The following is a 144179-nucleotide window of genomic DNA, read 5'->3' as shown; positions in this document are numbered from 1 at the left end:
TTATTTGAGCGAGCGAGAGAGAGAGCGAGCACAGGCACGCACACATGCACACATATGCGGGGAGGAGCAGAGGGAACAGCAGAGAATCTTAAGCAGACTGCTCTGAGCTTGGAGCCTGACTCAGGGCTGGATCTCATGACCTTGAGATCAGGACCTCGGCCAAAATCAAGAGTCTGACGCTTAACCCACTGCATCACCCAGGTGCCCCAAGAATATGAAACTTTCTTAGCATGTGACTTCAAAAATCCCCTTTTGCTAGTATAGCTGTACTAATGTTGACTTCCCTCCTTGAGTCACACATACAGAAATTACACCAGGTGGGTTGTAGCACAAAGGAAAGTTCACTTGCAGCAAATAAGGAGATCACAGGGAATAATTTCCAAAGCTATGACTTCCTAAGCAAGGGTGGATAGGTTCTTTTTATTTAGGTTAGGATGACATTTTTTTGTTTCTTTGAGACAAAGAGAGAGAGAGAAAATGAGCAGGGGGAAGAGGCAGAGACAGAGGGAGAATGTGACTACTTACGGAACAGGGAACCCGACGTGGGGCTCAATCCCAGGATCCTGAGATCATGACCTGAGCCGAAGGCCGAGGCTTAACCCACTGAGCCACCCAGATGCCCGAGCATGCAACTCTTGATCTTGGGGTCCTAAGTTCAAGCCCCACACTGGGTGTAGAGATTATCTGACAAAAAGGGACCCTCATCATCACAGGCAGAGGTGGGTATAAGGTCATGCATGTACCTTAAGGAAACATGGCTAAGCATACATTGTATGTTATGTAAATGAAGTTTGTGCTCCTCCTTGGGTGGAGATTTTAGTATTATAATGATGTAAAGGTAATTTTCAGTCATTCTGGAGGTCACTCCATGGTCCACCTGTACAGGTACAAGTCATGGTGGTTGGGGGATTTATGTTCCTACTGGACAGGACAGGGTGGAGTTCTTGTCAGGGCAGTTGCTATATTTGAGGCGGGGTTTCAATTTTCATTTGTCTGAGTTAAGAGATAAGCTGCCAGAAAGAACTTAAGGGAAAAATGTGGGACAAATGTCAGTGAATCTAAGCAGGTAGGCAGTAAAGGTTAGGTCTTGGGATCTAGCTGGTGACACTGGGAACATGGAAAACAATTGTGCCTCAAATGTTCCTTCTGATAACCATCACATTTGCCATTTAAGTTGGGGTTTTTTCTTTTTTGTTTTTAAAGATTTCATTTATTTATTTGACAGACAGATGATCACAAGTAGGCAGAGAGGCAGGCAGAGAGGGAGGGGGAAGCAGGCTCCCCGCTGAGCAGAGAGCCCGATGCGGGGCTCGATGCGGGGCTCGATGCGGGGCTCAATCAATCCCAGGACCCTGGGATCATGACCGGAGCCGAAGGCAGAGGCTTAACCCACTGAGCCACCCAGGCGCCCCCATACTTTACCATTTTTATCCTTTTTCTCACTTTCCAAACTCAGCTTTGTGCATTTTCTGCATGCAGCTCTGACAGAAGCTATGAAGCTCTAGTTGTTGGTGCAGGTCAGGCTACATGCTGAGCCCTAAACAATTCCCCAGCTGTGTATCAGAGTGTGTGAGCACAAGGGGGTCTGCCACAAACTATTCCTATTCGACGCATGGGAAAGATGAGGGAAAAAAAAAAAAAAACACCAAAAGGAACGCATATTCACATACTTCGATGGACTCTACTCTAGGAAGGACCTCAATTACATACATCTCTTCTCTCTGTCTGAGCTTAAATATGGAATTCAGGAACCTGCAATCCTAATGAGAAATCAAGTCTGGGGGTGGGGGAGGAGAGGCACCGTGTCCAAAGTAGTGGAAAGAGAAAAGAAGCAAAGACAATAAGGGCTTTAAACAGATGAGAACATGGGAAGCATGTTGCTTGTGGAAAGCCTTATCAGGAATTTGTGAATTGATCTAACAAATATAATTATGAGAAGTCTATTTTCAATGCCACAGAATAAAATACAAAGGATAAGAAAAACAACAAGCTCAGCTGATTGCTTGCCCAGTTTCATTTTTTAGATATATTTCTTTTCACCTCCCATTTATTTGAGGGTAGGTACTTCAAAATGGTAGCAGAATTATCTCCAATTTAAACTTCTTAACTCTGTTTCAAAATTTAAGATGGTCTAGGTGTGTCTTGACAACTAAAAAATAAAAATATAATACCCCACCACCTTCTTCTGCCGTGGTTTCCCTGATAGACGATATAACATGACTCAGAAAACTAATTGTCTTGTTTTCCTCTGCCAACTCCTAGCTATGTGTTGTGAGACAAAAAGCTAACCTCACTGGAGCTAGGTGTCTTTATCTCTAAATAACAGGGTTGGACTGAACCATATTAAGGGTTCTTGTTCCATTGTAAAATTCTGTTCCTTTTAAGAATTACTCTTTCTATTTTTGAGCTGGGCCTGCTTAGTATAGAACAAAAGAGAGATGTAGAAGCTAAGAAGTTAAAATGAACAGTTCAGGTCAGAAAAAAAAAATATTTAGACTTGTATTATCAAATACACACAATAGACATAATTTCTTGAACTTCCCTTCATTTTGTAGTGTATGACTACATTATTTTGTAATGCAATTAATAAAATTCAGAATGCCTCCGTTTTGAGGAAGATTAATTTTTTTCTACCAAAAGGGCACTTCTTTTATAAGCACAAAACATTGTTAAAAAAACACTTATTGGGGCGCCTGGGTGGCTCAGTGGTTTAAAGCCTCTGCCATCAGCTCAGGTCATGATCTCAGGGTCCTGCCATCCAGCCCCGCATCTGGCTCTCTGCTCAGCAGAGAGCCTGCTTCTTCCTCTCTCTGCCTGCCTCTCTGCCTAGTTGTGATCTCTGTCTATCAAATAAATAAAGAAATTTTTTTTTTTAAATGTTAAAGTATGAAATATTCGAACTCTTTTCGGTCAATCCACTTTATATGTGGAAAATCTGACATTCTCTTTATCTACTTAAGGACAGCTTCCAGTGGAATAATCAGGGTATTTTGTTGTCTTCCACTTGGAATAGGAAAAAACGTATATATATATACTGATATATATAAGTAAGCAGAGAAGCAGGCAGAGAGAGAGGGGCAAGCAGGAGAGAGAGAAGGAAGAAGGCTCCCTGCTGAGCAGAGAGCCCTATGCAGGACTTGATCCCAGGATCCTGGGATCATGACCAGAGCCCAACGCAGAGGCTTTAACCCACTGAGTCACCCAGGCGCCCCAGGAGCAATGTTCTTTAGAATATTTTTATTCAGCGGAAACTTGAACAAAAATAAATTTAGCTGCATTTTTATCAGAAAATTGACTTGGTCTAGACATGCTATTTCCTGAGCATTTTGGTTCAGGCTTCATAATTTAGTATCCCTGAAGCTACCTTTGAGACATGGTATTGAAAAAATTTCTTTCCCCCCAAATTCGAAGAAACAAATTTTTTTAAATAGGGAAAACATTTTTCAATTCTGCCATGTTTTGGGCTGTGATGGCAAATACCTTATGGTTTTCGGGTAAAATAATGCATTCTGTAAGAGATCTACACCCCTCATTAATGACCGCTTCATTTTATGGCCTAAATCCTGTTCATTGCTCCCCTGCATTCAGATATTCAGATAAATTACCTGCTTTCACTGAAGCATTACCAGCTATATACTTAGGCATAATTAAAACTCTGAAGTTTTCTTAGGAATACATGCGCTCTTTGTTTGTTAAGAACCTTCTGCAAATGAATAGAAGGGAACATTTTGTATTCTCTCTACTATTATATAAAATACCACAGAATAATAATCCACAATTATCTTCTTTCTTTCATTAAACATTCCACTGAAAAATCTATTCATGTTCAAGTACTTTTGTTAAGTAACATTTTCCATTTGTTCTCATTTTTAATACAAAAAGGGTTTGCCATAATTGCAGCCTTGCGGCCCAAACTCGTGTTTTTATTTATTTATTTATTTTTCAAACTCATGTTTTTAAAAAGATGCCAGCATCTTCTGCTTCTCATATGTCAGAACACCGAAACAAGTAAAACACAAATGGACCACAATGCCTTTAAAAAATATCAAATCAACACCTTCACCTCCAGCTTTTGAACTTAGCTTTAAGGTCCCTTGGACTTATTCTTTGGTTTTGATAATAGCCAATGCTTGCTTTTCAGATGTAGCTATTGCTTAACTTTCATGACTCATTGTTCCGCAGGAGCATGTGTAGTGGTGTTTGTGCGCGTACTCTGATAACGTACTTCCCAGCTGGTAAATGAGGATATTGTCATTAGAACATAGCAAAATATTAGCAACTCCTCTCACCTGCTAAGACTTCCAACAGGCTTCCCTTTTTCCCTAAAAACTGGTGGATTATTTACAACTACTGTAGGGAGAGGAAGAATAATTTTCCCTTCACCCTTCTAGGTTCTTGGTGGAAATCTCCTATAATAAAATAAATAATAAATAATGAAATAAAAACAGAACTTTATCAACATGGATGCTTCGTGTACACATGGAGATACTCAGAAAAACTGAATAACTCCTTAAAATGGCTCAAGTCACCACCTTAAATACCGTTGTCAGCTAAAGACAAAAGAAAGATGTCGGGGTGGGAGGGAGACCAGTTATGAGAGGTTACTCCAGAAAAAATCCCAGTAAACAAAGGATTATGCAGATTTAAGTGAGAGCCATCTCCAAGACTAGATTCTCTTGTGATTTAGTAATTCTTTACTTCCTGGTATGGAGAAGAAGACACCATTGCAAATCTCCATTTGCAAATGAAGATTTCCTGTATAAATGTAAATTTCTCTTACAAAAGGGTAATCTCTACTCTGTTTTTAGAGCTTCTCCAGTGTCTGCTCTTTCTCCAAATAATCAGGTCAAAATAATTGTTATGTCAGAAAGAGGCATATTTTGGGCTGACACATATATTCTGCTAGGTGTCACTACCCTAGTTCATTCCCTTTGTGTGGAAGAATGTGGAATGGTAAGTGGGGGATTGTGTATGGCTGTGAAGGAGGCATCATAAAATTTTTGTTTTGTTTATGTGACTAAGATGGGAAACCAGTTGTAGAATTTTGAGCAGAAGAGTAAGGTGGGGATTTGACTCTGGCTGCTGTGTTGAGAAAAGATTGTAGGGGGAAGAATGGAGGCAGAAAATAGGGAGATCAGTGGCATGCTTTGCTATAATCCAGGTGAGAGATGGTGATAATTTGGAACAAGGTAGTGCAAAGTGGTTGGATTTGGAATAATTGAAGCAGACCCTGAACTGAGCATGGAGCCTGACATGGTGCTCACTTCCAGGACCTTAAGTTCATGACCTGAGCCAAAAACCAAGAGCTGGACGCTCAGCCGACTGAGCCACCCAGGTGTCCCTCATTTCCTTTGGATATTAACCCAGATGAAGGATTGCTGGATCATATGGTCATTCTGTTTTTTTAGTTTTTGAGGAACTTCCTTACTGCCTTCATAATGGCTCTACCTGTATAGGGTATTTGTACTTTCTTCAATGCTTTTTGAAAATAAGGAATATTTTTCTTTTCTTTTCTTTTTTTAAGATTCTATTTATTTATTTGACAGAGATCACCAGTAGGCAGAGAGGCAGGCAGAGAGAGAGAGGGGAAGCAGACTCCCCATGGAGCAGAGAGCCAGATGTGGGGCTTGATCCCAGGACCCTGGGATCATGACCTGAGCCTTAGACAGAGGCTTTAACCCACTGAGCCACCCAAGCACCCCAGGAATATTTTTCTTGAATGGGGTTAACAGAAGTCTATTCTCAACAGCAGAGCATCAATTCAAGCATATCCATGTTTTACATAAGATGACACAGGAAGAGTCTAGCTGGCTGCTTAGGCTGTGTCTTACCAATGTGGGAATCGAGCCCCACATCGGGCTTTATGTTCAGCAGGGAACCTGCTTCCCCCTCTCTCTCTGCCCGCCTCTGCCTACTTGTGATCTCTCTCTGTCAAATAAATACATAAAATCTAATAAAAATGTAAAAACAAAACAAAACACAACAACAACAAAAAAGATTTTATTTATTCTTTTGACAGAGACACAGTGAGAGAGGGAACACAAACGGGGAGTGGAAAAAAGAGAAGCAAGCTTCCCGCCGAGCGAGTGGGGAGCCCAATGTAGGGCTCAATCCCAGGACCCTGGGATCATGACCTGAGCCTAATGCGCCCCTAGTTTTGATTCTTTTAATTTTTCCATTCAAACCATAACACTCCTGACCTCATCTAAAAATTCTGGAGGTATATTGTATCTGGAGCTCATAGTTTTGTTGACTGAGTATAATTCACATGGAGAGCTTTATTTAGAAAAAATATATATATATAATGTATTTCAAACCACTAAAAGGTTAACATTTTTACATTCTTAATTTCAGCTGAACACATCCCACGTTTCTGCCAAGTCTTTCACCCACACTAAGGTATAGTCAAAAGCTGTTCCTCTGGGATTAGTCACATCTCACTGACTTCACTCACTGATTAACAGACCGAGTAAAGTTCAGTTGCTTTCAAGCAGGCCAATGAAATATTTACACGCATTTAACCAATTTCTCAAATTGTAATATGAAACCTGTTAAGGAAGGATTATAAGAGGGAACCGAGACAGATTTCTTTAGTTACCATGCACTACATTATTATTATTATTATTATTTTTTAAAGATTTATCCAGGGGCGCGTGGGTGGCTCAGTGGGTTAAAGCCTTTGCCTTCTGCTCAGGTCATGATCTCAGGGTCCTGGGATGGAGCCCCGCATTGGGCTCTCTGCTCAGCGGGGAGCCTGCTTCCCTTCCTCTCTCTCTGCCTGCCTCTCTGATCTCTGTCTGTCAAATGAATAAATAAAATCTTAAAAATAAATAAATAAATTTCAAGGAATGCAGCCACTTTATATTCTTCTAAGATAAAGAACACAAAACAGAAAAGCCAATTGAGGACATCAATAGAAGGTCTCGCACGCATTTATTAACATTTCTATGATTACAACTTATATATACTACTTATATTTTGTAAGACTACTTCAGATTTTCAAATACTCTCATGTTTTTACCCTTTCTATACTATAACCACAAGCTATATACTTTGTAATACTTGAAAAATCACACGCCTGTGGATCACTAAAATCGGCTAGTTTTTATATGTGATTTCTCTGGTAATATGTTCCTAAAGCAATAGAAGGGTTTAAACATGTTTTGAAGTTCAGACACTGAACATTGCCTAGGTACTGTTGCTGACCCATTATCTTTTAATGGACAAGCCTTTTAATGATGAATTTCCAAACCACTCTGTGGGAGTTACCATGGACACTAAGAGGCACTCCACTGCCAAATCAGATGGATAGGAAAACGGTTTTTTAAAATACATTTCAGGTATCTGTAGACTTCAGAACTGGTTCTGTCACAAACAAATGGGCCTTTGCCTTAATTTATCAGAGGTTTTCTGACAGCATCTCAGCTACACATTTTTGTTTCCTTCTCTTCTGCCCTCTGCCTCAGTCTGTATTTTATCTTTATGAAAGGCCTTACAGTGAAGACACAAGATAATTTCCTAAATGTTATTTAGCTTTGACAATAAGGCCCGTGTTCAGGGTTGGACCGGCAGATAAGAAAAGGAGAGATTTGCTTAGTGTGTCTCCTCTGCAAGGACACCTACCAAATCCTGGGGAGAATTATTCCTGCCTGTAACCTTTCATCTGGTAAGTGTAATTCTGCATGCATTTCTTGTTGTTGTAATTTTGTGATTGTTGCTATACATGCCCTAAAACAATGAATTTAAAATCCATTTACCTTCTTTAGAGGATATTCTTTAATAAGGATTTATTATGTATTATGTAATCTAGCTGATAGACTTATGAAGCCTGTTCTACTAGGAAAAGGTTTGCTATATTGAGTGAATATCATTATGCTATCATTTTTACCGTAACATGTGTTTTGCTTTCTAAAATCTCTTTTAATTAAATGTTGCAGAATGAGTTTGAGACAAAATAGGGTTGGCTCTCTCCTTCTTACACAATCATTAGACATTTTTATATATCATCAAATATTTCTCCAATATTTAAATAAATTTATATTCATGTATTATGACTTTGCTTCTCAATGAGTGTTCTAAAGCTCATCTGTGATGTTGAGCTAAGCAAGGTGCTGTGAAACTTTATGTATTTTCCTCATTCTGGTCATTTAATTATTTTTACCTTCAGACTAAATTTTTTTTCCAAATTTTTATTACTATTAGGCCTACACAAATTTAAATCCATTTCTGTAAACTGCTCTATGTCTCTTTTTAGAGATTAAGTAATTAAATATACATAATTCAGCAGAGTGTTATACAACATTGTCTTTGTCTTACATTGCCAATTACCTTTATTTAGGCCACTTGTTCAGAATCTCACCTATATTGGCAAGGCTTTTGTTTGTTTTCACCTCTGCAGCAAATGCCCAACAGATACATTAGGAAAATAGGCAGACAGCTGGTAAACAGACCCATTCCCTGCCTCAGGGTTGAAGAAGCAATTTGCCAAATCCATCTTTCCCTAGTTTGTTTCGCATCATCACTATTTCCGAATTTTCTGCTTTTTGTTCTATAAGGATTTGAGCACTGTCTAGTATATACAAAGTAGCTGAAATCAAACTTGTACGTCACTAGTTTTGATAATAGGTGACAGGGTTTTTTTGTTTTGTTTTGTTTTACTAAATTCTGTAGCGTGCACTCTTGTTTTTGGTTGGTTTATCTTCCTTTAATTTTCTTTAATTATTTTAAATTTTATTTATTTCTTTGAGACAGAGTTAGAGAGCCCAAGTGGGGAGGAGGCTCAGAGGGAGAGGGAGAAGCAGACAATCCGCTGGGCAGGGAAGCTGGAGTCGGGGCTGGATCCCAGGACCCCAGGACCATGACCAGAGTGGAAGGCAGATGTTCAACTGACTGAGAGACCCAGGCGCCCCAATAAATAAATCTTTTAAAATTATGAAGATTATAAACAATGTATTTCCTAATGTGCTCCATCTTAAATTTTCAGCATTAATCTTAACACAATATTAGAATTTTAAAACTAAAAACTTTTCTAATGTTTTTGGTCCAGAGGAAATCGATCACGGTTATGGGAATACAGAGAATGTTGAATTCCTTACCAAATGTTGAGGTTACTGGCAATCTCATGCAAAGGAGGAGAAAACCTAGGGTCAGTGGTGTCCAGCCATGACCGTAGATTATATTAGACTAGGATGATAAGGTGATGATGCAGAGTCAAGAACAACAAGGCATCGTGATAATAATGACCGCCACTATTCCTAGACTCTCAGTATGTTTCAGGCTTTATGCTTGTAACACAGTTATTCTTTTTAATACTAACAACAACAGTGGGGTGGGTATATGCCAAAATCCACATTTTATGGATTTGTTATTCAATCAACAAATACTGAGTATTTATAATGTCCTGGGCCCTAGGGATATCAAAGTAAACAAGACTCTGGTCCTCATGGAGCTTATGACCTAGTGGCCATAAGCCACTTAACTGAGTCTTAGGTTGTATTAGTAGCTCAAGATCTGTCTGTGGGGCTCCACAACCACCTGCTTACCTTCTACTTCATGTTAATGATGGCTGTGAAATAGTAATCAGAAAGCAGGTTAATAGTCACAGGAAACACTGTGCCGGAGAGCAAAGCCAGTTGGACACTAAGGAAGCAAGTAGGGTTCCAGAACATTGTTGATGAAAGTAGGAGCAAGAGACTGTTCTGTGTACTAAGGAAAGGATTAGAAAACCAAGTAGTCAAATGGGACAATGAATGCATTTTAATGCATACTATACCATAATTAGAGTTTGGTGGTTCAAGACAGGATATATAAAACAGTAGAAAAACATGAATAAGAAACTCTGGACAGGGGCGCCTGGGTGGCTCAGTGGATTAAGCCGCTGCCTTCGGCTCAGGTCATGATCTCAGGGTCCTGGGATCGAGCCCCGCATCGGGCTCTCTGCTCTGCAGGGAGACTGCTTCCTCCTCTCTCTCTGCCTGCCTCTCTGCTACTTGTGATCTCTCTCTCTGTCAAATAAATAAATAAAATCTTTAAAAAGAAAAAAAAAAAAGATCCTCAACATTTAAAAAAAAAAAAAGAAACTCTGGACATTTCAGTGTTCTTTGTAGGCTCCTCTTTCTCATCCGGTAGCATAATTGTTTTCCCAAGGATTTCTCTTAGATCTTCTTTTCACTTGATGTACTCTCCCTGAGTGACTCTGCTACTTATGTAGTTACAAAAGCTGATTACTTTCAAACCCCATCTCTAGCTCAGCTCCTTCTCTTGCTACAACATATCCAACTGCCTATTGTCGATATGTGGATAGCTCACAGGCTGCTAAAATTCACCATATTCCAAGTTGACCTCACCATGTCCATCTTCTCTGCATAAAGCCTATGGTTCCTGTTTCCTTGTCTCCAGCCATAAACCTGAGAATTGTCCTTGATTCCTGCCCCTACTTGAGTCTCATCCCATTTATCACCAACTCCTATCAATGATAAATTGTAATTATTTCTCAAGAAATTTATTTCTCTTCATCTTCAATACCCTTTCACTGGTCTAAGCAATGTTGTCTTTCTTCTGGACAACTGAAGCAAGCCTTTTGTAATTGGTCTCCAGGTCGTCAGTCCTGTCTCCTTTCTAATATTTTTCGTGCACCAAAAAATGTTTCTTTGTATACTGAAAATTTGACCATCCTATTTTCCTTCTTAAAACCCTTCGGGGCACCTGGGTGGCTCAGTGGGTTAAAGCCTCTGCCTTCGGCTCAAGTCATGATCCCAGGGTCCTGGGATCTAACCCCGCATCGGGCAGGGAGCCTGCTTCTCTCCCCCCACCCCCCACCCCCGCCTGCCTCTCTGCCTACTTGTGATCTCTGTAAAAAAAATAAATAAAATCTTTTAAAAAAAAAAAGTAATCCACCATCTCACAAATGTTATATCCTAATCTTTAAAAGAAAAAAAACCAAAAAACAAAATACAAAACAAACAAAAACTTTCAATGGTTCCGCATTGCCTTTCAGATAAAATCCAAAGTCTTTATTATGATCTATGGCCCAGAGGGATTTGGACCCCATACACAATGTCAGTATCACTTTGTGTCTCTTGGCAATTTTGTTCTAGCCATTTCCTTGAATGGTTATGCTATCTCTTGCCACCTGTCCTTTGCAAAAGTGCTTCTCTGTCTCTTTGCTTTGTTAACTCCAGCCAATCTTTGAATTCTCAATTTAGATATAATCTCCAAAAAGCATTCCCTGACTCCCAAATCCAGTTAGGTGCCTCTTCTTTATGTTTCCTTTACACCTTATCTTTTCTTCACTACAGTGCTTAACATTCTATAATCACAGCTCTATCCCTTCCTCTCACCACACTATACGTTCCATGAAGACAGGAACATTGTTGCCTATTGGCCATTGTATCTCTACAAACTAACACAGTGTTCAGTACATATTAGTTGCTCACAAACAAATGCTAAATGAAGGAAAGAGCAAAGAAATCAGAATGACCAACTTTGGAGGCCATGGCATCATCTTACTAGTTTGAAGCCTTTTTTTTTTTTTTTTAAGATTTTATTTATTTGACAGACAGAGATCACAAGTAGGCAGAGTGACAGGCAGAGAGAGAGGAGGAAGCAGGCTCACCGCGGAGCAGAGAGCCCGACGCGGGGCTCGATCCAGGACCCTGGGATCATGACCCGAGCCGAAGGCAGAGGGTTAACCCACTGAGCCACCCAGGCACCCCTGCTTTGAAGCTTTTTGCATAAACTTATCAAATGTATGAGCTAGAAGGGATTCAAGAAATCACTTTGTTCAACTTCCCACTCAGTGTAATAGCTCTACTCCATCATGCTTTAAAGACAGCCCTGTATCCTCTCTATATGAACACTTCCAGAGGTGGAGAACATGCTGATGTGCAAGAAAGTCACTCAGTGATGGGTATGTCTAATTGTTGTTGTTGTTGTAAGATTTTGTTTATTTATGTATTTTAGAGAGAGATAGAGAGCATGAGCGGGGCGGGGGGCCAGCAGGAGAGGGACAGGACAGACAGAATCCCAAACTGATGGCCCACCAAGCACGGAGCCCAACTTGGGATTGGATACCACAACCACCAGATCATGACTTGAGCTGAAACCATGAGTCAGATGCTTAAATGACTGAGACACCCAGGCGTCCCCATGTCTAATTGTTTTCTTAAAATTTTCCTCAGTCCTCATTTTGAACACTTTCCTATTACAGCTTTCACTCATAGTTTAATGCCTGCCTTCTTGAGCAGCACAAAACTAATCTTTACCTTTCTTGAGCACCTCAAAATTAATCTTTCCCTTTTTCCAAATGAGAACCCTTCCAAATAGCTGAAGGTCATTATTATGTGCTTTCTAAATCATTCGTTCTCAAGGTTTAATGTACAACAGAATGGCCTAGGGAGCATGTTAAAAGTGTAGATTTCCTTGTCCTATCCCCAGAGACTCTGACTCAATAGGTTTGGGACTGATCTCAGGAATCTAAAATTTTAACAAGCATCCCAGATAATTCTGATGTGGGTAGTACATAGACTACATGTCAAGAAACACTACCTAGGGAAATACAGTTTTAAAATTTCCCAAAAAATGGTGTTTATAAGACTTGATCTTCAAAGTCACTAGATATTTGTGTCTATTCTCTTCAAGTATAACCCCAATGTTGGAACCAAATATGTGGGTATATTTGACTGATAAAAAGTAGAGTGAAGGGGACACCTGGGTGGCTCAGTGGGTTAAAGCCTCTGCTTTCGGCTTAGGTCATGAACCCAGGATCCTGGGATCAAGCCACCTATCATGCTCCCTGCTCAGCAGGGAGCCTGCTTCTCTCTCTCTGCTGCTTCCCCGGCTTGTGCTCTCTCTCTCTCTCTTTCCTGCTCTCTCTCTCTGTCAAGTAAATAAATAAAATCTTTTTTTAAAAAGTAGAGGACACCTGGTTGACTCGGTTGGTTAAGCGGCTGCCTTCAGCTCAGGTCATGATCCTAGGGTCCTGGGTGGAGCCCCACATAGGGCTCCTTGCTTCCCTCTCTGCCTGCTGCTTTCCCTGCTTGTGCTTTCTCTCTCTCTGACAAATAAATAAATAAAATCTTTTAAAAAAGATAAAATAACATAAAAATAAAAATAAATTTTAAAATGTAGAAGGAAGATACTTTTTCCTTTTAAAAAAATATCATTTATTTATTCATGAGAGACAGAGAGAGAGAGAGCGCAAGAGCTAGAGGGAGAAGCAGGCTCCCTTGAAGCAGGGAGCCCGATGCCAGGCTCAATCCCAGGACCCTGGGATCACGACTCGAGCTGAAGGCAGATGCCCACCGATTGAACCACCCAGGCACCCCGATATTATTTCCTTTAACCCGATTTATGTCCTTCTATTGAAACTGTACACAACGGTGTCACCAATTTTAGGAGATGTGTCACATTATTGACTGTGATTTTATTTTTAACTAAAACCTGTTAGGGCAGGAATGACTTACAGGGAATGGATGACCCAAAGGTCACAGATAAGAAGGAAAGAAGGAATAGGATGAGATGACAATAGATAAAGGCATATCCCGAAGAAGGGTAGCAATATATATTGCTAGTATTCCCACTAAAGGTGGCACACGGACTTCTGAGTAACTCCAGTTCCCCTCTCTCATAGCCCCCAAGATTTTCCACTGCCAGCCATTTGCAAGAACTGTGGCTCTCTGTCACCTCCTGATCCTCTCCTGAGAGTCAGCAGATTAAAATCTGCTTTGCCTTTTATTAGAAAGGTGGTGGACCTGCTGTCCATCCTCTTAACCCACAATAAGAATAAGCGTCTGTAATCAGCCCTGCCACATCAGAAGGAGTTGGAACCTTGGCACACTTCTTTGGAAACATTTTTGATCTCTAACAGACTACTGAGGGTACCTTGGCATATTTGTAAAAGGTGATCTAAAACTCTAAAAATAGCTGTGAGCACCATTCTCCCACATGCGTACAATTTGAATAGGTCTGGCAAGATGCTTTTAAGCTCATAAAAGTGTCACAGAATGTTATGAATTGGCTTTACATGCTTCAATACACCCGGTGTACAGATTAGCACTTTCTGTTATGACACCCAGGCTCTGTGCCCTCTACTCCAAACAGCAGGAAAAATTTATGAGCCAGAAAACCTTTCTTGGATTTGGCCTTAGGGGCAGTAAGCAATGGAATTTAGTTGCTCACAAGGTCGCAGTCTGAGGCTCCCAGAAATCAGGGGGGAACAGTCACATTGAGTGAAATTAGTTGTTAGTGTCTTCAGATGGGATGGTAAATCTGAAAGGGACTTAGGGATGCAAGTAACAAAACTTTGAAACATAGCTGCTTTGTGTTGAATGCAAGGATAGAGAGATAATCCCAGCTGTGATGTGGAGAGAGGCAAGTTTAGAATGTGAGTCTGAAAAAAAAAAAAAAAAAAGATCATTCTATTGTCGACTTAGGACTAAATGATTTCAGTCCTCACAGGCCTATATGTATACCTCAAAAAGGGTTGGGATCAGACTCTTTCAAGTGGTATCCAAGAGCCCAGTGTAAGGTGTTGGTCATGAGGTTTCTGTGATGGTCAACTTTGCATTCCTCTATTCATACAACAAATATTTTTGAACATCAACTACGTGCCAGAACAGAAACAGGGATTTGACATGGTCCCTGCCTTTTAGGAGTTCCCATCTGAGGAGAAGGTAACAAGACCAAAAAATGATGATATATTGTAACAACTAATGTAATAGAAATAAGCTCAGGGGCGCCTGGGTGGCTCAGTGGATTAAGCCGCTGCCTTCGGCTCAGGTCATGATCTCAGGGTCCTGGGATCGAGCCCCGCATCGGGCTCTCTGCTCCACAGGGAGCCTGCTTCCTCCTCTCTCTCTGCCTGCCTCTCTGCCTGCTTGTGATCTCTCTCTCCGTCAAATAAATAAATAAAATCTTTAAAAAAAAAAAAAAAAGAAATAAGCTCAGAATGTTCTGAGAACAAAGTGAACTGGAGGTAAGCCAGGTGATGAGAAGTTAAAGAAAAGCGATGCCTAAACTGAATCCTGAAAGATGAGTAGGAGCTACCCAGAAGAAAGAGTTTGGGGCGTTCATTTCTGTCAAGAGGAATAGCACGGTATATGGCGGGAAATGTAAGTAATTTAGTATGACTAGACCAGAGCATAAAGTAAAAACAAGTGAGGGATGAGAGATGAAACTGGAGAAATAGGCAGGAGCCAAATCATGAAAGGCCCTGTATGCTATGCTAAGGCCGCTGAACTTTCTTCCGTCAGCAAGAGGGCTTCCCCTATTAAGTGTAAGAGTAAGGGACCATTTTGTTAAGTCATTCTGGCAACAATGGGGAGAATAGAAAGGACCAGAGAGAGGCAAGACCAGAAGGAGGGAGACTAGTTAGGAGGCTGCTGTAACAGTCCAGGAGATGTGTGTGGGGGCAGGCGGGGAGGGGGGTACCTGGGCGGCTCATTCAGTTAGGCATCTGCCTTTGGCTCAGGTCCCTCATCTCAGGGTCCTGTGATCCAGCCCCACGTGGGGGCATCCCTGCTCAGCCGGGAGCCTGTTTCTCCCTCTCCTTTGCCTGTCACTACCCTGCTTGTGCGCTCCCTCGCGCGCGCTCTCTCTCTGTCTCTCTCTGTCAAAGAAATAAATAAAATCTTAAAGAAAAACCCCAGGGGTGCCTGGGTGGCTCAGTGGGTTGAGCCTCTGCCTTCAGCTCAGGTCATGGTCTCAGGGTCCTGGGATCAAGCCCCGCATTGGGCTCTCTGTTCAGCCGGGAGTCTGCTTCCCCTTCCTCTCTGTCTGCCTCTCTGCCTACTTGTGATTTCTCTCTCTGTCAAATAAATACATAAAATTAAAAAAAAAACTTTTTTTGTCTATCCCTACCCAAAAAGTTAAAAAAAAAAAAAAAAGGAAAAAAGAAAAGAAAAACGCCACTAGATATCAATCAAATATCAAGGAAACAAGGAATAGAACTAATAGTGATGGAAATAAGTAAAGTGATGGAAATAAGTGTCTAATCTGTCTCCAAGTCTTGAGGAATCCTCTTACAAAATCTCTTGAATTTGTTTCCTAAACATTTCTAATACCACTGCCTTAGTCTTCCATAACAGTGAATCTCCTCCACTCCTAGTTTTTCCCTGCTCAAACTCATCAAGTATAACGATATATCGTCTTTGAGAGATCTGTCTCATGAATCCAATCAGACCTTTTATAATCCAGTTCCATCCTACCTGTGCAAGCTTATCTTTCATTCCTTTCAACATGCCCCCTGTGCTCTGGTCGGGCCATGCTCCATACTGTCCCTAAAACACTACAGGTTCATTTTTGTCTCTGTCCCTTCCTGAGATGTCATATTCTATCTGCTCTGTCGGCCCCATTGTCCTTTGAGGCTCAAATCAAATTCCAGCCCTGCCATGAAGATTTCTCTAACTTTCTTAGTTCTTTGATTTCCCATTACAATTATAAATAGAAACATAACCTATAGATGATTTAACTGTGTATTACATGCAAGTCTTACTTCTTGAGCTACCTTTTTAACTCTTCAAGGGGCTAGAATTCAATATTACTTCAATGATCCCAATTGGGTCTAGGTCATTTTTATTCTAACATTGTGACCCATTTTGATACAACATATATTTGAACGCTAAGAGCATGTTGATTTCTTTCTTTCTTTCTTTTTTTTTTTTTTAAAGTAGGCTCCTTGCCCAACATGGGGCTTCAGCTCACGACCCTGAGATCAAGAGTTGCATGCTCCACCAAATGAGCCAGCCAGGTGCCCTGAAAATGTTGATTTCTTGCTTATGTGTGCAAACATATGATTCAGAATTACATTTCACTGACTGTTTTTGTCGAGAAAGCATATTAAGAGTGAGTTCAACTAACCCAATTTAGTTCTTGGATCAATTTTCTATTCAATGGTATCAAAACATTTTAATATTTTTTGTATTTTTATTTTACTCAACTTTTAATTTTAAACAATCTTTTCCATGTTCATTTTACAATGAATATTTACCAATTTTAACCTTTCGAGAGAGGTATTATTGACATACAATGAACTACACATGTCGAAAGCATACAGTTTGGTAAGTTTGGACATACGGTATATACCCATGCAACCATCACCATGGTTAGCATAGTGAATATAACAATCTCTCCTTCTGTGGTTTGCCTTTTCATTCCCTTAACAAGAATTTTTGTCTTTCGGGGCAACTGGGTGGCTCAGTCGTTAGGTGTCTGCCTTTGGCTCTGGTCATGATGCCAGGGTCCTGGGATCGAGCCCTGCATGGAGTCGCGCTTGGAGCCCTACATCAGGCTCCTTGCTTGGCGGGAAGCCTGCTTCTCCCTATCTCACTCTCCCTGCTTGTGTTCCCTCTCTCACTGCGTCTCTCTCTCTCTCTGTCTGTCAAATAAATAATTTTTTTAAAAGAATCTTTGTCTTTCAAAGAGCAGAGATTTGTAATTTTGATAAATTCAAATCTGCCAGTTTTTTACAGATTGTGTTATTGGTGTCGTATTTAAGAAATCTTTGCCTAAAACCAAGGCCACATGTATTTCCTTCTGTGTTTTATTTTAGGTCTTAGGTTTTACATTTAAGTCTATGACACATTGTTGGTTTGTGTTTGCATGTTATGTGAGGTATGGATCTATGTTTGCATTTTTGCATAGGAATATTTGTGCTAGCAGCATTTGTTGAAACTATCTTTTTTCCACTTATTTGCCTTATTTTTACTTTTTAAAAAAGATTTATTTATTTATTTTACACAGAGACCTAGAGAGTGCGTGTGTTAAGTGTGAGCAGGTAGGGCGGAGGAAGAGGGAGAGAGAAAGAATCTAGAGCAGACTCCCTGTTGAGCATGGAGCCGGATGTGGGGCTCAGTCTCATGACCCTGATATCATGACCTGAACTGAAATCGAGTCAAATGCTTAAACGACTGAGCAACGCAGGTGCCCCTATTGCTGTCTTTTTAAACCAGTACCTCACTGCTTTGAATAGTGTATCTTTGTCTTGAATTTTGGTATTCTTAGTCCTCCAACTTTGTCCTTCTTTTTCCAAATTGTGTTCACTATTCTAGATCCTTTGCATTTTTATGTGAATTTGAGAATTAGTTTGCCATTTTCTAAAAAAATGCCTTCTGAGGCTTTGGGGAGAACTGACATCATACAAATATTGTCTTCTTACCCTTGAAGATGATATCTATCATCTATCTATCTATCTATCTCCATTTATGACTTATTTAATCTTTTTTAGCAGTGGTTTGTGGTTTTTACTCTTTCTATTCTGCAACTGTGTCAAACTCATTTATCTGTTCTTGTAGCTCTTTTGTAGAGTCCATTGGACTTTCTGCATAGATGATCATATCATCTGTGAACGAAGACTCCTTTCCAATCCGGATGCTTGCCAAACTCTCCCTCTTACCCTTTGCCTCCCTCTCTCCCTCCTTTCTTCCCTCTCCCCATGTCCCTTACCCTCTTACCTTCATGTCCCCTTTTATCCCTCCCCCTCTCTCTTTCTTTCTCTTTCTTTCTTTCTTTCTTTCTTTCTTTCTGTCTTTCTGTCTTTCCGTCTTTCTGTCTTTCTGTCTTTCTTTCTGTCTTTTCTTCTTTCCTTCTTTTTTTCCCTTCTAACTCTGCCTGGAAATTTCAGTACAATGTTTAATGAGTTCGTGAGAGTGAACCTTCTTGTCTTCTTCCTGATCTTAGAGAGAAAGCAGTCTTTCACCATCAAGTTTATTAGTTGTAGGTGTTTCATAGATCTTCTTTATTCCAGTTGAGGAAGTTTCTGGAAATTCTCTCAGAGCAGTAAAATTGAACATTTGCAGGTCTTACTTCATTTGTGTCTCATACTTCATGAATTACTGTTTTTGTTGACTGATATTAAATTTCTTGAAAACCATAGTTTCATATACTTTTTCCAAGTTTTTGGTTATTTCAGGTAGGACAGTAAGTCTGGTCCCTTTAGGCTTTGTTGGCCTAAAACAGAACTACACACTCTCTCTCTCTCTTTTTTTTTTTTTTGCCATATATATTAAAGATATTTAAAAACTGAACATTCCCAGTACTGGGGAAATACTCTTACTTATGTTTCTATTGACAATTTAAATAGGTTTAAACCTTTTGGGAAACAATTTGGCAATATTTACTAAGAGACTGAAAATATTTCTACCCTACGATTAAGCAGCTGAGTTTCTTGAAATTTAGTGTGAGGAAACAATAAATAAGAGAAGTGCTTTATTAATAATAATCTTAAATGCAAGGTTATGTATAATAAAGGATTATTGGTAAGAACCTAAATATGCAATAACAGTTGTAAAGATCAAGTGGTATATGGTTATATAATATAGAAGAATATATAATATGCAGTATATAGTTATAATATCTGTAAAGAGGATCAGTCTCTGGCTGGATTAGTCAGAAGAGCAAGCAGCTCTTGATCTCAGGGTCGTGAGTTTGAGCCCCACGTTGGGTGTAGAGATTGCTTAAATAAATAAATAAAGAAACTTTAAAAATAATAAATGTAATAATAAAGAAAAAATGCTTATATGAATATATAAAATAAATTATTATAAATATTGGTATATATAATAACTAATAAAAAAATTTATGCCACAGGAAAACCTGGAAATAAATATATAAAAATCTTATCACCAAATATACACCTTTGATTATCTTTGTGAACTATACTATGGGTAAATTTTCACAATAAAAAAATAATAAAACTTTTAAAAAGATCATCGTGATAATTTGGGGTTTATGATATTTCTAAAAAGAAAAAGTCAATATAAGTCCACATAAGAATTTATGCCACAGGAAAACCTGGAAATAAATATATAAAAATCTTATCACCAAATATACACCTTTGATTATCTTTGTGAACTATACTATGGGTAAATTTTCACAATAAAAAAAATAATAAAACTTTTAAAAAGATCATCGTGATAATTTGGGGTTTATGATATTTCTAAAAAGAAAAAGTCAATATAAGTCCACATAAGAAAGTAGATTGATTTAAAACACTATAGAAGTTATTAATTTAAAAAAAAAAAGAAGTTATTAATTTATAAACTTAATGATTTAATATAAGTTAACCAGGTGGTACTTAGCAACTAGTAATCACAGTTATATGGTGATAACTTGGAAGGCGTTAAGCAGCCAAGATTTTTTTAGATTGAGAAAGGACACTAATGCAGATATATTACCTGCCAGAAGTTACAGTGACTAAAAGCTTGGGGTTAGGAGTCAACCATGCTTCTATTCAAATTTTTACTTTGCCACTTTTCAGCTGAGACCTTGGACAAGTTCCTGAATTTCTCTGAACCAGTTTCCTCTGGCACTCTATGTATGTGTCCTGGAGAAAAAGACTTTAATCTAGGCAGAGGTATTGAAGGTGAAGATTTTATTAAGGAGTGTATAAGAAGTACAAAATGGAAGAAGTCAGTTAAGTCATCAAGGATAACCTAGTTGTTTAGTAATTAGTACTTAGAATTATCTACTCCATTAATGAATAACTATGTTTAGCTATTTCAATAAAGAGACTTCTAAAACCACAAAAGAGTGGGAAAGCATGTTAATTTCCTACATCAACTGCACGTATTAAAGCCAGGAAGTGTAAAACATGAGGTCATCGCAAGTAATATATTTTCTCTTACTTTGTGGAATCATATCATAATTGTAGACAAAGTACTTAAGCAGAAATAATTAGGTCTTAAGGGTTAGCATGGCCCAATCTACACCTACAAGATAAGTGAAAAGTGAAATTTCTGATCCCCTCACCAAAACAAAACACATCTAAAATATCCTGGAATATTTGATCACACAGTCCTTGTTTATGGAACACAGCTTTGACCCTTCTTTCTGACAACCGACACATAGGCTAACTGGGGTCATGATTCTGTAGTCAAGAAGAAATAGTTTTATTGCCACATGGAGAGGAAAAACTGGATTTTAGGGTCATGTGTAACCCAGTTATCACTTTAGAGCTTTAGGTTTATAAGACTTTTATTTTTCTTCAAGTAATCTCTGTACTCAATGTGGGGTCGAACTCACAGTCCTGTCAAGTGTTACATGTTCTGCCAACCAAACCAGCCAGGGGCGCCTGGAGCTTTAGGTTTATAAATACCGACTTTAAAAGGACTTTCATCATCAAACCAAAAACAAACAAACAAAAAAAACCCCAAAGCAAAACAAAACAAAATGCTCATAATTTGGGTACACTGCCACCAGGTGAAACCTCAGTCACACTCCCAAGAGATTTTTGTCATACATTTATTTTATTGGGAGAAGCAAAAAACATAAACCTGTAAACCAGGGATACTTCACATGAAATAAATGCTACATATAATAATGATGATTTGAACCAAATTTTAAGGAGAATACATACAATTAAACCTTGGTGGATGTCCAACTTGATTCTTCATCATTTCGTTGCAACCTTCCATTTTTTTAAAGTAATCTCCATGCCCTGTGCTCGCTTCGGCAGCACATATACTAAAGTAATCTCCATGCCCAATGTGAGGCTTGAACTCATGACCCTAAGATCAAGAGTCACGTGCTACACTGATAGAACTAGCCAGGCGCCCCATAACCTTCATTTTATACACAGATTTTGGGCCACATGTTTCTATATCATTCTATTTAATTAAATAAAGAATCTAAACCCCTTTGGGATTTATATTTTCTCCTGAGGTTTTAATCTAGCTTGATATCATAATTCTTTTAATATGTTTTACTGAAATGCCACTAATGTTTGTTTTTCTCTATCACAGGCATAGCCTGCTTCTGGGAAGTATGATTTTACCTAGGCTTTCCTATTAGGAATTTGGATTTGGCTTAAAAAGGCCCAACTTCATCATTCTCTCTCACATACTGCAAGAAGAGGAAAATAATTTTACAAGACAAGATTGCCTAAAAGGCATTTGGCATGTTTCCATGTTTATATATAAAAAGGAGACTATCTAATGTAATGCTAAAGAAGAATAAAAAAAAAAAACCTTCAATTTTATGTTTTCTAACTGGATAATACAGTTTTAATAACCTTTTTAAAAAAAGGTCTTATTTATTTATTTGAGAGAGAGACAGAGATAGTGAAAGAGGGCAGGAGTAAGGAGGAGAGGGAGAAGCAGGCTCCCCACTGAAGAGAGAGCTCAATACAGGGCTCAATCTCAGGACCCTGGGATCATGACCTGAGCCAAAGGTAGACACTTAACTGACTGAGCCACCCAGGCGCCCCTACAGTTTTTAATAATCTAATGTGATGTTTTATTTACTTTCTTTTGGCCAAGCTAAACTAGCAAAATTCTACATTCTGTATCTTTTACGTGCTCCTCTAATAAGAAAGATCTTCAGGATGTTTAGCAGACTTTTCTCACTTACATGAAACAAAACATTTCACACACACACACACACACACACACACACACACACACATGCTTATTTTCTGTTTTGTTTTTAAGTAAACTCTATCCGCAATGTGGGGCTTAAACTCAGGACCCCAAGATCAAAATCAAGATCAAGAGTCACATGCTCTACTCACTGAGCCAGCCAGGTGTCCCATTTTAAGATATATTTTTACAGAGGATTTGGATCAGATTTTTTTTTATATTTAATCTTTTTAAAAGGTTTTTAATTTATTTCACACACAGAGAGCAATCACAAGTAGGCAGAGAGGCAGGCAGGCAGAGAGAGAGGAGGAAGCAGGCTCCCCGCCGAGCAGAGAGCCCAATGTGGGGCTCCATTCCAGGATCCTGGGATCCTGACCTGAGCCAAAGGCAGAGGCTCAACCCATTGAGCCACCCAGGTGCCCCCTGGATCAGATATTTAAATGGATTTCATGATATCAGGTTAACATACTAGAAACAGAGGTCAAAATCTGGAATTGCATTAGAGACATTAAACAGGAATTGAAATCAGGTTATGGGATCATAGCTATAACACAAAAGTTAGGAGAGACAGAAATTTGGGGTGAATGAACACGGTTGTAACCTCCACAGCAGCACAAAGGAAAATGTTAGCGCTGGTGGCACAATAGTACAAAAGAATATAAGAAGTACCATGCTGGGATGGCTGGGTGGCTCAGTGGGTTAAAGCCTCTGCCTTCAGCTCAGGTCATGATCCCAGGGTCTTGGGATCGAGCCCCACATTGGGCTCTCTGCTCAGCAGGGAGCCTGCTTCCCCTTCTCTCTCTGCCTGCCTTTCTGCCTACTTGTGATCTCTGTCTGTCACATAAATAAATAAAATGTTAAAAAAAGAAGTGCCATGCTGATAATTCATGGTTCACTAGCTCAGTGTTCTAGTGACAAAGTGAACCTAGAAAAAAGATAATAATAACCTCTATAATATGGTAGGTGTTTATGTAATTATGTCATGTAATCCTCATATAATCCTATGAAATAGCTAATAGTGTAATGATTTCTGGTCTATAGATGAGGAATCGAAACTTTGAGAGGTAAGACTTGTCTATCCCGTATCTTGTAAGTGTCATAGCAGGGATTCTAAACAAGATAGAAAATAATAGTGCTTGCTGATGTCAGCACTGAACACTAGGTACCTAATAGCTCCTTTTAAGTAATAGTGATCGTTGATACATTTGCCCAAATCTCTTTCAAGTTAATAAATATTATCTTCGGGATTAGAAAGTTTGTTAAGACTGGTTAAAGCAGTGCAAAGGGTTTATCTGCATGGGTAGAAACAAAGACAGGCAAAGGAGGATCAGGGATGTTGTAAATAGTGTGGTATAAATTATGTTAAAATAAGTTAATCTATAGTCCCCTGAAGGTCCCATACCAGAACAGGGATTTTGGAAGGGACTGAAGATCAAGTTACTAGAGAGAGGAGGGCCAAGTGAGTTTCCCCGTTCACCATTTCTTTCATCATTTTAGGTGTACTTCTCAGGGCTTTCTCTAATTCAGGAGTTGTACTGAGATTGGAGTGAGCAGAACTGCGTATCTCATTCTAGCTGCAGCTGTGAAATAGTTCAGCATGGGGTATATTAATAGCTTTTGCAGGGGCGCCTGGCTGGCTTAGTCAGTAAAGCACATGACTCTTGATCTTGGGGCTGTAAGTTCAAGCCCCACCTTGGGTGTAGATATTACTTAAAAATAAAATCTTTAAAAAATATATATATCCTTGTTGATTTAAAAAAAATAGTTTTTTGGGGCACCTGGGTGGCTCAGTGGGTTAAGACTCTGCCTTCAGCTCAGGTCATGATCCCAGGGTCCTGGGATGTAGCCCCGAATCGAATCGGGCTCTTTGCTCAGCGGGGAGCCTGCTTCCTCCCTCACTCTGCCTCCCTCTCTGCCTACTTGTGATCTCTGTCTGTCAAATAAATAAATAAAATGTTTAAAAAATATTTTTTTAGGGTTTCTGATATATATCTTGATGATACTCACGATTTCTTATTTTTCCCCCTGAATTTTTTAAAAAAAGATTTTATTTATCCATTTGAGAGAGAGAGAGAGTAAGTGAGAGAGAGCACAAGCCAGGGGGAGATGCAGAGGGAGAAGCAGACTCCCCACTGAGCAGGAAGCTTGATGCGGGGCTGGATCGCAGGACCCTGGGATCATGATCTGAGCTGAAAGCAGACACCCAACCGACTGAGCCATCCAGGCACTCCCTGCCCCCACCTGAATTTATTTATTTATTTTAAGCAAGCTCTATGTCCAACATGGCCTTGAACTCATGACCCTGAGATCAAGAGTAGCATGCTCTACCGACTAAAACCAGCCATCCACCCCCCTCCCTGGATTTAGCATTTAATTGAGCTGATAGTTTCAGGGAAAAAACAGCAGAGACTCCCATAGCTCTTTCCTGGATCCTAACCAGGATGGAAAACAAAAATTCATACTATAGTTTGATCTATTTGATTCCAGGATCATTAACTTGCTCTAGAGCCTGAGGTGAAACATACCTCACTTTTGATTTATTTACAGACTGGTAGGAACATCCTATAGTCTATCCCAATAATCTTGCTCTCTAACAGAAGAATTTGGAAATTCGGACTGTGCTTTACCTCCTCTATATTATTTAGAGATGTTGGGTACCTAACCGTTTGCTTGGAATAGCAGTGGCTATAAACTGGCCTGGAATTTCAGAAGTCTCCTTTAGAGTTCTTTTGAATAAAAGTCACCTGTGTCATTTGCCAGCATGTTTTGTTTAAAACCCCTTGTTTTCCTTCTGTAATCTTTGATATATATCATCTAGTCCTGTTGATTTATCAACATTCGTTTTCTAAGTTTGGCTTGGATAATGCTGAGTACTGACTGTAATTTAACCAATTACCAACATCCAGATCAAAAATAACATTGAAGTGGTAACTAACCACTGTAAAATATTCTGCACTATAGACTTGAAGCAAAAAAATTTATGCACTATGTCAAATATCTTTTTGTGCACAATTATCAAGAAATTAACTGATTTTCCCTTTGACTTCCTCTATTTGTATGTTTCTTATTATTTAGTTTTCTTTTAAGAGAGCATCAAGGGTATAATAAAGAGATTAATATTTATTGAGTACCTAATGCTATACTATTCCTTGCAGAGAATAGTTTCTTGGCATAGAGTAGTAACTCATAGGTGATCTTATTTATTCTTAGAACAGTCTTATGTGAACTATATGCTATTTTCCTCATCTGTAAAACGGAAGAATAATAGTACTTATTTTACAGGGTTGTTATGAAGATTGAATGACAGTATATGCAAAGCAATTTTGGTAAACAGTAAGCACTATTTTATTTTATTTTTTAGTAAGTACTATTTTAAATGTTCTTCTTCCTGTTATTTTCTAGTGTTACTTACGAGGAAACTGACATATAGAGATTTTAAAGATACTTTTCTGAGTATTATATGGTCAGTTAGGTAGTTGGAACAAATTTCCAAATTTCATACTCTTCTAAACCTGTTAACGAAACAAGGGGGACATTAGGCTGCGGCGGTTCTATTGCTAAGGTGACTTACTTAAGCATACCAAAATCTAAACCTATAAATGCCTCAAGGTTATGAAATAAAAATGCTAAGGACAACCAATCACAAACACCCAACTAGCTTTAAGTTATAGCCAATCAGACAATTTCCTTTCTTTGCTTTCCCATTTTTGTACATGTTTTTGCCTTGGTTCCTGTTGGCAGAGTATTCCTAGCCACTTCTGGTTTGGCATTGCCTAAACTTAAATTGATAAATGCTCAAACCAACTTTTAAATTTTTAAAATATGTCTCAGTTTATATTTTAATACTCCTTATGGCCTTGGTGTTCTTGTGAAAGAGCTCTAGAATGTGTTATTTTGTCTGATTTTCATGTATTCCTAACCTACTTTACAGGCTTCCTGCTTTTTACTTAAACTATCTTTTAATTCTATGAAAGATTACTTTACTTCTTAAACTTGGTTGTACATGGCCTTTTACACTTGACAGGTATGAGGGGATATTTTTCCTGGAGTCCAATACATCCTTTTAAATAATGTCAAAATTCTAATTGGCTAATTATTATTAAAATCATTCCATTTCTAGTCTTTTCTCTAACTAATAAATTTAGTTTCTCCCCTCCGCTTCTTGATTCTGGAAGTTCCCAATCAATACTTGATTTGATTTGTGATATAAAGATGAGATATAAGGTACAACATTTCTTTCTGACACCAGTGGGTTTAAATAGCTAGCTAATTCATTGTAGAGTCTGATTCTCAGTTCTGTTCCTTCTGTGGGTCATGCATATGGTAAATGTAATTTCTTGCAACATACTCATTTTAATTAACTTGTATGGATGGCCACAAATTTTTTTCTTGCATTTCTCCCCAAAGTAGGGCCAATGGCAGATAAACTTTTGTGATTTCTCTAAGAAGATTGTTGGCAGATTGCTCAAATTGAAATGGATGTAAAAGAGATGCATTGGATATTCAAATTGATGATGATTGAATATGCCCCAATATTCTGATAGTTTTCTTGGAAGGGGGAGTCTCTTTACTATCATTGAAAAAGTTTTGAGTATTCCAGTGGGTATAGAAGGGTTAACAGTGGCCTGAATTGTTGGGTTCAGGTTCTAAAAATGACCTCCTAAAATTGAAGATTGATTAGCTTATTATTCCCAGTGTTAAACCTAAAGAATTCCATTTAAAACCAAAACCTTAATTTCGAAAATAAACTTTAAGGTTGCTTAATGATCGAAGAGTTTTCCATGAGCCATACTGACATGATGAGAAGAAACCTGAGATATTTTGGAGATCTTGGCACAAGTTCAAAGAGTGATAGAACAGAATGCAGAGAACTTTTCCAAGTTTTGGAAGGCAGCAGTTTGGCTGAGACCCACATATACTGAAACGAGAGGCTTCCTTGAAAACATTTAAAAAGTCTTTTCCTATTTTGGAATTCTAAATTATGGGAAAATTCTTATATGCTTAAAACTCCGTTCTCCACCAGTTTCCCTCCCCAAATGACCCTCCACCGTTTCTCTCCGTGTCAACACTGGTAAACAATTCCTGAGGCATTTGCGATAAGCGTTTCAATAAGATGGCTTATAGTCCTTCTAAATGCCTTTTCAATATATTCTGAAACGGATCCCTTTCACCCCTATCTAATATTTTGCCTTTGTTTTGCAGAGCGAGAAAGGTGAAGCAATTTAGAGGTCTGGGGAAAGACTGCTAAATGACCTGTGGTTAAGCTGGTGTCGCTTCTCAAGATCTTGGTACCCAAAGCAGCGGAACCGAGATTTAGCATCCTTCCTCTGATCACACATTTCTTAAAGCGAGCGTTCTGCACGTTGGAACACCGGCTCTTCTCTACCCAACACCTCCTCCCAGTCAGCCCCCTGGTTCCTGCCCACCATCTACCTCTCCCCCCGGCGGCCCCCCCCCCAGTCTGCGCATGCGTCCTAAGAAGCCCCTACACTCGCGGCACAAGCTGAGAGTATTGTCGGGGGCTATTCTCTCTCCCAGGAACATGGCGGCGAGTCAGGGAGGTGGTGTTAACAGTGGGGGCGGCGGTTGTGGTGGAGGTGGAAGTAGCGGTGGCGGTAGCGCAGCCGGAGGGGGAGGTGGCGGAGCCGGAGGGGGAGGCGGCGGCGGCGGGACCCTGGTGGTGCCCATCCCGGTACCGACTCTTTTCGGTCAGCCGTTCCACAACGGGCCGCAGTGGAACCCGGGGAGCCTGCAGCCTCAACACACGGTGAGGAGCCTGGACCGGGCCCTGGAGGAGGCGGGCAACTCCGGCATCCTGAGCCTCAGTGGTAGGAAACTCCGAGACTTCCCGGGCAGCGGCTACGACCTGACGGACACCACCCAAGCAGGTGACAGGACGGGGTGCGGGGGAGGGGAAGCTGGGCTCCGAAGGAGGAGGTGGGGGGTGTGGGTGGCTGCGTGGCTGCGTTGTTGGACTCTGCTGGTCTGGGCGGGTTCGCGGGGGCGGCGAGACTGACAAAGTCGGAGCAGCCTGTTCTCGTGAATGCGAGGGAGAGAGAAGGGAATGGTGGTGGTCGGGGTGGGGGGGTGGTTGGTGACTGAAGGATGTATGGAAATCGGGCGCGATGTGAGGGGTGAAAGAGCATTATTGTTAAAGCGAGTTCCCCAGTAAGGAGTAGGGAGGGAGGTATTGACACCTTCCTTAATGCACTTCTTTCAACTCTCCTGGATGTTCTCATCTTTCTCAGAGGAGTGGAGGGGAAGACAATAAATAAAATCACAATCTTACACATATTCTTTAAAGGCATATGTGTCTGGAAGAATGGCATATTCCTTTTCTTCGTACAGCAGAAGCATTGCCACGGGTTTTACGTGGTATTTTGTGTGTGTATTTTAATCATTTTAGAATATTCTTGCCTTCTGGTCACGTATGCCTTTCATTTTCCTCGTGTTGAGAAGGTAGTGGTGGTTAAATTAGTATTTGTTGCAATGGCAAATGAAATCATCAATCACTCACATGTCTGGTTACTAGGGGAAAGGATCCTTGTTTTGAGTTATGTTAGGGTCTTAATTTTTATAGCAGAAATAGCCAAAAAATTTGAGGGCATTTCTGAGAAACAAAATTAATTCTATTCTTTAGGGGGTTGTGGGTTAATGGCCTATCATTTTGGTTGAGAAATTGGCTATTGTAGCGTTCTTCATATACTCTCTGGTACTCTTTGTTGTGGATGGCAATTTTTGTTATGAACATACTCTTTCCTCTCTGCCTTATAAACCAATGCTGATTATTTTAAATACGTTTTGGTTTGATGAAAGGGTTTCTTGCTTTTTATAGTCTTTGTATTTGTTATTTTTTATATTTGCTTTGCTCAAAGAAATCATGGACAAAGTTATTTTGATAGGTGTAGTAATTTTGAAACAGTACAGTAAGTAAATTCATCTATAATGAGTAGTAATAAAAGGCCTCTTATTTTCAGAATAACACTATTTCAGTGTATTCAGTTTCTGGATATTAAATTTAGGCATGGATTTGGAGGAGGGTGGGGAAAGGAGCAAAGCCTAAAATTGAAGCTTTCTACCCAATTACTCTTTTAGGAATTACTAAGAACTATGAATGCATAATTGATCACTGATTTTGTATTTTGGAAAACATGTTTAGTATTTACTCCTTCACTCTGAACAGATTTCCTAAACAATATGTTCACATATTTATGAATATATTGGCAAAATATTATATGACTTGGTATATTCTTAAAAGGCTTCAGGAAAAATGGTTTCAGACTGCATCATTAAAGATATATATTGTTTTGCTTATCGTGCTTTATAACCTGTAAAGGATGTATCTGTAGGACTAAGTTTGAGTGTCCTGGCTTGGCATTCAGAGCTTTCACTGTCCAGCTCCAATTTATTATTGCAACCTTGTTGCCCCAAACACTCCTACACAGAACCGTCTGTTCCAACTAGGTCAACTCCCTGTCCCTTAAATATATTTAATGAAGTTCTGTCTCATCTTTGTAGAAGGTCACCCACATGCTTGGGATCTTTGTCTTTACTCCCTCTATTTAATTTTGTTCAAGCCCCCAGCTTTTCCAGGAAGCTGTCTCCAACTGCCTTAGTCCACAGCAGTCTCCTGTTTTTGAGTTCTTACTGTACTTACAATCTTTACCACTTACTTGCTAGTGCTGGCTTTATTTTCTTTTTTATGTTTGTGTCATGCCGTCCCTGAGAAGCTGGAGAGCTCCTTAAGGGCAGGGAGTAAGTCATATACTTGTTCAGTCTTCTCATTACATATTGCTTAGATTATACTGATAATATTTTTCATAAACTTGAATATCATCTTATTTGGTTATAACCTTTGGCTTTTAAGCCTTCAGTTGGTTTTCTGAGGCAAGCTTTAACACAAAGCAGAGCCATATTTGTTCTTGGTAAGGATTCATCCGTCATAAACTTTATCAGTGTCTACGGTAACATTGGATTTTTGAGACGATTCCACCTCATTTTATTTATTTTTTTTCAGTTGAATGTGTGTTCCTTGTGGGAACCCTTCAGAATTTAAATGAGAAATTTGTGAGTGATTCATTTGCCATTCATTTTTGACAAAATTCAGTCATGAACTATTTAGGGGCAATATTTTTGTATGTGACAAGACTAGTATTCATTATGTATAAATGAAGGTGGGTACACTGGAACTGAAGAAAAATAGAGCATGTTTGAGATCATACATACATGTACACAGGCATACATACACATCTGTATACATACAGTATCCTCTGATGAAAACAGTTCTCTTTGTTGGTATCGTTATACTTAAAAAAATGACTCTCAGTGGGATAATGTTTCAGAACCAAACTGATTAGTTAGGCAAGCATATAATGGTTTATTGGGTTGGGAGGAGATCGGTGGAAGGGAAAATAGGTAGGAAGGTGTTCTGTTAATCTAGGTGTGAGGTGGTAAGAATCTGGGGTAAAACTAAATTGGATAAGAAGGGAAAATTGATAAATTTGAATGGAAGCAGGGAGGGTTTTTTGCATTATTTTGCTGTTCCTCACATATACATAAGACAAAATAGACCTGTGGTTCTTCACCTGGGCTGCAGGTTAAAATCCCAAGGGAGTGTTTTTTAAAAACCTATGCCTGGGCCCTACCCCAGACCAATTAAATCAGAATCTCAGGGGCCAAGAGAATCTTTTTTTTAAAAAAAAGTCTTCCCAGGTGATTCTAGTGTGCAGGCAGTGCTGAGAAACTCTAAAATAACTCGTTTTTTAGGTACTCAAGTAGTACTGTTTAGGTGGATGCAAATATTGATAAAAATTTAGTGACTAAAGTCACGTGTCAAGAGGGTCAAAGCCAAAACTAGGAACTATGTATTCAAGATCTAATTCAATATTCTTTTTAATAGGCTAGATGAAGCAGAGACTCATTTTTTTTTTCCATTATATCATGTCTGTAATGAACAGAAAATTGCCAGGAAGCAATAGTTTCTTCAGTTACCATTTATAACCCTGGTTTACGTTGAATACTGTTGGATAACTTGGCATTAAGAAAATAGTGCCTCCAAAACATGTAGCAGCAAAATCTTGTTTATTAATAGGCTTGCCCTGAGGGAAGATGGATAATTGGTAACTGTTGGTGAAGTTTAGTTTGTCTTTGGTGTCTTTTTACCTTTTTTTGCATTTCTGGTGTGTGATCTTCACCTGCCTGTGACCTCCTGCTCTCCTCGTTTCTTTTCCCCTCTTCAGCTCACTCCCCTTCTCTTATTGGGATGTAGCTTGAAGCTTATTATGGCAGCCTTTTAAGGAATTAATATTTAAAAGGGAGAGTTTGCTAATTTATTTGAATCTTCAATTGGTGGTTTGTGCTCATGACCTTTTTGTATCTAGCTGTTTTCTAGGTTCTTGATTAAGGCCTCGTCTATATTAAGACATAAACACAGATGAGAAAGTTTGTAATCCATTTCAGGAAAGTAACTGACTCTTGTAATGTCTTGTCTTAGATGGTCTATAGGTAAACTTGTAGGGCAAAGGGAAATTCCCTAGAACATTTTAATCTGTCTGGATACCGTGATAATTTGTTGACCTTAAGAAGAGAGCTTGAATATGATTTTGATAGCTACTCAAACAAATCCTGAGACTTTCATATTTGACTTTGTCACCAATGCTACAAATAAGTCTCAGCCTACTTGCAGCTTCTCCTCCTGCTTCTTCATACCTCTTTATAAACAATAGATCTGTGAAACAGATTTAGGAATTCTTACATGCATCAGATGGTGCTGTGTCCTGGGTTAATCACATGTTTTCCTGTAAACCTGGAGTCAACTCTAGTATTTCCTACATGTGCTTGTTCACCCCTTCAACTGTGGGGCATGGTGCATTGTATCAGGTTGTAAAATGGAGCCAGATAAACTTAGCAGCATCTGATTATGTTGTGAGGTGAAGGCCCTCTTAGAGCATTCAGTGGAATGAACTTGTGATTTTGTGGACTGATTCAAATATCTACTTTGCTCTGTGTAATAAATGTCTCCCTAAAAAATTGAATGTGAAGCACATTTTTGACAGTTGACTCATATTTTAATTGCTCTAGATTGAATTTGAGTTGCTGGCTCTTGCAGTGATTTATTTTATTTAGTGATGAATTCTTCTACAGCATAAATAGTTGTCCCTTAATTTCTTTCTTTTATAAGTTCATATTTTAAAATAAAATGTTATCTTAAATTGGAGGGCATGTTCATCATTAAAAGATTACCATTTATATAGCTCCTTATAAATTTCTAAGCACTTTCATGTATATTATGCTACTGTATCCTAATAAAACCCTGTGAGTTTGGCACAGTACATAGTAATTACTCATTGTTGTGAGAGGTTAAATGATTTGTCCAAAGTTAAATGGCTAGTGTATGGCAGAGTGTGGGTCAGTGCCTAGGTTTTCTGAGTCAAGCCGTCACTATTCCAGTGTTATTTCCATTGTAACACATTCTTTCTATATAATAAAGCTATTATTAAACTGCACACTATGCTAATTTAATTTCATATGTTAATATAGTTAATATACTTTTTGCTTTGTGTGCACTGTTTTTTATGGTGTGTATGGCAGTTGCATAGCTTGTCTTTGTGCCTCTTTCTGATGGTTTTAGAATAGATTTATTAAGCAAGCGTTTATTGAAATCCAACTTTGGAAACATGATTATAGCCAATAGAAAAGAAAGAGATTATTGTCCTTGAACAGTTTATAAAATAATTGAATGTGTACAGGAATATGTGTAACAATTAGAAAAGAATTATAGGGGTAACTGGCAGGCTCATCTGGAAAGAACATGTGTTGTTTTTTTTTTTGGAAGATTTTATTTATTTGACAGACAGAGATCACAAGTAGGCAGAGAGGCAGGTAGAGAGAGAGAGAGGAGGAAGCACATTCCCCTCTGAGCAGAGAGCCCGATGCAGGGCTTGTTCCCAGGACCCTGAGATCATGACCTGAGCCAAAGGCAGAGGTTTTAACCCACTGAGCCACCCAGGTGCCTCGGAACATGTGATTTTTTAAAAAAAAATGTTTTATTTATTTATCTATTTTTTAAAGATTTTATTAATTTATTTGACAGAGAGAGAGAGAAAGAGAGAGAGAGACAGTGGGAGAGGGAACACCAGCATGGGGAGTGGGAGAGGGAGAAGCAGGCTTCCCGCTGAGTAGGGAGCCTGATGTGGGGCTCAATCCTAGGACTCCGGGATCATGACCTGAACCGAAGGCAGATGCTTAACGACTGAGCCACCCAGGAGCCCCTATTTATTTATTTTAGAGAGAGAGAGTGAGAGGGAGAAAGCGAGAGCATGCTTGAGTGAGTGGTGGGAAGTGGCAGAGGGAAATGGAGAGAGAGAATCTCAAGCAGACTCCTCCCTGAGCATGGAGCCTGATGCAAGGCTAGATCCCACCATCCTGAGATCATGACCTGAGCCAAATCAAGAGTCGGATGCTTAATGGACTGAGCCACCCAGGTAACCCAAGAGCATGCAACTCTTGATCTCAAGGTCATGAGTTTGAGCCCCACATTGGGTGTAAATAAATACACTTTAAAAAATTAATAAAACAATTCATAAAAAAGAAAAGAATTATGTAACGCTATTCAAAATTGCATACATTTATAAAATGTACAAGTAAGTGATGTGAAACTATGGCATAAGGCTTAATTTTATCGGGGGTTAAGTTAATTTGAGAAAGTCCTTTAAAGTTAGGTATTTGCTGAATCTTGAGGTAAACGATTAGTATGATTAGGCAGGAGGGACAGTTGCAGAATTTCAGGGGGAGAAATTGTGTGAATAAGAGTTAAGAATGATATTGTGTGTTAAGGACAGTTGTTAACTGGTTTACTCTGTATTTTCACAAAAATACTGAGAGGCTGAGAGGAGGGAACAGGTGGAGAGCTCAGAGTTCAAATGTAAGAGGAATAGAGAGGACCTTCATTTGAAGGCAAGGGAAGGAAGAACAGGGTGGGGAGCTGTTAGCCATGGAAGGGAGAAATAACCTGACTTGTATTAAGGTAAAAGTGAAGATAGATGTTTGGGGACATTAATGTCTTAAATTTTAATCTTAAAGAAATGAGGCAGTGTCATTAGGGAAAAAGTTGATGAGAGTAGAAAAGGTACTCAATAGAGCATAATGCTTTAAGGAATCAATTTGGGGAATAAGCCACAGTTCAGAATTAGGACTGTGTGGTAAGCAGTTAAATTAGTATCTTTTGGAAAATATGAGCATATCATCTTTTATGAAAATAATTTATATATACACGACATGACAGGTAAAAGAACAGCAGTGGCTGATTAGGATATTTTAGAATTGGTCTTATAGGGACACTTTGCTTAAAGTTTAAAATTTGATATCTTGATTTAGATTATTTGTAATACAAACTCTGAAGCACTTATTTGTCATCAAAAGCATGTAGTTTGACAAGATCCAGAACCTTGTTGACAAAATAAGAGATGATGCTAGGAACCCTTTCCACAAATAAAAATATTTTTCACGAATATAAATAATCGAAGACTTAAACAGCTTATTGATTCCTTGGAAGGGGGTATTTGTTTAAAATTTCCAAGGCAGTCTGTGGAACTTTGCAAAAGGGCATGTCATTCTCTTGACGCACCCCAGCAGCCCACTCTAAGGCATGCTTAAACTCTGTGATGCCCACCTTCATTCTACAGAGCTTTGCATAATGACCTAGAGGGGAAATCTTGGTTTTCTCCTTTTTTTTTATTGCACTTTGGGTGTATCGAGGGTACTTCTTGAAGCACTGTAATACTCTGAAAAGTTTTGATAAGTTTTGTTTGGGATGCCTGGGTGGCTCAGTTGGTTAAGTGTCTGCCTTCGGTTCAGGTCATGATCCCTGGGGTCCTGGGATCAAGTCCTCCATCGGGCTCCTTGTTTAGTGCGGAACTTGCTTCTCTCTCTGTCTGCCGTTCCCCTTGTTGGTGTGCACTCTCTCTTCTTTCTCCCTTTGACAAACACATAAATAAATCTTTAAAAAAAAAGTTTTCTCTACTTCCCTTTTATAGAAGGGAACACCTTCCACTCCAGGGAACCCATTTCAGTGTAATAAGAGGAAACTGGACAGGTCAGGTTTTGTTTTGTTTTGTTTTTTCTTTTTTTGAAGATTTTATTTATTTATTTGACAGACAGAGATCACAAGTAGGCAGAGAGGCAGGCAGAAAGAGAAGGGGAAGCAGGCTCCCCGCGATCAGAGAGCCCGATGCAGGGCTCGATTCCAGGACCCCAAGCCACATCCCAGGACCATGACCTGAGCAGAAGGCAGAGGCTTAACCAACTGAGCCACCCAGGTACCCCTCGACAGATCAGTTTTATAACAATAATTTAAGTTTATGTTTAGTCTCACTTAAAACTGTTGCACTCAAGTCTGCTAAAGGTCAAGTTTTAAATTTTAATCTTTATATGTCTCCTGTTTCAAATAAATTATAAATTGATAGCATTTTACTTACAGAGTATCAGTCAATGTACTGTAATGGATGATAAAACGATGGCTGTTTTCTAATGTATTCTAATGTATTTTTTGATATGAAAAATTTTAAAGAAAAGTGTTTTTTTTCCAAATAGGAAAGTAAGTCTTTTCCTATTTGTGGATGTTGCTAATTCGCTGTACTCTTTTATGATTTTTTTTTAAGATTTTTTTCATTTATTTGACAGAGAGCGAGACACAGTGAGAAAGGGAACACAAACAAGGGGAGTGGGGGAGGGAGAAACAGGCTTCCCACACGCAAGGAGCCCGATTTGGGGCTTGATCCCAGAACCCTGGGATCATGACCCTAGCCAAAGGCAGAGGCTTAACAACTGAGCCACCCAGGTGCCCCTCTTTTATGATTTGTGACAGAGATTTTTGTCACTTTACTTTTAAATTAACTACTTCAATCCTTTTCAGTAGAAATTTTATATATAATATTAGGGATTCAAGGTGACCAAAGACAGAAAATAACTGCAGCATAAACTTTTATTTGAACTCTACAGAGACTAACCCATTCTAGAACATTTGTGAATTTGGATTTCATCCAAAATCACTTCGTTAAATGATTATGCCCCAAAGAGACTCTAGAACGGGCAGCCTACAATTCTTCCTCTCTTAAAAAAGTAATTTCAGGGGCACCTGGGTGGCTCAGTTAGTTAAAGCCTCTGCCTTCGGCTCGGGTCATGACCCCAGTGTCCCAGGATCGAGCCCCACATCTGGGCTCTCTGCTCAGCAGAGAGCCTACTTCCCCCTCTCTCTCTGCCTGCCTCTCTGCCCACTTGTGATCTCTCTCTGTCAAATAAATAATATAAAAAAAGGCAATTACAATATGTAAATCCTTAAAACTCTGAGGTAATTGGTTGGGGATGTCTGTCAGTGGGAAATCAAGTACTTTTTAAAAAGATATATATAAGTTAAAAATACTAAATCAACATAGGTAACTTTTTCTTTAACCTGCTTTAATATGTAAGAGTAGACTTATCTTATGTAAATGGACAAGATTGTAAAGTTGTTGCCTTTAAGGAATTTATGATTTCATAGTGGTATAAAATAAGTTCTCACTTATCTGTACTCATTTATCTGTTATATAGGCTAGGTCAGTTGTTCTCGATGAGGGAAGATTTGCCACAGGGGTATTTGGTAATGTCTGGAGATGTTTTGATTGTGACATCTAGTGGGTAAGAGGGGCCTGGGATGCTGCAAAGCATCCCACAGTGCAGAGCAAGGACTGCCACACACAACAAAGACTTATCTGTTCCAAAATGTCGGAGTGTTAAGACTGAGAATCACTGGGCTAGAGTAAGATAAATGTCATAAGTGAAAACAAAGTACATTGCAGGTTCAAAGAGGGAGAGATGACTTCTGATTGCCTTGGTAGTGTTGGGTCCATGGTCAAAGGAACGAGACTGATACAAAGCGAAGGTCAAGCAAAGCTTTATTTCGCGCCAAGCATTGAGAATCAAACTTGACTGGTTGGGGTCGCCTCTTACAGAGAGGGCGACCCCTCCCTGCCTTGAGGACTAACATTTATAGAGCAAAGGCCATGTGGTTGAGCCTGGGGCCAACTGAATTACAATTCACCCCATAGTAGCTATTTGAACTAGCCTATACCTTGGTCAGGATTGGCGCCCAAAAGGCGGGGCCCACACTCCTTGATAGCTAGGGAGATAGTATGCGCGCTTCACTGATTGGATGTCTCCTTCTGGCCTGACTCATCCCTGCATTCCGGCTCTGTTACCTGACCCGCCCTTGTATTTGGGCTCTGTTATCCGGGACTGGTCCACCATATTCTACTGGTTTCCCAGTCTTGCTTTTAAGTAAGTTCCCCTGGGGGGTAGGTGGGTGGGTCAGTTTAAGTTTTACTGCATAAACAACAAAATCACTGTTTAACCGGATGAAATCGCTCTGGCTAAATAGGCCCCTACATTAGGACAGCAGAGAGGGCTTTGTAAAGGAGAGTGGAGGTAAGGGAAAGGATCGGATTTTATAGTTACTCATGAAGGGAGGAAACCATATGCATATTGACATCGGAGAGTCTCTTCAAATTCAGAATATATTAAAAAATTTATTTTGATCCTAGGCCCCCTGGTCACTCAGATCAGAAACTTAGGAATGATTCTCCACTCTTCCCTTCCCTTTCCTTTTAGAACTAGTTAGAAACTAAGGCCTCTTGGTCATAACTCTTTGAATAGCGTTCAGATCTCTTTCCTTCCTGTCTGTTCTCACTGCTATCGTTGTTGTTCAGGTCCTCCTCTCCTTACCTTTAACTGGACTTATCAGCAGTTTTGCTGAATAATCACGCTGCCTCATATTTGGTTCAAGTTGGGTTAGCTCTTTACAGGGTAGCCAGAGCATTCTTTGTAATATGCAGATCTGATTGTCACTTTGTAGCTACTAAAACACCTTGGAGCCAGTAAGCCAGCTCCATAACAATACATTGCTTATTCCTTGTTTTGAATATTTAAAAATATGTTTAAAAAGCTGATGCCGGGGTGCCTGGGTGGCTCAGTGGGTTAAGTCTCTGCTTTCAGCTCAGGTCATGATCTCAGGGTCCTGGGATCGATCCCAAGCCCCACATCACCCTGCATTGGGCTCTCTGCTCAGCATGGAGCCTGCTTCCCCCTCTCTCTGCCTGCCTCTGCCTGCTTGTGATCTCTCTCTCTGTCAAATAAATAAATAAAATCTTAAAAAAAAAAAAAGCTGTTGGATACACTGTACTTTATATGACTGGTAATTTTTGTATTACTTAATATTAAATTGCTAAGATTCATCCAAAATGTGTGAAGCTGTATTTCATTCTCTTTGATGGCTGCATTATCTTTCATTGTGTGACTATACTATACTTTATCCACTTTCTCACTGATGGCCGTTTTGGTTGTTTCCACAGTTGTGCTCTTGCAAACAGCCCTGCTGTAAGCATTATTATGTCTCCTGGTGTACATGTGCAAGAATTTCTCCTGTGCATATACTTGGTAGTGGAATTTCCAGGCTATTTTGCATGTCAGTGTTCAACTTGAGATAAGGCCAAACTGGTTTAAAATGTACATTTCCTTCAACATGTATAAGAGATCTTAAGAATCCATATGTCCAATACATAGTGTTGTCAGATCTATGCATTTTGGACAAATGAGTTTAAAATGGTATTTCAATGAAGTGTTTCTTAATTTACACTTTTCTCATCACTAGTGATGTTGACATATCTTTGAATGTCTGTTGGCCATAGGTGTTTCCTGTACTGTGAGATAACTTTTCATATATTTTGCCCAATTTCTACTGGGGGCTTGTCCTTTCCTTACAGATGTCTATGAGTTAAAAACATATTCCTTACAGTACTCATCTGTCAGGTTTGTATACTGTGAATATTTTCTCCCGGATTTTAATTTGCCTTTTTGTTTTTTAAGAAGTCTTTGAATGAACAAATGTTCAAAATTTTAATACAGTCAGATTTGCTAGTGCTTTATAGTCACTGTTCTTTGTGTCTTGTTTAAGAATGTGCAAAATTTTTTTTTAAATTTAAAAAAAAATTTTTTTTTAAGATTTTATTTATTTATTTGAGGGAAAGTGAGTTAGAGAAAGAGCATGAACTGGGGGGGCAGGGGCAGGGGGAGAGGGAGACACAGACTCCCCATTGAGCCAGGATCGTGACTTGGGGCTCCATCCCGGGACTCCAGGATCATGACCTCAGCTGAAGAGAAACACTTAACTGATTGAGCCACCTAGGTGCTCCCATTCACCTACATTTTTTGCTAAGAGTTTTAAAGGTCTGTTTTGAGTGTTTAAGTTCCTAATCAATATGGAATTGATTTTTATAATAGTGTGAGATTCAGTTTTATATTTTAGACACAGATCATCTTTTTCCATCTTTTTTAATATTTTGTCGAGATTATAATTCACTACCAAAAATTCACCCATTTAGAGTGTATAGTTTATTGGTTGTTAGTTCTGTATCCATCACTACAATGTAATATTGGAATTACACCAAAAAGCCCCATACTTATTGGCAGTCCTTCCTCATTCCTCCCACACTCCCCGCTTCCTCACCCCCACCTAGTCTGAACTTAGGTAATCACTCATTTGTTTTCTCTCTCTATAGAATTTGCCTATTCTGGACATTTCATCTGGCCTTTTGTGACAGGTTTCTTTTATTTACCATAAGGTTTTCAAAGTTCATTTATATTGTAGCATGTATCAGTACTTCATTCCTTTTTATATCTGAACAAGATTCCATTGTACATTTTGTTTATCCATTCATCAGTTGATGGACAGTTGGGTTGTTTCCTGTCTGGCTATTTATTATAAATAATACTGCTGTGATCAGTGATGTACAAGTTTTTGTGTAGGTGTATGTTTTCGTTTGTCTTGTGTGTAACATGTAGGAATGGAATTGCTGAATCATATGGTAATTCTATGTTTAACAATTTGAGGAAATATTAACTTATTTCCAAAGTGGTTGTACCATTTTATGTTCTCATTAGCGATGTATGAGGATTCGAATTTCTTCATTTCCAGGAGAACACTTGTTAGTATCCATATATTTTTTTATAGTCATCTTAATATGTGAAGTATAATCTCATTATGGTTTTGATTTCATTTCCCTTATAACTAATGATAAGCATCTTTTCATTTGTATATCTTCCTAATTGAACTATCTATTCAACTCTTTGTCCATTTTCTAATTGGGTTGTCTTTTCATGACTGAGTTATAAGAGTTTTTATTTTTTAATTCTGTACATAAAACCTTATCAGATAGATGGTTTCCAAATATTTATTTTGTATTCTGTGGGTTCCTTACTTTAAAAAACAGTTTTGAAATTTTGAAGAAGCCTGTCTTATCTATTTTTTCTTATGTTATCTGTGGTTTTGGTGCCATATCTAAGAAACCGTTGCCTAACCCAAGGTTATGAAGATTCACCCTTATGTTTTTTTTTTATAACTAATTTTTTTTAAAGATTTTATTTAGTTTTGTTTTTTTTTTAAAGATTATTTATTTACTTATTTGACAGACAGAGATCACAAGCAGGCAGAGAGGCAGGCAGGAAGAAGAGAGAGGAGGAAGCAGGCTCCCCATGGAGCAGAGAGCTCTATGCGGGGCTTGATCCCAGGACCCTGGAATCATGACCTGAGCTGAAGGCTGAGGCTTTAACCCACTGTGCCACCCAGGCGCCCCTCACCCTTATGTTTTGTTTTGAATTTTATAGTTTTAGCTTTTATATTTAGGTGTACTGTCCATTTTTAGTTTTTGGTGTATGATGTCCAACTTTATCCTTTTGCATGTGGATATTCAGCTGTCTCAGCGCCATTTATTTCTTCTTTTTTAAGATATTTATTTATTTATTTGACAGAAAGACAGATCACAAGTAGGCAGAGAGGCAGGCAGAGAGAGAGGGGGAAGCAGTCTCCCCACTGAGCAGAGAGCCCGTTGTGGAGCTTGATCCTAGGACCCTGAGGTCATGACCTGAGCCACCCAGGCGCCTCTCAGCACCATTTATTGAAAATATTTCTTTCCTCATCCACTTATCTTACCACGCTTGTCAAAAATCAGTTGACCATAATGTAAATATAAATGTTTATTTCTGGACTCTCAATTCTATTCCATTGATCTATATTTCTCTTCATATGTGTGTGTGTGTGTATGTGTGTTTATTTCTATTCTTTTTTTTTTTTAAAAGATTTTATTTTTATTTATTTATTTGACAGAGAGAGATCACAAGTAGACAGAGAGGCAGGCAGAGAGAGTGAGAGGGAAGCAGGCTCCCCACGGAGCAGAGAGCCCGATGCGGGGCTCGATCCCAGGACCCTGAGATCATGACCTGAGCCGAAGGCAGCGGCTTAAACCACTGAGCCAGGGGCGCCTGGGTGGCTCAGCGGGTTAAAGCCTCTGCCTTCAGCTCAGGTCATGATCCCAGGGTCCTGGGATCGAGCCCCGCATCAGGCTCTCTGCTTAGCGCAGAACCTGCTTCCTCCTCTCTCTCTCTCTGCCTGCCTCTCTGCCTACTTGTAATCTCTATCTGTCAAATAAATAAATCTTTAAAAAAAAAAAAAAAAAAAAAACCACTGAGCCACCCAGGCGCCCCTATTCTTATCCTAGTACCATACTCTTGACTTCCGTAGCTGGTCAGTAAGCTGTGTATAAAGTTTTATAGCCAGGAGGAGTGAATCTTCCAATATTGTTCTTCTTTTTTTTTTTTTTTTAAGATTTTTATTTTTTTGACAGAGAGAGCTCACAAGTAGGCAGAGGCAGGCAGAGGGGGAGGAGGAAGCAGGCCTCCTCCTGAGCAGAGAGCTGGATGCGGGGTGGGGGGGTGCTGTGCGGGGGCTTGATCCTAGCACCCTGGGATCATGACCTGAGCTGAAAGCAGAGGCTTAACCCACTGAGCCACCCAGGCACCCCCCAATATCATTCTTTTTTAAGGTTGCTTTGGCTATTCTGAGACCCTTGCATTCTTGTATGAATTTTAGGGTCAGCCTGTCAGTTTCTTCAGCAAATTCAAGTTGGGATTTTGTTGAATTTGTAGATCAATTTGGGGGAGTTTTACCGTCTTAACAATATTAAGTTGTCCAACCTATGAATAATGAATGTCTTTTGATTTATTTATAGCTTTAATTTCTTTCAATGTTTTGTAGTTTTACTAAATTACTTTTTTGATACTATTGTAAGTAAAAGATTTTAAAAAATATACTTGACATTGCCTGCCTCACTGCCTGCCTCTTTGCCTACTCTGTGTCAAATAAATACATACAATCTTTAAAAAATATATATACTTGACATAAAAAGTTGTTTTTTATTTAAATTCAATTAGCCAACATTAGTTTCTGATGTAGTACTCAGTGATTCATCAGTCGTGTTTAACAGCCAGTGCTCATCACGTCACGTGTTCTCCTTAATGCCCATCACCCAGTTACTCCGTCCCCCCACCAACTTCCCCTTCTGCAGCCCTCAGGTTGTTTTCCGGAGTCCAGAGTCTCTCATGGTTTGTCTCCCTCTCTGATTTCTTCCCATTCAGTTTTTCACCCTTTCCCTATGATCCTCTGCACTATTTCTTGTATTCCACATATGAGTGAAACAATAGGATAATTGTTTTTCTCTGATTAACTTATTTCGCTTAGCATAATACCCTCCAGTTCCATCCACGTTGATGTAAGACATACAATTTTAGTTTCAGTTGTACAGTGTATGATTTGAAATTCATATACATTACAAAGTGATTACCATGATGTCTAGTTATCTGTCACCATACAAAGTTATTACAGTAATATTAACTGTATTCCCTATGCTATACTTTACATCCCTGTGACTTACTTATTTTATAACTGCAGGTTCGTACCTCTTAATTCCCTCTACCTATTTTGCCCATCCCTCCCCCAACCACCGATTTGTTCTCTGTATTTGTGAGTCTGTTTTTGTTTGTTTTCTTTGTTCATTTGTATTTTAGGCTCCAAATATAAGTGAAATCACAAGGTATTTGTCTTCTTCTGTCTGATTTACTTAGCCTAATACCCTCTAGGTATTAGGTCCATCCATGTTGTTTCAAATGGCAAGATTTTTTTCTAACGGCTGAGTATTATGGAAATTTTTTCTTAATTTCATTTTGGGGATGTTCATTGCCAGTGTATCGAAATATAATTGGTTTTTATATATTGATCTTTTATCTTGCAACGTTGCCGAACTAGTTTCTTCATTCTAATAGTTTTTTAATGGTTCATTAGGATTTTCTCTATACAAGATCATGTCACCTGCAAATAGAGATGCTTTACTTCTTCCTTTTGCATTTAATTGTCCTGGCTAAAACTTCTAGTGCAATGTTGAGTAGATGTGGTGAGAGTGGACATTCTTGCTTGTTCCCGAATTTAGGAGACTACATTGACTCATTCACTGTTAAATATGATGTTAGCCCTGGTTCTTTTCTTTCTTTTTTTTTTTTTAATATATTTTTTTTTCATTTTATTTATTTTTTCAGTGTAACATTATTCATTCTTTTGCACAACACCCAGTGCTCCATGCAAAACGTGCCCTCCCCATTACCCACCACCTGTTCCCCCAACCTCCCACCCCTGACCCTTCAAAACCCTCAGGTTGCCCCAACCTCCCACCCCTGACCCTTCAAAACCCTCAGGTTGTTTTTCAGAGTCCATAGTCTCTTATGGCTCGCCTCCCCTCCCCAATGTCCATAGCCTGCTCCCCCTCTCCCAATCCCACCTCCCCCCAGCAACCCCCAGTTTATTTGTGAGATTAAGAGTCATTTATGGTTTGTCTCCTTCCCAATCCTATCTTGTTTCATTTATTCTTCTCCTATCCCCCTAACCCCCCATGTTGCTTCTCCATGTCCTCATATCAGGGAGATCATATGATAGTTGTCTTTCTCCGATTGACTTATTTCACTAAGCATGATACGCTCTAGTTCCATCCACGTCATCGCAAATGGCATGATTTCATTTCTTTTGATGGCTGCATAGTATTCCATTGTGTATATATACCACATCTTCTTTATCCATTCATCTGTTGATGGACATCTAGGTTCTTTCCATAGTCTGGCTATTGTAGACATTGCTGCTATAAACATTTGGGTACACGTGCCCCTTCGGATCACTACGTTTGTATCTTTAGGGTAAATACCCAGTAGTGCAATTGCTGGGTCATAGGGTAGTTCTATTTTCAACATTTTGAGGAACCTCCATGCTGTTTTCCAGAGTGGTTGCACCAGCTTGCATTCCCACCAACAGTGGAGGAGGGTTCCCCTTTCTCCACATCCTCTCCAGCACCTGTCATTTCCTGACTTGTTAATTTTAGCCATTCTGACTGGTGTGAGGTGATATCTCATTGTGGTTTTGATTTGTATTTCCCTGATGCCGAGTGACGTGGAGCACTTTTTCATGTGTCTGTTGGCCATCTGGATGTCTTCTTTGCAGAAATGTCTGTTCATGTCCTCTGCCCATTTCTTGATTGGATTGTTTGTTCTTTGGGTGTTGAGTTTGCTAAGTTCCTTATAGATTTTGGATACTAGCCCTTTATCTGATATGTCGTTTGCAAATATCTTCTCCCATTCTGTCAGTTGTCTTTTGGTTTTGTTAACTGTTTCCTTTGCTGTGCAAAAGCTTTTGATCTTGATGAAATCCCAATAGTTCATTTTTGCCCTTGCTTCCCTTGCCTTTGCCGTTGTTCCTAGGAAGATGTTGCTACGGCTGAGGTCGAAGAGGTTGCTGCCTGCATTCTCCTCAAGGATTTTGATGGATTCCTTTCTCACATTGAGGTCCTTCATCCATTTGGAGTCTATTTTCGTGTGTGGTGTAAAGAAGTGGTCCAATTTCATTTTTCTGCATGTGGCTGTCCAAGTTTCCCAGCACCATTTATTGAAGAGGCTGTCTTTTTTCCATTGGACATTCTTTCCTGCTTTGTCGAAGATTAGTTGACCATAGAGTTGAGGGTCGATTTCTGGGCTCTCTATTCTGTTCCACTGATCTATGTGTCTGTTTTTGTGCCAGTACCATGCTGTCTTGATGATGACAGCTTTGTAATAGAGCTTGAAGTCCGGAATTGTGATGCCACCAACTTTGACTTTGTTCTTCAATATTCCTTTGGCTATTCGAGGTCTTTTCTGGTTCCATATAAATTTTAGGATTATTTGTTCCATTTCTTTGAAAAAAATGGGTGGTATTTTGATAGGGATTGCATTAAATGTGTAGATTGCTTTAGGTAGCATAGACATTTTCACAATATTTATTCTTCCAATCCAGGAGCATGGAACATTTTTCCATTTCTTTGTGTCTTCCTCAATTTCTTTCATGAGTACTTTATAATTTTCTGTGTATAGATTCTTAGTCTCTTTGGTTAGGTTTATTCCTAGGTATCTTATAGTTTTGGGTACAATTGTAAATGGGATTGACTCCTTAATTTCTCTTTCTTCCGTCTTGTTGTTGGTGTACAGAAATGCAACTGATTTCTGTGCATTGATTTTATATCCTGACACTTTACTGAATTCCTGTACAAGTTCTAGCAGTTTTGGAGTGGAGTCTTTTGGGTTTTCCACATATAGTATCATATCATCTGCGAAGAGTGATAGTTTGACTTCTTCTTTACCGATTTGGATGCCTTTAATTTCTTTTTGTTGTCTGATTGCTGAGGCTAGGACTTCTAGTACTATGTTGAATAGCAGTGGTGATAATGGACATCCCTGCCGTGTTCCTGACCTTAATGGAAAAGCTTTCAGTTTTTCTCCATTGAGAATGATATTTGCGGTGGGTTTTTCATAGATGGCTTTGATAATATTGAGGTATGTGCCCTCTATCCCCACACTTTGAAGAGTTTTGATCAGGAAGGGATGCTGTACTTTGTCAAATGCTTTTTCAGCATCTATTGAGAGTATCATATGGTTCTTGTTCTTTCTTTTATTAATGTGTTCTATCACATTGATTGATTTGCGGATGTTGAACCAACCCTGCAGCCCTGGAATAAATCCCACTTGATCATGGTGAATAATCCTTTTAATGTACTGTTGAATCCTATTGGCTAGTATTTTGGCGAGGATTTTTGCGTCTGTGTTCATCAAGGATATTGGTCTGTAGTTCTCTTTTTTGGTGGGATCCTTGTCTGGTTTTGGGATCAAGGTGAGGCTGGCCTCATAAAATGAGTTTGGAAGTTTTCCTTCCATTTCTATTTTTTGGAACAGTTTCAAGAGAATAGGAATGAGTTCTTCTTTAAATGTTTGGTAGAATTCCCCTGGGAAGCCGTCTGGCCCTGGGCTTTTGTTTGTTTGGAGATTTTTGATGACTGTTTCAATCTCCTTACTGGTTATGGGCCTGTTCAGGTTTTCTATTTCTTCCTGGTTCTGTTGTGGTAGTTTATATGTCTCTAGGAATGCATCCATTTCTTCCAGATTGTCCAATTTGTTGGTGTAGAGTTGCTCATAGTATGTTCTTATAATTGTCTGTATTTCTTTGGTGTTAGTTGTGATCTCTCCTCTTTCATTCATGATTTTATTGATTTGGGTCCTTTCTCTTTTCTTTTTGATGAGTCTGGCCAGGGGTTTATCAATCTTATTGATTCTTTCAAAGAACCAGCTCCTAGTTTCATTGATTTTTTCTATTGTTTTTTTGGTTTCTATTTCATTGATTTCTGCTCTGATCTTTTTGATTTCTCTTCTTCTGCTGGGTTTAGGGTTTCTTTTTTGTTCTTTCTCCAGCTCCTTTACGTGTAGGGTTAGGTTGTGTACTTGAGACCTTTCTTGTTTCTTGAGAAAGGCTTGTACCACTATATATTTTCCTCTCAGGACTGTCTTTGCTGTGTCCCACAGATTTTGAACTGTTGTGTTTTCATTATCATTTGTTTCCATGAATTTTTTCAATTCTTCTTTAATTTCCTGGTTAACCCATTCATTCTTTAGAAGGATGCTGTTTAGTCTCCATGTATTTGGGTTCTTTCCAGCTTTCCTCTTGTGATTGAGTTCTAGCTTCAGAGCATTGTGGTCTGAAAATATGCAGGGAATGATCCCAATCTTTTGATACCGGTTGAGACCTGATTTGTGACCCAGGATGTGATCTATTCTGGAGAAGGTTCCATGTGCACTAGAGAAGAATGTGTATTCTGTTGCTTTGGGATGAAATGTTCTGAATATATCTGTGATGTCCATCTGGTCCAGTGTGTCATTTAAGGCCTTTATTTCCTTGTTGATCTTTTGCTTGGATGATCTGTCCATTTCAGTGAGGGGAGTGTTAAAGTCCCCTACTATTATTGTATTATTATTGATGTGTTTCTTTGATTTTGTTATTAATTGGTTGATATAGTTGGCTGCTCCCACGTTAGGGGCATAGATATTTAAAATTGTTAGATCTTCTTGTTGGACAGACCCTTTGAGTAGGATATAGTGTCCTTCCTCATCTCTTATTATAGTCTTTGGCTTAAAATCTAATTGATCTGATATAAGGATTGCCACCCCAGCTTTCTTCTGATGCCCATTAGCATGGTAAATTGTTTTCCACCCCCTCACTTTAAATCTGGAGGTGTCTTCGCGTCTAAAATGAGTTTCTTGTAGGCAACCTACTGATGGGTTTTGTTTTTTTATCCATTCTGATACCCTGTGTCTTTTGATTGGGGCATTTAGCCCATTAACATTCAGGGTAACTACTGAGAGATATGAATTTAGTGCCATTATTAGCCTGTAAGGTGACTGTTACTGTATATTGTCTCTGTACCTTTCTGATCTACTACTTTTAGGCTCTCTCTTTGCTTAGAGGACCCCTTTCAATATTTCCTGTAGAGCTGGTTTGGTGTTTGCAAAGTCTTTCAGTTTTTGTTTGTCCTGGAAGCTTTTGATCTCTCCTTCTATTTTCAATGATAGCCTAGCTGGATAGAGTATTCTTGGCTGCATGTTTTTCTCGTTGAGTGCTCTGAATATATCATGCCAGCTCTTTCTGGCCTGCCAGGTCTCTGTGGATAAGTCTGCCGCCAATCTAATATTTTTACCATTGTATGTTACAGACTTCTTTTCTCGGGCTGCTTTCAGGATTTTCTCTTTGTCACTAAGACTTGTAAATTTTACTATTAGGTGACGGGGTGTGGACCTATTCTTGTTGACTTTGAGGGGGGTTCTCTGCATCTCCTGGATTTTGATGCTTGTTCCCTTTGCCATATTAGGGAAATTCTCTCCAATGATTCTCTCCAATAGACCTTCTGCTCCCCTCTCTGTTTCTTCTTCTTCTGGAATCCCAATTATTCTAATGTTGTTTCGTCTTATGGTGTCACTTATCTCTCGAATTCTCCCCTCATGGTCCAGTAGCTGTTTGTCCCTCTTTTGCTCGACTTCCTTATTCTCTGTCATTTGGTCTTCTATATCACTAATTCTTTCTTCTGCCTCATTTATCCTAGCAGTGAGAGCCTCCATTTTTGATTGCACCTCATTAATAGCTTTTTTGATTTCAACTTGGTTAGATTTTAGTTCTTTAATTTCTCCAGAAAGGGCTTTAATATCTCCAGAGAGGGTTTCTCTAATATCTTCCATGCCTTTTTCGAGCCCGGCTAGAATGTTCAGAATCGTCATTCTGAACTCTTGATCTGACATATTACTCATGTCTGTGTTGATTAGGTCCCTAGCCTTCGGTACTGTCTCTTGTTCTTTTGTTTGTGGTGATTTTTTCCGCCTTGTCATTTTGTCCAGATAAGAGGATATGAAGGAGCAAATAAACTACTAAAAGGGTGGCAAAGACCCCGGAAAAATGCGCTGTAACCAAATGAGAAGAGACCCCAAATTGTGGGGGGGAGAAAGGGGATAAAAACAGCTTCTGAAAAAAAAAGAAAGAAAAAAAATTAAAAAATAAAACAAATAAAAAAATATAAAAAAGAAAGAAAAAATATATATATTTAGATGAACTAGTCAAAAAATGTTAAAAAAGAAAAGGGTAAAAGTTTTAAAAAATTTAGCAGAAGAAGAAAAAAGAAAAAAGAAAAAAAAATTGAAAAAAGAAAAAAAAATTGAAGTAGCCGCAAGACTAAAGAATCATGGGGAGAAAGCCATGAGTTCCGTGCTTTGCTTTCTCCTCCTCTGGAATTGCTCTGCTGTCTTAGGAATTGAATCTGCTTTCTCCTTGATAGATGAACTTCGTCCTGGCTCGATATTTTGTTGATCTTCTGGGGGAGGGGCCTGTTGTAGTGACTCTCAAGCGTCTTTGCCCGAGGCGGGATTGCACCGCCCTTACCGGCGGCCGGACTAAGTAATCGGCTCGGGTTCGCTTTTGGGAGCTTCTGTTCCCTGAACGCTTTCCGTAGAGTTCCGGAGGACGGGAATGAAAATGGCAGCCTCCCAGTCTCCGGCCCGGAGGAGCCGAGAGCCTGGGGCCCCACTCCTCAGTGCGCCCCCAGAGGACAGCACCCAATCACTCCCGTATCCCCAGCCTCTAGCCGCGCTCCGAGCTCACCCAGCCCGCGACCAGTTCAAGGTAACCCCGAGCTGAGAGTTCAGTCCTCGGCTCTGTCTCTGCAGCCGGCTTCTCCGTTCTAATACCTGCGAGCTCTCCGACACTCCGACACCCCCGATCCTTCTGTGACCCTGCGGGGCCTGGGGCCACGCTGGCCCCGCGTGGGCTTCACCCCGGTTTAGCCCCTGGAGCAATGTCCCTCAGTGGAACAGACTTTTAAAAGTCCTGATTTTGTGCTCCGTTCCTCCGCCGCTTGCCGGGAGCCGGCCCCTCCCCCCGCGGTCTATCTTCCCTTCGTTTTAGATTCACTTCTCCGCCAGTCCTACCTTTCAGAAAGTGGTTGATTTTCTGTTTCTAGAGTTGCTGTTCTTCTTCTCTTCGCTCTCCCGTTGGATTTGTAGGTGTTTGCAATGTTTAGATAAGCTATCGAGCTGATCTCCTGCTACCTGATGTAGTCTCAGGCTGCTACTTCTCCGCCATCTTGACTCCTCCCCCTAGCCCTGGTTCTTTTCATAGATGCCCTTTATTAAGTTGAAGAAATCCCTTTTTAAGCCAGTTTTTTGAAAATTTTTGTCAAAAGAGGGTGTTGGATTTTGTCAGTTGCTTTTTCTGGGTATTTTGAGATGATCACATGGATTTTGTCCTTTATTGCATTAATATGGTATACTTACATTGATTGTTTTTTGGGTATTATAACCCCCTTGCATTCCTGGCCTATCTGCCTTTCAAGTTAGTCTTATACTGCCCCCAAACTCTACATTGCAGCCTACCAAACTACATGCTGTTTCGTGACAGTATCATACACTTCCTTGTCTCCATGTTTTTACCCCTGTTAATGTCCTTCTCTTTCTTTCCTACTTTGTGAATTCCTATTCATCTTTTGTATCCCAGATCAGGTCTTTATTTGTTTCCCTGTCCTCTCATCTTCCACATATAGTGATTACTCTATACCTCTGTTATAGCAGGTGTGATTTTTTTATTGCATTAAATGTATTTCCTCTGTTGTAGCATTTACCATAAATTTAATAACTTCTGGAAAAAATACACAATAAGCACATACATGGATTTCAGGACTGTTAACATTAAAGTAAAATGTGCATTGTAAAATCAAAGAAATATGGTATTTGTTTACTCTTCTCTTTTTACTGATTTTGGGAGTTACTTGAATGTAGTTACTTTGTTGCCATTCCAGCAGTTAGTAGAGAGTGGTAGGTGTTGAACACATTTGTTCAGTTAAGGCTGCTCCTTACCCTGGGTGCCTTTTCAGGTCTCTGCACAATTTGCCTCTTTCCTTTTCCTCTATATTTACCACTGCTCATGTATGTACCCTGTTTTACAGCCAGATTGGACTTCTCATTGTCTCCCTGATTTTGTCTTCTTTGCTTTATTTTTATTTAAAGAAAAGGAAAAAACTATTAGAACAAAGAAGTCTATTATTGCTTCATAAGCAGAGAGATGATTATTAAATTTGAACTGTTGCAGATTAGCTATAGTTTTTTTTAAAATTTATTTTTTTAGGTAATCTTTTTTTTTTTAAGATTTTTATTTATTTATTTGACAGACAGAGATCACAAGTAGGCAGAGAGGCAGGCAGAGAGAGAGGAGGAAGCAGGCTCCCTGCCAAGCAGAGAGCCCGATGCGGGGTTCGATCCCATGACCCCGGGATCATGACCTGAGCTGAAGGGAGAGGCTTTAACCCGCTGAGCCACCCAGGCGCCCCTTAAGTAATCTTTATACCCAGTATGGGGCATGAATTCACAGCCCTGTGATCAAGAGTCATGTACTTTTGACTGAATCAGCCAGGCAACCCGCCCTTTTTTAGTTTATTTATTTTAGCTATAGTTTTTGTATATTGTTATATTGTACCATTGATATGTTTTTATTTTAGAATAGTTGACTGCTTTTATTTACTTATTAATTATTATTTTTTTAGTAGGCTCTGTGCCCACCACAGGGCTTGAATTCATAATCCTGAGAACCAGGAGTTGTATATTCCACCAACTCAGTCAGCCAGTGCTCTGCAGAATAGTTGACAGCTTTTAAATATTTAGGTTAACTAATAGAATTGATTTTTGAGTAATGTTTATAACATTAAATAATATGTTTGACATTGAAAATATTAAGTTATAAAATGTTTTTAGGATTATTATGTTGGTTTAACAAATTCTGTTTTGAAAATTATATTTGTAGATGAAGTCCAGAAAAATTGGGAGATGAATGAACATTTTTGATTAGGTTTAGCAGTTTTCTTGGTAACATAGCTCTAAATTGTTTAAAATTGTATTCTAGTTTTCTCTTATTACATTAGTCTGTTGTCTTCCATTTGCCTTAGGCAGAGCTAAGATCTACTACTTCCAAGTTGCAAAGTTTATCATCTTCAGTAGGATCAGAGCTTAAAGGTCCTCATAAACGGGACGCCTGGGTGGCTCAGTTGGTTAAGCAGCTGCCTTCGGCTCAGGTCATGATCCCAGCATCCTGGGATTGAGTCCCACATCGAGTCCCACATCGGGCCCCTTGCTCAGCAGGGAGCCTGCTTCTCCCTCTGACTCTGCCTGCCACTCTGTCTGCCTGTGATCCCTCTCTCCCTCTCTCTCTCTCTCTGAGAAAAAAAAAAAAAAAAAGTCCTCATAAACAACCCTTTATATGTTTACTGCCTCTCTTGTAAAAAGCCTCATCACGTCATGGCTGAATTTTCTCAACGTTTATCTATTTAATGTTGACATAAAAGTCTTCACATTATAGTCTGTTGTATAGTCTTCTTCCAAATTTTTCTACCTGAGTCTTTCTTATGCCACTGTTACACTGAAGAAAAGTATTTTATGACGTTATTTTTTTTAGGATTGCCTAAATGTACCATATTTCATTTAACCATTTTTCTATTGTTAAATGTTTAAGTTACTATTTAATACAGCCAGGTGCAGTTGTATTCTTGGCTTTAAATTGCTTCCCCCAGGGTGCCTGGGTGGATCAGTCAATTAAGCCTCTAGCTCTTGGTTTCAACTTGGGTCATGATCTCGAGGTTGGGAGATCGAGCCCTGCATTGGGCTTTGCACTAGGCTTGGAGCCTGCTTCAGTTTCTGAATACCCCCTTCCTCCCCATGAGCGATCTCTTTCCTTTTCTCTCTCTCAATACATACATACATAAATAAATTGCCTCCCTCAAGAGGAATTTAAACTCTTTGAGGGCAGATACAGAAATTCCCTATAGTGTTTGGTTCAGTGTTGTGCCTCTCTGCAATGGTTGATAGTGAATGCTTATCAAATTTCTGAACTTAAAATTATGGGAAGGAACATGACATGGTATATTCTTTTATACACTGGCTTGTTCTATTTGACTAATGGAATGGCTCTGCCATGTTACCTTGGTGATATTGCACATTTCCACATAGTCTGCATAGGCCAGGCTCAACCACAATCTGGCCCAGATCTTGCGGGAAGACTCTATGATCTTCCCTGGTACACAGCAAAATAGATAGATTACATGAGGTCATTTCTTATCTACCTTCCTCTCTTCTGGGAGGCTGCTGCAAGATAGTTTATTATTTTTATCTCTCAGACTGGGAAGACATGGGACATTTGGCTATAGCTGTGAGTATAAAATTGCAAAGCTGCAATCTAGAGTTGACTCCTCAAAAACGAGCAACCCACCATGCATGTTGTCTGTCATTTGGTCCCTCCCTCCAGTTTGGTTTTCTCCTGTAGGCCTGAAGACACAGGAAACTGATCCCATACTGATCATACTTTCTCTGTTGGTAATAAACTGTCTGAATGCATTTGGTCGTACTGATAGCTGCCAGCATGCTGCTCTGTAGGGGCTGCTTAACCACTTAGCACAAATTAAGGGAGTCTTCTTTGGCCTGGTTTGTGGAATTTGCCATTACTTTGTAATTAGTTTACTATAACTTGCTTTTAATTTCAGCATACAGTATTTAGTGCTTTGTTGTTAAACAGGTCAAGTAAGGATGATTCTTGCTCTCTAAATACAGTATTTTTTTATTTAAAGATTTTATTTATTTATTTGACAGAGATCACAAGTAGGCAGAGAGTCAGGCAGAGAGAGAGAGAGTGGAGGAAGCAGGCTCCCTGCCGAGCAGAGAGCCTGATGTGGGGCTCCATCCCAAGACTCTGGGATCATGACCTGAGCCGAAGGCAGAGGCTTTAACCCACTGAGCCACCCAGGTGCCCCTAAATAGAGTATTTTTTTTAAGGAGCAGAGTATACTACCTGTAAAATTCATCATAATCTAGATTCATCAGATAAAGCACTTAGTTTTATTTAGCGTGGTAGCTTTCTCTCAGGGTTTTTTTTGTTTTGTTTTGTTTTTTTAAACTCTCCTTAAGGACTACTTTTTTTCTTTTTTTAAAGGTTTTATTTATTCATTTGACAGAGAGAGACACAGTGAGAGAGGGAAGACAAGCAGGGGAAGTGGGAGAGGGAGAAGCAGGCTTCCCGCCAAACAGGGAACCCAATGTGGGGCTCCATCCCTGGATTCTAGGATCATGACCTGAGCCAAAGGCAGATAGATGCCTAACGACTAAGCCACCCAGGCGCCCCCTGGGCTACTTTTTTTTTTTAAGTAAGCTCTACCTGTTATGTGGTATCCCCTATATGGAGCTGAAAAATAAGACCCCCAAGATCAGGAGTTGTATGCGCTAGCAACTGAGCCAGACACGCGACTCCCACCGCTGCTTTTTTAAGGACTACTTTTGTTTTGGAGCCCACAGCCTACTAGAGTTATCCTGGGGGAGTCAGTTTCATGCAGACTGTTCTCATACTACATTAGATTTTCTTTTCTCATGCAGTAGGAAGCTACTAAGGTGTCTTAATTAAGGCAAATAAACAGTATGTTGTATAAAAAGAAAGTATACTGTATAAACAGTTCCACTTGATTTTCAGTGGCTGGTTGATCTTGACCTAGGCAGGAGGAGCATGAATGTCATATTAATTATGCAGCAATTCATATGTCTCGGAAATGGTGAAGAGGATAATGTTTTGCCATTACTTACTTCACTAACCAGACTTCTTTTAACAATTCAGATTTTACAGTTTTTGGGTTTTGCTTTAAGAAAATAATTTACATGGAAGCATGATTTTGACATTTAAAGTTTCATACTTTCCTGGTAATTTGCATCTTAAAAATTATGACATATGATGGAGTGTCAATATAACATGACTCAGCATGGTGATAGATGTTTGGTAGCAGGTTTTGGTAGAAGGACCAAGTTGTGCCCCATGAAAAAGAAAATGATTATATCTAATACCACCTTATGAAGCCTGTAACTGTCTGCACATACCATTTTTATGAGTGGAATGTGTATGGTTAGAATGCAGTTTACCTTGTGAAGTATAATACCTTTAAAATAGCCTAATATTGTGTTTTTCTTATAACAGAAGCAATGCTTGCTTATTGTAAAAAACTTGGAAAATAAAAGCATACAGAAGAAAATACAAAATACTCCTCATCCCACCAACCTTGAATAGATATTAACATTTTGGTGTATTTCCTTTATAATCCCACATTCATCACCTTTCTGTGTGTATGAATGAATGTATAAAGTGTGCTTTCTAAAAATGTACACTTCAATTTTTTAAAGTTTTATTTATTTATTTGTTCTTGAGATTTTATTCCTTTGAGAGAGAGCATGCGCACACGCAGGGGCAGAGGGAGAAGCAGGCTCCCTGCTGAGCTGGGCGCCAGCCATGGTCTCCATCCCATGGAGGTCATGACCTGAGCTGAAGGCAGATGCTTAGCCATCTGAGCCATCCAGGCGCCCCTCTAAAAATGTACATTATTATTTTTTAAAGATTTTATGTATTCATTTGACAGAGAGAAATAGGTAGCCAGAGGCAGAAGGAGAAGCAGACTCCCCACTAAGCAGGGAGCCCAATGCCAGACTCCATCCTAGGACCCTGGATTCATGACTTGAGCTGAAGGCAGATGCTTAATCGACTGAGCCACACAGGTGCCCCAAAAATGGTTCATGCTGTGTATATAGTTTGGTATTTAAAATATCCTAGTTATGAGACCAGACACCTGGATGGCTCAGGCAGCAAAGTGTCTGACTCTTAATTTCAGCTCAAGTCTTGACTTCAGGGTGCCTGGGTGGTTCAGTGGGTTAAAGCCTCTGCCTTTGGCTCAGGTCATGATCCCAGGGTCCTGGGATTGAGCCCCACATCCTACTCTCTGCTCAGCAGGGAGCCTGCTTCCTCCTCTCTCTCTGCCTGCCTCTCTGCCTACTTGTGATTTCTGTCTGTCAAATAAATAAATAAAATCTTTAAAAAAAAAAAAAAAAAGTCTTGACTTTAGGGTTGTGAGGTCAAGCCCTGTGGTAGACTCTGTGCTGGGTGTGGAAGCTACTTAAATAAAAAAAGTTCTAGTTATTATCCTGTGAGCATTCTTATATTCATTTTAAGGAATCAGATCTAAAATAGTGTTTTTAGGGGCGCCTGGGTGGCTCAGTGGATTAAGCCGCTGCCCTCGGCTCAGGTCATGATCTCAGAGTCCTGGGATCAAGCCCCGCATCCTGCTCTCTGCTCCGCAGGGAGCCTGCTTCCTCCTCTCTCTCTGCCTGCCTCTCTGCTTACTTGTGATCTCTCTCTGTCAAATAAATAAATAAAATCTTTAAAAAAAAAATAAAATAGTGTTTTTAAAGGCGGCAAGATACTCCATTTTAAGGATATACTATATTTTATCTAGCCTTTACCTATTGTTGGGCATTTAAGTTGTTTCTAATTTTCTACTGTTTTACATAATCCTTAAAAGTACATAATTTCTTATGTTTATTTGGTTTCAAAAGTTGCTAGAGATTGATTTCTTGGATCAGTGGGTATGAACATTTTTCAAGAGCTTGATTCATATAGTCAAATTGCTTTCTAGACAGGTTACCTCATTTTGAAATCCCATCAGTGGTGTGTGGAAGTGTCTTGCCAACAGAGAACAATACCTTTAAAAATCTTTAAATTTGATGAGCGAGTTATGATATCTTATTCTTTGCATTTCTTTTGATTGACAGTGAGGTTGAACATATTTTCATGTTCATCTTGGTCTGGTAATTTTCATTTTTGAATCTGTTTATGTCCTTGCTGCAAGGTTTTACCTACGAGCTGTTGGTATCATTTTGCTTTTTGACAGACTGTAGTTTTCTTTTATGTTGCTAAATCTAGAAATCTTTTCATTTGCGAATTATTCCCTTATTGAAGGCCTTGAAAGTCCTTCCCCATTTTAATATTAAGTGGATATTCATAAAATGTTTTTCTAGTTTTTTATGGTTCATTTTTGTTTATCATTTTCTTCCATCTGGAATTTATTTTAGTAAAAGTTATGTGATGAGGCTATACCATTTGTCTTTTGAAAATGAAAGTTTTTCAAGAACCATTTAATAATACTGCATGAATTCATAATGCCAAATTTACAGTGTAATAAGTCTTACAAGGGTTGTAGTGTCGTTTTAAGCATTACTTTGATGTTTGAATGTCACTGCACAGTTAATTGTCATTATTTCTTGGCGAAACTAAAACACTTAGCAGAATTTCCTACCCATAACTGCATAGAGCAGCCCTCTCCTTTTTTTTTTTTTTTTTTTTTTAAATAAAGTCCTATCCTTCCACGTGGTTTAATAGTTGTATGACTCACAGTTCTTTTCTCACTGAGCATGCATGTAAATCTGCCCTCTGGTTAGCAGCTGTGGTTTCTTTCTCTTTGCAGCATCTGTTTTTGTTTGCACCCTTGCTTCTCAAAGTGCCTGCGCTCAAAAAGAGCTTTTCAGTATTGGTTGCTGTAGGCCTGTGAGGTCCGCTTGTTATTGTTTCTCATAATAGTTGGCTTTAAAGCGTTTTCCTTCATTTTCTTCCCCCAATATCTACTGACCCTTTTTCTCTCTCCACTGTACTTGTGGTTAATGTTTTAACTCACTACAGAGTAGCTCAGAAATTCTGTTACCCAGAGGTCTTACTCATGCAACAGGGCTTCAGAGTTATAGATGGGCTTTCCATTATTTTGTCCTGAATGACAGCACAACACCCTTCCAGGGAATACTGAATCAAGAAATCACCTGTCTTTGCGAGGGCATCTGTTCAAAGCAGATGCCAGATCCATAGGGTTGTCATTTCCCATCAGGCTCCAACATCAGAGTCTCTAATACTTCAAAGACACTCTCTATTCTTGCATCGACAAACAGCTGTGGTGCCTCCTGTTTTCTTGTTGCTTTTGTTTCTTGTCCTGACATTTCTTTTAGATGGTAAAATAGATAAGGAAGCATTAATATTTGAGAAAATACTAATGAATTTTACATACTGTAAATGTTTACATTTGAGTAATATCAATTACTAAAGAGAACAGAAAATTTAATTCTTAAAAATTTTTATATGAGGAAATAGGCTTTTGAGTTGGTTGATTTTATCCACTCTCTAAAGACATAATTCTGGTGTATATTTTCCTTGTCATAAGAATGGAATATAATAATCAGCTTCTCTCATTTTATTTTATACATTTGTGAAAAAAATATATATATAATTATGTGCAAGTTGATAATTTCCCCCTCATTTCTATTGCTTACTTCTAGGGATTTTAGATTGTTATAGAATATTTACTCATTTCTAATAGCTCTGAGATAGTGAGGAATAGTAATTGATTCTGGCAGTGTTTCATAGGTAGTAATCAGCAGAATCAGAACACAGTTCAGATCCAGTTTACTGCTCATCTGTTAGTTACCCTTCCGTTTTCATTCCATCAGTCTTTGTGTGAACCTCATGATATACCCCAAGGATGATGCAGTATTGGTCCCACCATAACAGCTTTGTGAAAATTTAAATTTTACTAGAACGAAGTGGGGGTGATTCTTTTTGCATAGTTTCTTTCACTGAATGTTATTATCTAAGCAGATTGTATTTGGTGCTAGAGTGAAACAGTAATTGGGATTGCTTAGGTTTGGTGTCTGAGTGCATTTTTTACCTACCTTAACACCTGCTAGGGCTTAATAGAATTTTGTTTGAATAAATGAGTCCAGTCAGAATGCTGCCCAGGACATAAGGAGAATGGGGCCTGGAAGGCAAAGATCAGGATTTGCCTGCCTCTATGACAGACAGTAAGTACAGGACTACAGAGAATGTGACCATTAAGGTAACTATTTTACCTTGTATATTCTCTGTAGTGAGGCTGCACCTTCCAATCCCGCTTGATAAGGAATGTACATAGTACTATTGGGAGATAATTTTCCATGGGCTTCATGTTTCTGCATATCTTACAAATGCAGCACTAACTGCTCTTTGCTTAGGACTGACTTTTCAAAGAATGAGATAGTTTCTCTCTGCAAAGCAAAGGACAGTCATGCTTACTGTCTAGTAAACTAAAGATGTCTCCCTTTGAACAAAGTGTGTGCTAGCTTATTGTCTATTATAAAGATTTGGGTTCCCCTAGTTTAGAGTTTGTCTCCTATAATGTGTTCTAGTATGTGGGTCAGCATTCATCTATACCCATCTATGTTACCCCTGTGGGATTTGGAAGGCAAGGAGAACTGATAAAAATTTGCTGCTTATGCCACTTGCTATGCTGTGAGTAATAAAGTCTTTTGTCTCACATAGGAATCTCATGCCTTCTGCCAGCACCTGTACAACCGTCTTAGGCTAACTTGTTGGCTTACAAGTAGGGTAAAGTCTCAGATATTTCAGAGTTTTTGGTAGGTACTCAGGACAGTGGTTTTACCTGTAAGATGTTACTTCTCTTTTGGAGAAACTTGTTTAATGTTCTTTAATCCTTGTTTATTGAATTGGTTAAAAATTCTGAAAAATTAATAAGGGTCTACTCTTTAAGGAGCCAAGAACAGTTCTGAATTGGTAAATTACGAACAGCTGAGAGCTTTCAGTGGTGTTCATTATTTTTTAATTAAAAATTGGACTTGAAGTCAAGTTTATGTTCTTTCTATTGCAAGAAGCAACCTAAGATACGAATACGGCAAGAAGACTAAGAATTTCTCTGACCCTGCGTTGTGATTCTAGTGGAACAGAATATTTGAAATTTGGGACACGAAGTCACAAAAGTATGTTGGAGGAGTCGAAAAGCACACATAGAACATGGGTTTTGAAGTAACACCTCAGTTTGGAACCCCGGTATTGTCAGTTAGTACTAGTTTTTAGCACTGGGCATACTATTCAATCTGTCTTTTTTTTTAGATTTTTATTTATTTGCCAGAGGGAGACACAGAGGGATGTATAGCTCAGTGGTAGAGCATTTGACTGCAGAGAGAGACACAGCGAGAGAGGGAACACAAGCTAGGGGAGTGGGAGAGGGAGAAGGCCTCCCACTGAGCAGGGAGCAAGATGTGGGGCTAGATCCCAGAACCCTGGGATCATGACCTGAGCTGAAGGCAGCCACCTAACATCTGAGCCACTCAGGCGCCCCTCAGTCTGTCTTTGATTCATATATATAATGTGGAATAATAGCTACCTCATAAGGGTGTTATGAGGATTAGACATAGTTATGCAAAGCCTGTAGCATTGTGATCTTGGCTTTTTGGTGTGTGTTGGGGGGACAGAGAGACAGAGAGAAATAGAAATAGTCACCCCAGTTCCACTTAAGTTATTGTTGTGAATTTAGAGTTCTCATTTCAAATTATTTCTCCACTTAACTGGCATGTTTCTTTAAAAAAAATTTTTTTTATTAAGTAAACTACTCCCAGTGTGGAGATTGAACTCACAACTCTGAGACGAAGAGTCGTATGCTCTACTGACTGAATCAGCCAGGTTCCTGCCCCTCATGTTTCCTTAAGCAGAAAAAAAATTTTTTTAAAAAGATTTTATTTATTCATTTGAGAGAGAGAAGGAGAGACAGAGCATAAGCAGCGGGAGAGGCAGAGGAAGGAGAAGCAGAGTCCCTGCTGAGCTGGGAGCCCAATGTTGGACTTGATCCCAGGACTCCAGGATCATGACCTGAGTTGAAGGCAGACACCTAACCACCTGAGTGACCCAGATGCCCCAAGCAGAAAATTCTATGACGATATCTCTGTTACTGATGATGTGTTCCAGCAACACACTTCCATTATTAGAAATTTTTCCAGAAGTAGAAATGTGTTATGTTTTCAAACATATTCTACAGTTTTTTTTAATAAGAGAGACTATAGCAATCTATATCATTAAATATCACCTAAAGAAGATTCATCATGCATTTTAGTTTAAGTTACAACAATTTGTGACAAAAACTGTACATTCTTTTGTACATGGAATAAAATAAAACTATAATTAGTATAATTAATATAGTGTAATAGTATAATTTCTGAAAGTCATTTTCTATACCTACCTTGGCTGAAATGCTATAGCGCCTGTGGGCCAGGAATTGCACTGGGTGGCATATGGACCCGTCTGTGGCTGCTGTGGCTGCAGGTTGGGAGGCAGCAAACAGATTTCCATTCCATCTGATTCCTCTCCTTCCTTTCCCTAGCGTCATTTGACATCCGATGCTCAAGAGTGATACAGAATGTAATTTAGATGAGATTATTTAAAAGGATCTCTTAACATCTTTAAAAGCCTTCTAGCAGTTTCACAAGGAGAGTTTTGAAGGAAGGCAGGAAACGGGACAGCATTCTGTCTGCTGTCGAGCTGTTGCCAATACTGCTTGAAATGATTTATAATTGAACCAAGACAAAAGAAAAATGATTCAGTGGTTATAAAGGTGCTTACTGACAAGGATACTAATTAATTGAGATATAAACTTACTACTTAAGAGAAAAAAATACACAGCTATTTAATTTAAAAAACTTTGCAGACATTCATTGATTCTGATAAATTGATTTTATGAGAAGTGTGTTAGTTTACTATGTCTGCTGTAGCAAATTACCACAAACTTGGTGGTTTAAAATAACAGAAGTTTAGGGATGCCTGTGTGGCTCAGTTGAAAGTGTCTACCTTTGGCTCAGATCATGATCCCAGGGTCCTGGAATCAAGTCCTGCATTGGGCTCCTTGCTCAGCAGGGAGCCTGCTTCTCCCTCTGCCTGCTGTTCCCCCTTCTTATGCTCTCTCTCCCTCTCTCTCTGACAAATAAATAAAAATCTCACAGGGCTAAAATCAAGTTTTGGCAGTGCTGTTTGCCCTCCAGAGGCTCTATGGGAGAATTTTTTCCTTGCCTTTTGCAGCATTTGGCAACTGTTGGCATTCTTGGCTGCATCACATTCCAGTGTCTCCTCCAACTTCACCATGGCTTTCTCCTCAGTGTGTCTGTCTAATCTCCCTCTGCCCTCCTCTTGTAAGAATTTGTGTGATAGCAGTTAGGACCCACCTAGATCATTCAGGATAATCTCAACACAAGATTCTTAATTATATTTGCACAGTTTTACCATATAAGCCAGTATTCACGGAAATTAGGACCTGATATCTTTGAGGGCCACCATTCAACTCACTTCAGGAAAATAAGCAACAAATTTTCGTTTTCTCTTTTTGTGTGTGTGGGAAAGGTGAAATGTCTTTATAATGGTCTTTTCCCAAGTCCTGCTTGTCTCCAAAGAAGGCAGGCATTAAGGCTATTGTGAAAAGAGTGTTTCCATAAAGAATAAATTAAGTTTGTTTTTTCATCTTTAGATGGAACTATATTATATACAATACCAATTTTGCATGTTTTCTTGAGTATAATATGTTACTAGTCCTATAATTCAGTTACCCTAGTGTACTTGTTAATTAAATGTTTTTAATGTAAAAATTTCTTTTTGGTTTAATTGTACATCACAAGATAAAAAAATTTAAGTTTAAATTTTATCTGTTATATCTATATAGAAGTTAATTTTCACTTTTTTGAAGGAAATATGAGATGCTGTTAGTGTGAGATATTTAAAGAAATTAAGATACAGAATGTTTTGTATTATTCCCTATCTTTCCGTGTTTGTATTCTTCTTTTGGCACTGTTATTCTGTTTACCTAGTTCTTAGAAAGGATGTTTATACAGATTTAAAATCTCAAAAATCCTAGAACAAGATTTCCTTAATTAAGGGCTTTATAATAGCTTTAATTTTGAGTTTATTATGCTTTATTTGATTTCACCCAGTTAAGTTAGAATAATAATTAATTGTAATTTTAAGTGGTGTTTACTAAGTAAATATATTAGCTCATCCAGAAAATAGTTTATTATTGCAAATTTAATTAAATTCCCTAAGGGAATTCATAATATTACTTGGTAATTTAACTAAATAATCTTTTTTTTAGAGGGGAAAGAACATAAAGCCTCACACAATATGTAAATTATTAAAATAATGTGTTCATAGTATTTAAATTATTTTATTAAAATCACTTTTTAAAAAATATTTATTTGACAGAGAGAAATCACAACTGCCTGCAATCTCTCTGCCTGCAGAGAGGCAGGCAGAGAGAGAGGAGGAAGCAGGCTTCCCGCGGCGCAGAGAGCCCGATGTGGAGCTCAATCCCAGGACCCTGAGATCATGACCTGAGCCGAAGGCAGAGGCTTTAACCCACTGAGCCACCCAGGCGCCCCAAAATCACTGTTATTAATACTGATATTTTGTCTTTTTTATATTGTTATATAAATTGTACACTCATTTTATTTCTTTTTGGGGGTACAGTTATGCATCACATCAACAATTAGTTTGTCTGCTGATAAAACAAACTAAGAGTAGGATTATGATTGGGTGCCTGAGTGGCTCAGTCGGTTGAGTGTCTGCCTTCTGCTCAGGTCATGATCCAGGAGTCCTGGGATTGAGTTCCACATCGGACTCCCTGCTTGGCAGGGAATCTGCTTCTCCCTCTGCCTACCGCTCTCCGTGCTTGTGCTCTCTCTCTCTCTCATTCTATCTCAAATAAATAAATAAAATCTTTAAAAAAAAAAAAAAGAATAGGATTATGGCTGCTTTTATCTTACAGCTGAACAAATAGTACTTTTGATTTTTTTTTTCCGTCAGTGCTTTAAACACTCTTTATATGGTTATTGTGCTTTCTTTTCACCATTATATTCAGTCTTCTCTGCTTGCTTTTTCCCCCTCGACTCAGCTTGTAGATACTGGCTGTCCCAATGGCCCATTCTTGAACTCTTTCCAACTCAGTACTATGTTAGGTGATATCTTCCATTTCCGTGATTTTATAGTACTAACCATATTCCCACAACTTTAAATTTTATATATCCATCCCAGACCTCATGTCAGAGATCTATAATCATCTGACTAATCCTTCCATTGACTCTCTTTCAGATATCTCACATTATACAAATAGATGATTGAATCTTTGATTCTAACTTCTGCTTCAAAAAACAAAATAAAACTCTCACCAGCAACAGCAACAAAAACAAAAATCTTGTTCAACCCCCACCTCTTTTATTAAATAACCTCTTACTTATCCAACATAGACAGTCACTTGCCCAATGTCTAAGTACTAATACAAAAATATATTTCAAATTCTATCTAATATTCTTAGACTCATTCTTGTGATCTTAATTTAAACTACCATCATCTATCTCTAGGACCACTTTATTATTTATGGGTCTATAATGCTAGCTATTATACAGAATAATGAACTGGGCTTAATTTTGATTTTAGGATTTCAGATTAATTGTAAACAGTAATTTTTCAACTCCTAGGATTCTGAAGTTACAAGCTTAAGAGGTAAAACCCTAAATGTAAAAGAAGCATCCTAAACTTAAAAAAAGAATGATTTAATTTTTCCTCCTCAGTAGAACTGCCTGATGTTTGGGTGTCCAGAGGAGGTAAGCCAGGATATTGAGAAACTTCTGTTTCAAGTTCAGATTTTGGTTTCTAGTAGTTCTGTCTGTCCTTTTATTTAGTCATTTAGAATCTTATGGTGGTGGGAAGACAAATCCAAATTAATTCTCAAATAATCATAACTAATGTTTTTTTGCCTATTATAAAATTCTATATTAGGTGAGTGTGTGTTTGCACTTACATAAACATATATTAATACATGTATATTAGTATTCTGAATAGGGAATTTACTATATTGCTAAGTAAATAGGTCTCATCCCTTAGGGTAAGGAAGTTAGAAATTGGTAGGAGGCTGTTCTTATGAGGGCAGAACACATGTTGAATGATGTATGGTGGGTTAATGTACACCATAGATGTTCTTCCTGACAGAGGTAAATAATCTTATTTTTTAACCAAATAGTATAATGAATTAATGTAAGCAAAATATATATCTATGATGAGGTAGCAGTGGTTCTCAACAGGTTGTAGGGGCATTTGAACCCCAGGGGACATTTTTTGGCTGTCATGATTAGAGGGTTTTAATGGCATCTGGTGGGTAATTGTTGGGGATGCTGCTAAATATCCTACAATACCCAGGATAGCCCTACACAACAAATCGTCATAGAGCATAAAATGACAATAGTGCTTCAGTTAAGAAACTCTTTTAGGATATTTTTTTCAACCTGCCACATACTTGTTGTCTTAAGTATTTTTCAAAATTTCATTTAACTAACCTTTAAAAGAGGTGTAAATGGTTATAATAATCACATGATTTTATTTTTGTGAAAACTGAAATGATTGGAAGTATATTTGTGTGTACTTGGAATAGTTTAAGAGAGGAAGGAATCGAGAATGAATACCAGGTTTCTGGCTTGCACAATTGAACAGGAAGATGTTGGTGACATTATCTGAGATAAGAGAAACAGATGTGTGGAAGAAGATTTTCAGTTCAGATCTTGCAGAATTTGCACAGACTTTGTACAATTTGAGGTGTCTGAGAGGTATCAAGAGAAATTGTGAAGATCAAAACATAGATGTTCAGACATAGCTTTAATTTGAAATCTGTTGATATGTAAATATAATTTAACCCTGGGATTGGATGAAATCACCCAGTAAAGTGTACATCTTAAGAAGGAAAGGGTACCTTGTCACAGCTCTTAGGAACAAACATCGACATTCACAGTACAGGGGAAAATCCAGCAAGAGACTAAGTAGCCAGAGAGATAATAAGTGATGCAGAAGTGTAGTCTCCCAAGCCAATTTCCAAGAAAGGAAATTCTTCCAGTTAGATGAGTCGTTATTTATACAGAGGCTGTTGTGACCTAGGTGGGCAGGAAGTGATTTGAAACCCAGTTACAGTGGGTTGAGAAATCCATGGTAAGTAAGAAATTTAGTTGTGTTGTAGGTTTATGTAAGTTTGGCTGTGAAGGAGGAAGAGGTAGAGGCGGATGTGGGATCTGGGAAGGACTTTTTGTGTTTTTGAAAAGATCAGAGAGAATTCCTCATTGGCATTTTAAAAGAAAAATTCTAGGGGTGCCTGGGTGGCTCAGTGGGTTAAGCCTCTGCCTTCGGCTCAGGTCATGATCTCAGGGTCCTGGGATCGAGCCCCGCATCGGGCTCTCTGCTCAGCAGAGAGCCTGCTTCCTCCTCTCTCTCTGCCTGCCTCTCTGCTTACTTGTGCTCTCTCTCTGTCAAATAAATAAATAAAATCTTAAAAAAAAAAAAAAAGATAAATTCTAGGGGCGCCTGGGTGGCTCAGTGGGTTAAAGCCTCTGCTTTCCGCTTGGGTCATGATCCCAAATTCCTGGGATCGAGCCCCACATCGGGTTCTCTGCTCAGCAGGGAGCCTGCTTCCTCCTCTCTCTCTCTGCCTGCCTCTCTGACTACTTGTAATCTCTGTCTATCAAATAAATAAATAGAATCTTAAAAAAAAAAGATAAATTCTAAAGATATCAAAGCATATGAAGTACAATTTGTTAATAAACAAGCATTTAATGAGGATATATATTTAAGGTTTTGTTTATTTACTTGAGAGTGTGAGCGAGAGGGAGCACAAGCTGGGGAAGGGGCAGGGCGCCAGATATGGGACTCTATCCCAGGATCCTAGGATTATGACCTGAGTGGAAGGCAGATGCTTAACTGACTAAACCATGCAGGTGCCCTAAATGAGTATATTTCTATATGACTTTTTTGCCTTCATGGTCATGGTGGATGATATTTTATAGTATGTATTTGCAAAAGATTTTATTTATTAGAGAAATAGAGAAAGAGAGAGAGCAGGGGAGGAGCAGAAAGAGAAGGATAAGCAGACTCTGACTTGATCTCAGGACCCTAAGATCACGACCCGAAATCAAGAGTTGGACACTTAACTGACTGGGCCACCCAGGTGCCCCAATATTTTATAATACTTTATGTACATATGTATGTACGTATGTAAACTCTATGCCAGATGTGGGGCTTGAACTCAGCAATACTGAGATCAAGAATCACACGCTCTACCAACTGAGCCTGCCAGGTGCCTCATATTTTATTATATTTTAGTTTCTTAGATGCTAAGTGATTCAGCAAGTATGAAAATAGTTCTCTTAATTATAATAGATAATGTATATGTTTGGCAGTCAAATATTACTTTTCTTTTTCAGATCTTTCAAGAAATCGCTTTACAGAAATTCCTTCCGATGTCTGGTTATTTGCACCTCTTGAGACGTTAAATTTATATCATAATTGCATCAAAACCATTCCTGAAGCCATTAAAAACCTGCAGATGTTAACATACCTTAACATTAGGTAAGGAAACATTTTTGGGGTAGATTTTGTTCTTTATTACAGTTCTAATCCTTTTTAGTAACAAAGGAGTGTGTTTGATTTGGCTATGTAACCTATATTTATCTCAACAGTATCTTATTTGTATTTGTTACAGCTTCACATTACTTTATAGGTGTTTGGTCTTGTTCTTGAGAGCAGTGCTTCTCATCCCAGCCTTTAATCTGCCCAGGAGTCACGTGGGGATTAAAACATCTGATTGCATAGCTCTGCAGTGGGGCCTGCATTTCTAACAAGCCCCCCTGGTAATGCCAGGCTGTATTTAGATCAGAAATATTTTACTGAAATCATAGCACCACGATGCAGATTTATTTATATGCATTTTCAGTTAAAGTGAAACATTATAAAGAAACAGTTCTTGAGCTATAGTGTTCACTCTGGTGAGTTCTCCTTACTACTTTAAGGATGGATAGGTTGGGTTGGGAGTGTTGGAATTTTAGGAAGTAGATGAAGGTGTTAATACTTAATAGATGCTTACTATGTGCCAGACAATGTTACAAATACCTTACCCATATTACCTCATCTCCTCTTCACAACAGCATTTTGAAAGAGGTACTATTTATTTATTTATTTTGAACGATTTTACTTATTTGAGGGGCGCCTGGGTGGCTCAGTTGTTAAGCTTCTGCCTTTGGCTCAGGTCATGATCCCAGGGTCTTGTGATCGAGGCCCGCCGCCCCCTCCCCCCCCCCCCCCCCCCCCGCCCATTGGGGAACCTGCTGCTTCTCCCTTTCCCTCTGCCTGCCGCTACTCCTGCTTATGCACTCTGCACTCTCTCTCTCTCTTTATCTTTGTCAAATAAATAAAGTCTTTTTTTTTTAAAGGACCACTTTCTTGTTTTTTTGTTTTGTTTTTCTTTAATTGTACGTGTTAATTTCTTCCCTCTCCTTAACAAAGTTACAATGTCTGAATTCCCATACAGGGAGGTGGTAAATATAATGTATATAAATAATAATGGTCCTTTCTCACTGTGATACATTAATCCTTCTATTTGTCTCCCTCAGTGGTGTCACCTGCCAGTACATACTCTTTTAACTGAATCTTTATACCTTAAAATGTGTGAATTCCTTTCATAGATATTAGTCATTTGGGTTGCTCTTTTCTCTAATTCTCTAATCTGCTTGGCCTGGCTTGGGAGAGGTTTTGAGGCAAGTGAGGTACTTTTAAGTTTTGTCTTTTTGTTTCACTTTGTTCTTTTATGGAAAAAAGTGATTTGTCAAAATTGTATTTCTATACTAATAGAAATGTATGGTTATCTTAAAATAGTTTTACTAAAACTTTCTCTGATTCCTGTTTTGATCTTTATTTATATATATATTTTTAAAAAGATTTACTTACTTATTTTTATGAGAGAGAGAGAGCGCGTACGTGAGTGCAAGGGGGTGGGGTAGAGGGAGAAGCAGACTTCCCCCTGAGCAGGGAGCCCAATGCTAGACTTGAACGCAGGACCCTGGGATCATGACTTGAGTAGTAGGCAGATGCTTAACCGACTGAGCCACCAGGCGCCCCATTTTGATCTTTAAAAGTTGTCTCCTGATATTTGTTTATAGTCACAAACGTTTTTGAACAAACTTTATTGAAATAACATAAGTCTTCATTTCGACTTCCTTTGTCTCTAAAATATGGCAAAAAAGTGAAAATTGATGACTTATTAGCTGTGTATAAAGAAATTCAATTTTGGAGAAAGCTGACTGCTAACTCAGTGAACCTGCTTCTTAAATAAGAAAATAGGCCAGTTTTTTAAAAAGTAAGCTCTAGGCCCAACCTGGTGCTTGAACTCATGACCCTGCAGATCAAAGGTCACACGTTCTACCGACTAAGCTAGCCATGTGCCCCCCAAAATAGGCCAATTTTTAATCTTTTTTTGGTATGAAGGAGATTAGAATGAATTTGTATGTGTCATTACTTTTCCCACTTTTTTTTTATTTTGGTGAAACTATCTTGAGAAACTTTTTTTTTTTTTTTTTTGACAGAGAGATCACAAGTAGGCAGAGAGGTAGGCAGAGAGAGAGCGGGAAGCAGGCTCCCTGCTGAGCAGAGAGCCCGATGTGGGACTCGATCACAAGACCCTGAGATCATGACCTGGGCGGAAGGCAGCAGCTTAACCCACTGAGCACCCAGGCGCCCCTCTTGAGAAACTTCTAAGATGGTTTTCAGCTCTCCCTTTCTGTATAATACTCCCTTGTGTGCTCTACATTGGCTACTTTCCCAAGGATCCTGTTTGATCCTGAAAGTGTCAAGAGTTGTAACAAGCACCTGACATTCTAGCAGCCTGGCCAGGATTGTGGCCTAGGGCCATTGTTTTGTTTTTGTTTTAAAGCCTGTGCCTTGTGATTAAAGCCAGTCTAGTGTTTCTGAATGTCCTCAGGTCTTGATGTTGTTCTTCCTTGGGGTAATACTAGGTTTTTTTTTTGCTGTGTGTGTTACACAAAATGCTGGGTACAGGTCTATAAATGCCACTTTGAGGGGCACCTGGGCAGCTCAGTTGGTTAACCGTCTGCCTTCTGCTCAGGTCATGATCCCAGGGTCCTGGGATCGAGCCCCACATCAGGCTCCGTGCTCAGCAAGAAGCCTGATTCTCTCTCTCCCTTTGCCTGCTGCTCCCCTTGCTTGTCCTCTCTCTGTCAAATAAATAAATAAATAAAATCTTTCTTTCTTTTTTTTTTTAAGATTTTATTTATTTATTTGACAGAGATCACAAGTAGGCAGAGAGGCAGGCAGAGAGATAGGGGGAAGCAGGCTCCCCACTGAGCAGAGAGCCCAATGCAGGACTTGATACCAGAACCCCGAGATCATGACCTGAGCCAAAGGCAGAGGCTTAACCCACTCAGCCACCCAGGCACCTCAAATAAAATCTTAAAAAAAAAAAAAAATGCCACTTTGAAAAGCAGGAAAAATAACTTATTTTTATGAATACTTAATAGTATGTAAATGTAATGGTATACTTTATATTTTTTGGTGGGACGATTATCTTAGTCTATTTGGGCTGCTATGACAGAATACCATGTATTGGGTGCCTTGCTCCCGAAGCAATCTACACATTAAATGCAATCCCTATCAAAATACTCCCAGCATTTTTCACAGAGCTAGACCAAACAGTCCTAAAATTTGTTCAGGACTACAAAAAATTCCATATAGCCAAAGCAATCCTGAAAAAGAAAAACAAAGCTAGAGACAGCATGATTCTGGACTTTAAGCTCTATTACAAAGCTTCAGTCATCAAGACAGCATGGTATTGGCAGAAAGACACATAGATCAATGGAACAATAGAAAACTCAGAAATGGACCCACAGTTGTATGTTGAACTGATCTTCAACAAATTGGGAAAGAATATCCAATGGAAAACAGTGTCTTCAACAAATAGTGTTGGGAAAACTGGACAGCAACATGCAGAAACTGGGCCACTTATACCATACACAAGAGACAGGAAACCACCAAAATCCTAGAGGAGAACACAGGCAGAAACCTCTTTGACCTTAGCCATTGCAACTTCTTACCATGTATTGGGTGCCTTATAAGCAACAGAAGCTTATTTTTCACGTTTTTGGAAGCTGAGACACAAGATCAAGTCACCAGCAGATTCCGTGTCTCATTGAGGACCTGCTTCCTGGTTCATAGGCAGCCATCTCCTAGCTGTCCTCACATGGTAGAGCAAGGGAGCTCTCTGAGGTATTTTTACACTTGATCTTAGCCAAAAGGCCAAGAAGTGATCTCTGAGGTATTTTTAACAAGGGCACTAAACCTGTTCATGGAGGCTCCACCATTATGACCTAATCATCCCCCAAAGCCCCCACTTGCAAATATCATCACATTGGGATTAGGTTTCCACATTATAAATTTGTGGGGGACACAAACATTGAGTCTACAGCAGGGGTCATTTGGTCACTCAGTATTGGTATATAAATTTGACCCACAGTAGGTTGAGGGTAAGGACCTCAGAGCCATATTGCCCAGATTAGAATCCTGGCTCTCTTATTTACAAGCTGTGTGACTTTGAGCCGTTTCCTTAATCTCTCGCTCTTTTTTTTTTCCATTTTATTTTTTAAATTTATTTTATTTATTTATTAACATATAATGTATTATTAGGCCCAGGGGTACAGGTCTGTGAATCGCCAGGTTTACACATGTCACAGCACTCATCATAACACATACCCTCCCCAATGTCCATAACCCAACCACCCTCTCCTTACCCCCCTGCCCCCAGCAACCCTCAGTGCTTAATCTCTTTTTGACTGATTCTTCCTTTGTAAAATGGGCATCATGATATGCTCTATTTTCCTAAAGTTGGTTGTTGTGACATTAGTGGAGTTAATTCATATGAGGTGCTCTGAACATGGCTTGACACATAGTAAACAATACATGTTAGTTGTTTTTATATTTAAGTGTATCCATAGAGAGAGGAATGTTTTATCGACTTGGAACTTGAGGTAAAGGTGTTAGTGGGCTGTTCTACTGTAAATCCATAAGAGAAGGGAGTGGAGGCCCTTGGGTGTTTCAGTCGTTGGCATCTGCCTTTGGCTCAGGTCATGATCCCAGGGTCCTGGGATCTAGGCCCACATCAGGCTCCCTGCTCGACGGGAAATCTGTTTCTCGTCTCCCCCTGCTTGTGTTCCCTCTCTGTGTCTCTCTCTGTCAAATAAAAAAATAAATAATCTTAAAAAAAAAAAAGAAAAGAAAAGAAAAATAAAAGGGAGTGGATTAGGGTTTCACATGTCTTTGAAGATGTAGTTCTTTTTTTTTTTTTTTTTTTTTTTTTTTTAGATTTTATTTATTTATTTGACAGAGAGAGAGAGATCACAAGTAGGCAGAGAGGCAGGCAGAGAGAGAGGAGGAAGCAGGCTCCCTGCAGAGCAGAGAGCCCGATGCAGGGCTCGATCCCAGGACCCTGAGATCATGACCTGAGCCGAAGGCAGCGGCTTAATCCACTGAGCCACCCAGGCGCCCCTGAAGATGTAGTTCTATTAAATTCTTTCATAGATTTGAACTCAGTGCATGCAAACTTATCCTTAGAATTTTCCTTTGTTAGAGGCATGGAGGTATTGAATGCAGTGAAATGATACCAGAGAACAAGGTTCTGACATTTTCTAACTCAGAAGACTGATTTTGCGTTTTGAGAACTGATGGTATGTAAGATAATATAGGTAACAATACAAGCTTTGCAAACTTTTGTGACTAGGCAAGTCCCTTAGCTAGTTTTACCCTTTGTTTTCTTATGTGTATAATAGAGATGATAATAATACTGCGTGTCTTACGGGGTTACTGTGAGTATTAAATGAGACAGTGCGTTTGAGGATTTTAGTGTGATATAGAGTAAGTGCTCATTAAATGATAGTCATTATCTGGTGAAAGCTTTTTCTCTTTTGAGGTGATTTATTCACCTCAACGTAATGTGAGAGATTTCAGACATATCCCATAATGAGACTTTCTTATTCTTTTCAGTCGAAATCTTTTATCAACATTGCCAAAATACCTATTTGACCTTCCCCTTAAAGTTTTGGTCATCAGTAATAATAAACTGGTATCCATTCCAGAAGAAATCGGGAAGTTAAAAGACTTAATGGAATTGGTGAGTAAAATAATTGTATTGATTGTGTATCTATAACACATGCCTTTATATTTTGGAAGATTGCTCTTTATGGAATTTCAGTCTAATTTTTTTCTTTAAGGAATAACTTTGTATACATTTATGTTCACCTTAGTAAAATTTTGAGATGCCATTGCTTATGTCTGATTTTAGCTCACAGCCACAATAAAAGCCTGGTTATTTTTAGTCCCAGTGAGTTGAAAGTTTTGCTTCTAAGTGTTAAGAAATGCTTTTCTTAAAGGTTTTACAGGGCTACTATGAAATCCTTAGAAAAGGGATAAAGGAAGAGAGTACAATGCCTGCAAACAATAGAATGAACAAAATAACTCTTCCTCTTCTATATTCTCCTGTGATTTTATAATACTTTGGGAACCAATGTAAGTGAAGAGAGGCCATTATATAGAATTCATTGTAGAAATATAGGAATAATTTAATTACCTTGAACAGAACATTTAAGGTATTAAAAGACATTGAACTTTGAGAGAAACATATCCTCAAAGCATTGACTTTTTCTCATCTTTCTGTTACTTCTGTAGGAGAACAAGGGCAGGTCACCCCAAGATGGGCTACTTTGGCATGATTATTTTGAGTTGAAAGCAGTCAAACCAACAGATTTATGAAAAGCTCTTTACCCATCCCCCCCTCCACGGCGGGGAGGCCCCCCCCAACTGCCTAAATTTACATTGGAAAGGAGTGCCTGTACTAGGAAAGGCTCTGTTAACGGAGATTCCTCTTTACCTATTTAACTTTACCTAAATTATTTGAATAATTGGGCACTGGTTTATTTTCCAAACATCACCTCTTTCCTTCCTGCTAATAATGGTCTTCCTCCCCTTTGTTTTCCCAGACTCCTACCCATCTCCTTAGCTCAGGATATCACATAAGCCTCTTGTTGCCTGTCTTTGGAATTTCATGGTTGTATGGATTCTCCGTACTCCGTACTTTGTATGGATTCTCTGTTTAAAAATTTCTAGTTCCTGCTCACATATCTCTTGAGTAAAAGCCTGAGTTATACCCTGCCCACCCACTTAGCTTAGCCCCCCCCCGCCCCACTTCCTTATGGTTACACTGAATTTCTTGCTGTTCTTTAGTACATATCAGTACATATTTTGCCTAAGAGTCCTTTAACATTTATTGTTCCTTATATTCCTTTCTTATATATTGGCATGGCTCATACTCTTAGCTCTGACAATACTGCTCAAATAACAACTTCTTCATGAGACAATCTGAATTGCTAATATCCCTCCCCATTACTGTTTGCTCTGCCATTCTCCTTTTCTCTTTCTTTTTCACAGCCTTTATCAACTGTCATATTATATAATCTACTGTCCTTGCTAAAATGTAATAAGCTCCATAAAGAGCTATGAGGGCAGGAATTTTTGTTGGCTTTATTTCAAGTTGTGTCCCTAGCACCTACATCTGGGCCTAGCAAATAGTTGGTATTCGATAAATGTTTGTCATTGAATGAAGATGCCTTAGATATAGATTGAAAGAAGTATGTAGGATATATTTTTTCTAATCATCTTAGCTCTATTGGGTTTTTCCTTACACAGCTTTAATATTCTTCTGAATTTACCCTCCTGCCTTTTTTATTTTTGATAGAACTGAATATATGTGCCATTCTTCTCCCTTCAAGCTAATATCATTTCCAGTGAAAGCTGGAAATTGGGGGGCAGTTGCAGTAGCATGTGAATTTCATTTGCAGTGTGTCTGGAGTGACTGCTGTGTGAGATCTTTTTGCAGATTTTTCTTAAAGAGGAGGAAGAGGAGAGCACAGTTAAGCTGTCTTTTAATATGGAAAAGTGGTATCCTTTATCTTTAAATCATGATTTGCATTTTAATTTAACCTTGAGACACTTCCCATTCAGATCTCCTAGAAAGTCTTTGGGTTATAATGTGGGCCAAAGAATTTTGAGCTTGTAACCCCTCATATTTTGAATCCTTTTGAGAAAGAGGTTTAAATTGATTCTGACCATAGTTTTTGGTTCTCCAGCTCATGTCTGTAAGTCCTTGACTCTCTCTGCTTTTGCGTAACAGAGTACTCAAAACTATTATAATTGACAGATTATCACAGTGATGGATAGTCGTTTTTGATTTTACCTCTGAATGAAGAGCACCTGGACGATCCTTATAGTTCTAGTTTTGCTTGGCAAGAGTGGTCTTTAATTGAGATTTTCAAAAGGCTGAATTATGTAGTACTAAGTTATAACTTCACAGTGTTGCACAGAAAAATTTGATAACTGTGCTAAATTGACTTCATGATGTAATATAAATAGAAATCTGCCAGATAATCCATTTTTAGAGAAACAATATTTCAGGTAACTTTTGCTAGCTCCATTAGCTATGTGCTTTACTTTTAAAATGGAAATAGGTATTTCTCAGTTAGTTTGTTATAATTTTATTTCTTTATTTTCCTTAGGATATCAGCTGCAATGAGATTCAGGTCCTTCCCCAACAAATGGGGAAATTACATTCACTTAGAGAGCTAAATATAAGAAGAAATAATCTTCATGTGTTGCCAGATGGTAAGATGCTCATTATTTTTACTGAAATGAATAAGAGAGTAACTGTGTCAAATTTAATTTAATTATCTTTCATTTCTGAACAGAATTAGGAGATCTTCCCTTAGTCAAGCTGGATTTCTCTTGTAATAAAGTGACCGAAATCCCAGTTTGTTACAGGAAGCTGCATCATTTACAAGTAATGATTTTGGATAACAATCCATTGCAAGTACCACCAGCACAGGTTTGTAAGAAAAAAAATACTTGTTTCTTCTCTTTTTATTCATAATTATGCATCAAATTGATAAATCAAAAAGCATCAAAATTAGAAGTCAGTTTATTGTTGAGGCTTTATTATCTAAGGGAGCTTTTCTGAGAAGTGACTCTTGCACTTTGGTAGGAGTTTTAGCTTACCTTCTAGAGAAGAGGGTTTTGAAAACCCAGATCCGGGGTGCCTGGGTGGTTCAGTGGTTTAAAGCCTCTGCCTTCAGCTCCAGTCCTGATTCCAGGATCCTGGGATCAAGCCCCGCATTGGGCTCTCTGCTCAGCAGGGAGCCTGCTTCCTCCTCTCTCTCTGCCTGCCTCTCTGTCTACTTGTAATCTCTGTCAAATAAATAAATAAAATCTTAAAAAAAAAAAAAGTTAAAAAAAAAAAGAAAACCCAGATCCATAATTCTGTCAGTGTTCTTTTAAGAACAGACTGTGTAGTCTCTCTACCTCTGCCCAACTCAGGTATGTGTCTACTTGACATTTGTTGTACAATTGATTGTAACAAATACTTAGCACTCATAGATGGAATCCTAACAGAAAGAAGATATGAGTGGAAAAGTATTAATTCAGCCTTTGAGTTGGAGGATTAAATCCACCTGAAGTCCACTGAAATGACAGTAGAAGAATATACTAAGCTACAAACCCATAAGGCCAATGAATGAGAGAGAAGAGGGCTGCAGAGGAGAGATGGCAACAGAATTTTGGAAAATGGAAGACAGATGATATAGCAGAAATTAGGGTCTTACACTCCCACAAGAGAATCTAACCAAGGAGGCACACGACAGTGAAATGCCAACCCCTTCTCTGCTTCCAAGCTATGTTTCCTCAGTCAGGGTTTGCATCCAGAAGAAGGGTTACCTTTTTCTTTCTACAAAGGTGCATTCCACTCATTCCAAAGGAGTTGCTTTTTCTAATTCAAATAAAGGCTGGCTGGGGTGCTGGTAGTAGCTGGCTGAGCAGACCAGGAAAACTGAAGCTTGGATCTGCTATGGGAGAAGGCAAGAAGAAGGAGGTTGATTCACTTGTAAAACCTGGGAATGGTTTGCATGTTGGAGGAAAACATATAACTGAATAGAAAGAAGAAAGACTGAAAATATGAAGGTCTGTAGAATGTCTAAGGCAGTGCTATCCAGCAAAACTTCCTGAATTATAGGAATGTTCTATAATTTGTGCTGTCTGATACCATTGGTTCTTGCCGCATGTGGCTTTTGAGTACTTGAAATATGGCTTATGCGACTAAGGAACCAAAATTTAAATGTAATCTTATTTTGATTAATTTAAAATTAAGTAGCTTTGGGACGCCTGGGTGGCTCAGTGGGTTAAGCCTCTGCCTTCGGTTCAGGTCTCAGGGTCCTAGGATTGAGCCCAGCATCGGGCTCTCTGCTCAGCAGCGATCCTGTTTCCCCCCCTCACTCTGCCTGCCTCTCTGCCTACTTGTGATCTCTCTCTGTCAAATAAATAAATAAAATCTTTAAAAAATAAAATAAAATAAAGTAGCTTCACGTGACTAGTGGCTACCATATTGGACATGACAAGTCTAAGATTTACATCCTCAGATTGTTGCCTTTAGCTCTGCAGTGACGTAACTAGCCCTCACTTGCCTTAGCAGAAGCCTGTTTTTTATTTGGTAGTAGAATAGTCAGTTAGAGTCTCTCACATTCTCTCCCTTGGCTCAGCAGCCAAAGGACTATTGCTTCTTGCCTCAGCAGATTATATTATTGGTCATAATACTGTAAATACTAAATTTTGATTTAATGAGAAACTGTGACATAGTTAAAATAATAGCAAAGATACATCTAGTGCTTATTGTGTTTCAGGTGCCATTGAAATGCTTTACATGCATTAATTTAATTCTTATAGTAACCCTATAAAAGTTACTATCATTATTCCTCATTTTATGTATGAGGAAACAGGCATCAAAGTTAAGGGACTTATTTAGTGCCACATAGCTAGCATGTGGTACAGATGGTTTCAAACCAAGGCAGTCTGATTCAAGTCCACGCTCTAACAACTATGCTATGCTTCTGAAGGAGGAAGCAAATTGATAGGGATTGAAGATGGGATGATGGTATGGTGTTGATGATACGTGATTAGTGGTGGCAGTGGTAATGTAAGAAATCTAAGTCTTCATTTTTCTTAGACCTCAATAAATAAGATCTATAATTAAAAAAATTGAACAGTAGAACCATGTTACTGGTACATATAAAGGTAAGTATCAGGAAACGAACTAAAAGTTGATGTGTGGGGACTAGGTCTTGGAGATAGAAAGGGGTGGATTAATTTTTTGTTTCCAGTTTTAGAATTCTCTTTGATTTTAAAACTTTGTACATGAATTACTACAATAAGAAATTTATGAAAGGGGGCACCTGAGTGGCTCAGTCAGTTAAGAATGTGACTTCAGCCCAGGTCATATCTCAGGGTCCTGGGATTGAGCCGTGCATAGGGCTCCCTGCTCAGTTAGGGGCCTGCTTGTCCCTCTCCCTCTCCCCCTGCTTTTGCGCGTGTGCTCTCTCTCTCTCAAATAAATTTTAAAAAATTTACAGAAGAAAAGAATTCACCAGTATTTAATTTGATAATGAAGATTATTTTTTGGTTTATACAGATAGTGGGATATATCTTAATTCACAATATATTTATATTCTAATAGCTCAGAAGTTTTTCCTTTTAAATGAAATTTTTCAGTGGTCAGGTCAGATTTGGTATCTATTACAATTATCTAAGAAACATTCTTCCTTTATACCAGGAATGATAATTACCTTTAAATTTACTTTTCTTTTCTTTTTTTTAAAGATTTTATTTATTTATTTGACAGACAGAAATCACAAGTAGGCAGAGCGGCAGCAGAGAGAGAGGAGGAAGCAGGCTCGCTGCTGAGCAGAGAGCACGACGCGGGGCTTGATTCAAGGACCCTGAGATCATGACCCGAGCCGAAGGCAGAGGCTTTAACCCACTGAGCCACCCAGGCGGCCCTAAATTTATTTTTCTTAAGACTGTTTTGTTTCTTACTGTTTTCTTTTTCTTTTTTTTTTTTTTTTAAGATTTTTTTTATTTGACAGAGAGATGTAGCAAGAGAGGGAACACAAGCAGGGGGAGTGGGAGAAGGAGAAGCAGGCCTCCTGCTTGTGAGGACGGAGCCCAGTGCGGGGCTCCATCCCAGGACCCTGGGATCATGACCCAAGCCGAAGGCAGACATCTAATGACTGAGCCACCCAGGCGCCCCTCTTACTGCTTTCTTTGTTGATTATTTTTGCATATATTTGTAGGTTATGTAGGCCCATAAAACTAAACATTTTTGATTATAGTTTTCTTTTTTTTTTTAAGATTTTATTTATTTGACAGAGAGAGAGTTAGAGAGGGAGCACAAGCATGGGGAGTGAGAGAGGGAGAAGCAGGCTCCCTGAGTGGGGATCCTGATGTGGGGCTTGATCCTAGGGCCCTAGTATCATGACCAGAGCCAAAGGCAGATGCTTAACAGCTGAGCCACCCAGGTGCCCCATCTTCCAGTGTTTAGACCAAACAACTTAGTGGTTCTGAAAGATTACTTTTTTTTTTTAAGATTTTTAAAAAAATTTATTTGAGAGAGAGCACGAGAGAGAGCAGGGGCAGGGGGAGGGGCAGAGGGAGGGGCAGAGGGAGATGGAGAACCAGACTCCCCACTGAGCAGGGAGCCTGAGGATGCCAAAGATGCCAAGGATCCCGGGCTCTAGGCTCTATCCACGACCCGGTGATCCAGGACCCCGGGGTCACAGCATAAGCTGAAGGCAATGCTCAACTGACTGAGCCACCCAGGTGCTCCTGATAAGACTACCTTAAGGAATTACATGGGTTTTTTTTTTTCTTGTTCTCATCAGTGCAATGAATATATTTCTTCTCACTTTTTTCTAATAAAAGCTACTTTTATGAGTTATAGATTTTATATTATTTGGTTGTTTGTATATTGTACTTTTAACAAGAAAACTTTAGTGACACACAGAAAAATTAGCTTATTTTTTTCTGGTAAAAATAGAAACAGTGAAAGAATTTTAGTTGGTATCCTTGTCAAATGTTTTCATTAAGTGTCAGCCGTAGAAATTATTCAAATATGTGAAGTGTCTATTATGATTGTGATGTCTCACCATAATTTCAGGTTATTAAAATATATAAATAAGTTGGTAGGTAAAACTTATATTTGGACCTTTATAATTAAATCTAGTTTCTCAATTATTTATTGACAGATATGTTTAAAGGGTAAAGTTCACATATTTAAATACTTAAATATCCAAGCATGTTGCAGAATGGATAAGAAACCAGATTCTCTGGATCTTCCATCATTAAGTAAAAGAATGCCCTCCCAGCCTCTCACAGACAGGTAATGTAATATTCTTACAATCTCTTTTCATGATTAGAATCTTCTCTGTATGTAAAAAATATTTAGTAACCTTGAGTGCACCGAATATATTTAGGTTCATTGGCCCAGTGTTAAAATCAATAATTGACTGATGTGAAATCTCACCATCATAGAATGAACCTCTGTGATACTAGAATAAATTTGGGATTTTCTCAAAATATTAATTAGTACTAATATTTTAGTAGTAAAATGTAAATGTTTGACATTATAGTACAGAAACACTAATTTCTCAGGACTCGACAACTCTTAATGTACTACTATTATCACTTTATTGTACCAACCAGTATTGTACTAACTAGCAGAATTTGACTTTGAACTGTGGTTAGTGGAAGAGCAAGACATTTTGGGGTACCTTTCTTCTTCATATTCTTTATTCTTTATGTCTAGTGTCTAGATCAAAGGTGATTTATCATTGATATTCTGTATGATATGAAAATTTCCTCCTGAGATTTTGAAATGGTAGATTTGACTATCTGTTTTTAATTATCTTTTGGAGATATAAGTTGGTCTGAAAGATTTCATGGAAACATAATTCTGTCCATTAGTATGGAAAATAATTTGGAATGAGACTACAGAAAAGAAGACTGTACTCTTCCCTAAAATGTTTAAAGACTTGTTATTTTATTTGTGCCAAAATTTAGACTAACTGGAATGGCAGTATTTTAAGTACTATTCTTGAATTCCCGAATAGGACATTTTCTTGAATGTTTCTGTTGCCTAAGTAGAATTAAATATCTAACCATTATATTTAACTCCTAAAGATTAATTTGTTTAATATTATGAATGATAATAGATCAAACAATTCTACAAAAACTAGACTTTATTCATAGTCTAATCTATTAAATTGCTTTATATTTATTTAAAGCTGAATTTACTTTAGTAATGGCATTCATTGTACTAGTCATTTATTTATTTTACAAATAACAGTTGGGAAAAAAAAAAACCAGTATCAGACGATTGCCTACTGGTAGGTTCAGGGTATGTTTTGTTGAATGATATACACCTTGGTGTTGGCCCTCATGGAGTCCACAGTATAGTGGAGGAGTCAGTCAGCAAAGCAAATAAATCAGATAGTCATACACACTTAAATTTCAAATTGTGTCAAGTGCTGTGAAGGAAAGGAACCTATTTCAGGAGGGTGGTCAGGGAGTGTCGCTTTGGGAAGGTGAGGTTTTAAGTCAAGACCTGAAAGGAGAAAAGGTAGCTGTGTAAAGATGAAGGAGAAGAGCATTTCAGGCAAAAGAATGACGTGTTAAGGCCTTAAGTTAGGAAGAAACTTGGTGTGTTAAAGAAACTGAAAGTTCAGCATGATTGGAGCAGAGTGGCTGAAGGGTCCAGATATACAAGTTGATTTTGGAGAAATAGTCAGGGCTCAAGTCATATGGGTGCTCTGGAACTGTGGTAAGGAGTTTGAATTTTACTTGTAGTACAACGGTAAGTTGGTGGACAGTTATAGGCAGGGGAATGATCCGATTTATGTTTTTAAATGGAAGTATTTTGGCTCTTGAAAGGAGAATAGATTGGAAATAAACAAAAGCAGAAGCACAGAGTCTAGTTGAGTTTTGAAGTACTTCCAAGACATCAAGGGGTCTTAAACAGTGTGACTATAGTAGTGATAAAAAGGAGTGGACTGGACTGAGGCATATTTTGGAGATGCTCTCCAGCAATGATATCCAATAGAAATGTAATATAAGCTATATATGTAGTTTTACATTTTCTTATAATCCATTAAAAAAAAAGTAAAAATGAAACAGATGAAATTAATTTTAATAGTATGTTATTTAGGGATGCCTGGGTGGCCCAGTCAGTTAAGCATTTGCCTTCAGCTCAGTTCATGATCCCAAGGTCCTGGGATCGAGTCCCACATCCCGCATTGGGTTCCGTGCTTAGTGGGGAGCTGCTTCTCCTTCTCTCTCTGCCTGCTGCTCCCCCTGCTTGTGCTCTCTCTCTGACAAATAAATAAATAAGATCCTTAAAAAAGTAATGTTATTTAACCCAGTATATTCAAAATATCATTACAATTTATATATCTTATAAAATATTAGTAAGGTACTTCATTTTTTTTTTCTATTACATCATTTAAATCTGGTGTGTATTTTATAGCACATTTCAATTTAGACTAGCCACATTTCAAGTGCTCAGTAACTATATATGATGGCTAGTGGCTACTATATAGAATAGTGCAGGTTAATAGAGCCTTCCATACCTTGACTATTTTGTAAATTCTTATTCTACTTAGGTAAGCCTTATAGTAGTTAAGCATATCAACTTTTGGAATTAGACATAAATGCCCATGAAATCCTTCTCCAGCTCTTGGTAACTTTATGTCCTTGTGTCATAATGTCTTTAGTCCTTAGTTGTCTTATACGTAAAAGGGAAAATAACCATATGGATGCTATCAGGATTAAATTAAATAATGTATCTAGAGTACTTAACACAATGCTTTACCAAAACAATTCCTCAACAAATAGCTTATTACTATCATTGTTAACTATTACAAATACACATATATTTTAGTATAGTACATGGATATATTATTGTGCAGTGGTGTCAGATGGATTTTGCCTCTAATCATGGTTTAACTTCTTAATTCCACTGTAGACTGTGTAAATTATTTAATCTTTCTGAGCCTGTTTATTTAAAGTGTTAACAATACCCACTTCATAAGCTTGTTGTGAGAATTAAATGTGTGTGTGGCAACTAGTTCAAGAAATGATATTCAGTAAATGTTACATTTTTTCAGGGCCCCTGGGTGTCTCAGTCGGTTGAGCATCTGCCTTTGGCCAGGTCATGATCCCAGAGTCCTGGGATGAGCCCTGCATCGGGTTCCGTGATCAGCAGGAAACCTGCTTCTCCATTTCCCACTCCCCCATTCCCCCCATAAAGTTAAGCTTCATTATCCTCACTTGTAAAAAGAAATAATGCTTAAATTGTAGAGTGTAAGGATTATAAATAAGATATGATGTGTACCTGGCACATTAGCTAATACAGTGTAGACACTCAGTAAATGCCAGCAAGTATTGCCTCTCTTTATCCTTCAAGACTAAGCTTAAATGCCACATTCTTGGGTGAGACCTTTCCTAAACTTATCAAGAATTGATTTCTCTTTTCTCATAGCACTTTATATTTGCCCTTGTCATAGTCTTCAAAATATATATATACATACTTCCTCTCTGGGCTGTGAGCCCTTTGAGGTCAAACATTTTTTAATTCATCTCATTTCAAGCATTCAGCATAGTGCCTGACACTTACTTGGTAGTTGCTTACCTGAGTTTATTGATACACTCCTGGAATGTGTGCATATCAATATTTGGGGAAGAAATATAGCATAGTGATAAAGATCAGGGACTTTAGTGTTAGATTCTTGGGATCAAATTTAAACTGCCATTCATAAATTGCGGGTCATTGGGTAACTTGTTCAATGCGCCCTGGCCTGTTTCCTCACCTGCAAAAAGAAAACACCAACATGCTAGAATTTAAACAAGACATTTATGAGGTATCACCTTTAAAGCATTTAGCCTAATTCCTGGCACATAAAAAATGGTCTGTATAGAATGTATGCAAGTTTGCATGTATGTAAATTGCAAAGTAAAGTGAAAAATACTTTGCAGCCTGGGTGGCATACTGTTGTGTAATTCAGAAATTTGCAAGGATAGCTCTATCCTCTCACCAAAACAATTGCTTATTCAGTCCTTTGCTGACTTTCTTTTTCTCTCTCTTTTTTTTTCATTTTCTCTTAATTTTCAGATAGGCATTATTTATAAACCTAAAGGTTATTTTTAGAGCTAATGAAGAAACTATGAATTGAAGTTAAAAAATATTTCAACGTTCTATGGTGAAAGGTATTAAAACAGAGAAATAGAAAGCTCTTTCATTAAGGTTATTTTCTAGCAGGACTCTGCTTTTCTGATTCTCTCAGGAGAAGTAATAGGTATTATTAACAGTTGACACTTTACAGATTTTATTTAATTTTTTTTTCGAGAGGGCATGTGCATGCACACACAGGTGCTGGATGGGGGAAGGAGCAGAGGCAGAGGGAGAGAGAGGGGGGAAGGAATCTAAAGCAGACTCCCTGCTGAGCATGGAACCTGATGTAGGGGTGGATCCCACAAGCCTGAGATCCTGACCTGAGCTAAAACCAAGTCAGACACTTAACTGACTGAGCCACCCATATGCCCTAACAATTGACACTTTACAACAGAGCACATGCCGGGAAAATATTACATGAGGTATATAAGCAAAATATTTTATAGGAAGATTTCTGATATTTTCCCTTAAGGATCTTAGACATCAAGAGAGTATATTCTGTATTACCTAGGGAAATTTTAGGTTAAGTGTGTATTTATTTAAGAAGAAAACCCTAATTGTCCTTAGAATTTCTATTTCCATAGTATGGAAGACTTTTATCCAAATAAAAATCATGGCCCTGACTCTGGAATTGGAAGTGATAATGGAGAGAAACGATTATCTACAACAGAAGTGAGTCTTTTCTATTGCTGATCTATTTTATTTTAAAAATTTGTTAGAGTTTTGAAGTATGTAGACACTTGGACACACTTGATTTACTTTGCTTAAAAAATATCATTATTACATTTTATGACTTCAGATGAAAAAAGGACATGCACATTTTTAGAAGCAGAGCAGTAAATCTTACCATAATATTTTTTTGGTTTGAGAACTGGAGATGTAAAGCAGATATTCTATTATGCGGTAAGACAACTTAATCCTCTTCTATGTTTAAAATGCCTCATTTGTACTTTGTGCTTATTCCTTTCAGCCATCAGATGATGACACAATAAGCCTTCACTCTCAAGTCTCAGAATCAAATAGAGAGCAGACGTCAAGAAATGACAGTCACTCAATAGGAAGTAAACCTGATTCTCAGAAAGGTAATTCATATGGTACCTGCTATTTTTATTTCATGTATATTGCTCTTATTAAAAATGCATTTTAAAAATTTTAGAATCTTCAGCCAGTTCTTGTATTGAAAAAACTATTATTCTAAACAATACAGTATGAAAGTACACTGTTTACTATTTATATTTTCTAACAAATATTAATCTGTAATTAGACCAAGAGGTGTATGATTTTATTGACCCCAACACAGAAGATGTAGCAGTTCCTGAACAAGGAGATGCACATACTGGATCATATGTCTCTTTCCTTAAGGTAAAGAAAACTTTGAACAAATACTAATAACATACTTTCCTTGATCTCATGAAAGTATACCACATAGATTTAAAATTATAACTTTCTTTTATATAAGGGGAAAGAAAAAGGTCCTGAGAAATCTCAGAAAAATGAAGAATTGGGAGATGAAAAAAGGTAAGCATATAGGAATTCTCAAATTGAAATGTTACTTATACATGAAATATTTGTTAGGTATTCCTACTTGGGAGTACTTTGAAAAAATTTAATATTTGGCTCATTTACCAGTTCAGATAGTTAATTTATAACTACTTCATTCGTCTGCATTCCTCAATTAAACTGAAAATTATAGTAAGCAATTAAGCTGAGTGTAGTATATACATTACCCCTGCCTCCCAGAAGTATAATTCTCCTATTATTATTACCGAGGAGGACTGTATTTTCACATACATTGCTTCATTTGAGCTCTTTAGCAACTCTTTGAAATAGGTGATTTTTTTTTTTTTTTGCATCATTTAGTCAATAAGGAAACAGACCTGCAGTTTCAAGTGTCTGGAACTCAGGTCTTCCAACTCTTGGTCTAATACACTTTCCATTTCATCAGGCTGGTTATAGTAATTTTATGGGTATTTATCTCTGTATTTTATTAAAATCATTCCACTTTGGATCTTTTCTGTATCATTTATCTTATGAAATGCTGGAATATGACTTGCCATATTTAGTCACTCCTTAAAGTTGCTTCGTAGCTGTAGGAAGGAAAGAAGGATCATTTGTTAAATACCTGCCATGTACCAGGATCTGTGCTATGTGCTTTCCCATGTTTCTTATTTATTTTTATTAAAAAAAAATTTTTTTTTTTACAGTTAAAAATTTTTTTTTTTAGCAGTCTGTACACCCAACATGGGGCTGGTACTCATGACCCTGAGATCAAGAGTCATATGCTCTTCCAACTGAGCCAGCCAGATGCCCTTCATGTTTCTTATTTAATCTTTACTAAATCCTGCAGGGTTGATACTATTTCTATTTTTTTTTTTTAAGATTTTATTTATTGACTTGAGAGAGTTAGAGAGCATGAGAGGTGAGAGGGTCAGGAGAAGCAGACTCCCTGCCGAGCAGGGAGCCTGATGCGGGACTCGATCCCAGGACTCCAGGATCATGACCTGAGCCGAAGGCAGTCGCTTAACCAACTGAGCCACCCAGGTGCCCCAATACTATTTCTATTTTTACAGATAAAGAAGCGGGGATGGAAAGTTTTAAGGGGGCCTCTAAAGTTTCTTGCCTAGACCCACTTAGATAGTGTCCACTAGAACCTAGGGTGTGAATGTAACTCTCTCTGAACCCTAAGCTTTTCTCTTTTCTCTACATTGTGCTTCCTCCAAATGACCTCACTGGTAACTTTTTAATCAGTTATGAATTAGTCATCTCTGGTACCCCATAAGGTGGTACATTGCTTTGTCTTGTACTCTTTATATTTCATTTTTTTCTTACTTTCTCATCTTATCTCATGAAGACAGTTGTATTAACTTGAGTGTCACAGTGGCATATAAGATATGGTCAAGATACAAAGTCTTAGATTTGATACTTTGTTTTAAATGAAATACTTTTGGGATAATATTACTAGAGTTTGGAGAACACCTTACTTAAAAAATTCCTTTGTTCTTTATGAATGATTAAAAATTATGTATTTTAATGAGCATTTTCCTGCAAATTTGCCAGTCTTACTTGTACCTATTTTGCATTTCTTCTACTCAAACATTTTACATGGAGAATTTTAACATTATGAAGAATAAACTGATAAAAGTAGGGTGGTTTAGTAAAATTTTCATAGCATTTGATATTTATAAAGACAGGCATATTAGAGCTTTGCAGTTCTTACTACACTCAAGACTGGGGAGTATGCATTGTTAAATTATAAGAAATTACAAAATGGTAATACCGTTTACTTTGTTAGCCATTAATTATATTAATATCACCAGTATGGTACATTTCCTATTGAATAGAAGATAGATATGTTTTTATATTCCTTAAATATTCCTTATTCCTTATTTTAATGTTTTAAATACAAGGACATTAGGAATTTAGCTTTTTACATGATATTAGAAATGAAAAAGTAGTTTCTGTTTCTGGAAGCTGGCATAAAATATCATCTGCCTTAACATTTTGGATAACCATGTTTGTGTCACCTTTCAGACTGGGGAAAGAACAGTTACTTGCAGAGGAAGAGGATGATGATTTGAAGGAAGTAACTGATTTGAGGAAAATAGCCGCTCAGTTATTGCAGCAAGAGCAGAAGAACAGGTATTTTTTCAGTAATGAGATTTAAATAGGCAGACTTTATATTCATTAAGTGATTATTCAAAGATTATCAAATGAAGTTTCCAGTAAACAATAGGACCATCTTAAGATCTGTGTCAAGGGACTAACTACTAAAAGACATAGGGAATAATTAGGAGAGAAATGTAAAGTTAACGTACACAATTGACATATACTTTATATTCACAGTCATTTTATTTAATTATTGTGTAGGTTTCTCTTTTATTCTTGTGCGCTAAATAATAATAACTGATTTATTTGTTGATATTCATTTTAGCTCACAATAACAGATACATTATAAGTGTTACCCCCTAAGTACATGTCATGTGTATGTAGTGCACTTTTTATCAGATTCCAGATTACTTGGGATATGTGTAAACTCCTTAAAATTGAATGGAACTTTATAATGGTTGATTAAATCAGCATGATTATTTGGAGGTCACAGGTTCACTTCAGTGTGTTCCTTGGTCAATGACGATTTTTCCCTCTGGCTAGGCTTTCCTTACATGCCATTGGCAATAAGGAAGATGTGTGAATGACTAGAGAATCAGTGCAAGTCCATTTTTAATATAGAAGTTCTCTGTGCTGCTGAGGGTCAGCTATTATGCCATCTTCATGTACTGAGAGTACTATATTTGTAGTTTTGAAATAATAAAGGAGATTTGAGTGTTTTTTTGTTTTGAGAAAATTAAAAGAATAATTTTTTAAATTTATCATGGATAGCTAATAAGTACTTTACTTCTCTTAACCAAAACAATAAATGTTTGTGGGTCACATGGCCATGTTTTAGAACGTTAAAAATTTAAGTACACTGGCATTTGCTTTTAGATATGCTTTGAAAAATAATTACTATTGAAACTTATCAAATTGCAAATATCTGTTTTTAAGGGCCACTATATTTTTTAATAATTACTGATTATCCTTTTTTTGCAACTACATTTATAGAATTAAATACCATACTAGAAAATATCACTCCTCTTTATTCCTTCTATATCTAATGTATCCTCATTCCCAGTTCACGTTTTTCTTCTACTATAACTTTCTGTCACCCTTTTCTCTGAAATTTATTTTCTGATCTTTTCCTATCATTCATTTCTAATGGGCCTTTTTTTATACTGGCTACTTACGAGATTATGTATGTTTTTCTCCCTCCAGTATAATCAAAGTATTGGTCATCCCAATGGGTTAAGAAGTTTATGAAGCAAGCCACCACCTGCTCTGTGTAGCTTAAAAAATAGTTTTTTAACTGTCTCTTCTACCCAATAGTTGAAATGATTGTGTTTATCATTATGAGCAGAGAACACTGATTTTAAAAGAACCCACAGCAATATTTATTTCTCTGATTATGTTAAAAATAGTATTGGAGGGCATAATTTTAGATTTTAACAATGTCATATATATCATTTCTATATTTTTCAGTTTTCTACTATTTTTCTTGTCTTCCTATAACTTGAATTATTCTTTTTGATTTAGAAACAATATCAAATGATGTTTTGTAGGTTTTATTTTTGTGATAGTTTTGTAATCTGTAAAAAATAACACCTAGCACTGTGCCTTGTACATGATAGGTACTCAGTAATACTGTTATTAGTTAATTGATTGCTTGAAGATGAGATTAACAAATTTAAAGCTAATAGGAGCCATTAATTTAGTTATGTTCATTCTGAATAACTTGTTTTTTTTTAGATGTATGCAAAAGTAATTTCTCTATATCTGCTGTTTCTCTTCATCAGCCATTTCAGACGTTAGCACACATGGATATAGATCTTTTGATGCAGTGACATTAATGTAATAATTATGTCTTATTTTGGAAGGCCTTAAAATATTTATGATATCTGGTCATAATGTAAGGAGCACATTTTACTTTTAAAAAATCTGTAATTTATAGACAATTTAAATTAGATCCTTGACCAGTTCTCTTCTGTTAATGGCTGAACTTAAACTGATCTCAGAAGTTTTGTATGCTGATTTTCTCCACTAAATAATCTCTTCTCTTCTTCTAAAATATGCTGCTGTTGCTCACATCTCTTAGATCCAGATAACTAAAATTTTTGTTTGCTATTACAGTACTTGACTTGAGTGAGTCCAAAAAAAACTTGACTTGAGTGAGTCCAAAAAAATCAAAAATAATCTTCTATAAAGACATATCCATCCCTTAGAGGATTTGATGTTAGTTGTACCTTCTCTGGTTATAGATTTTCTCTTTCACACCGTATTGTGCTTTTGATTCCAATTTTATTAATGAAAAATCTGAAATGCTATTTAAAACTGCAAGTCAGGGATGCTTGTGTGGCTCCGTCAGCTAAGTGCCCATCTCTTGATTTTGGCTCAGGTCGTGATCTCAGGGTCATAAGATCAAGCCCTGCATCAGCCTCTGTGCTCAGAGTGGAGTCTGCTTGAAATTCTTTCTCCCTCTCCCTCTGCCCCGCCCCCTGTTTATGTGCGTTTTTCTCTCTCTAAATAATAAATCAATAAAATCTTAAAATAAGATTAAATTCTAAATCAGGAGTTATAACATTTCACTTAAGGTTTTAACAGTCATTATAATGTTTTTGTTTATTGTTTTGATTTAAAATGATTTATGTGGAGTAAAATTACCCTTGCATATCAGGAAGTACCACCTAGAACTCCTCCTCTGACTGTATGCTACTTAACTATTCTTTAGCTACTACTAGTTGAAGGTAAATGTAGTGTTAGCTATCAGCTGAAAGAAGCCATGCATGTACTCCCAAATTAAAGGCAATTAAAAAACTGCTTAGAATGAAATCAGTGATCATTTTCTTAAAGCAATGTTGCCAGTTGTTTAGTTCATACTATTCTTAAAAGTATCTTTTATTCTTTAAGCAAATTTGTACTAGTACTTGGAGGATAAAACTACCCTAGGAAAATAACAAGAGGGTATTGCACAGAATAATAATGAAAAAGAGTGGGTAAGGAGATGAAATAAGCTATCAAGTAGATAACTCACAAGTGTTCAAAGTCTGAAGGCCAGTTTTTAAAAGACTGCTCCCTCTTTGTCTGAGATGCATAGATTAAGCTACTTTCTTTTGACAGTTTATTGTTGAGTATTTTGAAGCTAATCTTTACCCCCTTGTTAAAGTACTGGATTATTTCTACTTGTATTTGGGTGTATTGAAGTCCCTCTGAATCAACGAAGCTCCCTATATTAAAAATAACTATTCTGCAAGTTTTTAATCTTCACTGAATTTGGAAATTTAAAAAAAAAACTATCATCTTAAAAAATTATCTTAACTGTTCTATTCTAAATTATGGAGCTAGTTTTTCAAATGTCCATCAGCACTCTTATCTAATTATTAGAGAAATAGCTACTGTTCTTTTTTTTTTTTTGAAGATTTTATTTATTTGTTTGACAGACCGAGATCACAAGTAGGCAGAGAGGCAGGCAGAGAGAAAGGAGAGAGGAAGAAGCAGACTCCTTGCTGAGCAGAGAGCCAGATGGGATCATGACCTGAGCTGAAGGCAGAGGCTTTAACCCACTGAGCCACTCAGACGCCCCTTCTTGTTTTGTTTTTTTTTTTTTTTTTTAAGAATTTATTTATTGTGTGGGGAGGGGCAGAGGGAGAGGGAGGGAGAGAAAATCTCAAGCAGGCTCTGCACTGAGCATGGAGCCCAACTTGGGTCTTTATCTCATGGCCTTGAGATCAAGACCTGAGCTGAAATCAAGAGTTGGACACTTAACTGAATGAGCCACCCAGGTGCCCCCTGTTCATTTTCTTTCTTTTATTTTAAGATTTTATTTATTTATTTGACAGAGATAGACAGTGAGAGAGGGAACACAAGCAGGGGGAGCAGGAGAGGGAGAAGCAGGCTTCCTGCCGAGCAGGGAGCCCGATGTGGGCCTCTATCCCAGGACCCTGGGATCATGACCTGAGCTGAAGGCAGCTGCTTAACGACTGAACCACTCAGGCACACCCCCCCCCCATTCATTTTCTTATACAGATATTCTTATGTGGCTGAATAAGTTGATGTTTATCTGGCTTCTTAAAATTTGTGTGGTTATCATCATAAAGAGAGGATTACAATATATATGGGCTTTTGCAATGAATAACTTCAGTTGACTGGTTCCCATTGCAATTTCATTCCTGCTAACTTGTATAGTATTTTCTATTATGTCTTTCTTTTTAATAATGATTTTATTTGCTGTTAAGTGTGTCCTGAGAGTTTTCACTTATTGTGGAAAGATGTGCTTCTTAGTACTCTGTAATATGGCTAAATAAAAAAGTAATTCTGAAAAGTTATATTGGAATATAATTAAGGATCATGGAAAGGAAAATCACATTTTGAGAAGTTTATTATTTTGGTTTAGAATGATAGAATTTATATACATACCCTATTTCATGTGATTTTTTTTCTTATCATATATACGAATATTTCAGTTTGAGGGGCATCATGTTAACCTCTAGCTTGTTATAACTAATTAGGTCGTTCTCTCAACCCTTAAAATCTATCCATTCTTTCTTTTCTGCTTGCTTTACTAATGACTTCCCTGTCCTCTTCCAAAACATCTTACTTCTCCCATCTTTTGATTTGGTTGATGTACGGGAAATGTGAATACAGATGGAGGCCTTTGTGTTATAGAGCATCATTCAGTGAAAAATTCTTCCAGAGGACCAGAAGCACAGGACTTGCATCAAGGTATCTAGAGTTTATGGAAGCCTTAAGTATTAAGGGGCCAGGTTGGCGCAGCTGAATTTTATAGTCATTTACTTAAAATACAGTACTAGTAACTGGGTTAGGGAAATGTGTTAATAATCTACAAGAGATATTTAGATAATGTAGGTGTTTATTTTGACTTTGAGTATCACGAATAAAACATTAAATATCCATGTACAAACAAATGTTTACATTGAGGAATTCTCACGTGTATAAAATACATTTTATAGGTAAGTGGATCCCAACTTTGTTTTTCTGCTCCAATATGATTTATACACATCAGTAATCACAATGCTAATAAGTGTTGCTTGAGGAGAATTTAGAATTTACCATACTGAGGGCATTGTAGTTTGATCCCTCACCTCCCTCTGTCAATAATTCTGACATTCACCCCTCAGGACAGTTCTTACTTTTACATCTCCTTTCTAAAAATTACTCTTTAAGGATGTATTTCTTCCTAATAGTCCTAGATAATTTTTTACCTTAGTTCTTTTGCATTTCGGGATTAAGTGCAATTTTAGTATATGTCCATAGTAAGAAGAATAAAGGTATTGTCAATCTCAAAATTGTTGGTACAAAGCTACACTGCTTTACCTGTGGTACTTGCCCTTGGCTCCTCACTGTGATTTCCTCCTGGGGAGGCTTTAATCCATCCAATCTAGTGAGGAAACTGGGCTAATGGAAATTGGTTTCTTTAGGCTAACCGTCTTTCTGAAATTACGAACTTTTGCTTACAATATCTTTTAGTAGTAAATATGTAGTTTTAATTTTAAATTGTTTTCTCCTCTGTGTTTTGATAGTTGACATCCAAAGGTTTTTGAATAAAAGACATATTTTATTCCTTATAAGACTAAACTTCAAAATTGAGAAGTTATATTTAAATCTAGAGTAAATAAATATTAAGAACTCCTAAATATTTTAATGAGTTATGTGAAAGAAAGTTATTAATTCATTACTTTTGACTTTCAGATTAATACTTAGAATTCTATAAAAATATGGACAAGAGTTCTCTCATGATGGTTTATCATTCTTTTTGTTTTCTACAAATAGCATTTCATTTGGGTAGTAAAAGTTTGATAAACTTTTTAAAGAATTGAACTTTAACATGGCTTTACATTTAGAATTAAGACTTGTTATTTGGCTTTTGGCAAAATGGTCATCTGTTCCATCAGCATAACTCGTGTCCTTTCCTGTGCTGGGAAAATGAAATCAGTCATGATGGCACATAAACAATCTGCATCTCTTTATTTTCTGTGTCAGCCAAAAGTTAGATGGACAGAGGGCAATAGTATGGTTAGAAGATATCCAGGCCTCAAGAAAAGGTTTTTAAAAGAATATGTGTGGAGGAGTTGGTGAGCTTCATTCCTTCATCATAGCCGTGGACATTAGATCTAAATAATATATAAACATTGTTTTCTAGCGGAGATCTTCATGGACCAGATGCATTTCATTATGGAGATCTTTTATATCATGTGTAAATACTTTTCTCTTTAATGTATTTTGCTATTAATGTATTGATTTACTTCTAGGATTCTTAATCATTCAACTTCTGTCCCAAGAAACAAGCCAAAACAAAATATGGAATGCGAAAAGAGGTATAAAAATATCTTAGTCCTTATATTTAGTAGTTTTTAATGAGACTTGATTCTTTAATAGTGATGTTCTCATATGTGGGCTTTATTTTTTTTTTTTTTTTAAAGATTTTATCTATTTATTCGACACAGAGAGATCACAAGTAGGCAGAGAGGCAGGCAGAGAGAGAGAGGAGGAAGCAGGCTCCCCACCAAGGAGAGAGCCGGATGCGGGGCTTGATCCCAGGACCCTGGGATCATGACTTGAACCGAAGGCAGAGGCTTTAACCCTCTGAGCCACCCAGGTGCCCCTCATATGTGGGCTTTAATTGAGTAAATGATACAGATTTAATATAACTAACTAGATAATTTAAAGATAAACTGTGTCCTAGCCACAGTTCAATTTACTTTTGATACAAACAAATTTAAAAATGCTGATTTGATATCTTTTTCTACTCGTACCTGCATTTCGTTGTAATGATAGAAGCATTTATTTACTAACTCATTACTGCTGGGAATAATGTGTTTCTTCATCATTGTGTTTGTTGTCTGTTATTGTTCACTTCTTTATTTCATTTCAATTGGGTTTTACTAAATTCTTCCTTATGAATTCAGGGTCCAAGTTAATATATGTGAATTCCAGAGAACCAGAAGACCTTAAAAGTTTCTATTTATTTTGTTGGCAGTTTGAAAGTTTGTATTAAGTTCAGTTCCTGGGTCATTCCTGCAGGAGGGTAAAGGTCCAAGGCTGGGTGTAGGGTTCCTATAGAAGTATGCACAGGGAGAATTAACATTTCTTGAATGCTTGTTGTATGCAAACTGTTCCGAGTGGGTTAGATGTCTTATCTCATTTAATCCTCATAATAACTCTATGAAGTTGTTACTCTTGTTACCTCATTTTGTAAGGGAGATAACCGAGGCTCAGAAATTACCATAATTTACTCAAGGTCACACAGCTAGTAAGTGCCACAGTGAAGATTCAAGCCCAGGTTGTCTGGTTGCAGAACCTCAAGTCTTAATATATGGTAACAGGAACATTTTGCTTTCTTGAGATTCACACATCCCACTGATATCTTTTCCTGGATACCTCATAGTCTAAACTGAACTCATTTTTTCCCAAATTTATTTCTTCTGTATAGTTTGCCTGAGTGTGAATGTACCATTACTCAGTCACCAAAGTCAGCAACTTTGAAATTATCGGAAACTTCTTGTGCACCCCTCCCAATTTAGTCAATCACAGAGAATTATAGCTTCTTTCCTATTTTTTTTTAATTTTTTGAAGATTTTATTTATTTGAGAGAGCACGCACAGAGGGAGGGTGAGAGGGAGAAGACTTCCTGCTGAGCGGAGAGCCCAGATGCAAGGCTCCGTCCCAGCAGCCTGAGATCATGACCTGAGCTGAAGGCAGACACTTAACCGACTAAGCCACCTGGGTGCCCTGAAAATTATAGCTTCTTTTTTTTTTTTTTTAAAGATTTTATTTATTTATTTGACAGAGAGAGATCACAAGTAGGCAGAGAGGCAGGCAGACAGAGAGAGGGGGAAGTAAGCTCCCTGCTGAGCAGAGAGCCTGATGCGGGGCTTGATCCCAGGACCCTGGGATCATGACCTGAGCGGAAGGCAAAGGCTTTAACCCACTGAGCCACCCAGGCGCCCCAAAAATCATAGTTTCTTAACATTACTTCCATCTCTCCCAACTTCTTCATTCCTAGCACTGCCATGTTGGTTTAGGCTCCATCCTTTTCCTCTTGGATTACCACAACAGTCCCCAGACATATCTCCTTTCTTCACTTTTGCCTATGTTTAAGTTTGTCTTCTGCATCGATATAAGTGTTAGTTCCAAAACCGTCTGTGACTGTCATTTATTATCTTCTACTGGTTATCACTTTCAGGATAAAGCTGAAAATGTCTAAGTGAACCCATAAGATTGAAGTGAGTTTCTGCCTACCTTAAACCTTATCATGCACTCTTCCACTGGCACGTTTTAATGTTAGGAACAGGAATTTTTCTCTTTATCTATCATGATTTCACATCTGTTCTATATCCTGGTTTCTCTACTGGAATTGCCCTTTCTTTTTTTCCACTTAGGCTTTCAGAATTCAGTTCAAACATAAAGATGACTTTTTATACTCAAGTCTAGAAACGTTCCTCTACTCAAATTTCATTAATTGGATTTAACCCACTCCCTCCCTTTTTGAGTACTGATTCTGTTATCTTATATATTTGCTCTCCTTAAAGTTTGTGTTATTACTTTGCTCCTCACTTCTTTTCATTACCATCTTAAGCTTCCTCCCAGATTCCTAATATTCTCTTGAGAAGGACCCAATTGCCCAAACCTCAAAAGTGTGATATCTAATCCTGACCTCTCTTTCATTTAACTATTAGTTCTACTTTTCTCATTTTAAAAACAAAACTATTAGTTCTACTTTTCTCATTTTAAAAACAATCACTCAAATTTTTCTTTAAAAACAAAATTAAAAAAAAAAGTTTTCTGATAAGAATTAATGTAGCTTTGGTGCACCTGGGTGCTCAGGGGGTTAATCCTCTGCCTTCGTCTTGGGGCATGATCTCAGGGTCCTAGGATTGAGCCCCGCATTGGAGTCTCTGCTCAGTGGGGAGCCTGCTTCCCCCTCTCACTCTCTGCCTACTTGTGGTCTCCCTCTCTGTCAAATAAATAAATAAAATCTCTTTAAAAAAAGAATTAATGTAGCTTTGTTGTTGCTTCTTAACATTACTTCCATGTTGCAAAATTACAAAACTTGGCAAACACAAATAAATATCACTTATTATCCCACTCTCCAGAGATGACAAGTCATAATATTTTGGTGTTTTCCCCTTTAGAGCCTTTTTCTATCTGTGTGCATAAATCTTTGCACATGCATGTGTGTATGTATATATATACACCACAGAGTTGTATAACCTGTTGCCTATGCAACACCTCCACTTGGATGTATAATAGGCATATGAAACTTTTTATTTTATTTTTTCATTAACAGGTAATGTATTATTAGCCCCAGGAGGCATACGAAACTTAACTTTTCAAATCCACACTCTTAATTCCTCCTTGCACCTCTTGAATTTGTTTTTCCTTTATTTTTTCCCATTTCAAAAAATGTCAGGTCATCCTTATAGTTGCTCAGCTCAGAAACCTCGGAGTCAACCGTAACATGTCACTTTCTTTCACATGCCATATCTAATCCATTAGCAAATATTGGATTTGCTATTATTTGCTATTATTTGACTCTGCCTTCAAAATGTACCCCAAATCTAATCACATCTTACCACCTCCACACCTACCACCCTAGCCCTCACCATGTCTTCTAAAATTTTTTTAATTTAATTTTTATTTATTTATATTTTAGTTTTTTTTTTTCTTCTGTGTTCTTGTTTAAATTCAAGTTACTTAACATTTAGTGTAATATTGGTTTCAGGAGTAGAATTTATGGGTTCATCACTTACATACAACGCCTAGTGCTCATCACAAGTGCCCTCCTTAATACCCATCACCCTACTAGCCCATGCCCCACCCACTTCCCCTCCCCTCCCACAACCCTCAGTTTGAGGTCTCTGTAGTTAACAGTTTCTTATGGTTTGCCTCCCTCTCTGTTTTCCTCCTATTTTACTTTTTCTTTTCTTCCCCTGTATTCAACTGTTTTGTTTATTAAATTCCACATACGAGTGAAATCATATGATATTTGTCCTTCTCTGACTGACTTATTTCGACTCTAGCCGTCTCTTAACTTCAGTTATTAAAATAGCCTCCTAACAGGATTCATGCCCTTGCTTTCCTTTAGTCTGTTTTTCAAAAAAGCATCAGATTTTTATCTTTTGAAATGTAAGTCAGATCATGTCACTTTTCATAATTCTCTAATGACTTCTTATCTCATTCGGGATAAAAACTAGAGTCCTTTAAGGACTTATAAACCTCTACATTATTTGGCTCCCTCCTGTCTTCTCTCTTGTCTGGATCTTCCTGGTTAGTGAGTTCCTCTCTAGCTATACTGGCCTCCTTGTTGCATCTCCATATACCAGGCATTTCCTGCTCCCTCAAGGCTTTTGCCTCTGCCTGAAATGATTTCCCCCTAGATAGCCTTATGGCTTATTCCCTTGGCTTCAGGTTTCTGCTCAAATTTCACTTCATTAGCAAGGAGTTCCCTAGACAACTTAAATAAAAGAGGATGCCTCCCCACTTCTTTGTCCTTTTTCAATACCTTGTTTTATTTTTGTCCAAGAACTTAATACGCTCTGACATTCCAAATTTATACATTTTTTCTATCTGACATTCTGAATATATACTACTTTGTTTACTGTTTGTCTTCACCACCACACCACTCCCTTGGCACACTATAATGTCAGTTTTATCAGTTATTGAGAGAAGACTATTAAAATATCCAGGACTAATTGGGGATTTGGCTTTGATGTTCTGTCATTTTCCCTTCATATAGTCATATACTCTGTGTTAGATACATAAATATTTAGGACTGTAGTGTCCTCTTAGTGAACTTATACCTTTGTCATTTTGAAATGACATTTTTTTATATTTCTTTTTTTTTAACAAATACTTTTTTTAATAAAGATTTTATTTATTTATTTAACAGACAGACATCACAAGTAGGCAGAGAGGCAGGCAGAGAGAGAGAGGGGGAAGCAGGCTCCCTGCCGAGCAGAGAGCCCGATGTGGGACTCCATCCCAGGACCCTGGGATCATGACCTGAGCTAAAGGCAGAGGCTTAACCCACTGAGCCACCCAGGCACCCTGACATTTTTTATATTTCTGATAGTTTTCTTTGAAGTCTACTTTTCTGATATTGTGTAGTCATCTCAGCTTTTTTTTGATTAGTGTTAACATGATAGATATATCTTTCTCCATCCTTTTGTTTTTAATCTACTTGTGTTTTTGTGGAGAAAGCTGATTTCTTGTATTTAGCATATGGTAGCACTTTCCTTTTGTATTTAATTTGAGAATCTTTTAATGGCAGTGTTCATATTGTTTATATTTAATGGAATTATTGATATTAATGGATTTAAATCTACCATCTTTTGTGCTTTTGTCTTATCTATTAGTATAGCCATCTTTCCTCTTTTTAATTTTATTTTAAAATTCCCATTTATCTCCTTCATGGCCTTATTAGCTATAATTTTTTGTTATCGTACATTAGTGATTATTTTAGGGTTTAAGGTATAGTGTTTAACCGGGATGCCTGGGTGGCTCAGTCGTTTAAGCATCTTCCTTTGGCTTAGGTCGTGATCCCAGTGTCCTGGAATTGAGTCTCTTCTCCCTCTGCTTGTGTGTGCTCGCTCACTCTCTCTCTCTCTCTCTCTCTTTCTGACCAAAAAAAAAAAAAAGAATAGTGTTTAACTTATCACAGTCTACATTCAAGTGCTATTATACCATTTCATACATTGCATAACTTTACAACAGTATACTTCTGTTTCTTCCTTTTTGGCCTCTGTGATGGTGTTACTGTATATTTTACTTATATATGTTATAAACCCCATAATACACTGTTATTATTTTTGCTTTAAAGAGTCAATTATTTCTTTAAAGAGATTTAAATAATCAGAATAATGTCTTTTATCTTTCCTTCCTTAACCTCTAGAAATCTAGTCTTTAGTAGCTCTTTATTCCTTTGTGTAGCTCTGTATTTCCATGTATAATTCTCTTTCTACCTGAAAGAGAAACTTTAAGACTACTTTTATTACTGGTCCACTCTCGTTGAATCCTTTCAGCTTCTGTATAAGAAAGTCTTTGTTTTGCCTTCATTTTTGAAAGCTGTCTTTGCTGATACAAAATTCTAGGTTGACATTTTTGTTTTCTTTCAGCACCTTAAAGAATTTTTTCCACTGTCCTCTGGATTAGATTGTTTCTTATGAAAATTCTATTGTCAATGTTTGTTTCATAGAATCTAATGTGTCTTTTTTCTCTGGCTGCTGCTTACAATTTTTTATTTATCATTTGTTTTTAAGTAATTTGATTATGAGGTATCTTGGTGTAGTTTTTTTTTTTTTCATTTTTCTTTTGCTTGGAGTTCTTTGAGCTTCTGAAATTTGTTGGTTTATTGTTTTCATGTAATTTGTAAATTTGGGGCCCTTATTTCTTCAAAGATCTTTCTTGTCACCTGACCTATTCTTCTGGAACCCCAATTATATATATATTAGGCTACTTAAAGTCTCCCACCAATCGCTGAGGTTCTGGTCAGTCCTCTTCAATATTTTTCTTTCTGTCTTTGATTTTTCTTTTTAACTCTTTTAAAGCTTTTATTTATTTATTTGACAGAGAGAGAGTGAGAGAGCACAAGCAGGGGAAGCAGGAGAGGGAGAAGTAGGACCCCAGGATCATGACCTGAGCTGAAGGCAGACACTTAACTGGCTAAGCCACCTAGGTGCCCTCTGCATTTGATTTTTGATAGTTCTTTTACTAAGCCTTTTACTAAGTCTAATCAAGTCTTTTTTTTTTTTTAGAGATTCTATTTTTAAGTAATCTCCATACCCAATGTGGGGCTCAAACTTATAACCCCAAGATCAAGCGTCTCATGCTGTACCAACTGAGTCAGCGAGGCACACCTCTTAAATGTCCAATCTACAGTTAATCCCATCCAGTTTATTTTTATATATTTTTATTTTTTTGTAATTTTATTTTATTTTTTTCAGTGTTCTAGGATTCATTGTTTATGTACCACACCCAGTGCTCCATGCAATACGTGCCCTCCTTAATACCTACCACCAGGCTCACCCAGCCCCCCACTATCCAGTTCATTTTTAATTTCAGATGTTGTACTTTTCATCTCTTGAATTTTGATTTTTATCTATTTTATGTCTATTGTGTCTGTACTTAACATATTTAGTCTTTTCTTCTCGCTTCTGAATATTACCTGATTGAATTTTTGATTGAATGCTGGACATTGTGAACTTCACCTTCTTGGGTACTGGATTTTACAATATCATTATAAATATTCTTGAACGTTGTTCTAGGATATGGTTAAATTAATTGGCAACAATTTGATATTTGGGGGATTTGGTTTTACATGGAATCAGTGTGGCATTTAGTCTAGGACTAGAATTGGCCCCCTACTGGAGGAAGCCCTTTCTTAGTACTATAGCTGATGCCCCATGAACTACATGCTTTTCCAGTCTGGCTGGTGGGAACTGGTATTATTTATTCATAGTCCTCTCTAAGTCTGAGAATTATTCTGTCTTTCTGGCTATTCATTCTTTTGCCTAGTGTAGTTTTCTCAGGTATATGATCAGGGCTCAGTACTCTGTTGAAAATAGTAAGAATGCTTCTGTAGAACTTTTAAATTCTTTTTCTGTGCATTGCTTTTTTTCTCTCTCACTTTGTCTTATTAATGCCATCCATCTTTTTCACCCTGGCTCCCAGCTTCGTCTTCTCAATTCAGGGAGCTCCCTGGACCTTACTTTGTTTCCTCCTCTCTGGGTTAGAAGCCTGGAAACTTTTCCTGCAGCAACCTGATGCAATTATGGGGGTTTCATCTTGTTTGTTACCCATCTGTAAGGGATAAAATGTCTTTTTTTTTTTCTTGCCTGATACTCAGTGTTCTGGAAAGCAGAATTCTATATATTTTGTCTGCTCTTTTAGTGTTTTCTGTCAGCTTATAAATCTGATCACTGTTACTCTATCTTGGCCAGATGCAAAGTCTAATTCTTACATTTTGTTATGTTTTGCCAATGTTTAGTTTGTTTCTTTCATTTAACTCCCTGCCCCAACATTTAAAAACTTACTGTCCATATTTTTCATATACTTATGTGATTTCATCTTTATTCATACTTAAATCTGTTAGTCATTAACTTTGGTATTTGATATGAGGTAAGGTAATTAGTTTTTTCTTCCTCTTTTGCACCCTCTCTCTTTTTCTCACTCCCTACCCTCCTCACCCTCTGTTTTTCTTTCTTTCTGTGTGTGTTTTACAATTGGTTAATCAGTTGTCTCAACACTATTTGCTACATAACCTATCATTTCTATGACAATTGTGAATTTCATTTTTTAAATCATAGGTTGTTATATTTGTGGTCCTGTACTTGTCTTCCACTGGAAAATCTATAAATTCTGGGTCTCGTAGTATTTAATTACTTTAATAGAATATATGCAGTTTCCTAGTAGGGAAGTCCCCTTTATTATCTAACTTTTCTCTATCATTTATTCTTCCAAATTAACTTTGAAATTCTTTTATCAAATCTCTAATACAAGCCCAGAAATACTTTCTATTTTTTTATTATATTTTATTTCAGCTGCCAAATAATTTGAAATGGTTATACCCATAAAATTTAGTCTTTCTTTTTTTTAAAGATTTTATTTATTTATTTGACAGAGAGAGAGAGACAGCGAGAGAGGGAACACAAGTAGGGGGAGTGGAAGAAGGAGATGCAGGCCTTCGGCTGAGCAGGGAGCCGGACAAACAGGGCTCCATCCCAGGACCATGGGACCATAACCTCAGCTGAAGGCAGATGCATAGCAACTGAGCCATCCATGTGCCCAATATTTAGTCTTTCTAAGAGCTTTATAGTTATTCAATTTCCTTTCTAGACACGCTGGTAGTTTTTGTTTTGCTTTGTTTTGTTTTGTTTTGAGAGAGAGAAAGAGAGCACAAATGGGAAACGGGGAACAGGGTTGGTGGCAGAGGGAGAGAGAGAATCCCAAGCAGGCTCCACGCTCAATGCTGTGGCTTGATTTCACAACCACGAGATCATGACCTAAGCTGAAATTAAGAGTTGGATGCTTAACTGGTTGAGCCACTCAAGTGCCCCAACATGGGTAGTTTTTTTTCTTGTAGGTCTAATGCATGTCTAAGTTTGTTCCTAGTATTTTTGCTTTTCCTTCCTTTTATGAATGATTTTTTTCCTAATATATTTTATAGCTTGTTATAATTGGTATATGAGGAAGCTATTAACGTTTGTATATTTTTTACAACTGGTAAACTTCTTTTAATAATAATAGGATTTTTCCCCCTTGGATAATCATATTTTCCATAAATTTTGAAAATTTGTTTCTTTCTTTCTAATTTTTAAATGTTCTTTCTTACTGTACAATAGAGACGTTCTTCAACAGTGTTGAATAATAATAGCTCTAGTGGGCATTTTGTCTGTGTATTTTTTTCAAAGGAACTTCTTGCCTAATAACAAGATGTGCAGTTTACTTTTCCTGAACAAATAGATGAGAAGAATTTCAAACATAGCCCCTGTGTGTCAGAATGAAGGGTTAGATGTTCATAATCTGTAATTCAATAGTCAAAATGAATTACTCCCCTAATCTCTTTGGCATGTAAATAAAATAAATTTGTATAAAATTATTAGAATTTTGTTTTTTATGATTTAATGTAATAAACATTCTGTTTTTTCACTGTATGTCTAGGTATTACATTTCTTTTGGCCTCTAAAAAGTCCTTAGAGTAGTCTTTTGCATTTATTCATTCAATAAATGAATTTTGAGTTTTTTAAAGGAATAGAAGTGATTGGGAACTTAAATATGTTTTTCTGGACTTTAAGTTTTGTTATTAGTTCAAACTATAGACATGGGTAAATTCTTTAGATTTTGGTAAAAAAAAAAAAAAGAGAGAGAGAGAGGGAGAGACAACTCTATTGTTCATAATAAATTCCTAAGGGTAAGTCTAAATTTTTTACCATATTAAGGCATCTTTAATTTTGTAGTGTCTCAGCAGATGAAGTTAATTCACCGTTATCACCCCTCACATGGCAGGTAAGAGGAAAATGAATTCCTGTTATATCTAATATTTTGTTCTCATTTATTTAGTTAAAAGAAATTGTCTCATTACAGCCCTTAGAAAATCAGAAGGATCAAATAGATGAACAGCAGTGGCCAGAATCTCAACCTATAATCTGGCAGAGTGAAGAAAGGAGGCGGAGCAAACAGATTAGAAAAGAATATTTCAAGGTACTTTTTATTAAATTGCAAATTTTACTTTGTAATTATTAGCTTTGGTTTTATAAGTTTTGAATTAATAAGGTAGCCTATAACTCTAGTTACATGTAGTAAATGTGCTATTTTATCTTTGTTTCCCACACGCATAGGTATATATATAATGATGCAGTTAAATATTAAGAATGACTCTGTAGATCAATGTGAATTGTGATTTATCAGATACTTGACATGAAAGTTGAATGTTTGCTATACTGCTAGTTGTAGCAATATGTAGTTATGTTTTAAAAGAATTGGCTAGAAAAGTCTTTCAGTAGATTTGTTTCACTATATAGTTCACATGTATTTGCAATTAGCATTTAACTGTTTCTGTCTAAATAAATGCTACTTACGTGGCTCTAAAAATGCTTGAAAGTGTTTCTCCCCCATTTTTTTCTTGCTACCTTAGTAGATTTCTTAAGATGATCTTTTATCTTAGGTAAATTAAAAGTTTAGACTATTTGAATCATCCCAAATTTCTAGTTAATGGGGGTAACGGGATTTTAATGAAATTTTACTGTGTATACCCTTACAAATATTGTAGTATTATTCATTTGTGGTTAAAGTCTGCTATGTTTATAGAAACCAGTGGAATTCGCATAATCTTCAGTACTAGTCAGAATCCATTACTGGAATTCCTGTTTTTGTGTACCTGTTCCCCAAGCCTAATTTTTATTTAATAATGATAATTTTATGTAAATATGTAGTTCTGTGCTAAATTATAGGTAGTTTGAGGTTTATATCATTAACGGATAGGATTATATTTCATGTTTTTCTCTGGTAGAAGTGGTTATATGTACATGTTGATAGGTTTACTTATATAGGAATATAACATATTTTGAAGTAGTATCATATGACCAAAACAAGAATGTTATGTGTTGTAGCAAGCCTGTGATAAGTTTCATACTTCTATGAGTAATTACTGAATCCTTTTATTGAGCTTCATATTACCTGGTCCATATGAGAGATCATGAAGAAATAAGAGATAGGGAAAAAAACAAGGACATTCTAAGCAGAACCCTGGTCAGTAGTGGTCAAAGTCTTTTTATCCCAGATCTTTACAGATCTGCAGTTATATTTACATTCTGACACTTATTTTAGAATCTCCTCTTTCAGTTTATAGGACCTTGAACAAAGGCACTCAGTAAAATTTGTTAGTAGATAAAACCTGACGAATGGGTGATGATGTGGAGGAAATTTTAGTTTTTCTGAATAATGGAATAGATTTTGGTATTTATTTGATCTACTAGTAAAGTAAAAGCATCTAAATTCTGACAGTTTATCAAAACACTTGCATAGCACTTACTAAGTGCCAGGCACTGTTCTAAGTACTTTACAAGTATCAATTAATTTAATATTCATAACAGCCCTATGAAGTAAATACAATTATCATTCCTATTTTACAGATAGGGAAATTAAGGCACAGAGAGGCTAAATAATATGCTTCGCCTCACTTAGCTAATAAGCAGTTGAGTCAAGATTTGAACCCAGAGCTTATGCTACATTGCCTGTTTATCTACTGTGAATTGCCTAAGATCAAATGAAAACTTTCAGATCAGTACAGTTTTATCATTTTTAAAAATACAGTAACCCAAGTGAATTTCTCAATAAAGTCTTAACAGAAGCCTCAGTGAGCCTTTAAAAAATAGTTTGATTCAATAGCATCATTTGTTAAATATTTTATTTTTAAGACTTAAACATACCTCCTATAATATTTCTATTTTATAAGCGCTAAGAGATCTAATGAGGTAGTATTTGAAATATCCATTACATTATCTGCATTCAACAAATGTTAATTGCTTTCATGCTTTTAGTAAAGTGGGTGCAAAGTTAAGCTTTAGTCATTGGGAAATATTTTAAGGAGCTATGTAATTCTCCTCAGTAGTCAGAAGATGTCAGTGTTAGGACACTGAAAAAATGGAATGGCAACAGTTTTTTTCCTAAACTGTAAAAAAAGATATAAACCTGAGATACTACTGTCTAAGTCAAAACCATTATTCAGAATTGCCAGTATTTTCTTGTTTAAGACATCGTTGATACCTATGAAGTGTCTTTATTTTAAAAATAAAATTTCTCTTAATCACCCATCTCCCAAGAATCAAAAGGGTTATTCATAGGATATATTACTGAATTTAATCGATTTATAGTTGAGTAAACACGAAAATATACTACTTTAGAGATTTATATCCAGATAATACCAAGCTCACTCAGTGAGAGCCCCTTTAGCTTTGTGGTGTTAAGGAACATACAGAGATTTTGTGCAACTTTATCCCAGCACTTGTAAATGACTGAGTCATAAGATTTCTTTGTGTTCCATGGTAAATTATTAATGGCATTGTTGTTATTCAGTATATTTATTGAAAGTGTTGGTGTGTATGTTTGTGTGCGTGGGTCTCTTTATATATTATTTCTCAGTTGCCAAGACTGATCTTGGATAGTAACATTTTCAAGTAAGCCTCTGAAACTAAGTAAAAAAGGTTTCAACATATTGGCCAGATTATGTGAGCAAGAAGATAAATTGGGTCAGATTACATGAGTAGAAAAATCATTGCAGGAGAGTTACACTAACTCTTCTAGACTCCCAGACCACTCTTGTGTAGATTACTACTCTACTAAATAAAATAATGTCCTCATTGCCAAAATAAAATCACTGCATTTTTAAAGTAAACATATTTCAGGAAATGCATTACTTTATTAAAAATCTCTTAAAGAAAGGCAAATGTAGTTTACATTTTACAGAAGTGTATTAATACTTTTAATAAGACACACAACAAAATATGAATATCTAATTTTTGGATAAATTTGTAAATTAGTAGCTTTAATTTCTTCTAAAAATAATAATACATAGATTTCTAAATGCACTTGGTTGATTTCTAAACAAGAAAGTTAAAAAGCATTAACATAACTATACCAAATTAGTTTTAAGGATTATTTGATTTATTGAAATGCCATATGTATTTGTCTACAAATTTTTTCTTATTGCTGTTATGATAAAACATTATAATAACCCTTAAATAAATATTTGATTTCATAAGTACAGTATATCTGCATTTAAAGGCTAATGCCAAGGAAAAAATTTATATATATTTTTTTAATTTGTTTATGTGACAGGCATAGATCACAAGCAGGCAGAGAGGCAGGCAGAGAGGCAGGCAGAGAGGGAGAGAGGGGAAAGCAGGCTCACCGCCGAGCAGAGGGCCTGATGCGGGGCTCAGTCCCAGGACCCTGAGATCATGACCTGAGCCAAAAGCAGAGGCTTTAACCCACTGAGCCACCCAGGCACCCCAAGGAAAATATTTTTATGTATTTTCTCTGATCATGACTAATTTGTCCTAGAATAGGGAAGCCAACTGGGTTTGTGAAATTTGTGATTTGTTTTGTTCTGAGTCAGAGTTTGCACAAGTTAATGGCTCTTCTGTGAAATTAACATAAGCTTCAGAAGTGAACTGACCTTTTTTGTTTCTCTGGTTTGTAAATAGGTCTTTACTAAATTATTTGAATTTAGATATAATAAACTTTAGTTATTCAGACTAATACTAACTGAGGACAGCTGAATTGATTCAGTAAAAGGTGGACTTACAGAATATTCTCAAATCTATGCATATATTAGGTTTTGGGTGTTAAGACCTTTAAATCTGTGCAGTAGTGCAAACTAAGGAGTGCCTTCCTAAGTTTTCATATATCAGGGATATTTTTAATTAGAAGTGTAGTTGAGTAATAGTACTACAAGTCTCATTATCTGTGTTCTTGACCTCATTACACTCTGTTTCTTTCCTTTATCAGTTATTCACTCACTCTTTTCTATCCTTTCCATCTCTTTACTGTACTTCGGATACGTGAGCTCAGACCTCTGCAGTTATCCCCAAGTCCCCTTGGAGCTGTTGCCTTGTCTCTTTCCTTTTAGGGCCAGACTTACCATTTCTATATCTCCAGGTTCTGATCACCCCTTAACCCACCACGGTTTGGGTTCTGCTTCCATTTCTCCATTGAAATAACCCCTTACCTAGAGCTTAATGTGTACCTAAGAATTTTTTTTTAAGATTTTGTTTATTTATTAGACCGAGAGAGCACAAGCAAGGGGAGCAGCAGGCAGAGGAAGAGAGAGAGGGAGAAGCAGACTCTCTGCTTGAGCAGGGAACCTGATTTGGGACTTGATCCCAGGACCCTGAGACTGTGACCTGAGCCAAAGGCAGAGGCTTAACCAACTGAGCCACTCCGGCACCCCTGTACTTAAGAATTTGACAGTGATTACTACCACATCTCTCCTCTTGAAACTTCTTTCTTGTTTTCTATCTCATTTTCCTTCCTTGGTTTTTCTGTTTTCTTTTGGATGTTCTTGTTTAACTTCTCCTCTGACTTTGCTTCTGCTTGCTTTTAGGGGCTCATCTTCTTTTCATTACCCTAAAAACGCTCTCTGAAGCTTTTATGACTCCAGATGTCTCATATTCTGGGGGGGGGGGGTGTTCTACATTTACATCCCACAGCTTTTTTCCTGGTCTCCGGACCTGTGTTTTAATTGTCTGGCTGTCCTACATGTATTTCAAGTTTGATACGTCTCTCCCTCCTGCCCCTCTCCTGCATAGAAGTTGCTCTTCCTCTCTATTCTTTATTCGAGTTAATAGTAGCAATGTCTATCCAGTTGTCTGTGCTCTGTACCTCAGTCCTCCTGGATCTTTCCGTCTCTTACTCCTCTCACCTAATTGATCACCAGGATGTTAATTATATGTCCTTTCTCCAATTCATCATTTCTTCTCCATCTCTACTGCCCTTGCTTTTGTTGGAACCCTCATTCTTTCTTGTATAGGCAAATGTAATAACTTCTTTTTTTATTTTTTATTTTTAAAAGATTTTATTTATTTCACAGAGATCACACAAGTAGGCAGAGAGAGAGAGGAGGGGAAGCCGGAGAGCCCGATGCGGGGCTCGATCCCAGGACCCTGAGATCATGACCTGAGCCGAAGGCAGAGGCTTTAACCCACTGAGCCACCCAGGCGCCCCATAGGCAAATGTAATAACTTCTTAATTGGCCTCCCTATCTGTAGTTTCACAGTCCTTAGAGAAATCCTCTGACTTAAATTTGTTTCTTGGCTCTCTATTATCAGTAACACAAAGTTTGGACTTTTAAGAAACTTCAGACACTGTGTTCACCTACTTCTCTAAATTCTATGACCTACAATTCACTCTTCTCGCTAGCCATACTGCTATTATTTTTAAAAGATTTATTTCTTTATTTAATTTTAGTATGAGAAAGAGCATGGATGGGGAGGGGCAGAGGTAGAGGGAGAGAGAAATCTCAAGCAGACTCCCCGCTGAGTGTGGAGCCTGCCTAGCCAGGGCCTCTATCTCACAAACTTGAGATCATGACCTGAGCCAAAACCAAGAGTTTGATGCTTAACTGTCTGTGCCACCCAGGCGCCACGATATACTGCTACTTTGTTTTCTACATAGACTAAGCTTTTTTATTCCTTTGTGCTTTCCTTCTGAGGATGCCCACTAGCTCTTTTTATTCCTGGCAAACTTCTACTAATCTTTCAGGATTTAGAGATGGTAGTATAGCATAGTGGTTTAGAGCCTTGGCTTCTAGGATCAAGATGCTTTGGTTCCAGTTTTTAACTTGAATATTCACTAACTGTGGGACTTTGATAAATCACCTGACCTCGCTGAGCTTAATTTTTTTTCTATCCTTGAATGACTCTGATAGTATCTTCTTTTACAGGATTCTATAACTACTGAATTACTTGATAATGTGACGTGGTTATGACAATAGCACTTGCCACAAAGTATACATTTAATAAATATTAGCTTATTATTCACTCCAGTGTCATTCTTTTTTGTTTGTTTGTTTTTGTACTAGTATTCTTTTATCAGGTATTAATTCTCAGTTAAAATAGGAAAGGATTCAACAAATATCAGTGATGCCTGACAGAGAAGGTCATGGTCAGGAATGCAGAGTGCGCCCTCTGCACTGGGCCCTCTTCAGTGGTACATATGTAACTGTTGATGTTTGAGTTCCTTGAATGAAAGGCAGTAGTTGAAAAGCATGTAAGATGCCAACAACATAGAAACCCCAATGATGGTCCCTTTCTTCACATCGTTGTACTTTTGTAATACTGGTAGTAACCTCTTCGAAAACCCCAACAGTGCCTTTAGGAGTGAGATCCTGCAACAGTATTCAACTTAGCAGCTCCTCTGTTTGGATGTCCATGAGTTTCTTCTCCTTTACTCTTAATGACTGATGCCATCTTCAGGTCCTAGGGTCTGCTGTGCAAATGTCACTTTTTTTTTTTTTTTAAAGATTTTATTTATTTATTTGACAGACAGAGATCACAAGTAGGCAGAGAGGCAGGCAGAGGAGTGGGGGTGGGGAGGAGGCTCCCTGCTGAGCAGAGAGCCCGACGTGGGGCTCGATCCCAGGACCCTGAGATCATGACCTAAGCCAAAGAGGCTTTAACCCACTGAGCCACCCAGGCACCCCGTCACTCTTTTGTTGAAGTAGAATAGAACCAAGAACACATATTGTCAGCAATCATCATGCCTAGGTATGGCAAGTAGGTTTTTTCACACATGCCAACTCCATTCAGTGGCTATCTGGAACATTGGGTGTAAACATATTGAGATTATGTCTGGAATCAGCTGGAGAGAGCACCCTAGTAGATTAGTGATAGCTGTCATAAATCACTGGAGATACAGTGAAGGAATTTAGGTTTGATATTTGTAATCCCTAATACTGCTTGCCTCCCAATCTGTGGTTGAACTCTCAGGTAGATTATCTAGTTTTCCAAGAGTTATGGAATATAAAGCTACATAAGTACAGAGGGCCATTAAGTAAAACTTTGAATGCCAGGTAAAGAAATTTGAACATAATTTGAAAGTAGGTTTTTCAGTAGGGGAGTCATGAGTTGCAAGTCGTGTTTTGAGTGTTTTAATCTGCCACTGATATGCACGATTATTTGTGGTGAGGAGGATTTAGAAATAATAACCCTAGAGGACTTTGAAACAAGAACTATAGTGGTTGTCACACTGTATTTCTTTAATTCTTGATTCTAAAAACAAGCACTTTTTCACACACTAGCATTTTTTATTTTAAGCATATGACCTTGTGCCTCAGTATAAAATGCAGATAATAGTATTCACTTTAGCATTGTTAGGACGATTAAATGGGTTGATACATGTAACACACTTTCGACAGTGCCTGGTGTATAGTAAACACTTCTATAAGTATTATTGTATGATCAATATATATACCTAACATAATGGTTTGTTTTTTTTTTTTACCTGAAATTAGTAGGTTTCTTAACAATAGATGGCATTTTTGAATGGTGAGATTACTCACTAGGTGTGAGGTAATGGGGGCCTAGGATAAGTTGGTAGTTTTAAGAATTTGGAAGTAAGCCTGAGAGACATTACAGAAAAAATTGACAATGATGTTTTGGATATAGTGAATTAAGAAAAACAGAGAGTTTAAGACAACTTTCAGATAGAAAACTTGAATGAATGGGAAGTGGATTGGCTCAGGAAGGAAATGTTAATAGATACATAGAACGATGGCATGAAAGCACTGTTTGTGTTAGCTATTAGTAACTGGTAGGACTGTTTAAATTGGTTATATAATTAAAGTTAGTATCAGATAATTTAATAAAAGTGCCAAAATATGAATAAACCTTACATATAATTTACTACTGGTAGAGAACTCATGTGTTCAAAGAAAAATAAAGTGTATGTTTTAAATATTTTTCAGTATAAATCATCAAGGAAGAGTTCAAGTGGCAATGAAAAGGATGAGGTGAGAAAAGGGGGGTAATAGTAGCAATTATTTAAAAATGTTTACTTTTTATATGTAGTTGGCTCATTCAGAGTAAAATGTAATACCTCTGTCAGTTTCTTGCTTAGTGATTTAATGCATGGGTTTTTTCCAATAATAAAAACTGAGCATCATCATTCAATTGTTAATTTAATCATGTAATCTCCATATACCCTTTATTTTGAACCCAATTTCCAATAGTTCAGTTTTAGAATTTTATTAATAACATTTGTCTTTTACATTTTCTCATCTGTTATTTTCCTAAATCAACATTGTGATCATTTTGAGATTCTTTTAGAATTTATTAATCTTTTTTTTACAAATTTCCTGTACTACTTTAACATTTAAAATTAAGTGCATTACTATAAATTTTTCTATCTTTTTAAATTATAGAGCAGGCTAGCATTTTTGAAATGATATAGTGTCATCACCATAAATTCTTAAGCTTTGTGTATTTTTCATTAGAGGGATTGGTAGTTAATTTGATGTTGAGTACTTGGTAGGGCTTCTCAAAACTTTAATTTTAAGAAATGGAATCACAGAAAATGTTTGCTGAACCCTGAGCTAGAGGTACAGCTTGGCATTGTTCCTGTCCCTTTGTATTTAAAAAAAATTTTTTTTAAATTAATATATAATGTATTATTTGTTTCAGTCATTCATCAGTCTTACACAATTCACAGCACTCACTTTAGTACATACCCTCCCCCATGTCCATCACCCAGCCACCCATACCTCACTCCCCCCTCCCTTCCAGCAACCTTCAGTTTGTTTCCTGAGATTAAGAGTCTTTTTTATGGTTAGTTTCCCTCTCTGGTTTCATCTTGTTTCATTTTTCCCTTCCTTCCCCTATGATCCTCTGTCTTGTTTCTCAAATTCCTCATATCAGTGAGATCATATGATGATTGTCTTTCTCTGATTGACTTATTTCACTTAACACCCTCTAGTTCCATCCATGTTGTTGCAATTGGCAAGAATTCGTTTTTGATGGCTGCATAATATTCCAGTGTAGATATATACCACATCTTCTTTATCCATTTATTAGTTGATGGACATCATGTTCTTTTGTATTTTATATCCACTTTGGTCCTGCCTGCCTTAATATCTAATCAGTTACGGAATACCTACTTTTTCTTTGTGATATGAAATATTTTGAATACATTCCCCACCTGCATTTCTGCTTTTTCTGCCCTGTTCCAGGTGCTTAGCATTTTTTGCCTGTACCACATGCAATATCATCCTTGCTCTTTTCCCTTTCTACAGCCCATTTTCCTCCTTGCAGCCACAATGATTGCTCCAAAGAACACAGAAATGAGTTCAGGCCATCTCCATGATTAGAAAGCTTCACTATGTCCCTGTCACTTAGAAGGTAAATTCCTGAGCAGGCCCCTGCTTAGCACATCAACCTCAGCTCATAATCTGTCCTGCTTTCTCTTTCTTTCACTGTACTCTCCCAGTATGGACTGCTCAAAAGTTTTCTTTCATTTTTGCTTCTGTGCCTTTGTCCTTTTGGATATCTTGGAATGTTGTTCATTTCTTCTTTTTCTGGAAAACACCTACTCAGTTTTTCACTTTCTCAGGAGATTTGCCTTTCTCTACCACCCCTTCCAATTCCCCAAATGCCCCTTACCCGTGCCTCATAATATGCCATGCATAGCTTTGTCATTGTACTGAGAAGGTTGTATTACCTGTACAAATGAGTATCTTTTCCCCCTAGACTAAGAGATCCTTGAGTGGATGATATTTTGCTAGTACCATGTCTGACATATAGTAGGCAGTCTATAATCTATTGTTGAATGATGAATAAACATCTTATGTGGTATGCATATTCAAGGTTAAATGTGAAGTTTTTGTATTTGTTGGTAGTAGTCATTCAAAATCATGGACCATTTAATATTATTTTATGCAGTTAAGTTCTTTGTATTTACTTCTAAGCATATATTAGATACACATAATTTTCCATGTAAAATGTTCGTACTTGGGGTGATAGAATTTTTGTATGCCTCCATATACCTCTTTCAGATTGTAGCTTCTTGTTGGCATGTCCCATCAATAATCAATCCTAAATATGGATCTCTTCTAAAAAATACAGAAAATTTTTTTCATTTTTGTTATTTAAGGGATATAGATTTTTTAGGAATATTTTATGTGAATTGATAGTGCTTCTCATACCTTAAAGTGCTTATGAATCAATCACCTGGAGATCTTATTGAAATACAGGGTCTGGTTCATCAGGTCTAGGGTTGGCCTGAGATTCTGCATTTTTCACAAGCTCCAAGAGGGTGCAGATGCTATTGGTTCACAGACCACATATTGACTGACAAGGTGGTTGATGGTATTTTCCAGATTCTTCCTTTAGCAGTTGATCAAAACAGTTTTCAATTTTTCTTTTTTATGTCTAAATCATTTGTATTTTAATTTCATCTTTCATCTTTTTATTTTTATATTTTAGCAAGACAGTGATAATGCTAATATGTCACCACAATCTCCAGTGTCATCTGAGGTACAAGTTCTGTTTTTATATGTGTTTACTTAGGTTTCTTCCTTGTTTCTTCTCTTTAATCTCATCATTCTTTTTCTTTTAAACAATATAATTTATTCACCCATATTAAAAAAATCCACAGTAGTTTAATTTGTGCAAACCTAGCCTATAGAAAATTCTAAGAACGCCATCTTTTGTACAAATATTTATAGTAATAATATTACCTGAATTACTTATTGGAAAATGCCTATAGAACATAGACTTCACTTTATAAAATTCTTATGTTTTATAATTCATCTATATTTTCAAATAAATGTTAAGAACAACTTTGCAATTTTATATTTGAAAGAAATACTTCAGCATTGTGCAATGGCCTTTGGTTTTTCTTGTAACCAACAGGTCTGAAAGCAATGCAAGAGAAACTTCCTTTTTCCACGAGAAACTTCCCTGTGGTGGGTTGTTCCTATCGACAGGAGGGTACACCTTTCTTGTCATCTTAGACCTAAGGGGGAGCATGGGGAGAAGGGTGGATGAAAGTTAACATTTGTGAGATCTCTCCCAAATACTCTGGTGGCTTGAATGACCAATTCTTCTAATTTAGTTAGACCCATTACTTTACAACAGGAGATAAATTTAAAATATTCGAAACAGTATCTTTTCTACTTCAGATTATTTAGTGTTCTAAAAGTGTGTTGGCATTAGTAAAGAAATGATTATGTATTCACTTGGTGAATTCAGAACTTCGTCTAAATGTTTGGAACATCCATATTCATCATGTAACTTTGGTTAATGACATAGATAGTATTTCATTTTATATAAGTGGTATTAATTTTTTTTAAAGCCAGGATCATTTATCTTTTGTTTTGGGTGAGTTGCATTATAAAACTTTTAAATGTTTTTGGTATTAGTTTTATAAACATGTCTAAATTATGTATATGGCAAGTAAAATGGTTTGGATTCTTTTAAGAAGTAATTTAAATTAGGATATCCTAAAATTAGTCTTTGTCACATGATCTTGTTAATCCTTTCTTTTACTTTCAATTATAATAAATGTAAGCATATCAGTGACTAGTTCCCTAGTTTCCTTATGATTTTATCATCTCTGCTCATAGGGAGAGTATTAGCGCCAGTTTTCTCAAATTATATTGCTTTTATAATACGTTTTGCTTGCATTTGGATAAGTCAGATTTTGGGGAATTCGTAACACTTTAACCAAAATAATCAAGATAAACTATGAACTTGTGGATGAGTAGGGTGATGAAAATGTGCTTTGGTGGCTCAACTAACATTCAGCTTGAACTGCGTGTAACATGTTAATCAACAGAAGATTTAGAGAATCAACAAAATTTTGATTACTTCCACTTCATCTGTGAAAGACAATGGTAAAAACAATTAGTATAGTACTATATTATTTTTTAATATTATTTTATTTATTATTATCTTTTTTACTTTCAAGTAGGCTCCATGCACAACATGGGGCTTAAACTTACATGCTTCACTGACTGAGCCACCCAGGCACCCCTGTACTGTTTAGTCATTTTTTCAAGTAGGCTCCATGCCCAGCGTAGAACACACTGCAGGGTCTGAACTCATAACCCTGACATCAAGACCTGAGCTTCAATCAAGAGTCAGACACTTGGTGTGCCTGGGTGGCTCAGTGGGTTAAAGCCTCTGCCTTCAGCTCAGGTCATGGTCCCAGGGTCCTGGGATCAAGCCCCGCATCGGGCTCTCTGCTCCGCAGGGAGCCTGCTTCCTTCTCTCTCTCTGCCTGCCTCTCTGCCTAGTTGTGATTTCTCTCTGTCAAATAAATAAAATATTAAAAAAAAAAAAGTTCCTAGTACTATACTATTAACAAAGTGCTTGCCTATACACTTGAACCTGAAGTAGTCCCATGAACTGGTATTATCCTCGTGATTTTATAGCTAAAGAGATTGGTAACCTTTCCCAAAGTCCCCAGTCAATAAATGATAGACAAGTGACTGAAACCCATACTCTAGCTGCTTCATAATTATTGCAAGCATTAAATAAGATATGGCTGAAATTATGTTTTCTTATCACTGTACAATTTCCAAAGTGCTTTCTTTTCGTTATCTGAGTTAATCTTCACAACAAACACTCCATCTTAAATATGGAGAAAGTCACAGAGAAATTAATTTTTTTTTAAAGATTTTATTTATTTATTTGAGATAGAGCACAAGCAGGGGTCAGAGGGAGAGGGAGAAGCAGAATCCCCACTGAGCTAGGAGCCTGATATAGGGCTTGATCCCAGGACCTGAAGATCATGACCTGAGCCCAAGGCATATGCCAAACTGACAGAACCAGCCAGGTACCCTGAGAAATTGAATGTTTTGCTCAAAAGTTAGCTTAAGCTTTCTAACTCCAAGCTCAGATTTTAAAAATATACTATTTCTTTCCATAGCACACCACACCACTGTGTGAAAGTATTTCGAAACAATGCATTCAAATAGAAGAGATGATAATTTATCATGTTAGTGTCATCTATCACTCCCTATTAGTATGAATGTGCAGGTTTGCCTTATATTATCTACTAAATGTCAAGTCCATAGTAGATAACTGAGTGAATGTTCCTAAATTCACTTACTTTTTCACTGAAGCTTGTTTCACTTTGTGGAGGCTTTGATCTCATTGTTCATTTAAAAAATAATACCTATTTAGTTAGTTAGTTAGTTAAGATTTTATTTATTTATTTGAGAGAAAGAACAAAGGAGAGTGAGAGAGAGCACAAGCAGGAGGAGGAGCAGAGGCACAAGCAGGGTCCCTGCTGAGCAGGGAGCCCCATGTGGGGCTCCATCTGGGATCATGACCTGATCTGAAGGCAGATGTTTAACTGATTGAGCCACCCACATACCCCCAGTACCTATTTTGTATAATCCAGTAATATTCATTTCTCCTTATACTATGAGAGAGAAGTATTTAAAAGCTTAGGGGCGCCTGGGTGGCTCAGTGGTTAAAGCCTCTGCTTTCGGCTCAGGTCATGATCCCAGGGTCCTGGGATCGAGCCCCGCATTGGGCTCTCTGCTCAGCAGGAGGCCTGCTTCTCTTCCTCTCTCTCTCTGCCTGCCTCTCTGCCTACTTGTGATCTCTCTGTCACATAAATAAATAAAATCTTAAAAAAAAAAAAAAGCTTATGTAGTCAGATTAATTAGCAAATATTTGTACACCTTTTAAAATTGAAATGTATAAGTTTGAATTGAAATGCAGTTTGCCTTTCTGTACTCCACTAATCATGGAAACAAATACTTCAAAGATTGGAATGGATATGAATAACTACCTTGGTTATTTTGAAAGAAAAGTGGTTTTCTTTTCTTTTTCTTTTTTCTTTTTTTTTTAGGAATATGATAGAACCGATGGTTTTTCACATGGTCCTTTTGGCTTGAAGCCTAGGTCAGGTAAGTATATATTCTGCAAATAAAATTTTTTGGTTATATGTGAAACTAGAGTTTTCCAGCTTAAGTGGGATTGATTCCATAGTTTTAAATACACATAGATTCTTTCCCCTCTCCTAAAAGTAATTTTCTCTTAACCTTATTTGTCTTTCCAATTCCCATTCCCCATTTCTTTCTTCCTCTTTACCTTCAAGCTCCTGAAACCTCAGCTTTTTGCCTTAGATATACTGCAGTCTTATTTCTACTCTACTGTGACTGCTATTAGAATGACCACTCTGCCAGCAGACACTGTTTGAAATTATAGCACTCCATTATATTGTGGTTTTAAAAAGGGATCTTTTCGCATTTGGCAAGCCCAAAAGAAAATGGATCCATGTTACTTGGCAAGGTATTGAATTATAGTTTTTATTCCTGAATAACTGTATTGACCTTCAAGAATAATTTCCTTTTTCTTTAAAGATAATAAAGGCTGATTTATGTTCAATAATAATTTTAACCTGGAGCATAAGTTTCTAATAACATATGTTTAAATACGAACATGTATAGGTGTTAGAAATCGTTACACTTGTCTTCCCTGTTGCTTTCAATTGTGCAGATAAGTAGATTTCAATTATATTCTATAAAAATATTTAGAATGTATTAATAAGTAATACTGTTTTATGTAGTTTTGTACTGATTCTTTTTTATCATGCCTCTTTTCCCACCGCTGGTTGAGTCTTCCTATTAGCCTTGTGATAAGCTAGGAAATTTCTGTTTTTATAGCTTTTAGCCGCTCATCTCGCCAGGAATATGGGGCAGCAGATCCAGGATTTACAATGAGAAGAAAGATGGAACATCTGCGGGAAGAACGAGAGCAAATACGACAACTTCGCAATGTAAGTGAGCTTGACCTTACAGATCTGCTTTGTTGAAATGGGTTTAACTTGGAAAATTAGCAAGATACCTGAATTTTATAGCAAGGTTTTAAAAATTTTGGATTATAGGGGCACCTGGGTGGCTCAGTGAATTAAAGCCTCTGCCTTCAGCTCAGGTCATGATCTCATGGTCTTGGGATTGAGCCCTGCATCGGGCTCTCTGCTCAGTGGGGAGCCTGCTTCCTCCTCTCCCCCTCTGCCTGCCTCTCTGCCTACTTGTGATCTCTGTCTGTCAAATAAATAAATAAAATCTTAAAAATAAATAAAAATTTTGGATTATATAATGATTAGTAATATAAATTTGTAGCATATGTATTTACATAGAGTATTTGTGATTTATACCCATTTCTTTACAGAATCTCGAGTCCAGGTTAAAAGTAATTTTGCCTGATGACATTGGAGCTGCACTGATGGATGGGGTTGTTCTTTGCCATTTAGCCAATCACATAAGGCCACGCTCTGTAGCTAGTATTCACGTGCCATCACCAGCAGTGGTAAGTTTTATCTACAGTTTCTTAGTTCTCTAAAGGAAGATAGAGCTTCTTGAGACTATCTTTAAATAATATACCTCAATAAATTTAATTTTTATATTGATAAATTTCTGTATAAGTATGCTTGTAATATTTCTTTTTCCTCTTAACGTTGCAGCCTAAACTGAGCATGGCAAAATGTCGAAGAAATGTAGAAAATTTTCTTGATGCTTGTAAAAAGTTGGGTGTATCACAGGTAACTATTATTTTTCTAACAAAATTGTCACTTAAATGCTACTTTGTTGTGTGCATACTGGACTTTTTCTTCACAATCGGATAAATCATGCTTTCTGAACATGAAAATGAATACGTTCCTTTGGTACATTTTACTGAGCTCCAGCTTTGACCATAGCAGCTATCGAATGAATGTGTTTAAGCTGCTTTTAAAGGCATTTATAAAACAGCTACCTGTATGGAAAAGTTCTGTAATCGTACATATCATTGAGTAAATGTGACATAGTGGCTGTATTAAAACTTGATTATGATGTAATTGCTACTTTCATTTTTCCTGCTGAGAGACATTTGGACTCCTTTGTAAATCCATTGGTAGACTTTGATGGGAAGATCTGCATGCAGTGTTAATCGTGTTTTATTTTATTGTTTTTAATTTTTAAAAAGGTGTGATTTATTTATTTGAGATAGAGCCAGAGAGAGAGCACAAGCAGGGCGGGAGGGGAGAGGGAGAGGGAGAAGCAGAGTCTCCACTGAGTAGGGAGCCCATCGTGGGTCTCCATCCCAGGACACCAGGGTCATGACCTGAGCCAAAGGCAGACAACCATCTGAGCCACCTAAGTGCCCTTGTTAACTGCATTTTAAACTTTATTTAAGACGTCAAATTGGAAATCTCAGTAACACATGATATCTCATGGGACAACCTTTGTCTGAAATTTGTAGGAATTGGCTTATGTTTCACATAGTAGTTGCAGTATTATAAAATTAACAAAGGTATATTGTAAATGTATAATGAAAACTAATAATTATAAAATATTGCTTTTTTAGAAAACATTTTAGGCCTAACATCAAGATGATTGACTGTTGAGAGGACATGGTGTTGTTAACAGATCCCAAATAGTTATGTTTTTTTCTCCTTTTTTATTTTTAAAAATTTATTCTTATTAAGATATAATAGACATATAATGTTGTATAACTTTATTATTCATTGTGTTGGTTTGATACTTTAATCTTGAGTTGTGCTGGGTTAGCTCTTTTTACCTGTGTCATCATAATCTGGTCCACAGATTCCACTTTGACCTCTTTCCTCAAGTGAATAAATATAATTTATTTAGAAAGAATCAGTTGAATTACAGTGTAATTTGGAAACTACACTCTGTTCTCCTCTAACTACATCTCTGTGCGTGACATGATATTTTAATGGAACATTTTTAAAGATTTTATTTATTATTTATTTGAAAGAGCGAGTGCAGGAGAGAGAGTGATCAGGGGGAGGAACAGAGGGAGAGGAAGAAGCTGGCTCCCCACTGAGCAGGGAGCCTGATGAGTCTTGATCCCAGGATACTGAGATCATGACCTGAGCTGAAGGCAGATGCCCAACCGACTGACACACTCAGGTGCCCCTGACATGATGTTTGAAAAATTTAATTCTTCTTATTGGAATTTAAAAAAATTTTTTGAAGATTTTATATATTTGTCAGAGAGAGAGAGCACACATAAGCAGAGGGAGAAGCAGGCTCCCTTCTGAGCAGGGAGCTGGATGCTGGACTCCATCCCAGGTCTCTGGGATCATAACCTGAGCCGAAGGCAGATGCTTAACCAACTGAACCACCAGGCATCCCTAAAAAATTTAATTCTTAAATATTTTTATGTTAGCTCTTTCTTTTTTGTATTCAATCTCTTATCAAGAAAACAAAAATTAGGAAGGTTTGTTTTCTAGTTGCATTATATTCATTGCATTATATTCATTTTTCTGTTTTACCATTTTTTTTTTAGAGAATCTTTTTTTTTTTTTAAGATTTTATTTATTATTTGACAGACAGAGATCACAAGTAGGCAGAGAGGCAGGCTGGGTGGAGGGCAGACTCCCTGCTGAGCAGAGGCTTAACTCACTGAGCCACCCAGGTGCCCCTCTGTTTTACCATTTTTAAGAGTTTTGGGGGGCATTCTCAATAAACATTCATTGAATGAATGCACCTTTTAATAATGAGGAAACTGAGGCAAGGGAAGTTAGGGAACTTGTCCAAGGTCACATCTTTAATAAACAGTGAAGTCAAGCTATGAATCCAGGTGGTCTAACTTCAGAACATATCCTTTAATGTGGATATTCTCTATTTTTGTTCTTTTACATGAAAGAAAAGACATTGCAACAAACTCCAGATACCTTCTTGGTACCATAGGCAAGGGGGATCAGTTAGGAAGATCTTATGAAAACTATTCTACTTAGCATACTCTAATCTCTCTTTAGCTTGTTTTAGGGAAGGTCTAGTGCCCCACTGAAGCTTGCCATAAGAGGCAGTATGAAACGACCAGTTATCAACTCCCATTTTCAAAATTCTTCAGCTGCTGGCAGTGGGGAAAGAGTTTAATAGTTAGCTTCAATTTGTTTCCCTAACTTAGAAATGGTAATATAGAGTTAGTTGTTTCATTTAGGTTTTTTTCATTTTAAGATTTTTTAATTTTCATTTTTAAAAATTTTTTGAGGTATAATTGACATACAGAAAAGGTACACAATTTGTTAAGTTTTGACATGCATACACCGTGAAATCATCACCATAGTCAAGATAACACACATGTTCATTACTCCGAAAACTTTTCCTTATGTCCCTTTGCAATCTTTTTTTCCCCAGATAACCACTAATCTGTCTTCTGTTATTATAGTTTAGTTTGCATTTTCTATCTAGAGTTGTATATATGTTGTATATAAATGGAATGATAGAATATGTATGATTGTTTTCTGGCTTTTCTTCAGTCAGCATAACTGTTTTTAAGACTCATCAATGTTGTTGCCTGTATAAATAAGTCATTCCTTTTTATTGCTGAGCAGTATTTCATTGTATGAATATATGACAATTTGTTGATCCATTGACCTGTTGATAGCCATTTGAATTGTTTCCAGTTTTAGGGGACCACTTAGACAAATAAGACAGCTATGAACATTTATATACAAGTCTTCAGATATATACATTCTTTTTTTTTTTTTAAGATTTTATTTATTTGACAGACAGAGATCATAAGTAGGCAGAGAGGCAAGCAGACAGAGAGCGGGAAACAGGCTCCCAGCTGAGCAAAGAGCCCTATGTGGGGCTTGATTTCAGGACCCTGAGACCATGACCTGAGCTGAAGGCAGAGGCTTAACCCACTGAGCCACCCAGGTGCCCCCAGATATATACATTCTTTAATTTGGAGTAGATATCCAGGAGTGGAAAGACGGGAACATATGGTAGGTGTGTACTTAACATTATAAGAAAGTACAAAACTGTTTCCCAAAGTGGTTGTACCATTTTATATTCCTGTCACCACTGTATGAGTTCTAGTTCATCTACATTTTCAACCAATATTTAATATAGTCAGTGTTGTTGTTTTCTTTTTTAATTTTTGCCATTCTAATAGGTATGTACTGGTTTGTCAGTGTGGTTTTAATTTGCATTTCCTTGAAGACTAATGATGTTGATCATCTTTTCAAAAGCTTATTTGCCATTTGTATGACCTCTTTTATGACGTGTTCTAATCTTTTGTCTGTTTTTTAATTGGGTTGTTTTCTTCTCATTGAGTTTGAGATTTCTCTACAAAGAAGGGACAAAGTCCTTTATCAGATGTGTGAATTACAAATATTGTAGCATGAGTCTTTGGCTTGTCTTTTCATTCTCATTATAATATCTTTCTTTTTAAAAAAGATTTAATTATTTATTTGACAGCAAGAATAGGAACAGGAGCAGGGTGAGTGGGAGAGGGAAAGCAGGCTTCCCGCCAAGAAGGGAGCCCAATGTGGGACTCAATCCCAGGACCCTGGGATCACGACCTGAGGCGAAGGCAGATGCTTAATGACTGAGCCACCCAGGCGCCCCTATAATATCTTTCAAACAGTAGAAGTTTTATATTTTTTGAAGTATAATATATCATTTTTTAAAATTCTGCTTTTTGTTTCAAACCAAAGAATCCTTGCATAACTCAGGGCCACAAAAATTTTCTCCTATGTTTATTTCTGTAAGTTTTATAATCTTTTTTTTTTTTTAAAGATTTATTTATTTATTTGATAGAGAGAGTGAGAGAGAGCATGAAGGGAAGGGAGAGCAAGAAGTAGACTGCCTACAAGTTGGGATCCTAATGTGGGGCTCGATCCCAAGACCCCCAGATCATGACCTGAGCCAAAGGCAGATGCTTAACCGACTGATCTACACAGGAGCCTCTAGAAGTTTTATAATCTTAAGTTTTATATTTAGGTCTATGATCAAATTTTTGTTGTGTTTGTATATGTTGAAATATAAGGATAGTAATCCTCTTTTTTCACACCTGAGATTAGGCACACACATTGATTTTTTTTTAACATTGTTACTGAAATATAATTAACATACTGTAAAATTCACTGATTTAAAGTATATAGTTCAGTGGTTTGTAGTATAGTCACAGAGTTGGGCAAGAGTCACAACAATCTAAGTTTAGAATATTCTTTCTCTCCCCAGTTTTTATTTAAATTCCAGTCAGTTAACATACACTGTAATATTAGTTTCAGGTGTAGTATTTAGTGATTCATCACTTACATATAATACCCAGTGCTTATCACATGTGTCCTCCTTAATACCAGTCCCACTGTCCACCTCCTCTCCAGCAGCCCTTAGTGTGTTCTTTATAGTTAAGAGTCAGTTTTATGTTTTGCCCCTTTCTTTTTCCCCTTTGTTCATCTGTTATGTGTCTTAAATTCCATATATGAGTCAAATCATATGGTGTTTGTCTTTCTATGACTGACTTATTTTGCTTACTATGGTACTCATTAGATCCATCTATGTCCTTGCAAATGGCAAGATTTCATTCTTTTTTTCTGATTGAGTAATATTCCATTGTGTATACCACTTTTTTTTTTTTTAAGATTTTATTTATTTATTTGACAGACAGAGATCACAAGTAGGCAGAGAGGCAGGGCAGAGAGAGAGAGGAGGAAGCAGGCTCCCTGCTGAGCAGAGAGCCTGATGTGGGGCTCGATCCCAGGACCCTGGGATCATGACCTGAGCCTTAGACAGAGGCTTTAACCCACTGAGCCACCCAGGCACCCCTGTATACCACTTTTTTATCCATTCATCAGTGGATGGACATTCAGACTCTGTCCATAATTTGGCTATTGTTGATAATGCTGCTATAAATATCAGGGTGCATGTATCCCTTCAAATCAGTATTTTTATGTACTTTGGGTAAATATCTAGTAGTGCAGTTGGTGGATTGTAAGATAGTATTATTTTTAAATTTTATTTATTTTTTTAAATTTTATTTGATTTTTTCAGTGTTCCAAGATTCATTGTTTATGCACCACACCCAAGATTCATTGTTTATGCACCATGTAGCCCCATGCAATCTATGCCCTCCTTAATACCCACCACCAAGCTCACCCATACCCCTACCCCCCCTCCCTTCCAAAACCCTCAATTTGTTTCTCAGAGTCCACAGTCTCTCATGCTTCATCTCCCCCTCCAATTCTACCTCTTCATTTTCCCCTTCCTTCTCCTAATGTCTTCCATGTTATTCCTTATGCTCCACAAGTAAGTGAAACCATATGGTAATTGACTTTCTCTGCTTGACTTATTTCCCTCAGCATAATCTCCAGTCCCGTCCATGATGATACAAAAGTTGGGTATTCATCCTTTCTGATGGAGACGTAATATGGACCATATCTTCTTTATCCATTCATCTTTTGAAGCCCTCTTGGCTCTTTCCACAGTTTGGTGATGGTGGCCATTGCTGCTCTGAACACTGGGGTACAGATGGCCCTTCTTAAGATTTTATTTATTTATTTGTCAGAGAGAGAGAGAGAGAGAGCAAGCACAGGCAGACAGAGTGGCAGGCAGAGGCAGAGGGAGAAGCAGGCTCCTTGCCGAGCAAGGAGCCCGATGTGGGACTCGATCCCAGGACGCTGGGATCATGACCTGAGCCGAAGGCAGCCGCTTAACCAACTGAGCCACCCAGGCGTCCCCAGATGGCCCTTCTTTTCACTACATCTGTATTTTGGGGGTAAATACTCAGTAGTGCAATTGCAGGGTCATAGGGAAGCTCTATTTTTAATTTCTTCAGGAATCTCCACACTGTTCTCCAAAGTGGCTGCACCAACTTGCATTCCCACCAACAGTGTAAGAGGGTTCCCCTTTCTCCACATCCTCTCCAACACTTGTTGTTTACTGTCCTGTTGATTTTGGTCATTCTGACCGGTGTAAGGTGGCATCTCAATGTGGTTTTGATTTGAATCTCCCTGATGGCTAATGATAATGAACATTTTTTCCTGTGTCTGTTAGCCATTTGTATGTCTTTGGAGAAGTGTCTGTTCATGTCTTCTGCCCATTTTTGACGTGATTATGTGTTTTTTGAGTGTTGAGTTTGAGGAGTTTTTTATAGATCTTGGATATCAGCCCTTTTCCTGTAGTGTCCTTTGCGAATATCTTCTCTCATTCTGTGGGTTGCCTCTTTGTTTTGTTGACTGTTTCCTTTGCTGTGCAGAAGCTTTTTATCTTGATGAAAAGATAACTTTTGAATAATCTCCATCCTGTTTTCCAGAGTGGCTGCACCAGTTTGCATTCCCAGCAACAGTATAAGAGGGTTCCCCTTTCTTCACATCCTCACCAACATCTGTTGTATCCTGTATTGTTTATTTTAACTATTCTGACAGGTGTGAGGTCATATCTCATTGTGGTTTTAATTTGCATTTCCTTAATGATGAGTGATTTTGAGCATCTTTTCATGTGCTTGTTAGGCATCTATCTTGATATCTTTGGAGAAATGTCTACTCATGTCTTCTGCCCATTTTTTAACTGAATTACATTTTGCGGGGGTAAGTTTTGTAAGTTCTTTATAAGTTTTGGATACCAACCTTTTGTCAGATATGTCACCTGAAAATACCTTCTCCCATTGTGAAGGCTGCCTTTTGCTTTTGTTGTTTGTTTCCTTCACTCTTCAGAAGCTTTTTATCTTGATAAATTCCCAATAGTTTATTTTTTCCTTTTGTTTCCCTTGCCTCAGGGCACGTATATGGTAGGAATTTGCTACAGCCTATGTCAAAGAGGTTACTGACTGTGTTCTCTAGGATTTTGATGGGTTCCTATCTCACATTTAGGTCTTTATTACATTTTTAATTTCTTTTTTCTGTTTGGAGTAAGAAAGTAGTCCCATTTCATTCCTTTGCATGTTGCAGTCCAGTTTTCATAACACCCTTTACTGAAGAGACTATCTTTTTTCCATTGGAAATTCTTTCCTGCTTTTTTGAAGATTAGTTGACCATATAATTGTAGGTCCTTTTCTGGGTTTTCTATTCTGTTCCATTGATCTATGTTTCTGTTTTTGAGTGAGTATCATATTGTTTTGATCACTACAGGTTTGTAATATAACTTTAAGTTTGGAATGGTGATGCCTCCAACTTTGCTTTTCTTTTTCAGGATTGCTTTGATTATTTGGGGTCTTTTCTGGTTCCATACAAATGTTAGGATTGTTTATTCTAGCTCTGAAAAATACTGGTGGTATTTTGATAGGGATTGCATTCAAGATGTAGATCGTTTTGGATGGTGTGGACATTTTAACAGTATTTGTTCTTCTAGTCCATGAGCATGGACTGCTTTTCCATTTCTTGTGTCGTATTTAAGTTCTTTCATCAGTGTTTTATAGTTTACTTTGTATAATGTTTTTTCTACACCTATTGACAGGATCACATGGTTCTTATCCTTTTTTTTTTTTTTTTAAGATATTAATTTTTTTAAAGATTTTATTTATTTATTTGACAGAGAGAAATCACAAGAGAGGCAGGCAGAGAGAGAGGAAGGGAAGCAGGCTCTCCGCTGAGCAGAGAGCCCGATGCGGGACTCGATCCCAGGACCCTGAGATCATGACCTGAGCCGAAGGTAGCAGCTTAACCCACTGAGCCACCCAGGCGCCCCCTTATCCTTTCTTTTATGAATGTGGTATATCATGTTGATTAATTTGCTAATATTGAACCACTCTTGCAACCCAAGGATAAATCCCATTTGATCCTGATGAATGATTCTTTTAATGTACTGTTGGATTGATTTGCTAGTATTTTGTTGAGAATTTTTCATCAGGAATATTGGCTTGTAGTTCTCTTTTTATGTGAGTCTCAGTCTGGTTTTAGAATCAAGGTAATGCTGGGGTTGTAGAATGATTTTGAAAGTTTTTTTAAAAAACTTTTTTGAAAGTTTTGAATGAATAGGTATTAAGTCTTTAAATGTTTGTTAGAATTCACCTGTGAGGCCAACTGGCCCGGGACTTTTATTTGTTGGGAGATTTTTGGTAACTGATTCAGTTTCTTTGGTGGTTAGTGGTTTGTTCAAGTGTTATAATTTTTCCTGTTTCAGTTTTGGTAGTTGATATATTTCTAGGAATTTATCCATTTATTCCAGATTACCCATTTTTTTGAATATTATTTTTATAATATTCTTTTATAATTGTATGTTTGTGGTGTTGGTTGTGATTTCTTCTCTTTCTGATTTTATTTGTGTCTTTTCTCCTTTTTTTTTTTTAAAGATTTTATTTGTCAGAGAGAGAGAACAAGCAGAGGGAGTGGCAGGCATTGGGAGAAGCAGACTCCCACTGAGTAGGGAGTCCGATGTAGGGCTCCATTCTAGGACCCTAGGATCATGACCTGAGCTGAAGGCAGACACTTAAACACACTCAGCCACCCAGGTGCCCTGATGTCAATCTTTTTATACTTGTTCAGGCCTGATTTGTTACCTACTATATGATCTATTCTGGAGAATGTCCAGTGTGCACTTGAAAAAGATGTGTATTCTGCTGCTTTAGGATGAAATGTTCTGGATAAGTCCATCTGTTCCAGTGGGTCATTCAAAGGCATTTTCCCTTGTTGAGTTTCTGTTTAGATGATGTGTCTATTGCTGTAAGTGTTAAAGTGTAAGGTGTAAGGTGTAAGGTGTTACAGTTCCCTACTATTAATGTATTATTACCAGTGAATTCCTCTATGTTTGTTATTGTTTTGTTTTGCCCCCAAGGTGGGGGCATAAATATTTATAATTGTTAGATCTTGTTCCATAGACCCCTTTATTATGATTTAATGCCCTTTTTCATCTCATGTTACAGTCTTTGGTTTAAAATCTAGTTTTTCTGATACAAGTATTGCTACTCCTGTTTTCTTCTCGCATCCATTAGCATGGCCAGTGTTTCTCCATCCTCTCAATTTCAATCTTAGGTGTCTTTGTCTTTAGGTTTAAAATGAGTCTCCTGTAGGCAGCATATAGGTGGGTGTTGTCTTTTATCCATTATGACACCCTCTGTCTTTTGAATGGAGCTTTTAGTCCATTTACATTCACAGTAATTATTGATAGATATGAATTTAGTTCCATTTTATTACTTGTTTTGTCATTGTTTCTGGAGATTTTCTCTGTTCCTTTCTTGTCTTTGTTGCATTTTATCTTTCTTTCCTACTCAGAGAGTCCCCTTTAATATTTCTTGAAGGGCTGATTTAGTGGTCACCTACTCCTGGTTTTTGTTTTTCTAGGAAACTCTGTCTCTCCTTCAATTTTGATTGATATCCTTGCTGGATAGAGCATTCTTTGCTGCAGATTTTTCCCATTCAACACTTTGAATATATCATGCCACTTTCTTCTGGCCTGCCAAGTTTCTGTGGAAAGATCTTCTGCTAATTTTCCCTCCCTTACAAGTTAGGGACTTCATTTTTCTTGCTGATTTTAGGATTTTTACTTTATATTTTGCAAATTTAACTATGATTTGGCTTGGTGTTGGCTTGCTTTCATTGATTTTGTTAAAGGATTTTATTTATTTATCCTTCTGAGGGGGAGGTAGAAGGAGCAGAATAGAACCTCCAGCAGATGCCGCACGGAGCATGGAGCCCAACGGGGGCTCAATCTCATGACACTGAGATCATCATCTGAGCTGAAATCAAGAATTGGATGCTTGAACTACCCAGACATGCCTGCTTTTGTTGATTTTGATAGGAGTTCTCTGTGCCTCCTGGATCTGTTTCCTTCCCCAGATTAGGGAAGTTTTCAGCTATAATTTACCCCAATCTTCTGCCCCCCCCCCCCGCTCCTTTCTTCTCCTTGGACTCCTATGATATGATTGTTATTACATTTCATGGAGTCACCGAGTTTCCTTAATATACTTTTGTGATCCAAGATTTTTCTTTTTACCTTATTTTGGTCAGCTTCATTATTTTCTGTAATTCTGTCATATATATATATGTGTCACAGCCAGCATGGCACATCGACCAGGAACGTGAGGGTAAGAGGATGGTGAAAAGAAGAAGTCCAGAGACAAAGAGATGGAGGCAGGAGGGACACTGAGGATGATGTCCAATAGTGCCGAGTTTATTCAAGGCAGCAAGGCATTATATAGCCAACAATAACTATTTTTAACTGACTACAAAAGAATTTGCTACATGCACAAAAAACCCTCCAGACTTCCCCATTATCTATTTCTCACGGTCTAAATGCAGACTTTCCAAGGCCAGTGGTCTCTGTCTTCAGATAATTCCTTAACCAGCTGCACTGACTCCAAAGTGACTCAAAACATATAAGAAGTAACAAAAAACCTGAGAGTGATTCATAAGCTGTGCTGGAACAGCAAGGACCAGTTATGAATTTATGACCCCAACCAAATTGCTCTCATCTAACTAGTAAACGTGTGGGAAATCGCGTAGGCGAGCGCACAACACATAGCACAGACCCTTTCTCAGTGCTACTCAACTTTTCCATCCTAAACCTTTTGTTAGGCTATTCGGACTTTAAAGGAGACACAAGTCAGGGCCTGGTTTGGTCCTCGTCTCAAGCCTTATTGCGGCCTCCCACATATATCACTTGTTTGTTCCTCTGCTTCTTCCATTTCATCCTCACTGGTTTAAGCTCCTTTCCTCTGTGATAAGGGTCTCTTTGATATCTTCTATGCTTTTCTCAAACCCAGCTAGTATCCTTATGATTGTTGCTTTATATTCTGCATCAGGCATATTACTTAATATCTGTTTCAATTAGATCCTTGGCCCTGACCTTTTCTTAGACATTCTTTTGTTTTCTAAAGATTTTCTTTTTTTATTTGAGACAGAGAGAACATACGAGAGAGAGAGAGAGAGAGAGATCATGAAAGGGGGGAAGGGTAGAAGGAGAAGTAGACTTGAGCTGAGTAGGGAGCCCACTGTGGTGATTGATCCCAGGACCTTGGGATCATGATCTGAGCCAAAGGCAGATGCTTAACCAGGTGAGCCACCCAGGTGCCCCTGTTCATTCTTTTGTGACGAATTCTTCCATCTTGGTATTTTGGCTAGGTCTCTTTTCTCTGTGTTAGGAAAGCCTATTATCTTTCCTGCTTCGGAGATTAAAGGCTTTATGAAGAAGTCATATGTCCATGGCCCAGCTCTTGAGGAAGTGTCTCTGGTGTATGCTGCATACAGTCTGCTATGTTATGGTTACTCTATCCCCCAGATCAGTCCTCTGCAGAGTTTCTCATTGCTTGTAGTGGGGAGTATGTTTGGACCTTGGCCAGAGTATGGCAAGTTTTAACTAGGTGTGTTCTGGTCTGCTTGTTAAAAGAGACCTGATTCTACTTCCACTAGAGCTGAAGCTTTGCAAAATTTTCTGGTCAGTAGATATGGTGCATGTGGGGGTTTGTGTTGGTCTTCTGGGGGAGGGGCCTGTGCTGCTCTGGGTTCTTAGGCACACTTATCCTAGAAAAGCAGTACCAGAAGAGCACCTGGTAAGGGGGCTTGGTATAAACAATTTAGGCAGCCATTGTTGGCACTGTGCTGCTTACTGAGGTTAGTTTATGTTGTGGGGTGAGGACATGAAATGGCACCAGCAAGCTCCTTTGTTCCCAGATAGGTGACTTCTTGCTTGCTGCTGTCAGAGAAGCCCTCCCGGAAGAGTGAACAATTTCCCCTCATGTATCCTAGGTGATTTTCAGATTGTTGTTTTCACACTGTATCTGGGTTGCTTGCCTTCCTGGAGAAGCACAGTGTACTTTGGACTCTATCCTAGCCAGATCAGCTGAGTTTAAATCCTCCAAACTGTAGGGGCCAGATGTGGGGGGAAAGGGAAACCTGTGCTGGTCTTCTGGGGGAGGGTCTTGAGCTGGGATTGAGGCAGGTTTGACCGAGATAGGCAGATGTACCAGAGTGCAGGACTGTGGGGTTTGGAGCAAAGTGTGCTAAAGGACCAGTGTCCTGGTTAGTTGCCCTCATCAGGTGTCTTAGCACCTATGCCAAAGGGCAGGGGAGGGAAATGATGCCTGTCTGCTCCTTTGTCCCTGGAGAGGCAATGTCACCTCTCCCCGATGTGCCCCAAGAAGGGGAACCACAGATTATACAGTCTGCCCCTGGGTTAGCTGCTTGTGTACTCTGCATTAGCACGGCAGCCCTCAGGTCTTTATACCAGCCATGCCACAGACCTGTGAAACTCCAGTATTTGTCCCACTGATTGCAAGAAGTCCCCAAAATTGGCCCCTCTCCTTTTCCCTGTCGGTGGCATCAGGGACGTGTTTTCCTTGTGTGATCCCCCGTGTGCTCCTCCCGCCCTTTCTCTCTCTCTCACACGACAAAGAGCGTACTTTATATACTTTAACTCCCTCATCTGTGGCACTCTTGCACTTGTGGGAGGCAGGGCAGGAGGGAAAACCTGGAATGACCCTGGGGCCAGGACTGGGATTCCCCTGCTGGATTAGTCGGCCACCTTAGAACACAGATTTCCCTTATCACCCTCATTGTCAACTTAATATTTGTAGAATCTCTTGTGATATTACTTCTCTTATTCCTGATATTGGTAAATTGTGTAGTTCCTCTTTTTTTTTTTTTGCTGATTAACCTAGCTATAGGTTTATGAATTTTTTAGAAATTTCCTCAGTGAACTAATGTTTGGTTTCACTGATTTTTTTTTCTGGGTTTTATTTTATTGTTTTCCTCTCTCAACTTCATTTGTTCTTTCTTCCTGCTTCCCATTGGTTTAATTTGTTCTTTTTCTACGTTCTAAGGTGGAAGCTGAGGTCATTGATTTGAAACCTTATTTTCTTTTTTAACATTTCAGTCGTTATTTGAATAAGTAGGCATAACATTAGGAGGGCAATGAATGTTGTTTTGAAAATGGAGATAAGAAGATAGCTTTTGAGAATGCTTCTGATAAATGGGATATTACCAGTAGTGTTTGGTGAATAGTTTATGGGAATAACTAGGAAAGAAAAGATTATTATGAACAAAAGATGGGGCGCCTGGGAGGCTCAGTGGTTAAGTGTCTGCCTTTGGCTCAGGTCATGATCCCAGAGTCCTGGGATCAAGCCCTTTGTTGGGCTTCCTGCTCAGCGGGGAGCCTGCTTCTCCCTCTCCCACTCCCCCTGCTTGTGTTCTCTCTCTCACTCTCTCTCTATCAAATAAATAAAATCTTTTAAAAAAAGAAAAAAGATTATTATGATTCCCAGGTTTATGTTGAGAGAGATTGAATTGTGTATTACTCACTGAGGTGTAGAATGTAAAAGGAAAATTTAATTTAGTGATGGGATAATTCTGTTGTGGACATACTGATTTCGATGTTTGTTGAACATCCATTTGGCTATATCACGTTCAAATTTGTATCCAGAGCTCAGTAGAGAGATCCTGGCAGGAAATAAAGATTTGAAAGACATCAGTGTAGAGGATATAGTTGTTACCATTTGGAAATAGGAACCCAGTCTTGCTAAGGCTTCCCACGTTTCAAGAAACAGTGGATTTAGGGGCACCAGGGTGTCTTAGTTGGTTAGGCATGTGTCTTTGGCTCATTATGAATGGTTTATGTGTCTCCCTCTCCCTCTGCCTGTTGCTTCCCCTACTTGTGCTTGCTTGTTCTCTTCCTCAAGTAACGAAAATAAAATCTTTAAAAAAAAACAACAGTGGATTAAAAAAATATATATATATGTAATGTTTTGGGGTGCCGGGGTGGCTCAGGCAGTTAGCCATCCGACTTTTGATTTCAGCTCAGGTCATGAGGACCCCTGTTCAGTGGGGAGTCTGTTTGGGATTCTTTCTCTCCTTTTCGCTCTGCCTCCCCCCTCTCTCAAATAAATAAATAAATTTTTTTTTTTTAAGATTTTATTTCTTTATTTGACAGTGAGAGATCACAAGTAGGCAGGCAGGCAGGCAGAGAGAGAGGGGGAAGCAGGCTCCCTGCTGAGCAGAGAGCCCAGATGTGGGACTTGATCCCAGGACCCTGGGATCATGACCTGAGCCGAAGGCAGAGGCTTAACCCACTGAGCCACCCAGGTGCCCCATAAATAAATAAAATCTTTCAAAAAATACAATGTTTCTAGATTTGTAAAATACTATGCTTTCCAAGTATAATACAGTTATAAACCAGGTGGGACCTGTAGATGGTCTGTTTGCCATTCACTCTATCCATTACTAGCTTATTTTCCTGAGATGAATGGGTGTCCTGCCTGAAGCAGTGGACTGCATTGTTGCCTCAGAAATGGCTACCAGATTTATTTGATGATATGCAAATGCATGAAACCCGTTCAGTTAACCTTTGCAGTTTTGATAAAGCTTTGATAATACCAAAGAGAGGATATAGTATAAAAGAGAAGAGGTGAAGACAGAACCCTCGAAAACATTAAGAATGTTAGAAGAGGGGTGCCTGGCTGGCTCCTTTGGCACTTGATCCTAGAGCCATGAGTTTGAGCCCCACGTTTGGGAGTAGGTATTACTTACAAAAAAGGAAAAAAATAAAAAGAACGTCAGAGTAGGATCATTGAAGGCTAATGAGCACCTAATGCAAGGTTGCTTTAAACCTGTCTTACAGAATTATGAAGATCAAAGGACATGTGATGTACTTATAATAGGTAGCTGTTACTTATCAAATTCTAGATTACTGGAACTAAGAAGCAACAAAACATGACTAGCAGCTGGAGGGAAGTAACCTTAAGATAAAAAGTACAGATCTCTTCATATGGAGACCATGGAACCTCAGAACTGGTACAATGAATGAATCAGAGAAGCCAATTTTGTACAGGACTGAGGAGTTTACAAAGCACTTCTACCACCAGACTATTAACTTCGTTTCTCACACAGTCCTGACTTCAGGATAAAGAAACTGAGTCTCAGGGAATTTTATTACTTTTAGTACGTCATATCACATGGCCCTTAGATGTCCTGGCTGGAAATGTAGTGCATTTTCTACTCCAACAGAAGAACTTAAGGAGGGGCACCTGGGTGGCTCAGTCCGTTAAGCCACTGCCTTCGGCTCAGGTCATGATCCCAGTCCCAGGGTCCTGGGATTAAGTACCACATCTGGATCCTTGCTCAGCAAGGAGCCTGCTTCTCTCTCTGCTCTCTCTCTGCTCAGTAGGGAGCCTGCTTCCCCCCGACTCTCTGCTTGTGCGCTGTCTCTCTCTCTTTCTCTTTGACAAATAAATAAATAAAATCTTTTTTAAAAAAAGAGAAAGTGCTTAGGGAACATCTGTCATGACTCTCTCACTTTAAAATATTTGCTTATTATGTGGATCAGATCAGCCTCAGATCAAAATACAGCCTGTAAAATAGACTCCCATACCATTAAAACCTTTTGAAACAGCCATTTTAAAAGTAGAACAATGGGATATCATCTCACATCTGTTAGAATGGCTGTCAAAAAGACAAAGTGTTGGTGAGGATGTGGAGAAAAGAGAACTCTAATACACTGTTGGTGGGAATGTAAATTGGTATAGCAACTATGGAAAACCCTATGCAGGTTCCTCAAAAAAATAAAAATAGAAACACCATAAGATCCAGCAATTCTACTTCTGAAAGTTTATCCAAAGAAAACAAAAATAACAATTCAAAGAAATATATACACCCTGGCAATCACTGTGGCGTTATTTACAATAGCCAGGATATTGAAGCAAGTGTCCATCAACTGATTAATGGATACCGATGTGATACACACACACACACACACACACACAGGAATATTACTCAGCCATAAAAAGAATGAAGTCTTGCCATTTGTGACATGGATGGACCTTGAGGAAACTATGATAAGCAAATTATGTCAGACAGAGAAAAACAAATCCTGTATGTTTTCACTTATATGTGGAGTCTAAAAAAACAGATAAAAAACCAAAATGTACATTATACATACAGAGAATACAGTGGTGTTTGCTAGAGGAGAGTAGGTGAAATTAGGTGATGGAGGCTCAAGAGGTACAAACTTTCAGTCATAAAATAAATAAGTCATGGGAGTAATGTACCGCATAGTGACTATAGTCAGTGATATTGTAGAATAAGCTTTGAGTTGCCAAGAGAGTAAATCCTAAAAGTTAACTTTGTATGGTAATGGATGGTACTAGACTTACTGTGATGATCATTTTGCATTATACCATATACATATTTCAAATTATTATGTTTTATACCTGAAACCAATATAATGTTATATGTGAATTACACCTCAATAAGACAATTTTTAAAATTAGAATTTAATTTAATTAGAATGGTGTACTTTTTACTTGATGTTTTACAGGAAACATTTTAAAAATCTAGTTCTGACTTGTTTAGGCTTTACTGCACTATTGAAAACCAAATGTTCTGATGTCATTTATTTTCTTTTTCAGGAAAGACTCTGTTTGCCTCATCACATTTTGGAAGAGAGAGGTCTTGTGAAAGTCGGTGTCACAGTTCAGGCTCTTCTTGAATTACCTACAACCAAGGCATCTCAGCTTTCTACAGCTTGATGTAACATTTCAAAATCATAAGTGTATAGTTGCATTATTTGAAGTGATTTCAAATATCTCAAATTCATGATAAGAATCTCTAATCAAAAATAATTTAATTAGGTCAAGCCTTGGGTTTAAAAAAATCATGTGAAAACATAAAAATTAAATTTGAATTGCCCGAACTTCTTTTGGGGGAAACAGGATTAACTTAATATGAGTTTTTGATAAATTCAAATTCTCTTTTTACTAAGTCAGTTGATAACCTTGATTATTTTTCAACAACCAGATTGATACTAAATTTAAAATGTGGTTTCAATTTAGTAATCATTTAGGTTTAATTTTTTATATCATAGCATACTATTAAACACCTGGATGAGGTAATCATTTTTTTTACCGATTTAAAACTATTCTATATTTGAGTTATTTAATACACTTCTAATTCTAGTTTATAAACAGTTTCTTCAATCTTTGGTCTTAGTTTTCTAGAAGAAAATGAGTAGAAAATGCAGAACTCTGGCTTTATATTAAATTCTTTTAGTATTATAGGTTGGTGCCAAAATATTTTCAGTTGTACTGTAGATTGTTTACATGTGAAGTGCCTGTGTAATTGATGACTCTTATATAGTCTTAAGCATTTTTGCAATTTCTTTTTATGTATTAATGGAATCAATGGAACTTTAAAATATTTTAGTAGATTTTGTAAGGTCAGTAATATGTGAGGATTTAAATGTGCCTCACATTGTGACATTTGTGGTTTTTTATTTAGTCCATTCGGTTTTCCTTAAATTGGTTATGTCATGTTATCAAAAAAAAAAAAACCAATGTTAATATGCTTAATTTATGCTATTTAATTTTGCAAAACTTAATCATCTTTTAAAATGTATTATTTGAAGAGTATTTTATTTCTGTATTGAAAATGTTACACAAAGCAGTAAGGTTTTTGAGAAGTAGCAAAGTACTAATTATCAAGGACATTTTGATAAAACTGCGAAAGTTTGAGTTTATGTCTTGACTTTCAGTAACATTATGTGAGTATGCTGCCATTAATTTTATTCAGATTCAGAGTGCAGCAATTGAAGAATAGGTTTTTATTTAAAATCTGGCCCTCTGTGGATCCTGTAAATCTTATGATCCTCAATTAATAAGATGCTGAATTAAACACAGAACAGTCTATAAATATTTTCATAAGTATACTATGTTCCAAAGTCCTTGTTTAATTTGGAGATGGATGCATTTATGTTGGTAGTAGTGCAAGAATTTTTCAAAAACATTACTGTAATGAATGACTCAGTTTGCTCTAGAAGAACCTTAGTATAATTACTTTTGTAGTAGCCAAGCAAGTACCATATCTTAAATATGTGATTATTTGCACTTGTTACCTCTTAATATGGATGCAACTTATTAAAAGTGTTGGCCTGGGTATTTCAAAGGGCATATATAAAAAACTAGTGTGCCAAATGGTATAGTAAGGGTTGGTTTAGGAACAACTCAACTTTTTTTGATCAGTTGGCATGAAGCCATATAATTAAATTTTGGCATTAGAATATGGATGTGTTCTTTACATTCCCCAAGTGTGAAATTGGAGCTTTTAAAGAATTAAAGCTTCTTGTGACTATAAGGCTTAAAAATTAAATTATTAGTAATTTATTACTTTAAATATTTGAGCTAATTAGTTGCTATTTTTCAGTTGGATCTTTAAAAAAAAAAACTTCATTGGCATAATCAATCTCCCTAGTGAAAACTTGGGTAATAAAGGTAAGAAATGGCAAATAAATATCTTAAGTTGTTAGTTTTTGTTGTAGAAATTTGACAATGTTACAAATAAAGTGACCGGTAAAAGCTACAGCAATCATCCATATGCCTTTCTTAGTTATCATGCTGTAGAAGTCCTCTTATTAATCAACCTGGAAGTTATTTTACAAATATTTTCCTGTTTCATATCATTGAAATATTAGTGATATTAAAGGCCACTTCCTTATTGCATTTCATTTACTTGTCAGTTATTACCTTAAAGGGAAAATACACCAGAACCGTACTGTAGCATTCTTTACTGCAAAGCAAAATTCCATTTAAGATGGGTCCATCTGAGGTCTATATCATGTTAGTTTATTTACTGTAGTGCCAGAAGGCAAGACGGCCCCTAAGTCATTTTCTCAGCATAGTCCCCAAGGAAACATTTTACCAAGGCTCTAATGTATTTCTTTTATTAGTTTTTAAATAAGTGTAAATTTTATTCTAGATGGTCCTTATGGTTATTTTATATTTACTTCATCAATTATTGAGTTAAGAATGATTATAATTATTTGAATTGGATTTGTGATTTGAAGAGGGTTAAATAATCAAACTGAAATATTTTATTAGGCCCTAAAAAATGTAGTAGGTAGCTACATCTGCTAAATTTTATTACTGTATGGCACAAGAAAGAAGTGATGTTGGATATGTTAGAATTGAAATAAGAAGTAAAAATGCATTACCATTTGTTTAATAATGATCTCTACAGAATGCTAGTTTACTGACTTTTCTAAGTGAATTTTTTGAAGAATTCAGAAATCTTTGTATTGGTCACAGATCTATCATAATTGATTTTCTGATGCATTTAAAAATAAATGGAACACTAAATGTATATTACCGATGCAAACTGTGGATAAAGTTGAATGAAAAAATTAAAGTCTGAGATTTCTTTTCTCCCTCTCTATTTCTTCTCTCAACATCACAGCATCCATCTTTTCTAGGTATTTGGTAGCTTGTGTCTATGTTCTCTACTACGGAAAAATAGACTTCAAGAGGATATTCCACGTAAGTTGTTTAAGAGTCCAGATTCTCTTTACATCATGTTATTTCAGTAGATAATGTTTTCTTTAAAACACAATAATTTCCTAAGGTATCTTCACAAAATAAATCACATTTTCATAAGTTAAACTCTTTATATATATATGTGTCAGATAAACCTTTACATAAAATAAAAGATAGGATAGGTCAAATCGTGATTATTTGTATTCTATAATACAAATTAGTGTGAGGCATATGATTGAATTACCCTTAAGAAATTTGATTAAAAAATAATCTTTCATTTTCAAGTAATCCTAGTTGTTAAAAATTCCACAAATTTTATTAAAATGACTATCATTTATTCAGAATTGTTACCCATCCTAAAAGTGGAAGGTTTTCAGGTAAATAACATTAAAGATTATATTGCCCCTGTTTTATAGTTACTCACCCTAAAGTCTCAGATTTAAAGAAGTACTTAAGTAAGTAAATATTTGGCATAAGTTGTTTGAAAAATACTCTAAGTTTATCATAGAATTTTGAATTGTCTGTATTCGTTTTAGTAAATTATGATGTTGTACATGGAATGTACTTAGCCCATTCACTTCTAGTGCAAAAAAATACTGTATGATTTATGAAGTAATCATTAAAATTATGCTATAGGACAGTGATTCTTATACTTTAATATGCATATGGATCACCTAGTGACCTTATTGACCAAATATCAATTGATTCAACAGTTCAAGGATGGGGTCTAAGGTTCTTAGGAACCTATCTCGGCATCCAGAGTGCTCTGAGGGACTGGGATCCCTTTGATACATTGCAGTATATTGAATTAATTTGGAAATGCCTATAGATATCTTCTAGTCCTTCAGGCATAATGTCTCCTGTTTCTGCATTTTAAAATGACAGAAATCTCTATGCTTATTTTGTTTAAATAGCTTGGAATTTCCACAGTGTGTGTTTGTGTTTTATGCAAGGCTGCAGCGGTTTTAGCAAAGTAGAGTCCTACTACATTGGAAAATTAGAGTTTTTAGAAGTTATGAGAATTCTAACATCAGTAGTTTAGGATGGGAAGTTGCTGATTGAATCATTTTAAAGTTATCATGATTTGTAAAAAGAAGATTCTTTTAAATGATCTTTTAAAAAATTGGAAGAAATTGTTGTAAACTATTTTCTTTGATTCACAAATATATAATTTTCATTACCCTGCCACTTTAGGATTAGAAAAAATTAATTCACTTTTATGGTATGCCATTAATATTCATCAAGTATCTACCTAAGTAAGAGAGAAATTTATTAGGTGTGTACATATGCAAATGTATAAATAGAAATAGATTTTTCAGATAGCAAATTGAATGTTCTAGAACTTTGTTTAGGTAGCTCATTCACTTCTAATGCAAAGAAATAAAAAATAACACTGTATAATTTATGAAGTAATAATTAAAATTATGCTATAGAACAGTGATTCTTACACTTTAATATGCATATGGATCACCTAGTGACCTTATTGACCAAATACCAATTCATTCAACAGTTCAAGGATGGGCTTTGAGATTCTGCATTTCTAAGAAACTCCTAAGTGATGCTGATCCTGCTGGTCAAGTGGCCAGTTTTAATAATAAGGCTTTATGGTTGTTCAAGCTTTATATTACTATCAGTTTATTATACAATAGTAGTTTGATATTTTAAGTGATGCTTTAAGGTCCTTATAATTGGTACTTAACATTTTTTAATAGGTCTCTCTTCTGAATTGTGTACTACTTCATTAAGGACTTTGAGATTTTCTTCTATGGCTTTATTTATTTTTTAAGTTATTATTTTAACTCCAGTTAGTTAACATATGGGGTTATATTAGTTTCAGGTGTACAATATAGTGATTCAACAGTTCTGTACATCACTTGATGCTTATCATGAAAAGTGCACTCCTTAATTCCCATCACCTATTTGAACCGTTTCCCCAACACCCCCTTCTTTTATGGTTTTTAAAGATGAGCTTTATGCTCTGATTAATATTACCTCATACTTTTATTTTCTTTTAAAAATCTATTTTAAACACACATGACCGTGTAATTTTAAATTACATGAATAATAAGGCATGCATTCATAAAATCCAAACAAGTTAATATAATGTTAAATTAGCAAATATTAATGCATAACACTTCCCTTTTTTGGATTGCTTAGGAAACCACCTGTTTTTCATGGTGTTGATGTTAGTCCATTCTCCTCTTGCTACGCAGTAACTCCCCTTTTCGTTTTAAGCTCAAAGCATACTCATTCTTTCAGGCTACCATGGTGAATATAAAATTTGAGCCATATACAACACATTTAATTTTAAATATTTATGATTTTTTATCAGAGTTGACATTTTCAATTATGGATTATATCCCTTCCAAACAGGTAAAGGTTTTTATTTATTTCATTCATTTTTTATGGTAAATTGTATTGACTTTTGGAATCATTTATTTTAATGCCTTCCAAAGCACATCTTATTGTCCATCAGAAAACAAATTAAAACCCAAGTTAACTTGAGTTACCAACAGCAGCTGAATGTCTTCTGTGGGAAGATAACTCATTTACTCTGAAGAAAATATGGGAAGGTTAATAATTAAATATAAAGAAGGGAGAGAGAGCAGAATCATGTGAAGCATTGAACTAGATGCTTTTTTATAAATGAATTATAAATAGTGCAATTTAGGGCGCCTGGGTGGCTCAGTGGGTTGAGCCGCTGCCTTCAGCTCGGGCCATGATCTCAGGATCCTGGGATCGAGTCCCACATCGGGCTCTCTGCTCAGCGGAGAGCCTGCTTCCCTTCCTCTCTCTCTGCCTGCCTCTCTTGTGATTTCTCTCTGTCAAATAAATAAACAATATCTTTAAAAATAAATAAATAAATAAATAAATAGTGCAATTTATATATTTTTACTTATGTTTATCTCTCATTCATAATCTTTAAAATTTAAGATTAGTATTAATAGAAATTAGTATAATTCTGTAACCCAAATTATAAAAGTACACTTAATTGTATATAATCATGCTGATTAGTGAAGAAACATGTATGAAATATACATTTTTAATAAAATGTACACATATACCAAATGTACAAATGTACCAATATACAAAATACTGTTATAACTTCTTATTGTTTTGTACCACCAAAATTTCCAGGTTTTTACTGTATAAGGAACAGTTAATGTAAGTCTTAGATATAACTATAAAAGATTTATTGCCATAAAAGATTTTAGAATTTGTGTATTGACGCTCTTCCATTCTTCCACAGGAAGTTGTGGCCTAGAATTATAGGATAGAGAGGCTAAAAATAAATCCATACCTGTATAGTCAATTAATCTGTGACAAAGGAGAAAGTACAATAGGGAAAGACAGTCTTTTCCATTAAGGAAAGTTCAAAATGGATTAAAGACCTAAATGTGTGAGACATAAAACTATAAAACTCTGAAAAGGAAAAATAGTAACTTCTTGGACATTGGTCTTAGCAACATCATTTATGAATGTGTCCTCTCAGACAAGGAAGACAAAACCAAAAATAAACTATTTGGACATCTGAATAAAAGGCTTTTCCGCATTAAAGGAAATCATAAAACAAAAAAGCAACCTGTTGAGTGGAGCAGATATTTGCAAACAATATATCCAATAAGGGGTTAATATCCAAAATATATGAAGAACTTATACAACTCAACTCAACACTAAAAAACCCCAGACAATCAAATTGACAAATGAAAAGAGGTTGATAAGTTCTTTATAGATTTAGCATGTTAACCCTTTATCAGATAGGTCATTTGCAAATATGTTCTCCCATTCTGATATTTGCCTTAGCTTTGTTGTTTCCTTCACTGTACAGTAGTTTATCTTGATGAAGTCCCAGTAGTTCATTTTTGCTTTTGTTCCCACTGGCTCAGGAAATGTGTCTAGTAAGTAGTTGCTACGGCCAATGTCAAAGAGGTTAGTTACTGCCTGTGTTCTCCTCTTGGATTTTGATGACTTCATGTCTCACATATAGGTTTTTAATCCATTTTGAATTTCTTTTTGTGTATCATGTAAGAAAGGGGTCCAGTTTCATTCTTCTGCATGTTGCTGTCCAGTTTTCTCAACACCATTTTTGAAGAGACTCTCTTTTTTTCCATTAAATATTCTTTCCTCCTGCAAATTCTATAAAGAATTTATCAAATTCAACACCCAAAAACCAAATATTCCTGTTAAGAAATGGGCAGAAGACATGATTAGACATTTTTCCAAAGAAGACATCCAGATGGCTAACAGACACATGAAAAGATACTCAACATCATTCATCATCAGAGAAATACAAATCAAAACTACAATGAGGTACCACCTCACATCTGTCAGCTTGGCTAACACAGGAAACAACAACAGGAAACAACAGGTGTTGGCAGGGATTCAGAGATAAGGGAATCCACTTACACAGTTGATGGAAATGCAAACTGATGCAGCCTTTCTGGAAAACAGTATGGAGTTTCCTCAAAAAGTTAAAAATAGAACTACACTATGACCCAGCAATTACATTACTGGGTATTTACCCATAAGATACAAAACTGCTGATTTGAAGGGGCATATGCCCCTCAATGTTTATAGCAGCATTATCAACAATAGTCAAATTATGGACAGAGCTCCAATGTCCATCCACTGATGAATGAATAAAGAAGATGTGGTACATACACACAATGGAATATTACTCAGCCATAACAAGGAATGAAATCTTGCCATTTGTAATGACATGGATGGAACCAGAGGGTATTGTGCTAAGCAAAGTAAGTCAATCAGAGAAAGACAAATACTGTATGATTTCATTCATGTGGAATTTAAGAGACAAAACAGATGAACATAGCAGGTAGGAAAAAAAGAGGCAGGCAAACCATAAAAGACTCTTAACTATAGGGAATAAACTGAGGGTTGCTGGAGGGGAGATGGCCAGTGCATGAGCTAAATGGGTGATGGGCATTAAGGAGAGCACTTGTGATGAACAGTGGGTGTTAAATGTAAGTGATGAATCACTAAATTCTACTCCTGAAACTAACATTGCACCATATGTTAACTAACTTGAATTTATCATTTTAAAAGATTTATTTATTTGAGAGGGAGTGCGGGGAGAGGGGCAGAAGGAGAGGGGTGTCTGAGTGGCTTAGTCGTTAAGCGTCTGCCTTCGGCTCAGGTCATGATCCCAGAGTCCTGGGATGGAGACCTGCTTCAGGCTGCCTACTCAGCGGGAAGCCTGCTTCTCCCTCTCCCACTCCCCCTGCTTGTATTCCCTCTCTTGCTGTGTCTTTCTGTCAAATAAATAAAATCTTAAAAAAAAAAAAAAAGGCAGAGGGAGAGAGATAATCTTAAGCAGACTCCCTGCTGAGTATGGAGCTCAACTTGGGCTCAGTCCCATGACCCCAAGACCATGACCTGAGCAGAAATCAAGAGTCGAATGCTCAACAGACTGAGTCACCCAGGAACCACCTTCCCCACTAACTAGAATTTAAATGAAAATTTGAAACATTAAAAAAAAAAAATGAACAGAGGACCTGAACAGACATTTTTCCAAAAAGGACATACAGAAGAGCAAAAGACAAATGAAAAGATGCTCAACATCACTCATCATCAGGAAAATGCAAAACCACAATGAAATATCACCTCAGATCAGTCAGAATGGCTAGAGTAAAAAAGACAAGAAATAGCAGGTGTTGGCAAGAATATGGAGAAAAAGGAACCCCTCATTCACTATTGGTGGACTATAAATTAGTGCAGCCACTATGGAAAACAATAAGTTCCTCAACAAGTTAAAAATAAAAGTACTATAT

At 37.4% G+C, this 144179-nt stretch overlaps 1 protein-coding gene and 1 non-coding gene across 5 annotated transcripts; both read left to right on the top strand.

Annotated features, from left to right (window-relative positions):
* The first annotated feature begins 27894 nt into the window (after nt 1-27894).
* Nucleotides 27895-138264, top strand: LRCH2 (leucine rich repeats and calponin homology domain containing 2). Of its 4 annotated transcripts, XM_045996311.1 has the most exons (22): nt 27895-28240; nt 67080-67224; nt 72700-72826; nt 75264-75369; nt 75453-75589; nt 79830-79963; nt 84394-84481; nt 84780-84891; nt 85074-85171; nt 85269-85327; nt 87341-87448; nt 92042-92119; nt 93667-93732; nt 103372-103420; nt 103499-103615; nt 111378-111422; nt 113890-113940; nt 117272-117329; nt 118089-118201; nt 118597-118734; nt 118889-118966; nt 135496-138264. In XM_045996311.1, the coding sequence occupies exons 1-22, from the start codon at nt 27895-27897 to the stop codon at nt 135613-135615; spliced, it is 2373 nt and encodes a 790-aa protein (XP_045852267.1). In that variant the 3' UTR covers nt 135616-138264. The 4 variants fall into 4 exon arrangements, with proteins under 4 accessions (XP_045852267.1, XP_045852268.1, XP_045852269.1 ...); XM_045996312.1 differs by lacking the exon at nt 92042-92119; XM_045996313.1 differs by lacking the exons at nt 92042-92119; nt 113890-113940.
* LOC123935724 lies at nt 114277-114404 on the top strand. The gene has a single exon (XR_006816997.1). It is a non-coding gene; the product is annotated as a small nucleolar RNA SNORA35 (small nucleolar RNA).
* Nucleotides 138265-144179: the final 5915 nt, after the last annotated feature.

The sequence above is a fragment of the Meles meles genome, chromosome X (genome assembly GCF_922984935.1).
Source record: "Meles meles chromosome X, mMelMel3.1 paternal haplotype, whole genome shotgun sequence".
Classification (NCBI taxonomy): Eukaryota; Metazoa; Chordata; class Mammalia; order Carnivora; family Mustelidae; genus Meles; species Meles meles.
Note: the sequence above shows the minus strand (reverse complement) of the source record. Positions and strands in the feature narration are given on the sequence as shown.

Bases quoted from the DNA above. Each gene is read 5' to 3' on its own strand.
- LRCH2 (XM_045996311.1), top strand. From the start codon at position 27,895: ATGGCGGCGAGTCAGGGAGGTGGTGTTAACAGTGGGGGCGGCGGTTGT. The intron at 84,892-85,073 runs GTAATTCATATG...ATCTGTAATTAG, and splicing joins TAAACCTGATTCTCAGAAAG to ACCAAGAGGTGTATGATTTT. The intron at 118,735-118,888 runs GTAAGTTTTATC...TTAACGTTGCAG, and splicing joins ACGTGCCATCACCAGCAGTG to CCTAAACTGAGCATGGCAAA.